The 144,179-nt window shown below is 45.8% G+C and overlaps 1 protein-coding gene, 1 long non-coding RNA gene, 1 other non-coding gene and 1 pseudogene across 4 annotated transcripts; 1 reads left to right on the top strand and 3 right to left on the bottom strand.

Moving 5' to 3' along the window:
• Window positions 1-65,923: 65,923 nt before the first annotated feature.
• LOC109941855 (uncharacterized) lies at window positions 65,924-94,651 on the bottom strand (annotated as a pseudogene).
• TRNAE-CUC (transfer RNA glutamic acid (anticodon CUC)) lies at window positions 93,039-93,111 on the bottom strand. Its single transcript has one exon. It is a non-coding gene; the product is annotated as a tRNA-Glu (tRNA).
• Window positions 94,652-98,227: 3,576 nt separating the features above from the next.
• LOC103635774 (uncharacterized) lies at window positions 98,228-99,958 on the top strand. Of its 2 annotated transcripts, none has more exons than XR_557615.2 (2): window positions 98,228-98,876; window positions 99,060-99,958. It is a non-coding gene; the product is annotated as an uncharacterized lncRNA (long non-coding RNA). The 2 variants fall into 2 exon arrangements; XR_557614.2 differs by having other exon boundaries at window positions 98,228-98,943.
• A 10,668-nt stretch (window positions 99,959-110,626) lies between these two features.
• On the bottom strand, window positions 110,627-113,833 carry LOC103635773 (protein NETWORKED 2A). Its single transcript, XM_008658153.4, has 2 exons — window positions 113,459-113,833; window positions 110,627-113,359 (listed from the first exon to the last, which is right to left on the bottom strand). Exons 1-2 carry the CDS (start codon window positions 113,550-113,552, stop codon window positions 110,799-110,801), a joined length of 2,655 nt encoding a protein of 884 aa, XP_008656375.1. The 5' UTR covers window positions 113,553-113,833; the 3' UTR covers window positions 110,627-110,798.
• Between the last annotated feature and the right edge of the window lie 30,346 nt (window positions 113,834-144,179).

Here is a 144,179-nt window from a genome sequence, read left to right as displayed (position 1 = left end):
GGCGTCCTTCATCCCAAACCGCTTTAGCAGATCTTGCGTGTACTTCGTTTGGGAGATGAAGGTGCCGTCCTTGAGTTGCTTCACTTGGAACCCAAGGAAGTAGTTCAACTCGCCCATCATCGACATCTCGAATTTCTGCGTCATTACCCTGCTAAACTCTTCACAAGACGTTTGGTTAGTAGAACCAAATATTATGTCATTGACATAAATTTGGCACACAAAAAGATCACCGTCACAAGTCTTAGTGAAAAGAGTTGGATCGGCTTTCCCAACCTTGAAAGCATTAGCAATTAAAAAGTCTCTAAGGCATTCATACCATGCTCTTGGGGCTTGCTTAAGTCCATAGAGCGCCTTAGAGAGCTTACACACGTGGTCGGGGTACCGTTCATCCTCGAAGCCAGGGGGTTGATCCACGTACACCTCCTCCTTGATTGGCCCGTTGAGGAAAGCGCTCTTCACATCCATTTGGAACAACCTGAAAGAATGGTGAGCGGCATATGCTAGCAAGATACGAATTGATTCTAGCCTAGCCACAGGAGCAAACGTCTCCTCAAAGTCCAAACCTGCGACTTGGGCATAACCTTTTGCCACAAGTCGAGCCTTGTTCCTCGTCACCACTCCGTGCTCGTCCTGTTTGTTGCGGAACACCCACTTGGTTCCCACAACATTTTGCTTGGGACGAGGCACCAGTGTCCAAACTTCATTGCGCTTGAAGTTGTTGAGTTCCTCCTGCATAGCCAATACCCAATCCGGATCTAGCAAGGCCTCCTCTACCCTGAAAGGCTCAATAGAAGAGACAAAGGAGTAATGCTCACAAAAATTAACTAATCGAGATCGAGTAGTTACTCCCTTGCTAATGTCACCCAAAATTTGGTCGACGGGATGATCCCTTTGAATCACCGCTCGAACTTGGGTTGGAGGTGTCGGTTGCGCTTCTTCCTCCATCACGTGATCATCTTGTGCTCCCCCTTGATCACACGCCTCCTTTTGATGAACCTGTTCATCATATTGAGGTGGGGGATGCACCGTTGTTGAGGAAGAAGGTTGATCTCGTTCATCTTGTTCCTGTGGCCGCACTTCTCCAATCGCCATGGTTCGTATAGCGGCCGTCGGAACATCTTCTTCATCTACATCATCACAATCAACAACTTGCTCTCTTGGAGAGCCATTAGTCTCATCAAATACAACGTCGCTAGAGACTTCAACCAAACCCGATGATTTGTTGAAGACTCTATACGCCTTTGTATTTGAGTCATAACCTAACAAAAACCCTTCTACAGCTTTGGGAGCAAATTTAGAATTTCTACCCTTCTTCACTAGAATGTAGCACCTGCTCCCAAATACACGAAAGTAAGATACATTGGGTTTGTTATCGGTTAGTAGCTCATACGAAGTCTTCTTGAGGAGGCGATGAAGGTAGACCCTGTTGATGGCGTGGCAAGCCGTGTTCACGGCTTCCGACCAAAAACGCTCGGGGGTCTTGAATTCTCCAAGCATCGTCCTCGCCATATCAATTAGCGTCCTGTTCTTCCTCTCTACCACACCATTTTGCTGTGGTGTGTAGGGAGCGGAGAACTCGTGCTTGATCCCTTCCTCCTCAAGGAACTCCTCCACTTGAAGGTTCTTGAACTCGGACCCGTTGTCGCTCCTTATCTTCTTTACCTTGAGCTCAAACTCATTTTGAGCTCTCCTTAGGAAGCGCTTGAGGGTCCCTTGGGTTTCAGACTTATCCTGCAAAAAGAACACCCAAGTGAAGCGGGAAAAGTCATCAACAATAACTAGACCATACTTACTTCCTCCTATGCTCAGATAGGCGACGGGTCCGAAGAGGTCCATATGTAGCAGCTCCAGGGGTCTTGATGTTGTCATCACATTTTTGCTGTGATGCGCTCCTCCCACCTGTTTACCTGCCTGACAAGCTGCACAAGGTCTATCTTTTTCGAATTGTACGTTAGTCAAACCTATCACGTGTTCTCCCTTTAGAAGCTTGTGAAGGTTCTTCATCCCCACATGTGCTAAGCGGCGATGCCACAACCAGCCCATGCTAGTCTTAGCAATTAAGCATGCATCTAGACCGGCCTCTTCTTTTGCAAAATCAACTAAGTAAAGCTTGCCGTCTAATACACCCTTAAAGGCTAGTGAACCATCACTTCTTCTAAAGACAGACACATCTACATTTGTAAAAAGACAATTATATCCCATATTGCATAGTTGACTAACAGATAGCAAATTATATCCAAGAGACTCTACTAAAAACACATTAGAGATAGAGTGCTCATTTGAGATTGCAATTTTACCTAACCCTTTTACCTTGCCTTGATTCCCATCACCGAATATTATTGAATCTTGGGAATCTTTGTTTTTGACGTAGGAGGTGAACATCTTCTTCTCCCCCGTCATATGGTTTGTGCATCCGCTGTCAATAATCCAGCTTGAACCCTCGGATGCATAAACCTGCAAGGCAAATTTAGGCTTGGGTCTTAGGTACCCAACTCATGTTGGGTCCTGCAAGGTTAGCACAAATATCCTTAGGGACCCAAATGCAAGTTTTGTCTCCCTTGCATCTTGCCCCTAATTTTCTAGCAACTATCTTCCTATCCTTTCTACAAATAGCAAAAGAAGCATTTAAAGCATGATATATTGTAGAGGGTTCATTTACTTTCCTAGGAACATTAACAACATTTCTCCTAGGAAAATTATGAACAACATTTCTCCTACCAACATTTCTATCATGCACATAAGAAGAACTAGAAGCAAACATGGCATGAGAATCAAAGGCATTATATGCATTACAACTTCTATAAGCATTTCTAGATTGTCTCCTATCATGGTACATAAAAGCATGGTTCTTTTGCACACTACTAGCCATAGGGGCCTTTCCTTTCTCCTTGGCGGAGATGGGGGCCTTATGGCTTGTCAAGTTCTTGGCTTCCCTCTTGTAGCCAAGTCCATCCTTAATTGAGGGGTGTCTACCGATCGTGTAGGCATCCTTTGCAAATTTTAGCTTGTCAAATTCATTCTTGCTAGTCTTAAGTTGGGCATTAAGACTAGCTAATTCCTCATTTAATTTAGAAATTGAAACTAAATGATCACTACAAGCATCAATGTCAAAATCTTTACATCTATTACAAGTTTCAATAATTTCTACACAAGAATTAGATTTACTCGCTACTTCTAGTTTAGCATTTAAATCATCATTAAAACTTTTTAACTTAGCAATAGTTTCATGACAAGAAGATAATTCACTAGAGAGCATTTCATTCCTCTTAATTTCTAGAGCAAGAGATTTCTGAGCTTCTACAAATTTATCATGTTCTTCATACAACAAATCCTCTTGCTTTTCTAACAGTATATTCCTATCATTCAAGGCATCAATTAATTCATTAATTTTGTCTACCTTAGTTCTATCTAATCCCTTGAATAAGCATGAGTAATCTATCTCATCATCATCACTAGACTCATCCTCACTTGAAGAAGCATAAGTACTAGTATTAGGAGTGCTTACTTTCTTCTCCCTTGCCATGAGGCAAGTGTGACGCTCGTTGGGGAAGAGGGATGACTTGTTGAAGGCAGTGGCGGCGAGTCCCTCATTGTCGGAGTCGGACGAGGAGCAGTCCGAATCCCACTCCTTGCCAAGATGAGCCTCGCCCTTTGCCTTCTTATAGTTCTTCCTTTTCTTCCTCTTGTTCCCTTGATCCTGATCACTATCATTGTCGGGACAGTTAGCAATAAAATGACCAAGCTTACCGCATTTGAAGCATGAGCGCTTCCCCTTGGCTTTGGTCTTGCTTGGCTGTCCCTTGCGACCTTTAAGCACCGTCTTGAATCTTTTGATGATGAGAGCCATCTCTTCATCATTAAGTCCGGCCGCCTCAAACTGTGCCACCTTGCTAGGTAGCGCCTCCTTGCTTCGTGTTGCTTTGAGAGCAAGGGGTTGCGACTCGTTGATCGGACCATTCAAGGCGTCGTCCACGTACCTCGCCTCCTTGATCATCATTCGCCCGCTAACAAATTTCCCAAGAACTTCTTCGGGCGACATCTTGGTGTACCTGGGATTTTCACGAATATTGTTCACCAAATGAGGATCAAGAACGGTAAATGACCTTAGCATTAGGCGGACGACGTCGTGGTCCATCCATCGCGTGCTCCCGTAGCTCCTTATTTTGTTGATAAGGGTCTTGAGCCGGTTGTATGTTTGAGTTGGCTCCTCGCCCCTTATCATTGCGAACCGTCCAAGCTCGCCCTCCACTAACTCCATCTTGGTGAGCAAGGTGACATCATTCCCCTCATGAGAGATCTTGAGGGTGTCCCAGATCTGCTTGGCATTGTTCAAGCCGCTCACCTTATGGTACTCGTCCCTGCACAAAGAGGCTAGCAACACAGTAGTAGCTTGTGCATTTTTATGAATCTGTTCATTAATAAACATGGGACTATCCGTACTATCAAAGTGCATTCCACTTTCTACAATCTCCCATATGCTAGGATGGAGAGAGAACAAGTGACTACGCATTTTGTGACTCCAAAATCCGTAGTCCTCTCCATCAAAATGAGGAGGTTTACCAAGTGGAATAGATAATAAATGAGCATTAGTACTTTGAGGAATACGAGAGTAATCAAAAGAAAAGTTCGAATTGACCGGTTTCTTTCTCTCGTATTCGTTGTGGTCGTCGTCCTTTTGGGAGGAAGTAGACTCATTGCTGTCGTAGTAGACGATCTCCTTGATACGTCTTGTCTTCTTCTTCTTCCCATCTTTGCGTCTGTGGCCCGAGCCCGAGTCGTTGGACTTGTCATCCCTTGGCTCGTTGACAAAGGACTCCTTCTCCTTGTCGTTGATCACGATTCCCTTCCCTTTAGGATCCATCTCTTCGGGCGGTTAGTCCCTTTGTGAAGAGAACGGCTCCGATACCAATTGAGAGCACCTAGAGGGGGGGTGAATAGGTGATCCTGTAGAACTTAAAAACTTAAGCCACAAAACTTTGATTAAGCGTTAGCTCAGTTAATGCCAAGTGGCTAGAGAGAAGATCTTGCACAATACGATAACCACAAGGAGTTCAACACAGATAAGACACAGTGGTTTATCCCGTGGTTCGACCAAGTACAAAACTTGCCTACTCCACGTTGTGGCGTCCCAACGGACGAGAGTTGCACTCAACTCCTCTCAAGTGATCCAATGATCAACGTTCGCGAGGAATCTCCACAACTTGGAGTCTCTCGCCCTTACACTTGAAGTTCACAAAGAAGCACAGAGTAAGGGAGAGAAGCAACACACACAAATCCACAGCAAAATGCGCACACACACAGCCAAGAATCGAGCTCAAAAGACTATCTCAAAGTTCTCACTAGAACAGAGCTCGAATCACTGAGAATGACAAACGAATGCGCAAAGACTGAGTGTGGATGATCAAGAATGCTCTAAGGTTGCTTGGTGTTCTCCTCCATGCGCCTAGGGGTCCCTTTTATAGCCCCAAGGCAGCTAGGAGCCGTTGAGAGCAAATCTGGAAAGCCATCCTTGCCTTCTGTCATCGGGGGCACCAGACAGTCCGGTGCACACCGGACACTGTCCGGTGCCCGATTTCCTTCCTTAAATAGCGAAGCCGACCGTTGGCAGACTTGGAGCCGTTGGCGCACCGGACATGTCCGGTGCACACCGGACAGTCCGGTGCCCCCACCCGACCGTTGGCCCGGCCACGTGTCGCGCGCAGATTCCGCGGCCGACTGTTGACCCGGCCGACCGTTGGCTCACCGGACAGTCCGGTGCACACCGGACAGTCCGGTGAATTTTAGCCGTACGCCGTCGGCGAATTCCCGAGAGCGGCCACTTCACGCCGAGTCAGCCTGGTGCACCGGACACTGTCCGGTGCACCACCGGACAGTCCGGTGTGCCAGACTGAGCTGAGTCTTGGCTGTACACAGCCAAGCCTTTTTCACCTCTTTTCTTTTCTTCTTCTTTCTGTTTCTAACACTTAGACAAGTATATTAGTACACAAAACCAATGTACTAAGGCTTAGAAACATACCTTTACCCTTGATTTGCACTTTGTTCATCCATGAGCATAAATTCACATTTAAGCACTTGTGTTGGCACTCAATCACCAAAATACTTAGAAATGGCCCAAGGGCACATTTCCCTTTAAGCTTCAAAAATCTCTTCTTCGGATAATTTCTTCCCCGAAGCGTGTCGCACAATATAATCGTATATTTTGGAAGGTGCTTCGGGGGCAGTAGTGTCAATTTCTTCAACCAAAATTGGCTCTGACATTTTTATTTTTTCGGCTGCCTTTGCAATTTTCGTCTCTTCGGTTTCCAAAGGTTTTACCTTGGTGGGCTCTGAAGGCCCAGCTTCAGTTTCAAATTGTTGCTTCGAAGCTTCAGCAACAAAGGCTTCAGTAGACACTTCAGAAGTTTCAACAGTTTTCTTTGGAGTTATGCTTGAAGATTTAATTGTCTCCAAAACATCTAACACATTAACCATCCTTTTTCTTTTCGGGGTCACTGTTGGAACCTTCTGGCTTTTTCCTGTCTCAATCTTTGCTGAAGGACTTAAAACTTCTAATGTTTTTGCTTCTTCAGTCCTTGGTTCTTCCATCTTTTCTGTTGCTGGCACTTCGGCCAACTCTTCGATTTCTGGCAGCAGAGTTGATTCTTTAGCTTTGGTGGCCGAAGAGGTCTCACCGGCGAACTCAAGCACTGTGGCTAGTTCAATATAACGTGGCCGGTGTGTGAGAACCTTTACCCTTTTCCTCTTCGGCGCCGGCTCACTAGGAGCAGCTGAAGTAGTTTCCTTCACAGAGGAAGTATTCTTTCTTTTTTGACCCCGCACTGGATAATGGTAGTCGGGGTAGACAAACCCAATTGCGTCAAATACTCGGTTCAGCCTCTTCTTCTTTCGGCCTCCGAAGGCTGCTGATAATGCAGTATCTTCGGCCTTTGAATATACCCCAAGCAGTTCATCACTTACAGTCTCAACGCTTTTTAGTCAGTCATCATCTGGCTCAACGAATTTATCTCCGTACTTGAATGTGTATTTTAGCCTGACTAGCCCACCTTCGTCAGGTTCTTTAACGGTTTCCTGTGGCATTTCCCAGTTGTCTGCAAGTGGCCATACTCTGAAGGCAATATGTTCTTGCATTAAATCCCTTGTCCCAATAAAAGAGCACACTGCGCCGAAGGCTCTTTGGCATTCTTCGGCTGTTTCATCCATCACAACCTTCGGCCTCCGAAGGCCGAAGCGTTGCCAAATAGGGCGCATAATGATACCTTTAATATCTTCTCGGATCTTTAAATCATTCTTCACATAAAACCATTATGTCATCCAGTTGACAGGCCATCTTTTCCAAAAGGTTGGCACGTGGCAACTTGACCCAGATCGGGCGCCAAAACTGTAGCAGCCAAAATTGTTGTGATACTACTCTTTGCCCCAAGGTTTTGTCTCGTACAACAACTCATGTATGTTGCAAAAACTTTTAGCATTTGGTTCCAAACCTTGGCTCCTCACGGCCCAGACAAAGATGCCCATCCTTATGATTGATTCAGGAGTGAGTTGGTGAAGATAGACTTCAAATACCTTCAGTACTTCCACAACAAAACTGCTTAAGGGAAATCGTAGTCCAACTTTCAAGAAGCTTCAGAATACCATGACTTCATTTTCTTCGGGAGTAGGCACAGTTTTCTCCCCAATATCCGCCCTCACAATAGACATGTCTCGAAAATACCTTCCTTTCATGGTATCAAGATGACTCTGCTTAATGCTCGATTTGCCGAAGACTGCGTGACTCGGTCGCCACGGTCAATCTTCGGAGTCTTCGCCCCCACTTTCTACATCATAACTGTCAATGTCACCAGTATCTTCGGACAAACCCTCCAAAATCTCTTTAGTAATCTTCTCTGTATTAGTCTTCGACATTGATTGAAGAAAGCCCAGATGCATCTCCTCAGAAAGACTTAGCTTCGAATCACTAACAGCTTTTTTATCCTCAGACATCCTTGAAAATGCTGAGAAAGTGATCTCGAAACCGAAGCTTAAAAATCCAAAAGGTCAAGCAAGTGTTGCTGCGCGTAGGCTAATAGCTGGGTGAGTAAAAGCAGTTGGCAAGAGAGCGTGCCAAATAAACTCGGGATGAGCTCTTATTTATACAACCAGAGCATTGAAAACTGGAGGGTCCCGCTTGTCAAAGACTGTTGCTATTCTAGCAAAGAGAAGGTGTTTTTCGGACCTTCGGCTTAAGGCCTTCGTTCATATCGCAATATGAATTTATCATTACAGCAAATTAATATTGCGAGGGGCTACTGTTGGGGGCCTTCGGCTTCCGAAGGTCCTCAAAAACATAATTTGACAATGTTTTCCAAGTATGCGAGCAGGTGTCTTCGGAATCAGGTTGCAGGTATACAAAAGCATGGTCAAGACGAAGCTTGACTGAAATGGAAGACGATCGTGACGAAGGATGAAGCGATCACGAAGCTACGTGCAAGGCTTCGGCATGACAGCAGAAAAGGGGAACCGACTTAAAGATGAAAAGCCAAGTTAGACCTCGAAGAATTACTATAGAGTTATTGATAAAAGCAAAGGGCATTAATGTAATTTTATATGGGCTGCGTCCCGTGCCTATAAATAAATGAACAATACTCCTGTACTGTTCACGCCGACTTGGCATTGGCATCACGCTTGTACCCTTACTTTCCTTCAAGCCGAAGGTACATTTGTAATTTGTCATCGTTTATATAAGTAAAATGAATAGAAATAAAATTAATAATAATGTTTAAAGTAATTATGTTATTTTCCGTATTTTATGCATAAATCTTTTTTTATCTTTTATTATTATGAAGGTATGACCTTCATAACCTTCATCCGAAATTCATTATATCCAAGGGGAAATAATGTTTCGAAGGACGAAGGGCTTTGATATTTAACATTGTGTGTTGCCTTGTTCTTAATTCATAGCATTTGAGAACAAGTCCTCAATAGAAGCACTCGATGGACGGACCATGACGTCGTCCGCCTAATGCTAAGGTCCTTTACCGTCCTTGATCCACATCTTGTGAACAATATTCATGAGAATCCTAGGTACACGAAGATGACGCCCGAGGAGATCCTTGGAAAGTTCGTAAGCGGGCGGATGATGATCAAGGAGGCGAGATACGTGGACGACGCGTTGAACGGTCCAATCCATGAGCCTCAACCCATTGCTCTCAAGGCAACGAGGAGCAAGGAGGCGCTACCTAGCAAGGTAGCACAAGTTGAGGCGGCCGGGCTCAATGATGAAGAGATGGCCCTCATCATCAAGCGCTTCAAGACGACACTTAAGGAACGCAAAGGATAGCCTTACAAGAACAAGACGAAGGGAAAGCGCTCATGCTTCAAATGTGGTAAGGTTGGTCACTTTATCGCTAACTGTCCCGATAATGATAGTGACCAGGAACAAGGGAACAAGAGGGAAAAGAAGAAAGCTTACAAGAAGGCTAAGGGCGAGGCACACCTTGGCAAGGAGTGGGACTCGGATTGTTCGTCGTCCGACTCCGACAACGAAGGACTCACCGCCACCGCCTTCAACAAATCAGCCCTCTTCCCCAACGAGCGTCATACATGCCTCATGGCGAGGGAGAAGAAGGTATGTACTCGAAATACTACTTATGCTTCTTCAAGTGAGGACGAGTCTAGTGATGATGATGAAATAGATTATACATGTTTATTCAAGGGCCTAGATAGAACCAAGGTTGATAAAATTAATGAATTAATTGATGCCTTGAATGATAAGAATAGGTTATTAGAAAAACAAGAGGATTTGTTGTATGAAGAACATGATAAATTTGTAGAGGCACAAAAATCTCATGCTTTAGAAATTAAAAGGAATGAAATGCTTTTTTGTGAACTATCTGCTTGCCATGAGACAATTTCTAGCTTAAGGAGCATAAATGATAATCTGAATGCTAAGTTAGAAATAGCTAGTAAATCAACATCTTGTGAAGAAAATGTTGTAACCTGCACTAGGTGTAAAGATTTTAATATTGATGCTTGTAGCAAACACCTAGCTTCAATTTCTAAATTAAATGATGAAGTTGCTAGTCTTAATGCCCAACTTAAGACTAGCAAAAGTGAATTCGATAAGCTAAAATTTGCAAGGGATGCCTACACAATTGGTAGACACCCCTCAATTAAGGATGGACTTGGCTTCAAAAGGGAAGCCAAGAACTTGACATGTCATAAGGCTCCCATCCCTATCAAGGAGAAAGGGAAGGCCCCTATGGCAAATAGTATTCAAAAGAACCATGCTTTCTTATACAATGATAGGAAATATTCTAGGAATGTTCATTGCAATAATGTTGTTTCATATGCTATGACTGCTTCTAGTTCCCATGTTGTGCATGGTAGAGATATGCCTAGGAAAAATATTCATCATGTGCCTAGAAAGAATATTGTTCATGTTCCTAGGAAAGTAATGAATGAACCTTCTACAATATAGCATGCTTTAAATGCTTCCTTTGCTATTTGTAGAAAGGATAGGAAGATAGTAGCTAGAAAATTAGGGGCAAAATGCAAGGGAGACAAAACTTGCATTTGGGTCCCTAAGGATATTTGTACTAACCTTGTAGGACCCAACATGAGTTGGGTACCTAAGACCCAAGCCTAAATTTGCCTTGCAGGTTTATGCATCCGGGGGCTCTAACTAGATTATCGACAGCGGATGCACAAACCACATGACGGGGGAAAAGAGGATGTTCTCTTCCTACGTCAAGAACAAGGATCCCCAAGATTCAATAATATTCGGTGATGGGAACCAAGGCAAGGTGAAAGGGTTAGGCAAAATTGCAATCTCAAATGAGCACTCTATTTCTAATGTATTCTTAGTAGAGTCGCTTGGGTATAATTTGTTATCTGTGAGTCAACTTTGCAATATGGGATATAATTGTCTATTCACTAATGTAGATGTGTCTGTCTTTAGAAGAAGTGATGGTTCATTAGCTTTTAAGGGTGTATTAGACGGCAAACTTTACTTAGTTGATTTTGCAAAAGAGGAGGCCGGTCTAGATGCATGCTTAATTGCTAAGACTGGCATGGGCTGGCTGTGGCATCGCCGCTTAGCACATGTGGGGATGAAGAACCTTCACAAGCTTCTAAAGGGAGAACACGTGATAGGTCTAACTAATGTCACTTTCGAAAAAGATAGACCTTGTGCAGCTTGTCAAGCAGGGAAACAGGTGGGAAGCTCGCATCATGCCAAGAATGTGATGACAACATCAAGACCCCTGGAGTTACTTCATATGGACCTCTTCGGACCCGTCGCCTATCTAAGTATAGGAGGAAGTAAGTATGGTCTTGTTATAGTTGATGATTTTTCCCGCTTCACTTGGGTATTCTTTTTGCAGGATAAATCTGAAACCCAAGGGACCCTCAAGCGCTTCCTAAAGAGAGCTCAAAACGAGTTTGAGCTCAATGTGAAGAAGATAAGAAGCGACAATGGGTCCGAGTTCAAGAACCTTCAAGTGGAGGAGTATCTTGAGGAGGAAGGAATCAAGCACGAGTTCTTCGCTCCCTACACACCACAACAAAATGGTGTGGTAGAGAGGAAGAACAGGACGCTTATAGACATGGCGAGGACGATGCTTGGAGAGTTCAAGACCCCCGAGCGCTTTTGGTCGGAAGCCGTGAACACGGCTTGCCACGCCATCAACTGGGTCTACCTTCATCGCCTCCTCAAGAAGACTTTGTATGAGCTACTAACCGGTAACAAACCCAATGTTTCGTATTTCCGAGTTTTTGGGAGTAAATGCTACATTCTAGTGAAGAAGGGTAGGAATTCCAAATTTGATCCCAAAGCCGTAGAAGGGTTTTTGTTAGGGTATGACTCAAATACAAAAGCGTATAGGGTCTTCAACAAATCATCGGGTTTGGTTGAAGTCTCTAGCGATGTTGTATTTGATGAGACTAATGGCTCTCCAAGAGAGCAAGTTGTTGATTTTGATGATGTAGATGAAGAAGACGTTCCAACAACCGCAATACGCACCATGGCGATTGGAGAGGTGAGGCCAATGGAACAAAAGGAGCAAGATCAACCTTCTTCCTCAACAATGGTGCATCCCCTAACTCAAGAAGATGAACAGGTTCATCAAGAGGAGGAGTGTGATCAAGGGGGAGCACAAGATGATCATTTAATGGAGGAAGAAGCGCAACCGGCACCTCCAACCCAAGTTCGAGCAATGATTCAAAGGGATCATCCCGTCGACCAGATTTTGGGTGATATTAGCAAGGGAGTAACTACTCGGTCTCGATTAGTTAATTTTTGTGAGCATTACTCCTTTGTCTCTTCTATTGAGCCTTTCAGGGTAGAGGAGGCCTTGCTAGATCCGGACTGGGTGTTGGCCATGCAAGAGGAGCTCAACAACTTCAAAAGAAATGAAGTTTGGACACTGGTGCCTCGTCCCAAGCAAAATGTTGTGGGAACCAAGTGGGTGTTCCGCAACAAACAAGACGAGCACGGGGTGGTGACAAGGAACAAGGCACGACTTGTGGCAAAAGGTTATGCCCAAGTCGCAGGTTTGGACTTTGAGGAGACTTTCGCTCCTGTGGCTAGGCTAGAGTCCATTCGTATTTTGCTAGCATATGCCGCTCACCATTCTTTCAGGTTGTTCCAAATGGATGTGAAGAGCGCTTTCCTCAACGGGCCAATCAAGGAGGAGGTGTACGTGGAGCAACCCCCTGGCTTCGAGGATGAACGGTACCCCGACCACGTGTGTAAGATCTCTAAGGCGCTCTATGGACTTAAGCAAGCCCCAAGAGCATGGTATGAATGCCTTAGAGACTTTTTAATTGCTAATGCTTTCAAGGTTGGGAAAGCCGATCCAACTCTTTTTACTAAGACATGTGATGGTGATCTTTTTGTGTGCCAAATTTATGTCGATGACATAATATTTGGTTCCACTAACCAAAAGTCTTGTGAAGAGTTTAGCAGGGTGATGACGCAGAAATTCGAGATGTCGATGATGGGCGAGTTGAACTACTTCCTTGGGTTCCAAGTGAAGCAACTCAAGGATGGGACCTTCATCTCTCAAACCATGTACACACAAGACTTGATGAAGCGGTTTGGGATGAAGGACGCCAAGCCCGCAAAGACTCCAATGGGAACCGACGGACACACCGACCTCAACAAAGGAGGTAAGTCCGTTGATCAAAAGGCATACCGGTCAATGATAGGGTCTTTACTTTATTTATGTGCTAGTAGACCTGATATTATGCTCAGCGTATGCATGTGTGCTAGATTTCAATCCGATCCTAAGGAGTGTCACTTAGTGGCGGTGAAGCGAATCTTTAGATATTTAGTCGCTACGCCTTGCTTCGGGATCTGGTATCCAAAGGGGTCTACCTTTGACTTGATTGGATATTCAGACTCCGACTATGCTGGATGTAAGGTCGATAGGAAGAGTACATCGGGGACGTGCCAATTCTTAGGAAGGTCCCTGGTGTCATGGAGTTCTAAGAAACAAACTTCCGTTGCCCTATCCACCGCTGAGGCCGAGTACGTTGCCGCAGGACAGTGTTGCGCACAACTACTTTGGATGAGGCAAACCCTCAGGGACTTTGGCTACAATCTGAGCAAAGTCCCACTCCTATGTGATAATGAGAGTGCTATCCGAATGGCGGATAATCCTATTGAACACAGCCGCACAAAGCACATTGACATCCGACATCACTTTTTGAGAGACCACCAGCAAAAGGGAAATATCGAAGTATTTCATGTTAGCTCCGAGAACCAGCTAGTCGATATCTTTACCAAGCCTTTAGATGAGCAGACCTTTTGCAAGCTGCATAGTGAGCTAAATGTCTTAGATTCGCGGAACCTGGATTGAATTATAGCATACTTGTGTTTATGCCTTTGATCATGTTCCTTCTGCATTTTGTTGTTTATTTATGGTGCTCAAGTTGTACAAGCACTCCCCGGACCTCACAAGTCCTTGTGCAAGTGATGCACACATTTAGGGGGAGATGTGTTACAACTTGACCTTTTGAGACTAACCATGTGCTTGAGTTTGCTTGATTTAGTCTCGAAGGAGGATTGAAAGGGAAAAGGTGGACTTGGACCATGCAAGACTTCCACTGCACTCCGATGAGAGGGTAACTTATTCCAAGTTCATCTCTTATACTCTTATTGCCTTCTTACTCTTAGTTGAAGATTTCGGTGAGGCAATGGGGTTAAAGGGCCAAGATTGATCCCGTTTTGGTGCTTGATGCCAAAGGGGGAGAAAATAAGGCCAAAGCAATAAATGGATCAGCTACCACTTGAGAAATTTTGAAAATAGTAGAATAGAGATTTTTGATTTGTCAAAACTCTCTTGTTGTCTCTTTTGTCAAAAGTTGGTCTCTTGTGGGGAGAAGACTTAATTGTGGGAAAAAGGGGGGAGTTTTTGAAATCTTTGATCAATTTCTCTTGGAACAACTCTTGTTATGTCTTAACAAGTGTTTTTGACTTAGAGATAGGAATTTGAGGTTGATTTGCAAAAACAAACCAAGTGGTGGCAAAAAATGATCCATATATGCCAAATTTGATTCAAAACAAATTTGAGTTCTTATTTGAATTGATTTTGTACTTGTTCTACTTGCTTTATGTTGTGTTGGCATAAATCACCAAAAAGGGGGAGATTGAAAGGGAAATGTGCCCTTGGGCCATTTCTAAGTGTTTTGGTGATTTAGTGTCCAACACAAGTGCCTAAGTGTCAAATGGTGGACAAAGTACAAATCAAGTATAAAGGTATGTTTCTCAGACTTAGTACATTGTTTTAGAGACTAATGTATTGTGTCTAAGTGCTGGAAACAGGAGAAATCAAATTGGAAGAGAGATGGCTTTGTTCAGCCAAAATCAGCTCTGTCTGGGTGCACCGGACTGTCCGGTGGTGCACCGGACAGTGTCCGGTGCGCCAGGCTGGCTCAGGCAAACTTGCTGCTCTTGGGAAATAATTAACGGCGTACGACTATAATTCACCGGACTGTCCGGTGTGCACCGGACAGTGTCCGGTGAGCCAACGGTCGCCGGGCCAACGGTCGGCCGCTTAATCCGGGCGCGACGCGTGGTCGAGCCAACGACTAGAAGGGGGCACCGGACTGTCCGGTGTGCACCGGACAATGTCCGGTGCGCCAACGGCTCCAAGGCGCCAACGGTCGGCTTCGCCAAATAAGGAAAGAGATCCGCACCGGACAGTGTCCGGTGGTGCACCGGACTGTCCGGTGCGCCAAGCGACAGAAGGCAAGAATTGCCTTCCTGGATTGCTCTCAACGGCTTCTAGCTGCCTTGGGGCTATAAAAGGGACCCCTAGGTGCATGGAGGAGAACACCAAGCATTCCTTGAGCATTGTTGATCACTCACACTTCATTCTTGCGCACTTGTTCGACATTCTTAGTGATTTGAGCTCTGTTCTAGTGTGAAACTCGTGATAGTCTCTTGAGCTCAAGTCTGGGTCTTGTGTATGCGTATTTGCTATGATCTTTGTGTCTTGTGCGAGTTGTTCATCCCTCCCTTACTCCGTGCTTCTTTGTGAACATCTTTGTAAGGGCGAGAGACTCCAAGTTGTGGAGATTCCTCGCAAGCGGGATAAAGTAAAGCAAAGCAAAAACACCGTGGTATTCAAGTAGGTCTTTGGACCACTTGAGAGGGGTTGATTGCAACCCTCGTCCGTTGGGACGCCACAATGTGGACTAGGCAAGTGTTGGACTTGGCCAAACCACGAGATAAACCACTGTGTCTATCTGTGTTGATCTTCTTGTGGTTATTGTGTTTTGCTAAGACTCCTCTCTAGCCACTTGGCATTATTTGTGCTAACTCCTAATCAAGTTTTGTGAGTTAAATATCAAGTTTTTACAGGATCACCTATTCACCCCCCTCTAGGTGCTCTCAGGCTTCGGAATGCCGAAGGTCCGAAAAACACCTTCCCTTAGCTCGTTGCCGAGAAACGATTTAAATATTCCGAGTGAAGGGTGGTCCCACCATTCAACGGGTACACGCGATTTGGTGATTCAGCTTCTTGGGCGCTATGGTCCACCGTTCAGCGATTGCGGGTGACTGTTCAGCGGGTGCGAGCGACTTGACGATTCACCTTCCCACCTGCAGCACTATATAAACAGACAGGTCGTTGTGAAGTTACCACAACATTTACTGCTATTGCACTGTTGTGCTGCCAAAAAATTTGACCACCGTCGAAGCTTGTTCATCGTATTCCCAACAAAAGGATCACTTTGCTCTAGTTTCATCCAGGGTGCGCTCAACAGCTAGGGTTACACACGACGGAGAGGAAACCAAAGCTACTGAAACTGCTCCGATTTCCGAAGTTATGAGGCGGTCGGGACTAGTTGTGACAGAGGGTGCTTCTGACGAAGGCGCCCCTGCTACTAAAACCGAGCAAGCTGATATTGAAGAGGGCGATATTGGTGAAGAAGAATTTGATTATAACACCGCTATGCCATCGAAGCCCAGCCATTTGGATTTTGGGAAGTCGACTGTGTCTGAAGCTGATATGGCTATGATGACGAAGCTAGGCTACTTCAGAGAAGTCGATAAGAGGTTAATTTGCTTTGGCGGGGAAGAGGCTATCCCGAAACCAAAAAATGATGAAGTGGTGGTTTTTAAGAGCTTCTTCAAAGCAGGGTTGATATTTCCTCTGCACGGGATGATTGCAGATGTCTTGGAAAATTTTGAGATTTACCTTCATCAGCTGACCCCTAACGCCATTGTTAGGCTCAACGTGTATATCTGGGCTCTCCGAAGTCAAGGGGTGGAGCCGCTCGCCGAAGCCTTCTGCCGAGTACATGAACTTCATTATTAGACGAAGGCTAGGGAAGACGGACTGCATGAGAACTTCGGCTGCTACAATTTTGCTTATCGCAAAGACATGAAGACACCAGTGGTCAGCTATCGCTCTAAATGGCCGACCGGCTGGAAATCTGAATGGTTTTATGTTAAGATTGATGAGAAAAAGGAGACGCTAGTACAGAGCCCGCTGGAGTTAACCTTCGGGCTGACTAGGCCTCAGTGCAACATGACGCCTGGGGCACCATGCCCAGATGCTGTGTATGAGTTTAGAGTTGTGTATGAACACATCAGAACTAGGGATTTAGTTCAAGAATACTTGGCCAATCGAGTATTCCCAACGCTAAGGGAATGGGGTATGCCGAAGCTTGAAGGAGAGAAGAAGAAGAATGAGCTCGTTCGGCTGCCCTATCATTTCAAGTTCAAAAAACACTTCAAAGAACCTTGCCAAGAATGGCTGGATACAATTGAAGTTATGTGCAATGAGATTTTGGGCAATTATACGAGAAAAGAAGATCAGTTGATGACTGCAGCCTTCGGCGCCCGACCGAAGCGAAGATTGAATCGGGTAATGGGTGCCCTGAATTTTGAATACCCTGACTATGAGCGATTGAACAAGGGCGCCGAAGGGCAAAAAAGAAAAAGAGTTGTCAGTGTTGTGGGCAGACATGCCGCTAGAATGGTAAAAGAAGATGAAGAAAACCTGAAGAAGAGAAAACTGAGCCCTGAGCCGAAGGCAGTTGCTCCGAAGAAAAGGAAAGCTGCGGCTCCGAAGCAGAAGGCGACTGATATAGAAGAAGAAACTCCTTCAACACCTTCTGTTGCCGACGTGGAAAAAATTCTAAAGGTAATGACTGAATCCTTGCCTATCAAGCTAAGTCCACTGGGGCCACATCTGACGAAGCTTTTACAGAAGAAGAAGGAGCCCTCGGCAACGAAGAAGTCTGCTGAACCGAAAAACGAAGAATTATTACTGTGACTGAAGCCATTGAAGAAACACCACCGCCAGCTTCGGCGTCAAAGACACCAGCTGTCGAGAGCGCTATAGCTGCTGAAGCTACGCCTACTGAAGCTGTATCTGCCGAAGGTGCAACGACCGAAGATGCAAATTTAGAAAGCACACTCTCTAATATTGATAAAATACTTCTGGACATGGCCGCAGAAGAAGCTGCTATAGCCGCCGAAGAGACCATGGCCACAGTGTCTGGGAAAGAGAAGGAGATAGCCGAAGATACCTCAGAAGAAGAGAACTTTAACTTTCAAAACTTAATTGGGCAAGAATTGTCAAAGGCTGAGAAAGAAGAGTTAAGAGACTATGCCATATCCTGCGGGTATCAGCCAGGGGCAATGCTCTTTGGCGGTATTGACGATGAAAGCTTAGGTTGTCTCCAAGACCGGACTGGAGCGAAGGTCGTCGGTACTCTGTCGAAGAGCATTGGTTTCCCGAAGCTTGAGACCGATATCAGCCGCTATCGACAACAGCATATCGTTGGTAGTTTATTCTATTCTAACTTCAAGGTAAAAACTTTTCTTCGACTTTTCATTGTTTTTAACAACGAAGGTGTTTGCTGACGAAGCTTGCTTCTACACAGAGTATGCTGTTAAGCAAAGCTTTGAGGATGCAACAGGACCTTGAAGACAAAAAACATGAGATCATAATTGAAGGTTTAGAAGGCAAAATAAAAGATCAAGCAGCTACTCTTGAAAAGAAAGATTTTGAACTTCAGACAATGAGAGGCTTACTGGCAGAAGCTGAAGCCAAAATTGCAAAGTTGGATAAGGAGCTTCTCTCAAAATCAGAAAGCTTCGAACAAGAAAAGTAGAAATTTGATACGAAGTTTGAGGCTGAGGTAAAAAAAGTTCAAATTTGCAAAAATCATTGAAAGAACTTCAAGATAAGTGTCTAGAGTTCAGCAACCGATGCGTGCAGCGGCTAAAGCAGATCTTCAACTCCGTTGGAGCCAGCTCTGAGAAATTCATTCCTTCGATTGAAGATCTGCCAGGGACCTTCGAACACATTGAAGGCGAAGTTGATGCTCTTGATGAAGTTATAGCCGGACACGGTGATTTCTGTGCCCTGCTAGCTTCTCGGGGCACAGCTGTTGCCTTCATGAAGTCTGGTTGCACGCATGGAAAGATTGTTAATAGACCAAACTTCATCTTATCACCGGCAGATCTGATTGATATCCCCAACCTAGCTCGAAGCATAGGAAACAGGTTTATAAAGCAAATATGGACGAAGGGTGGGCGAAGCCTAGCTGGTGACGAAGCTCAAAGTCACCTCAAGCCGGTAATAAAATCATACATTGTGCTTACCTTTTCCTTGAAACTTGAATTTTCCTTATAATACTTCGATATGTACAGGATGACGAAGCCGAAGAACACAGAGCCGAAGCTTAGCAGACAATCCGAAGCTCAATAGATGGTGATGAAGCTCGAATACCTAGCTGTGGAAAAATTCTAAGAAAACTCTTGTATTAACCTTTATAAAGAATATTGTAACTTAAGAATCGGATTCTACTCTGTAAATTTGTCCATACCTTGTAATATATTTTTACCTTTCTATCGATGTATGAAATGCTTTGATGTGGTCGAAACCTATATTTTTTGAGCCGAAGGCGAAAAACACCTTCCCTTCTTTTCGTACACAACGAAGCATGAATCTTCTTTAAAGCTATATGCTTAGAGCCGAAGTAACTGTTTGTATTTGTATGATATGACATTGATGATGATCCTATGTATGTCTAAATGAATGTTTATGAATGCAATGTATGATGTAATGTATCGTGCAAATGAATGCCCAAACACACACATTCGAAGCTTCATCCACAACCTTCATTCCCTTAGGAATAACTAAAATCTCTTTGCCGTTTATTTTTCGGCTGCACCGCTTATTTTTCGGTGTAAGTTCTGCATTCCCTTAGGAACGTCTTTTGAACTTCTTCGCCTTCTATTTCGGCGGTATTCGCGTTGACTTTTCGCGCTTCACCTTATATTTCAGCGGTATTTGAAAGGGAAATAGGCTTACACCTTTTCCTAATTGATTTTGGTGGTTGAATTGCTCAACACAAATAATTGGACTGACTAGATTGCTCTAGATTATAAGTTCTACAGGTGCCAAAGGTTCACAACAAACCAATAAAAAGACCAATATAGGATTCAAATAAAAGGAACAAAAGACAACCGAAGTGTGCCCTGGTCTGGCGCACCGGACTGTCCGGTGTGCCACCGGACAGTGTCCGGTGCACCAGGGGATTCCAGTCTGAACTTGCCACCTTCGGGTATTCTGGGAGCCGCTCCGCTATAATTCACCGGACTGTCCGATGTGCCAGCGGAGTAACGGCTACTACAGCGCCAATGGTCGTCTGCAACGGCAGTTAATGCGCTACAGTGCGCGCAGAAGTTAGAGCAGAGCCAAAAGGCACACCGGACACTCTACAGGACCTATCCGGTGCACCACTGGACTGTCCGGTGGCCTAGATGTCAGAAGCTCCAACGGTCAGAATCCAACGACCGGGTAACGTGGCTGACGGTGCGCCATGCGACAGAAGCCCTCACCAACGGTTCTTTTGGTGGTTGGGGCTATAAATACCCTCCAACCACCACACTTCAATGCATCCAAGTTTTCAGCCTTCAAACACCTTACAAGAGCTATAGCATTCAATACAAGACACAATCAAAGAGATCAAATCCTCTCCCAAGCCCAAAGATCTTTCCAATCAAATAGTGGCTAGTGAGAGAGAGACTTGTGTTCATTTGAGCTCTTGCGCTTGGATTGCTTTTCTTCTTCATTCTTTCTTGATTCCAACTCAATTGTAACCAAGGCAAGAGACACCAATTGTGTGGTGGTCCTTGTGGGGACTTAGTGTCCCGTTTGATTGAGAAGAGAAGCTCACTCGATCTAAGTGACCGTTTGAGAGAGGGAAAGGGTTGAAAGAGACCCGGTCTTTGTGACCACCTCAACGGGGAGTAGGTTTGCAAGAACCGAACCTCGGTAAAACAAATCACCGTGTCATCCGCCTTATTTGCTTGTGATTTATTTTCGCCCTCTCTTTCGGACTCGAATTTAATTCTAACTCTAACCCCGACTTGTAGTTGTGTTTAAAGTTTGTAAATTTCAGATTTGCCTATTCACCCCCCTCTAGGCGACTTTCAATTGGTATCAGAGCCCGGTACTTCATTAGAGCCTAACCGCTCGAAGTGATGTCGGGAGCATCCGCCAAGAGGGAGATCGGGACCGGCGACAAGTCCGCAAGCTCGGGGAGAACGCACTCAAGGGAGTCCGCCCACAAGCACACGAAGGAATCCTCTTCCTCCATCAAGTCCCAACGGAAGGGTGACAAGAAGAAGAAGATGAAGAAGGTGGTCTACTACGAGACCGACTCTTCGTCACCCTCCACCTCCAGCTCGAAATCGGCATCCGCAACTTCTAAACGCCATGAGCGCAAGAAGTATAGTAAGATGCCCCTTCGCTATCCTCGTATTTCAAAACACACTCCATTACTTTCCGTTCCATTAGGCAAACCACCTATGCTTGAAGGTGAAGATTATTCTATGTGGAGTGATAAAATGAGGCATCACCTAACCTCACTCCACAAAGGCATATAGGATATTGTTGAGTATGGAGCGCAGGTACCAAAGAAGGGAGACGAGGATTACGACTTGGAGGAGGTCGAACAAATTCAACACTTCAACTCCCAAGCCACTACTATACTCCTCGCCTCTCTATGTCGAGAGGAGTATAATAAGGTGCAAGGGTTGAAGAGCGCAAAGGAAATTTGGGACGTGCTCAAGACCGCGCACGAAGGAGTCGAGGTGACCAAGATCACCAAGCGGGAGACGATCGAGGGGGAGCTCGGTCGCTTCATGCTTCACCAAGGGGAGGAGCCACAAGCAATGTACAACCGACTCAAGACCTTGGTGAACCAAGTGCGCAACCTTAGGAGCACCAAATGGGATGACCATGAAATGGTCAAAGTTATTCTTAGATCACTCGTTTTCCTTAACCCTACGCAAGTTCAATTAATTCGTGGTGATCCTAGATACACACTAATGTCTCCCGAGGAAGTGATAGGAAAATTTGTGAGCTTTGAATTGATGATCAAAGGCTCCAAGAAAATCATCGAGCAAGGCGCCACCTCAACACCCGAGGTGCAACCCGTCGCATTCAAGGCGACGGAAGAAGAAAAGAAGGATTCTACACCAAGTAGGATCCCCATCGACGCCTCCAAGCTCGACAATGAGGAGATGACGCTCATCATCAAGAGCTTCCGCCAAATCCTCAAGCAAAGGAGGGGGAAGGACTACAAGCCCCGCTCTAAGAAAGTTTGCTACAAGTGTGGTAAGCCCGGTCATTTTATTGCAAAATGTCCATTATCAAGTGATAGTGACAGGGGCGACGACAAGAAGGGAAAGAGAAGAGAAAGGAAGAGGTACTACAAGAAGAAGGGCGGCGATGCCCATGTATGCCGCGAGTGGGACTCCGATGAGAGCTCCACCGACTCCTCCTCCGACGAGGACGCCACAAACATCGCCGTCACCAAGGGCCTTCTCTTCCCCAACATCGGCCACAAATGCCTCATGGCAAAGGACGACAAGAAGAAGAAGGTAAAATCAAGATCCTCCACTAAGTATGCAACCTCTAGTGATGAGGATAATTCTAGTGATGATGAGGATAACTTGCTCACCCTTTTTGCCAACTTAAACATGTAACAAAAGGAAAAATTAAATGAATTGATTAGTGCTATTCATGAGAAGGATGAACTCTTGGATAGTCAAGAGGACTTCCTAATTAAAGAAAATAAGAAGCATGTTAAAACTAAAAATGCTTATGCTCTAGAGGTAGAAAAATATGAGAAATTAACTAGTGAGCTAAGCACTTGCCATGACACTATTTCCAACCTTAGAATTGAGAATGCTAATTTAATTGCTAAGGTTGAGAAGTCAAATATTTGTGATGATTCAATTATCAATCTTAGAAATGATAATGCTAGTTTAATTGCTAAGATTGAAAATTTGAATGCCTCTCTTGCTAGCCTTAGAAATGAGAATGAAAAATTGATTGCTAAGGCTAAAGATTTAAATGTTTCCAATGCTTCTATTTCTAGTCTTAGAGATGAAAATGGTATTTTACATGCTAAGATTGTTGAATTAAATTCTTGCAAACCCTCTACATCTACCGTTGAGCATGTTACTATTTGCACTAGATGTAGAGACATGAATGTTGATGCTATTCATGATCACCTAGCTTTAATTAAGAAACAAAATGATCACATAGCTCAACTTAGTGCTAAGATTGATGAGCATGACTTAGAAAATGAAAAATTTAAATTTGCTAGAAGCATGCTCTATAGTGGGAGACGCCTTGGCATTAAGGATGGCATTGGCTTCCAACAGGGAGACAATGCCTAGCTTAATGCCCCTCCTAAAAGATTATCTAATTTTGTTAAGGGCAAGGCTCCCATGCCTCAGGATAACGAGGGTTACATTTTATACCCTGCCGGTTATCCCGAGCACAAAACTAGGAGAATTCACTCTAGGAAGTCTCACTCTGGCTCTAATCATGCTTTTATGTATAAAAGTGAGGCATCTAGTTCGAGGCAATCCACCCGTGCTAAATTGCCTAAGAAGAAAACTCCAATTGCATCAAATGAACCTAATATTTCATTTAAGACTTTTGATGCATCATATGTTTTAACTAACAAATCAGGCAAAGTAGTTGCCAAATATGTTGGGGGCAAACACAAGGGCTCCAAGACTTGTGTTTGGGTACCCAAGGTGCTTGTTTCTAATGTAAAAGGACCCAAGACCGTTTGGGTACCTAAGAACAAGGCCTAAACTTGTTTTGTAGGTTTATGCATCCGGGGGCTCAAGTTGGATCATCGATAGCGGATGCATAAACCACATGACAGGGGAGAAGAAGATGTTCTCCTCCTATGAGAAAAACCAAGATCCCCAGCGAGCTATCACATTCGGGGATGGAAATCAAGGTTTGGTCAAAGGTTTGGGTAAAATTGCTATATCTCCTGACCATTCTATCTCCAATGTTTTTCTTGTAGATTCTTTAGATTACAATTTGCTTTCTGTTTCTCAATTATGTAAAATGGGCTACAACTGTCTTTTTACGGATATAGGTGATACTATCTTTAGAAGAAGTGATGATTCAGTAGCATTTAAGGGAGTGTTAGAGGGTCAGCTATACTTAGTAGATTTTGATAGAGCTGAACTCGACACTTGCTTAATTGCTAAGACTAACATGGGTTGGCTCTAGCACCGTCGACTAGCCCATGTTGGGATGAAGAATTTTCATAAGCTTCTAAAGGGAGAGCACATTTTGGGACTAACCAATGTTCATTTTGAGAAAGACATGGTTTGTAGTGCATGTCAAGCAGGGAAGTAAGTTGGTGTTCATCATCCACACAAGAACATCATGACGACCGACAGGCCGCTTGAGCTACTCCATATGGACCTATTTGGCCCGATAGCTTACATAAGCATCGGCGGGAGTAAGTATTGTCTTGTAATTATGGATGATTATTCTCGCTTCACTTGGGTGTTCTTTTTACAAGATAAATCTCAAACCCAAGAGACCTTAAAGGGATTCTTGAGACGGGCTCAAAATGAGTTCGGCTTGAGGATCAAGAAAATAAGAAGCGACAACGGGACGGAGTTCAAGAACTCTCAAATTGAAGGATTCCTTGAGGAGGAAGGCATCAAGCATGAGTTCTCTTCTCCCTATACACCACAACAAAATGGTGTAGTGGAGAGGAAGAATAGAACTCTATTGGACATGGCGAGGACCATGCTTGATGAGTACAAGACTTCGGATCGGTTTTGGGCCGAAGCGGTCAACACCGCTTGCTACGCCATCAACCGATTATATCTTCACCGAATCCTCAAGAAGACATCATATGAACTCCTAACCAGTAAAAAGCCCAATGTTTCATATTTTAGAGTCTTTGGTAGCAAATGCTTTATTCTTGTTAAAAGAGGTAGAAAATCTAAATTTGCTCCTAAGGCTGTAGAAGGTTTTTTACTTGGTTATGATTCAAACACAAGGGCATATAGAGTCTTTAACAAGTCCACTGGACTAGTTGAAGTTTCTTGTGACATTGTGTTTGATGAGACTAACGGCTCTCAAGTAGAGCAAGTTGATCTTGATGAGCTAGATGATGAAGAGGCTCCATGCGTCGCACTAAGGAACATGTCCATTGGGGATGTGTGTCCTAAGGAATCCGAAGAGCCTCCACAAGCACAAGATCAACCATCTTCCTCCATGCAAGCATCTCGACCAACCCAAGATGAGGATGAGGCTCAAGATGATGAAGGAGAAGATCAAGAAGATGAGCCACCTCAAGAGGAGGGAAATGATCAAGGGGGAGATGACCAAGACAAGGAAGATGAACAAGATCCAAGACCACCACACCCAAGAGTCCACCAAGCAATACAATGAGATCACCCCGTGAACACCATCCTCGGCGATATTCATAAGGGGGTAACCACTTGATCTCGTGTTGCTCATTTTTGTGAACATTACTCTTTTGTTTCCTCCATTGAGCCACACAGGGTAGAGGAAGCACTTCAAGATTCGGATTGGGTGCTGGCGATGCAAGAGGAGCTCAACAACTTCACAAGGAATGAGGTGAGGAGCTCAACAACTTCACAAGGAATGAGGTATGGCATTTAGTTTCATGTCCTAACCAAAATGTTGTAGGAACCAAGTGGGTCTTCTGCAACAAGCAAGATGAGAATGGTGTGGTTACAAGGAACAAAGCCCAACTTGTGGCCAAGGGATATTCACAAGTCGAAGGTTTGGATTTCGGTGAAACCTATGCACCCGTAGCTAGGCTTGAGTCAATTCACATTTTACTTGCCTATGCTACTTACCATGGCTTTAAGCTTTATCAAATGGACGTGAAAAGTGCCTTCCTCAATGGACCAATCAAAGAGGAGGTCTATGTTGAGCAACCTCCCGGCTTTGAAGATAGTGAGTACCCTAACCATGTCTATAAACTCTCTAAGGCCCTTTATGGGCTTAAGCAAGCCCCAAGAGCATGGTATGAATGCCTAAGAGATTTTCTTATCACTAATGGCTTCAAAGTCGGAAAAGCCGATCCTACTCTCTTTACTAAAACACTTGCAAATGATTTGTTTGTATGCCAAATTTATGTTGATGATATCATATTTGGGTCTACTGACGAATCTACATGTGAAGAGTTTAGTAGGATCATGACTCAAAAATTCGAGATGTCTATGATGGGGGAGTTGAAGTAGTTCTTAGGATTTCAAGTGAAGCAACTCCAAGAGGGCACCTTCATTAGCCAAACAAAGTACATTCAAGACATACTCACCAAGTTTGGGATGAAGGATGCCAAGCCCATCAAGACACCCATGGGAACTAATGGGCATCCTGACCTCGACACGGGAGGTAAATCCGTAGATCAAAAGGTATACCGGTCGATGATATGTTCTTTACTCTATTTATGTGCATCTCGACCGGACATTATGCTTTCCGTATGCATGTGTGCAAGATTCCAAGCCGATCCTAAGGAAGTTCACCTTAGGGCCGTAAAACGAATCTTGAGATATTTAGTTTATACTCCTAAGTTTGGCCTTTGGTACCCCAGGGGATCCACATTTGATTTAATTGGTTATTCCGATGCTGATTGGGTAGGGTGTAAAATTAATAGAAAGAGCACATCAGGGACTTGCCAGTTCTTGGGAAGATCTCTGGTGTCTTGGGCTTCAAAGAAGCAAAATTATGTAGCTCTTTCTACTACCGAAGCCGAGTATATTGCCGCAGGCCATTATTGCGCGCAATTGCTTTGGATGAGGCAAACCCTCAGGGACTATGGTTACAAATTAACCAAAGTTTCTCTTCTATGTGATAATGAGAGTGCAATCCGCATGGCGGATAATCTCGTTGAGCATAGCCGCACTAAACACATAGCCATTCGGTATCATTTTTTAAGGGATCACCAACAAAAGGGGGATATCGAGATTTCTTATGTTAACACCAAAGAATAATTAGCCGATATCTTTACCAAGCCATTAGATGAGCAAACATTTACCAAACTTAGGCATGAGCTAAATATTCTTGATTCTAGGAATTTTGATTGATATTTTGCACACAGAGCTCATTTATATACCTTTGATCATATCTCTTTCTTTGCTATGACTAATGTGGTTTTCAAGTGTATTTCAAGCTAAGTCATAGATTGAAAGGGAAATCGAGTCTTCGACGAAGACAATGCTTCCACTCCACTCCATCGATTATTCATTCTTCGTCGTCGCTCCACACCGCTTTCCAATTTTGTATAATCTTCACTCATATATTATTTACCATAAAGGGAAAAAGTAGTTAAAAGGGCTTATATTCCTCTCACAAGTATCCGTTTTGGCGATTCATGCCAAAGGGGGAGAAAGTATTATCCCAAAGCAAAAGGACCGCACCACCACCAATTTCAAAAATTTAGTCTTTCAACTTGTATTTAAAGAAGTGTTTTTCAAATTGGTATCTTATTTGTGATATAATTTCAAATTGGTATATCCTCTTCAAAATTAATATCTAAAACCCTCTTCAACACTAAGAGGAGGATTTCATTAAGGGGGAGTTTTGTTTAGTCAAGGGAAAAGCATTTGAAACAGGGGGAGAAAATTTCAAATCTTGAAAATGCTTCTCAAAATCTTATTCATATACCTTTGATTATTTGCAAAAGATTTTTGAAAAGAATTTCCAAAACATTTGCAAAACAAAACAAGTGGTGCAAGCGTGGTCCAAAATTTTAAATTAGAAGAAAGCCATCCATGCATATCTAGTAGAAATTTTAAATTAGAAGAAAGCCATCCAAAACATTTTCTTTGGTTTGTGTTGGCATCAATCACCAAAAAGGGGGAGATTGAAAGGGAAATAGGCTTACACCTTTTTCTAATTGATTTTGGTGGTTGAATTGCTCAACACAAATAATTGGACTAACTAGTTTGCTCTAGATTATAAGTTCTACAGGTGCCAAAGGTTCACAACAAACCAATAAAAAGACCAAGATAGGATTCAAATAAAAGGAGCAAAAGAAAACCGGAGTGTGCCCTGGTCTGGCGCACCGGACTGTCCGGTGTGCCACCGGACAGTGTTCGGTGCACCAGAAGATTCCAGTCTGAACTTGCCACCTTCGGGTATTCTGGGAGCCGCTCTGCTATAATTCACCGGACTGTCCGGTGTGCCAGCAGAGTAACGGCTACTACAGCGCCAACTGTCGTCTGCAACGACAGTTAATGCGCTACAGTGCCCGCAGAAGTCAGAGCAGAGCCAGAAGGCGCACCGGACACTCTACAGGACCTATCCGGTGCACCACCAGACTGTCCGGTGGCCCAGATGTCAGAAGCTCCAACGGTCAGAATCCAACGGCCGGGTGACGTGGCTGGCGCATCGGACAATGTTCGGTGGCGTACCGGACTGTCCGGTGCGCCATGCGACAGAAGCCCTCACCAACGGTTCTTTTGGTGGTTGGCGCTATAAATACCCCCAACCACTACACTTCAATGCATCCAAGTTTTCAGCCTTCAAACACCTTACAAGAGCTATAGCATTCAATACAAGACACAATCAAAGAGATCAAATCCTCTCCCAAGCCCAAAGATCTTTCCAATCAAATAGTGGCTAGTGAGAGAGAGAGACTTGTGTTCATTTGAGCTCTTGCGCTTGGATTGCTTTTCTTCTTCATTTTTTCTTGATTCTAACTCAATTGTAACCAAAGCAAGAGACACCAATTGTGTGGTGGTCCTTGTGGGGACTTAGTGCCCCGTTTGATTGAGAAGAGAAGCTCACTCGGTCTAAGTGACCGTTTGAGAGAGGGAAAGGGTTGAAAGAGACCCGGTCTTTGTGACCACCTCAACGGGGAGTAGGTTTGCAAGAACCAAACCTCGATAAAACAAATCACTGTGTCATCCACCTTATTTGCTTGTGATTTGTTTTCGCCCTCTCTTTCGGACTCGAATTTAATTCTAACGCTAACCCCGACTTGTACTTGTGTTTAAAGTTTGTAAATTTCAGATTTGCCTATTCACCCCCCCTCTAGGCGACTTTTAGTATTCGCATTGACTTTTCGCGCTTCGCCTTATATTTCAGCGGTATTTGGCTCTGCATTCCCTTAGGAACGACTTTTGAGCAGAAAACTTACGTTGCGCTCCATTAGGAACGGCTTTTTGTAGCTTCGTCATGCTCTGCATCCCCTTAGGGACGACTTTCGAGCTTCTCCCTGTTTGTTCTTTTTCTCTGCACTCGATGATGCATGCTCAGATTTTACATTTACATATTTTGGGGGATATTGCTCTCATGGAGCTGAATAAGAAAAGAAAAAATTACAAACTATGGCCCCATTAAAAACCTTTCTCCCCCTTTGAAAAAGAAAAGGGTGCCATAGAAAAATAAAAAAGATTACATCAATCTATACATAATACCGTCGAAGTTCATCCACGTTCCAAGATCTAGGAATGTCATTGCCATCCATATCCTTTAATCTGTAAGAAACAGGCCTTGACGAAGATACTACCAAAAAAGGTCCTTCCCACTTCAGCTGTAGTTTGCCTACTATGTCCGGATTAGCCACTCTCCGAAGCACCAAATGCCCTGGCTTGATATTTTTCAGTCGAACTTTTCTGTCGTGCCATTTTATTGTTTCGGCTTGATATTTATTTATATTCTCCACAGCCTGAAGTCTGACCCCTTCTATAGTGTCTTTTGCCACATGATAATCAGCTTTGTCCTCTGCCGAAGCTACTGTTCTAATTGACCCTGCCTTAGCTTCTTCTGGGGTTATAGCTTCGTTACCAAACAATAACTTGAATGGTGTAAAACCTGTAGACCTTGATATTGTTGTGTTGTGGCTCCACACCACTTTAATCAACTCATCTGGCCACTTTCCTCTAGGCTGATTGAAGATTAACTTCATTATTCCCGTCATTATAATGCCATTTGCTCTTTCGACAAGTCCATTTGACTCTGGATGTCTGAATGATGCAAAATGAATCTTTGTGCCAATCTGATCACAGAATTCCTTGAAAGCTTCAGCATCAAATTGTGTTCCATTGTCTACAGTGATAGCCTTCGGCACGCCGAAGCGACAAACAATGTTTTGCCAGAAGAATTTCTGGACTGTGACCGAAGTTATTGTGGCCAAAGGCTTCGCCTCAATCCACTTGGAAAAATATTCTACCGCCACCACAACATATTTTAAATTGCCTTGTGCTGGCGGAAGTGGACCTAGTAAATCGAGGCCCCATCTTTGCAACAACCAAGTGGGCTATATTAATTGAGTGAGAGATGAAGGTTGCTTCTGGTCTCTTGCACATTTTTGACAGCCTTCACATTTTTGGACTAGCTCTGCTGCATCCAAAGCTGCCTTCGGCCAGTAAAATTCTTGTCGAAAAACTTTTCCCAGCAAGGGCCTAGACCCAATGTGAGATCCACACAGACCTGCGTGTATCTCTTTCATTAATTCAATACCTTCGGTTCTGGATAGACACTTGAGAAGTGGAGAGCAGACTCCTTGTTTGTATAACTCCCCTTCTATTATTACATATGGTCTTGTTCTTGCCTCCATTCTCTTATTATAAGCTTCATCATCTGAAAGGCAGTTACCTTGGAGAAAAGACATAATCTCAGTCCTCCAATCTTCACTATGAACAGGAGATATATTGAGCACTGCTCTTTCAAGAAGTTCTACTGAAGGTGCTCTTATTGTCTCAAAGAATACTTCCGAAGGTAGAGGCAGCCCCTATGCTGCAGACTTGGCTAGCAGATCAGCGTGCTCATTTTCTTCTCGTGGAATATTCTTGACAGAAAACCCTTCGAAAGAAGCTTCAAGCCTTCGAACTGTGTCCAGGTATTTCTCAAGCTTCGGGTCTCTTGCCTGGCAACTCTTATCAACATGACCAGAAATAACTTGGGAATCGGTTTTAAGGACCGCCCTTCTTATCCCCATTGCCTTTAACTTCCGAAGCCCCAAAAGCAAAGCTTCGTATTCAGCAATATTATTTGTGCAGCTGAATCAAGCTTTATTGCATATCATGTTCTGACTTTGGAAGGTGCAACTAAGACAGCAGCCGCACCTGCCCCGAAGGTTCCTCAGGAACTGTCGCAGAACACTGTCCAAGCTTCGACATCTTTATTTGCTTCTTCTTCCTGAGCCCCTGGTGTCCAGTCAGCGATAAAGTCTGCTAATGCCTAGGACTGAATTGAGGATCTATGCACATAATCAATGCTGAATTCGTTGAGTTCCGCAGCCCACTTTCCAATCCTTCCAGTAGCTTCTCTGTTCCTCATGATATCCTTCAGAGGTTGTGATGAAGGAACAATTATATGGAATGCTTGAAAATAATGCCAAAGCTTCCTAGAGGCCATTAAGACAGCATACAACACCTTCTCCAATTTTGTATAATTTTTCTTTGATAAGCTTAGAACTTCGGAGACAAAGTATACTGGGGCTTGCTTTTTGATTTGTCCTTCCAATTTCTCCTGCACAAGCGCCGCACTCACTGTAGAGTGCGAAGCTGCCACATACAATAACAACGGAGCCCCTGGCGTGGGTGGAGTTAATGTTGTTATATCGATCAAGTATTGCTTCAGCTCTTCGAAGGCTTTCTGCTGAGCTGGGCCCCATTGAAAGACTTCGGCTAATTTTAGTATTTCAAAGAATGGCAAGTTTCTTTCTACTAATCTAGATAAAATCTATTCAATGAAGCCAGTCTTCCTGCCAACCGTTGGGCCCCCTTCTTTGTGCTCGGCGGTTCCATTTGATGGATGGCTTTGATCTTGCTTGGGTTGGCTTCAATCCCCTTCGTTGAAACCAGACAGCCAAGGAACTTACCCTTCTTCACTCCAAAGACACACTTGTCAGGATTTAATTTTAGGCCGGCTTGTCTGAAATTAGCAAATGTTTCTTGCAGATCAGTGATATGATTTTCTTGCTTCGTGCTTTTTACTATGATATCATCAACATATGTTAGCACATTCCTGCCTATCTGGGAATGAAGGACCTTGGTCATCATCCTGCTGAAACTGCCTCCATCATTTTTGAGCCCCTCAGGCATCTGAAGATAACAATAGGTTCCACTGGGAGTTATGAAGCTAGTCTTCGTCTCATCCTCCTTCTTCATCTATATTTGATGATATCCTGAGTAGCAATCCAGAAGACTCATAAGTTCTGAAGAAGCTGTTGCATCCACAAGAGAGTCTATCCTTGGTAATGGAAATTCGTCCTTCGGACATGCCTTGTTGAGATCCGTGAAATCAATACACATTCTCCATTTGCCATTGGCCTTCTTCACCATAACAGTATTGGCTAGCCACTCTGGATATTTTACTTCTCTGATGACACCAGCACTGAGAAGTCTTTTTACTTCATTCCGAGCACCTTCGGCTTTATCATCAGACATTTTCCGAAGCCTTTGTTTTCTGGGCCTGAAGGACGGATCGACATTAAGTGAATGTTCAATGACATCCCTGTTGACACCACAGAGATCATTGGCCGACCATGCAAAAACATCTTTGTTGTTGAATAAAAACCTTATCAAAGTTTTTTTTCCTGCTTTTCAGATAATTGAGACCCCAACAGTACCTTCTGCTCTGCTATGTCTTCACATAGAAGCATGGGCTTCGGTTGATCAGCCGAAGCAACCTTCTCTCTTCTGTACTTGTACTGCTCACAAGCTTCAACTCCATCTATATTGTGGATGGCTTTTGAGTCTGTCCAATTTCCCTCAGCCTTTCTGGCAGCTTCCTGACTTCCATGAATTACAATAGGCCCTTGTTCCGAAAGTATCTTCATGCATAGGTATGCTAGATGAAGAATTGCTTCAAAAGCATTAAGTGTCCCACGACCAATGATTGCATTGTAGGGGTATTCCATGTCAACAATATCAAACACAACCTGTTTAGTCCTTGTGTTGTGGACAAATCCGAAGGTCACTGGCATTGTGATCTTGCCAAGTGCTACGATCTGCCTTCCTCCGAAGCCACAAAGAGGGTGTGTAGCATCATGAATCTTGTCCTCTGGCTCTTGCATCTGTCTGAAGGCTTTAGCAAATATGATATCTGCTGCACTGCCTGTATCAACTAGAACATTGTGGACCAGAAATCCCTTGATGACACAAGATATAACAATAGCATCATTGTGAGGGTAATCCTTAAGCTGAAGGTCCTCCTGGGAGAAGGTGATTGGGATGTGGGACCATTTTGACTTGATAAAGGGTCCCTGCACCCCAACATGCTGCACCCTTCTCTGGGCCTCCTTCTTCTGTTTCTTGTTGGCTGGTTCTGAACATGACCCGCCTGTTATCGGGAGCACCAGCTTCGTAGCCGAAGCAGCTTTAGCTTGGGTTTTGGACAAAGCCATCAGCTCAAAAGTGGAAGTGAGTTCACCGGAGGTGGGCGCCAATGTTGGGGACTTGTTCTCAAATGCTATGAGTCAAGAACAAGGCAACATAAAGTATTAAATGTTAATGTCCTTCGTCCTTCGAAGCATTATTTCCCTTATGATATAACGATCTTCGGACGAAGGTCATGAAGGACGTACCTTCATCATCATGATATAAGAAAATGAAAAGTGAATCATATGAAACATGAAAGATAACATGAACAAACATATAATATCATTCACATGTCTTCATTATATAAACTTGGATATTTAAATACGATATTTAATTACATTTATACCTTCGGCTTGACAGAAGGCAAAAATCCGAGTGTTGTGCCCGAGCGAATACAAGATAGTGTGAACAGTACAGGGGTACTGTTCACTTATTTATAGGCACAGGACACAGCCTGTGAGAAATTACATTCATGTCCTTTACAAAGGTTTACAATCATAATACAAGTTATCACGGGCTGATTGGTCATTTCATCTTTAAGTCGGTGCATTTGGAAATGAATTCTGAAGCTCTTTGGTTGATAGCTTCGGCTTTGTGCCAGTCTTCCGAAGGTGTTTCTTCTTATGGGACCTTCGGCGACGAAGCAGACCCCCAACAGGGCGTGTCGTGCCGGCACGGCCTGAGCCCATTGTCTTTCGGACTAACTTTTTTCGGGCCAGCACGACACGAAATAATTTCGAGCTAGGCCGTGTCGTGCTCAAATACTAAAATCTAGGCCCGATCCGACCCAAAGCACGGCGAGATAATGATCGTGTCATGCCAGCCCAAACACGGCATGGACACAAAACTTGTGTATATATATATATATATATATATATATATATATATATATATATATATATAAAGTACATCCTCAAAATACTCATAACTTTGCTATAGACTAAAAAACATATGGGAAAGAGAAATTAATGTTTTTATAACTTTTGTGAAGAGATAAAAAATACTGGAGCATGAAATAATCATTTAAACGCTAGTTTTCTAATTCGTGCTTCACTTCGTGCCATACCGGTCCAAACACGGCCCATCTAGTCGTGTCATGTTGTGCCACCCATTTTTCTTTGTGCTGGACCGTGCTTTGAGGTCTTATTTTCGTGTCGTGCTGGTCCCAAATGGCCCGACCTAATTTTTCAGGTCTAGTTTGATTGCCAGCGCGAGCGTAACCAAGCTCTACACATGCAAATACCAAGCTTTGGACAGATGAGACTTACATGTATGGATGCAATTCAAGCCAAATTAAGTAGCTTTGCCTACATCCGTGGAGACATGACTCAAGCGCGTATCTCACGGACCAAGCTACAGAGAGCCAGGCGTTTGACGCATATCGCCTGATTCGATGCCTGTGTGCGGACGCCCAGGCTCCGGTGGTCTTGGCTGACTGGATACAACCGTTTCCTGCATACGAGTGGATGCACCTAAATGGCTATAAAATGGCTTGTTTTGTATTCACTCATGCAGTCTGCGTCTCCCGTGTGTAGGCAACCAAACAGGAGCTCAGACAGAGTCAACACATAGTGTGGTCCAAGACGAAATGGTGCAAGTAACCAAACATACGAATATTGAACCAATCACGTGGTATATGTCTCAGGCTACCAGATGTATCATGTGCCATTGTCCCCTGAACTAGTGCCGTTGTTTATGCTCAGCACCTTGAGTGTCGCATGATACCAGTGGCAAACGTAGGACAAAATTTCAGGTGAGGCGATATCGTAGGAGACAAATCAATATACTAGATCATTTGATAAAATAGTTTCATGATAATAACATGGAGATTAAGTGGTAATATGAGGAGTGATATAAAATGACATGAATACCGAAAATTCATTTTGACCACCCTAAAGGAGAGTTGGAGAGAAGAAAGGGGTGGACTAGCGGGGACTAGGCGTTAGGGCGAAGCGGGCGCATCGTAACGTCGATGTGGAGAGTCAGCGAGTCGACAACAAAATGATGATGGTGAGGCAACAACAGGCGTGGGATAGCGAGGCAGACGACGATGCGACGATGGATGGCGATGACGAGGCGAAAAGGTGGTGGAGTCAAGCAACAGCCACTGTCGAGTTGCAACGGCACGGTGGGACCCTTGTGAGATAGCGAGGGCAGGTGGCGCTCTAGTGCCAAGGCAAAATCCCACTAATAGGCTACCCATCCACCGTGCGGATTATGAGGCAAAGTAGTTGTGCTGCGTGCATGATCCCGACGTGGCGACGAGCACCACGACTCGGGTGGGGAGTAGGCTGAGTAGTGAAGCACTGAGAAAAAGTTAGATCAAAGTATATCTTTCATTAAATTTAGTCCAATCTACTATATAAAAGTTTATTTATTTTATTGTATATTTAAGTCCAATGGCGGACGCAGGACAAAATTTCAGGCGGGGCGATATCGTAGGAGACAAATCAATATACTAGACCATTTGATAAAAATACTTTCATGATATTAACATGGAGATTAAGTGATAATATGAGGGGTGTTCTAAAATAACATGAATACCGAAAAATCATTTTGGCCACCCTAAAGAAGAGTTGGAGCGAAGAAAGGGGTGGACTGGCGGGGGTTAGGCGTTAGAGCAAAGCAGGCGCATCGGCACGTCGGTGTGGAGAGTCAGCGAGTTGACAACAAAATGACGCCGGTTAGGCGACAATAGATGTGGGGTAGCGAGGTCAGGCGACGACGAGGCGAAAAGGCTGTGGCGACAAGCGGCAGACATTATCGCGTTGCGACGGTGCGGCAGGACCCTTGTGAGATAGCGAGGGCAGGTGGCGTTGTGGTGCTAAGGCAGAATCCCACTAATAGTCTACCCATTTGTTGGTGCAGATTAGGAGGCAAACTAGTTGTGTTGTGTGTAGGGTCCCGACGTGGCTACGTGCACCACGACTCGAGTGGGGAGTGGCCTGAGTAGTGAAGCACCGAGAAAAAGTTAGATCAAAGTCTAGTTTTCATTAAATTTATTCTAACATACTATATAAAAGTCTAGTTATTTTCTTGTATATCTAAGTCCAATGGTGAACGCAGGACAAAATTTCAGGTTGGGTGATATCGTAGGAGACAAATCAATATACTAGACCATTTGATAAAAATAGTTTCATGATAATAACATGGAAATTAAGTGATAATATAAGGTGTTGGGGACTTGTTCTCAAATGCTAAGAGTTAAGAACAAGGCAACATAAAAAGTGTTAAGTGTTAAAGTCCTTCGTCCTTCGAAGCATTATGTCCCTTCGGGAAATAATGAGTTTCGAACGAAGGTCATAAGAAACATACCTTCGTAAACATAACAAGTAATGACGAAGGACTCATATAAAGCATGAAATATAATATAAGCATCATCATAGAATCATTTCTATTTTATTAACATGGAAAAATAGAAATGATTTCAAATTACAAATGTACCTTCGGTCCTGAGAGAAGGTAAAAAGTACAAGCGTGACGCAAAAGCAAATGCCCAGTCAGCGTGAACAGTACGGGGGTACTGTTCATCTATTTATAGACACAGGACACAGCCTGTGACGAATTACAATTATGCCCTTTACAAAAGTTTACAACATTATCTTAGACCTCTATGGATAAAAAGGTCATTCTATCTTTATGTCGGTTTGCAACGCCGAAGCTCTATAAAAAGGAACCTTCGGCCATTTCCTGGGGACGATTTCAGCCGAAGCTGCTTCTTCACGCAAGGCCTTCGGCGCAACGAAGCATGGGCCCAACAGTAGCCCCTTTCGCGGCGCTAGATCGTTTTTCGTAACGAGCTTGAACCGTGAAAAAAATCCTCTCAAGCTTCGGGAAGCCGAAGGTCCAAAAAACACCTTCCCTGAGCTCGTTGCCGAGAAACGATTCATTTCCCGAGATCGTGTCGGTCCCACCTTGCAGAGTCACTGTTTGGTCTTTGCGGTCCACTGCACAGCGAGTACAAGTTACTGCCCGCCTGGTGTAAAAACCCTGCCGCTTCGCCTTCTTACCTGCAGCACTATATAAACAGACGAGTAGGTGTGAAGTTACCACAGCATTTACTGCTATTTGCACTGTTTTGCTGCCAAAATTTTTAACCATCACCGAAGCTTGTTTGTCAGATTTGAACGAAGCTCCATCTTGAAGCCTGCTTCGGAGAAAAAAGTATCAAAGTCTCACAAGTTCATAATTAAATGGCCAGAGTTCGCTCTACAGCTAGGGTTGAGCGTGAGGGGGACGAAACTGAAGCTTCGGAGACTGTGCCCATCTCCGAAGCGATGCAGCGCTCCGGACTGGTGACTGCGGAAGAAATGCCTGCTGCCGAAGCAAACCCGACAGCTGCCGAAGGAGAAGGGAACATTGAAGAAACCGACTCCGAAGATGACTACCGTATTGCCATGCCCAGCAAACCCAGTCACCTAGACTTCGGAAAGTCGACTATTTCAAAGGTTGATCTCGCCAAGATGGTGAAAGCAGGTTTTTTCAGTGAAGATCAGAAGAAGCTACTTCGCTTCGGGGGAGAAGAGACCACCCCGAAGCCAGAGAAGGACGAGGTTGTCATCTTCAAAAGCTTTTTAAAGGCTGGGCTAAGATTCCCTGTTCACGAGATTGTTGCGGAGATATTGAAGAGGTTTGGCATCTACCTTCACCAGTTAACTCCTAACGCTATCGTTAGGCTTAGCGTTTATATTTGGGCCCTCCGAAGCCAAGCAGTGGAGCCTTTTGCTGACAGTTTCTGTCGAGTTCATGAATTGCATTATCAAACAAAGGCTAGAAAAGATGGGCTTCATGAAAACTTCGGTTGTTACAATTTTGCCTACCGGAAAACCGCAAAGTTTCCTGTAATCAGCTACCGAAGCAAATGGCCGGCAGGCTGGAAATCAGAATGGTTCTTTGTCAAGGTTGATGAGGACAAGGAGAAGCTTGTGCAAAGTCCACTCGAGCTAACTTTCGGAGAAACCCGACCCCACTGCAACATGACACCAGAGGGTCAAACTCAACGGGCAATGGATGAATTCAGAATCATTGCAGAGCATATTGGTACCAGGGATCTGGTTCAAGAATTCTTAGCATTCAGAGTCTTCCCTACTCTGAAAAAATGGGAAATGCCAAAGTTAAAGGGGGAGAAGAAGGAAGGGGATCTTGTCCGGCTTCCTTACCACTTCAAATTCAAGAAATATTTTAAGAAGCCCTGCCAAGAGTGGCTGGATACAGTTGAGGTGATGTGTAATGAAATTCTTGGAAATTATTCGAAAAAAGAAGATCAACTGATGACAGCAGCCTTCGGCACCCGTCCGAAGCGAAGGCTGAACCGAGTGCTTGATGCACTGGGTTTCGAATATCCTGATTATGCGCAGCTGAACAAGGGTGCTGAGGGCCAGAGAAGAAAAAGAGCGGCCGAAGCTTTAAACAAGGATGAAGAACAACCACCAAAAAAGAAGAAAATTGTCAAGAGAAAAATATCAACTCCAAAGCGAAAACTATCCGAAGAAGAGGGGACCCCCACACCACCTTCTACTAGCGACGTGGAGGAAATTCTAAAGGTAATGACTGAACCCATGCCCACGAAGCTAAGTCCATTAGGGCCTCGACTGACGAAGCTTTTTCAAAAGGTGGCGGAGCCGGAAAAAACGAAGATAGCCAAAGCGAAAAGGCAAAGAATTATTGCCGTAACAGAAGTTATTGACAAGACGCCACCGAGGGCGTCAATTCAGAAAACACCAGCTGTTGAGGGCACAGAAAATGTCGAAGTCGCACCTTCGGAGGTCGCGGCTACCGAAGCCGCTACAGCCGAAGATGTAAACTTAGAATCTACTATTGAAGACATCAACAAAATTTTAACAGACATGGCTGCAGAAGAAGCTGCCACCACTGCTGAAGAAACCATGGCCACAGTGCCTGGGAAAGGGAAAGAAATAGCCGAAGACACTTCGGACGACGAAGCCTACTCATTTCAAAATTTAGTCGGGCAAAAACTGTCGAAGGCCGAAAAAGAAGAACTTAAGGAATACGCCAAATCTTGCGGATACAAGCCAGGAGCTCTTCTATTTGGAGGCATTGATGATGAAAAACTGGGCTGCATCCGGGACTCAGCTGGGGCTAAGGTCATCGGTACTCTATCAAAGAGTATCGGTTTTCCGAAACTAGAGACAGACATCAGCCGCTACCGACGACAACATATCGTCGGCAGCTTATTTTATTCAAATTTCAAGGTAAACATCCTTCTCTCTAACTTCTATTGTTTTTTAATAATGGCAATATTCTTTAACGAAGGTTGTTTATTTGCAGAGCATGCTTCTAAGCAAAGCTTTGAGGATGCAGCAAGATCTAGAAGATAAGAAGCACGAAGCTATAATTGAAAATTTAGAGAGCAAGATAAAAGAACAATCAGCTATTATTGAAAAGAAAGACTTCGAACTTCAATCAACCGAAGGCTTGCTGGCAGAGACTGAAGCCAAAGTAGCAGAATTGAATTCGAAGCTTCTCTGCCAATCAAAACAATTTGAACAAGAGAAGCTAGAACTTGATTCGAAACTTGAAGCCGAAGTCCAAGCCAACTCAAATTTGAAGAAATCATTAACAAGCCTTCAGGATAAATGTTTGAATTTTAGCAACAATTGTATCCAACAACTAAAGAAGATCTTTTACTCAGTTGGAGCCAGAAGCGGGAAATTTACCCCTTCGGATGAAGATTTACCAAAAACCTTCGATCATATCGAAGCTGAAATTGAAGAACTTGACGAAGTTATAGCTGGGCACGGTGACTTCTGTGCCTGGGTAGCTTCTCGGGGTACTGCTGCAGCATTCCTGAAGGCTGGCTGCGAGCATGGAAAGATTGTCAACAGGCCCAACTTCGCCCTGTCTCCATCAATTCTCGACGACATTCCTGACCTCGCCCGGAGCATCTCAAATAGATTCATAAAAATGATATGGACAAAAGGCGGGCGAGAGAAGGCTGGGGACGAAGCTCGAAGTCATCTTGAACCAGTAAGAAATCATACTTTGTACTTACCTTCTCCTTCACACTTGATTTTTACTCGGGATACCTTGATTCATGTAGGATGACGAAGCTGAAGGTGATACTTAAAGGATATGCCGCCGAAGCAGAAGCCTGACGAAGATTAATAGGAGTAGACTAGAAAAAACTCAGGAGAATTTGTAACAACTTTTTGTAAATACAATTAATCTATTCTCAAGGAACTTTGTTCATACCTTGTAATATATTCTTACCCTTTTATTGAGACGCTTTGATGTGGACGAAATCAGTATTTTGAGCCGAAGGCGAAAAAACACCTTCCCTTCTTTTCGTACACAACGAAGCATAAAAGACCATTTCTTCTTTTTGCCAAAGCTTTTCTTTTTTGTACATGACGAAACATAAAAGACCGCTTCTTCCTCTTGCCGAAGCTTTTTCTTTTTTGTACATAACGGAACATAAAAGACCACTTCTTCCTTTTGCCGAAGCAACCACTTAGGAACACAAATGCTATGAATGAATGCTTATGAATGCAAATGCTATGATGTAATGTGCGAATGAATGTCCAAAGCATATAACCGAAGCCACACTCAACCATTATTTCCTTGGAATCAACCACACATCAGCTCTGCATTCCCTTAGGAACGACTTTGGAGCTTCCTCGTCTTTTACTTAGACGGTATAAACTCTGCATTCCCTTAGGAACGTCTTTGGAGTTTCTTCGCCTTTTACTTAGGCGGTATAAGCTCTGCATTCCCTTAGGAACGTCTTTGGAGCTTCTTCGTCTTTTACTTAGACGGTATAAACTCTGCATTCCCTTAGGAACGTCTTTGGAGTTTCTTCGCCTTTTACTTAGGCGGTATAAGCTCTGCATCCCCTTAGGGACGTCTTTGGAGCTTCTTCTCCTTTTTTCTTTTTCAGTTTCTGCACTCGATGGTGCGTTCTCAGCTGTTACATTTACATTTTTTGGGGGATTTTGCTCTTATAAGACTAAAAAAGGAAATTACACATGATGGCCCCATTAAAAACCTTTCTCCCCCTTCGGAAAGGAAAAGGGTGCCATGAAAAAGAAAAGAAAAACATAAAAAATTACATCATGTTATACATAGTATCGCCGAAGCTCATCCGCATTCCAAGACCTTGGAATTTCGTTGCCATCCATGTCCTTCAATCTGTACGATCCAGGCCTTGACGAAGATACTACTAAGAATGGTCCTTCCCATTTCAACTGTAGCTTACCCACTGTATCTGGGTTAGCCACTCTCCGAAGCACCAAGTGTCCCGGCTCAATATTTTTTAGCCGGACTTTTCTATCTCGCCATTTAACTGTTTCAGCCTGATATTTATTGATATTCTCCACGGCCTGAAGCCTGATCCCTTCTAAAGCATCCTTTTCCACAAGGCAAGCATCTTCGGGACCTGATTCTGCCGAAGCTACTACTCTTATTGATCCAGCTTTTGCTTCCTCCGGAGTTATTGCTTCGTCACCGAATAATAATTTGAATGGGGTAAAGCCTGTAGACCTTGATGTTGTTGTATTGTGGCTCCACACCACTTTGATTAACTGATCTGGCCACTTTCCCCTGGGTTGATTGAAGATTAACTTCATTATTCCTGTCATTATAATGCCGTTGGCCCTTTCAACGAGCCCATTTGACTCCGGATGCCTGACTGATGCAAAATGGATCTTCGTTCCAATTTGATCACAGAAATTTCTGAAAGCTTCGGAGTCAAACTGCGTTCCATTATCTACAGTGATTGCCTTCGGTACCCCGAAGCGACAGACAATATTCTGCCAAAAAAACTTTTGGACATTGGCCGAAGTTATTGTGGCCAATGGCTTCGCCTCAATCCACTTGGAAAAATACTCCACAGCCACTATAACATATTTTAGATTCCCTTGAGCCGGTGGTAATGGACCCAACAAGTCAAGGCCCCACCTTTGCAATGGCCAGATGGGTTGTATCAGCTGTGTCAAAGACGAAGGTTGTTTTTGATCTCTTGCACATTTCTGACAACCTTCGCACTTTTGCACTAACTCCGCCGCATCCGAAGCTGCCTTCGGCCAATAAAACCCTTGGCGGAAGACTTTCCCAAGTAATGGCCTGGATCCGATGTGGGATCCACACAGGCCTGCATGTATCTCTTTCATCAACTCTATACCTTCGGCTCTAGATAAGCACTTGAGCAGCGGAGCGCAAACTCCATGTTTGTATAATTCCCCTTCTATCATGACATACGGACGAGCTCTTGCCTCTATTCTTTTATTGCAAGCTTCGTCATCTGAAAGGAACTTACCCTGAAGGTAAGAGATTATTTCAGTTCTCCAATCTTCGCTGTAAACAGGAGATATGTTGAGGACTGCTCTTTCAAGGAGCTCCACTGAAGGTGCCTTTATTGTTTCGAAGAACACATCCGAAGGTAACGGCAGCCCCTGTGCCGCAGACTTAGCTAGCAAATCAGCATGCTCATTTTGTCCTCGAGGAATATTCTTGACAGAGAATCCTTCGAAGGATGCTTCGATCCTTCGGACCGTATCTAGATATTTTTCAAGCTTCGGATCTTTAGCCTTGCAACTTTTGTCAACATGACCCGAAACCACCTGGGAATCAGTTTTAAGAATTGCCCTTCTGATTCCCATTGCCTTTAATTTCCGAAGGCCCAGAAGCAGGGCTTCGTACTCAGCAATATTGTTCGTGCAGCTGAAATCAAGTCTTGCTGCATAACAAGTTTTGACCTTGGATGGTGAAACCAACACAGCAGCTGCACCTGCTCCGAAGATTCCCCAAGAGCCATCACAAAACACTGTCCACACTTCGGCATCTTTATTTGCTTCTTCATCCTGAGCCCCTGGCGTCCAGTCGGCAATGAAATCTGCCAATGCTTGAGACTGGATCGAAGATCTATGCACATAATCAATGTAAAATTCGTTGAGCTCTGCAGCCCATTTCCCAATCCGTCCAGTAGCTTCTCTATTTCTCATTATATCCTTCAACGGCTGCGAAGAAGGAACAATGATATTGTATGCCTGAAAATAATGCCGAAGCTTCCTGGATGCCATTAAAACGGCATATAATACCTTCTCCAGCTCTGTATAATTTTTCTTTGAGACACTAAGGACCTCAGATACAAAATACACTGGAACTTGCTTCTTGAGCTGGCCATAAAGCTTCTCCTGGACAAGCGCCGCACTTACTGCTGAGTGCGAAGCTGCCACATATAACAACAGAGGAGCCCCTGGCGTTGGCGGAGTTAATGTTGTGAGATCTATCAAGTATTGCTTCAACTCTTCGAAGGCTTTTTGTTGACTTGGGCCCCATTGAAAGACTTCGGCTGACTTCAGCACCTCGAAAAATGGTAAGTTTCTTTCTGCTGATCTGGATATAAATCTGTTGAGAGATGCCAGCCTTCCTGTCAATCTTTGGGCCCCTTTTCTTGTAGTTGGTGGCTCCATTCGAAGTATAGCTTCGATTTTATTTGGATTAGCTTCGATTCCCTTTGTTGAAACCAAGCATCCAAGAAATTTACCCTTCTTTACTCCGAAGACACATTTCTCTGGATTCAGCTTCAAACCAGCTTGTCTGAAGCTGGCGAAGGTCTCCTGCAGATCAACAATATGATTTTCCTGCTTCGTGCTTTTGACGATAATGTCATCAACATAGGTCAACACATTTCTGCCTATTTGAGACTGAAGAACCTTCGCAGTCATTCTGCTGAAATTTCCTCCAGCGTTTTTGAGCCCCTCAGGCATCCGAAGATAGCAATACGTGCCACTTGGAGTTATGAAGCTAGTTTTCGGCTCATCTTCCTTTTTCATCCAGATTTGATGATATCCTGAGTAACAGTCCAAGAGACTCATGAGCTCTGAAGAAGCTGCTGCATCGACTAGAGAGTCTATCCTTGGCAACGGGAATTCGTCCTTCGGACAAGCCTTGTTGAGATCTGTGAAATCGATACACATTCTCCACTTGCCATTGGCCTTCTTCACCATAACAGTGTTAGCTAGCCACTCTGGATACTTCACTTCTCTGATAACTCCTGCACTGAGGAGTCTTTTTACTTCATTGCGAGCCCCTTCGGCCTTGTCATCAGACATTTTCCGAAGCCTCTGCTTTCGGGGTCTGAAGGATGGGTCAACATTGAGCGAATGTTCAATAACATCCCGATTTACTCCACAGAGATCATTAGCCGACCATGCAAAAACATCTTTGTTGTTGAATAAAAACCTTATCAAGGTTTTCTCCTGGTCTTCAGATAATTGCGAGCCCAACAGCACCTTCTGCTCTGCTATGTCCTCACACAATAGCATGGGCTTCGGCTGATCTGCTGAAGCTGCCTTCTCCCTTCTGAATTTGTACTGTTCACAAGCTTCAGTTCCATCTATATTATGGATTGCCTTGGAGTCGGTCCAGCTTCCTTCGGCCCTTCTAGCAGCTTCCTGGCTTCCATGGATAGCAATAGGCCCTTGGTCCGAAGGTATCTTCATGCAAAGATAGGCAGGATGAAGGATTGCTTCGAAGGCATTAAGAGTACCACGACCAATAATTGCATTGTAAGGATATTCCATGTCAACAATGTCAAACACAACTTGCTCAGTTCTAGTGTTGTTGATGAATCCGAAGGTTACTGACATGGTGATCTTGCCCAGTGCTACAATCTGTCTTCCTCCGAAGCCACAAAGAGGATGTGTAGCATCATGAATCTTATCTTCTGGCTCTTGCATCTGTCTGAAGGCTTTAGCAAATATGATGTCAGCTGCACTGCCTGTATCGACCAAGACATTGTGAACCAGAAATCCTTTGATAACACAAGAGATAACCATGGCATCATTGTGTGGGTAATCTTTGAGCTGAAGGTCCTCTTGAGAGAAGGTAATAGGAATGTGAGACCATCTTGATTTGATGAAGGGCCCTTGCACCCCAACATGCTGTACTCTTCTCTGCGCTTCCTTCTTCTGCTTCTTGTTAGCTGGCTCTGAGGACGAGCCACCTGTGATCGGGAGCACCAGCTTCGGGTCCGAAGCAACTCCAGCTTGATTGTTGAACGAAGCCATCAGCTCAGAAAAGTGGAAGTGAGTTCACCGGAGGTGGGCGCCAATGTTGGGGACTTGTTCTCAAATGCTAAGAGTTAAGAACAAGGCAACATAAAAAGTGTTAAGTGTTAAAGTCCTTCGTCCTTCGAAGCATTATGTCCCTTCGGGAAATAATGAGTTTCGAACGAAGGTCATAAGAAACATACCTTCGTAAACATAACAAGTAATGACGAAGGACTCATATAAAGCATGAAATATAATATAAGCATCATCATAGAATCATTTCTATTTTATTAACATGGAAAAATAGAAATGATTTCAAATTACAAATGTACCTTCGGTCCTGAGAGAAGGTAAAAAGTACAAGCGTGACGCAAAAGCAAATGCCCAGTCAGCGTGAACAGTACGGGGGTACTGTTCATCTATTTATAGACACAGGACACAGCCTGTGACGAATTACAATTATGCCCTTTACAAAAGTTTACAACATTATCTTAGACCTCTATGGATAAAAAGGTCATTCTATCTTTATGTCGGTTTGCAATGCCGAAGCTCTATAAAAAGGAACCTTCGGCCATTTCCTGGGGACGATTTCAGCCGAAGCTGCTTCTTCACGCAAGGCCTTCGGCGCAACGAAGCATGGGCCCAACATAAGGGGTGTTCTAAAATAACATGAATACCAAAAAATCTTTTTGGCCACCCTATAGGAGAGTTGGAGAGAAGAAAGGGATGGACTTGCGGGGACTGGGTGTTTGGGCGAAGCGGCCGCATCGGTACGTCGGTGTGGAGAGTCAGCGAGTCGACAGCAAAATGACGATGGTGAGGACAGGCGTGGGATAGTGAGGAAAGGTGAAGATGCGATATCGTAGGAGACAAATCAATATACTAGACCATTTGATAAAAATAGTTTTATGATAATAACATGGAGATTAAGTGATAATATGAGAGGTGTTCTAAAATAACATGAATACCGAAAATTCATTTTGGCCACCCTAAAGGAGAGTTGGAGAGAATAAAGGGGTGGACTGGCGGGGACTGGGCGTTAGGGTGAAGCGGCTGCATCGGCACGTCGGTGTGGAGAGTCAGCGAGTCGACAACAAAATGACGATGGTGAGGCGACAACATGGGTGGGATAGCGAGGGTAGGCGACGGTGCGGCGGTAGATGGCGACGATGAGGCGAAAAGGCGATGAAGGCAAACGATAGCCATTGTCGCGTTGTGATGGCTTGGTGGGACCCTTGTGAGATAGCGAGGGCAGGTGGCGCTGTGGTGCCAAGGCAGAATCCCACTAATAGCCTACCCATCCATCGATTCAGATTAGGAGGCAAAGTAGCTGTGCTGCGTGCAGGATCCCGACGTGGCGACAAGAACCACGACCCAGGTGGGGAGTGGGCTGAGTAGTGAAGCACCAAGAAAAAGTTATATCAAAGTCTAGTTTTCATTAAATTTAGTCCAATCTACTACATAAAAGTTTATTTATTTTATTGTATATCTAAGTCCATGTATAAGAGTTTATAAAAATTGAGGTGGGGTCGTGGCCCCATTGTCCACCCCTTGTGTCCGCCATTGTCTAAGTCTATGTATAAGACTTTATAAAAATCGAGGTGGGGACGTGGTCCCCATTGCCCACCCCTTGTGTCCGCCACTGCATGATACCGCTCAAGGAATTGAGTAAGACTATCTCCAGCGAATAGTGTAAAATAGGGGACGTGGAACTATAGATGACACTGTTTACAGAGTGAAGTTTAAAATAGAGATGTGATATGGTATTTGCTCGAGATAGCCCAAGAAAGGAGAAGGGAGAAAGGATGAGCTAATTGAGATTTTTATAGCATGTTGGTTGTTGATACTATATGTCACCTTAGATCTAAGGGCCAAATGAAAGTGTCTGGATTTGTGGTGAACCCCACTTAAGTTACAAATCTGCGGTGATTACTTAAAAAGTTTATGGATTAAAAAAACAAGCTATAGACTGATGGACGTAAAACAATGAACCTCCTTTCCACTAACTCTTTATTAGCATGACAACACACTGAAGAGAAATAGTCTAAATATAGAAATATTTTGTGTAATTTTTTCCCAATCAAAACACGTTTCTTATTCTGAAAACGGTAACAGAAAAAATAGATTGATTTTTTACATCTTAGGGATAGTTTGGGAACTCCATTTTCCAAGGGATTCCTATTTTCTCAAGGGAAAATAAACTGATTTCTCTTGGGAAAATGGAAATCCCTTAGGAAAATGGGTTTCCCAAACTAGCACTTATTATTATTGTTCTCAGTGATGGATAAAACGATTTTGATTTATTCCGAACTAGCATATGCTTGTGTTGGCGCCGATCTGGGCACCAAACACTGGAACGAACCACATGGTGGCGCTCCCTACGGAGGCACGGACGGTCCGCGACACAGAGCCAGACGGTCCGTGCCTGTGGCTCAAACGACCCGCAATGGCGCAGAGGGTCGTCTTATTCGCAGCAGACCTAGATCTCGCCTCTTAGGAGGGACCCCGTCAGGGAGGAGAGATCCTAGGGTGTGTCTTGGCGTCGGCAGGCCACCCAAGATGCTTCTAGTCAACATAGAGCTGAATATTCTAGGTAGAGGAAAACTAAACTAGGGCTAAAGTAGGGCTACTCCTAATGCATAAGGTAAAAATGAGAAGTAAAGTTGACTAGATCGATGTGGGGGTTCAATCGGTCGTAGCCCTTCATCTATATAAAGGGAGGTCTAGAGCCATTACAAGTCGGTTCTCGAGTTAGTACCGCAGGTTTAGCTAACAAATCCTGCAAGAAATCTAGAACCCTAACTGATTTTGTGCACGAGCGGACGATTCTCGCCACTACGGCGAACAGTCCAGACCGTCCACATGCCCATTTCGGGGCTCAACATATGCCCCTGCCTTTTGGTGGAGGTTGACGAACCAAAAGCATATGTACTGCCAACAATCTTCGGAAACAATAGATCTCATAAAGTCATCTTGTTCACTAAGTAAGAACTAAGGCTGATGCAAGTCACCGACTTTTTAGTCCGATAGGGTGATCGTTCGATAGAGTTATAATGCATAAAGGTCGTTTCGGATTGCATCTTTCTCGGCCATGACCATCAGATCAATAGGTCAAAAGGTATAGAATGGAGGTGTCCCCCAACCTGGATAAGCAAAGGGACTATGCATGTACCATGGTTTCATCGTCGTGTCGTTCCACATTTGAGCAGGATAATATATTGACCATGAGTAGGCGGATGGAATGTATCGTGGCATCACTAGATGAATAGGTGGTGCTTGTTGTGTTGCCTTTCGGACCGTTTTGTTTTAGCGGGTGCCCGATGTTTCTTTGTTGGCCCATCGCAGAATGACCTTCTTGCTAGCGTATTTGGATAGCAATTGATCAAAAGTAGGGTCGGCTTTGAAAAGCCGACCACATGCGTTACATGTGCTTTGTCCTTGCATCCCCTTCCTCGCTTTGTGTGGAGGCCGACACCTCTGGCCATGGGTGGACTGTACGGCTGAGTCAGCCTGACCGTCCGCATGAGCACTGGACCGTCCACGTGCAGGTGCCGGATAGTCCGCGATGATCGAGTCAGGGAGCTTTGCTCGGCTACTCGATTGAGCCTGCCCCGACGCCTCCGAACTTGTTAGTATTTATGTCCGAAGCTCTCCGAGCAATCTCTCCTTGTGATATATTCGACGTGCGAGGATCACCAATGATGATGTTTTTGCCTTTAACGGCCACTTCTGGCCGAACCAAGAACTTTTTGCTTGGTAGCTCTATTATATTGATAGGAAATGGTTGCGTGTGCACTTGCATTTTCTGAAAAATCAAATGGCCCTCGTTTATGGCCGATTGTATCTGTCGACAAAAAATGTTACAATCATTAGTGGCATGGGAAAAAGAATTGTACCACATGCAGTAAGCATGTCTCTTTAACTCATCTAGAGGAGGAAGAGCATGAGTTACTTTAATGTTGCCATTTTTTAATAGTTAGCCAAATATCTTATCACACTTGGCGACATTAAAAGTAAATTTAATTTCTTCTTGTCGATTCTTTTGAACCATCTGTAAAGAAGAACAAGGTGAAGGTTTGGCCTTTGTTGGCCAAACAAGTTCAGTGGTACATATATCTGCGGATTCGTCATCCGAATTATCGCGCTCCACTAGATGTATCGTGCAACGGACCGATTTTGATGTTTCTCTACATCATCTTTCACATGCCAAAGCTCGCCGATGTAGCCGAGCTACTGAAAAGAACTGGGTGCCATCCAATTTATCTTTTAAGTATGATAGCAACCCATTAAAAGTCTGCCCTGCTAGTTATTTGTCCGCGACATGTATTTGGAAGCATCGGTTTCTAGTGTCCTAGAACCTCCGAATATAGTCATTAACCGATTCCCCGGTCGAACTGAAGCCAGATTGGCTAGTTCTAACTCATGCTCTCCTGAGAAACTGTTCATGTAATCTCTGCTCTAATTCCTCCCAGGAGTTGATAGAGTTAGGGGATAGAGCTGTGTACCGTGCGAATGTAGTACCAGTAAGGGATAATGAGAATACACGAACACGATAGGCTTTCCTATTAGCCAATTCTCCTAGGTGTGCTAAGAACTGGCTTACGTGCTCGTGCGTGCTTTCCCCGCTTTCACCAGAAAATTTAGAGAAATCATGTATTCCTGTCCCTTGCAGATATGTCATGGTGTTGAATCGGTGACTATAAGGTTTCTGATACGACTGTCCCAATATGGCTACACTTACACCGAGCCTTTCTCGGAGTAGTTCAACCATTTCTTCCCTATTTTTCCATAGTGCATGGTGGCAAGCCACCGGTCCTTGGGAGGTAGGGCTCATTTGGCCTAGCATTGCTATGCTAACCTTCCTGCCATGGCTGATCGAGAACGACGCTCGACCTATGATCACATGGCGCACCATGGCTCTGATATGTAGGGTGAGGAACATATTGTTGTTGCGGTACATAATAATTTGGTGTGTTTTGTGCCGCAACATGTTCTGCATACGCGTATCTGGACGGTCCGATCAAGGTGACTGAAAGGTCCGGCGCACTGACGGACGGTCCGTGGATATATCTAGACTGTCCGGTCTTGTTTGCCCCCACCAGAGGACCACGTGGTGGCCCTGGCGTGGGTCTAGACTGTCCGATAGAGAGAGTCAAACTGTCGGCGGTTAGATGCGGACGGTCCAGTCATATGCAGATTCGTCGATCTGCCAAGCAAGGACGACAACGATGGAATTTGCCCTGGATATGAATTCATCGATATACCATACAATGGTTGGGGCTACGAATCTCCATTTGTTACCGACTTATTAGACATAGATATCTTTTGCTAGTTTTGTATGACGGAAAACTAGGATCAACAGATTTCTCAAATTCACGTGTTAATTTTCTAATTGTTTCTTCCAACCCTCCAATCTATTGTTTCATTTCATCTTGTTGTTGCTTAATAGATTGGATGTCATCACCTTTACTTACATTTGAGATCTGAAGCAAAGGTATGAGGGATGCAATCACGATCACTCCATGCTTGGTAATCTTCTGGTGGCGATCCGCCGTGAAGTATGATAAGAATTTCTTCGTCGCCTCCTCAGTCTTGGTGATTTGGCGACATACATCCTCCTTCATTTGACTCATCAAGTCTTCATATAGCTATTGCTCATCGACCGACAGGCTTTCGATAGTCGTCCTAAGGATATTGTCTGGGGAGATATCAGTGTGATCTTTAGAACCAGCTATTTGAGACCTGATTTTATTAGATCTAGACACTTGGTCCCCAACGGAGTCTCTAAGAAGTATGTTGGTGCCGATCTGGGTGCCAAACACTGGAACGAACCACTTGGAGGCGCTCCGGTGGGGGCGCAAACGGTCCGCGGCACAGGGCCGGACGATCCGCGACCTATGCACAGGAGTGGCTCCTCCTCTGCGTACGTCCGGATGATCCGCGCCTGGGGCTCGGACGGTCCGCGATGGCGCAGAGGGTCGTCTTGTTCGCAACAGACCTAGATCTCACTTCCCAGGAGGGACCCCGTCGGGGAGGAGAGATCCTAGGGTGTCTTGGCGTCAGCAGACCACCCAAGGCACATCTAGTCGACATAGAGCCGGAGGGAAGTGAAGATTCTAGGTAGAGGAAAACTAAACTAGGGCTACTCCTAATGCATAAGGTAAAAACACGAAGTAAAGTTGATTGGATCGATTGTGGGGGTTCAATCGGCCATAGCCCTTTATCTATTGAAGGAAATGTGTGACGCCTATGAGGGGGGAGGGAGTGAATTAGGATTCTAAAACTTTCTCTAAACTAGGCCACAATTAAATCCCTAGAGCAAAACCTATGTAGATAAACAATCTATAATGTGCAAACTAGGTTTTGTATAAGTTTTGCTATCTCTACCGCAATGACTAAGTTTCAATCCTAAACAATCTAATTATAAATACAAGATTGAAACTTAAATGCTTAATATAAATACGAAAGGTAAAGAGCAAGGTAGAGATGCAAACTCTCGTGGATGACGCTGGTATATTTACCGAGGTATCCGGAACCATGCAAGGTCCTGACTAATCTTCGTTGGTGCCCCTACGCAAAGGAAAGCCCACGCAAGGGCCAAGCGCCACGGTTGAGTAACTCCGTAGAGAGCCGCGGGCCTTCTCCATACACAAGTGGTGTTCCGCTTCCTGCTCTTCTCGGATGCTCCCCACCGTCTCCACTATCGAGCTTCCGGCCGAAACGTCATGGGCCTCGTTCTCTCCGGTACACGGTGGCGGCTGTGACACAAACGCGGTTGTCATGGTCTCGCAAGACTCTCGCCCAACTCGGTACAATTACAACGGCTCACGCAAGAGCCGAGGGGTTGTGTATTTTTCTAAACTCACTCAACTAACTAGGGTTCACCTAGAGCAAGCGCTAAAGCAGTCTAACTAACCTAAGCACTTCGCAAAGCACCTACACTAATCACCGAGTGATTCCATTAAGCACTTGGGTGTATGAGCACTTAGAAATGTCTATGATATGCCTTGGTATGTTGCTTGGGCTCCCACACCTTGAAATGGCCAGTTAGGGGATATTTATAGCCTCCTCCCCCAAATATAGCAGTTGGACACAAGCATCAACTTTCTGTCGACAGGCGCACCGGACAGTCCGGTGCACACTCGGACAAGCACTGTTCATTTTCCGGTGCCTGCCACGTCAGCCGACTGTTGAGGTCTGTAGCAGTCGACCGTTGGATCCGACCGTTACCCAGACATTCGGTTCACACCGGACAGTCTGGTGCTACAGCCCGAGAGCACCCATTGTGGGCCTCTCTGCAGACTGTCCGGGTGTCCCACCGGACACTCCGGTGCACACCGGATAGGGTACTGTTCACTGTCTGGTGCACCATCTGTGCGCTAGCTGACTGCCCTTCTTCATTGATTTCTTCGCTGATTCTTTGGGCTTCTTTTGTTCTTGAGTCTTGGACTTCTAAGCTCTTTTTATGTCTTCATTTGTGGTGTTGCATCCTCAGTGTCTTACTCCAATCCTCTTCGCATCCCGTGAACTATAAACATAAGCACTAGAAAACAGATTAGCCCACGTGTTATATTGATCATCAAACGCCAAAACCTTTTGAGCCAAATGGCCCGGGGTCCATTTTGCTTACAATCTCCCCCTTTTGTGATTGATGACAACACAACCAAAGCAAGCAAACGTAACAAACATTTGAATGAAAATATGCAATCTACTTGCTATGATGCTTGAATGTCCCCATAATGTGAGATTATGGACTTAAGCCTCCCCCTAACTCCATAATTCACTTACTTCCTAATTTAGACCAAAAGACCAAAACCACTTGCAAGATCAAAATTTTAATTTGGTGATGTTTGGTGTTTGATATCATTTTCATTGCTTTGGTCCCTAAAACTTCTCCCCATTGGCATCAACCACCGAAAAGGAAGACATTAAAAGCATGTAGGGAGCAAATAAGACTTGCCCTCTTAAAAGATTTAACAATTTAAGCATTAAAAGATTACTCCCCCTAAATGAGTGTTCTCCTTTTGAAAGAATTTTCTCCCCCTTTAGAGACGAAGAAATACTCCCCTGACAGAGATCTTCTAGTTAGGAAAAAGCATGTGAGAAATAGAGGTGCAAGACATGATTTGATTAGACTGACTTCCCTTATACATAGGTAACATATATGATTTGACAACATATGCGTATACAGTAACATGGGAAGTATAGGATGTGAAATATAGTCTAATCAAATATTGGAGAAGACATGTAAATGATACCTAATGTAGTCTCAAAGATAAAAATTGAAGGCCAAATGAAGGCCAATTGTGGACTTGTGAGACATAGGAATATTTGTAGATTTGCAGTGGAAGCTTACTGTCTTTCTCCGGGACTCCATTTTCCTTCAATGAGACTACTACATATAATAGACTTGAAAGTAGGTATTAGTCTCAAAGACTTAGATTATAAAGTAACCTCCCCCTGAAAGTTGAAAGGGAAATAGGGTTAACCATTTCCTATAAAGTAATTTTGGTGGTTGATGGTTAATGCAAACAAATGGACTAACTAGTTTGTCTAGATTTCATGTATAACAGGTGCATAAGGTTCAAACACAAACCAAGAAAGAAATCAAGTTAGGGATACAATTTTATTGGAGCAAAAGGAATTGAGTGTGCTGAAAAATGGCGCACCGAACAGTGTTCGATGCACCAGGCCGTATGACTTCAAATCAGCCACTCTCGGGAATTCCAGGGCGCACTCCGCTATAATTCACCGGACTGTCCAGGGCGCTCAGGGCACGCTCTGCTATAAAAAAGAAGAAGATGAATTAGGTGGTCTACTACGAGACCGACTCTTCGTCACCCTCCACATCAAGCTCCTAGTCGTCCACTACTTCTAAGCGCCATGAGCGAAAGAAGTATATGTCACACCCGGTTTTGAAGGTAAACCGAATGCGAACCATGTACGTGACAGGATCAGAAATTAACGTACACAGCGATTACATAAATGACTCATCATAGCACAATGCTTCGAATAACAATAGAAAAATAAGTAATAATATTAAAGACTAGAGTCATTTACATAATATAATCAAAGTACACAGAATCGAAACGTAGCCAACGTTAATAAACCCACCACAGGCAGCTGACTGGGGGAGGTCGCTAGCCTAATCCTCGAACTCGTCGAAGTCCTGGAACTCCTGGAGATCCGCCTCGACGCCTTCTTCTTTACTTGAGCATAGATTGCACCAAAGGCAACCTGGTGTTTTGTGAAAGGAAGGGTGAGTACACATCAACATACTCATCAAATGTCCCGTTTGGCTGAGGTGGACTAGCTTTATGTGGGGTTAAGCTCAAGCAGTTGCTTTTAGTTGGTCAGGCATTTATTTTTAGTGGAAGCCAAGTTTTAGCAATAACCAACCCGTGAATCATTTCCTCATCGAGGAACATCATTATCATCATCGAACCAAAACCATAAATAGAACCATTGGATCTCAGATCATCTGTATCTCTAATCAAAGAGGATCCCAAGGCTGCTCTTAAGCATGAGCACAGCTGATATATCAGTTTCATACACTCTGCAGAGGTTGCACACTTTACCCATGAGCCGTGATTCCCTTTCTGCCCGAGGATCGCGACTCCCCATTGATCACTTCCAAGGTGAATTGGCAGGGTCTCACTACGTGGCTTTTCCCTAGGGTCCTCACTATGAGAATGTTGGAAATGATCATTGCATAAAGTCCATCTGACGTCCCAAAACCTATACCTCTGCCCTCAGGAAAAAGCCGTGGGATGATGCCCGTACCCAGACCCCTGAGCGAGAATATAGGAGCCATAACAGATGCCTCTGTTTCCCAATGACCAAAAACCAACACCCAACATAAGACTTCCCTAATTACTTGGCCAAGGGCGTCCCATACCACCCTCATGGTTGCACTGTTTTCCCGGGGTGTCGCTCCCCGAACAGGTCCTTACAGAGAGGCACTCAGGAAACAGCCTGAGTCCACTAAAGTATCACAGGACCATCATCGGGATAACATCATCGTATCATAGGTAGTCACATCATGTTCATTGATTAAAGTAAAGCAATAGCATGAAGCTAACCATAATAACCCAAAAGGTAATCAAGGACAAGGTAAGTATAAAGCTAGTCAAGCCTTAGGTTTCAATTGAGTAATGCAGGATAGTGATTTATAAAGTAAATAGGAATAATGGGTCAGAGGACACTTGCCTTCACCAAACAGATGCTCAGGGTCTTCAATCTCGTAGAACTCGAAGAACCAGATCACTTGGTCGCCAACGCTTGACCGTCGATTCCTCGAAGCTCGGAAACAGATCACAATCTATTCGCGACATGCAGCAAACACAAACAGACACAAGCAACAAACATACACATGCATAAGAACATTACACCATAGAAAGGAAAACATTATAAAAACTTGTAATATAAAATAGAGATTGCTTCTACGATCACACGAGGAAAAGAAACGCGCTAGTCCTCCTACGGTTGACATGTTATCGCGTTTACACTAAAAAATATTAGTTAGAATATTTAGTTCGACATAGTTATATTAATTGACATTTATCAACTATAAATCAACACTAGCGCTTAGCTTTGACCAATTCACTATTTTAATAGTGGGCAACTAACAAATAGTTAATTAATCGTCATGAGTGATTATAAAAAATGATTTAATATCATGCGCGGATAACGCGCGATACGCGTGAACGACTGTAACACCCGGCTTTAAGGAACAAAGCCAGGTGCATCTCATACATGCGCCAAGAAGACAACATATATAATAACAGAGTGTATAGAGATAAATGTCATAAAACATCAGAGAATTTATTACATAGCGGAAGACTTATTACAAAATAACATAATAAAGATAAAACGAACTAAGGATCGTCGGCGCCAATGTCGACTGGGAAACGCCACCTAGATCAGATCGAACTCCTCAGTGTTAGGCGGCTCCTCCTGAACCACCTGATCATCTCCTGTGGGGGGGTGTGAGACAGCAAGGGTGAGCTCACACATGATCATCGCTCAACAAGTTGTGGGGAATAATGTGACACGAACTCACCAAAGGTGGGAGCTCATGTGAAGTGTAAGGCTGATCAATGATAGGGGTTAAAGCTGAGCATTGCTTTTAAGTAGTTGGTCAAAATTTTATTAGCAGTTACTAAGTGTAAGTAAATACCAAACCATAAGTAAAGTAATAGAACAAAATTAATAACAAACCCATGCAATGCAAATGACAAAATTGAATTTAAGTTCCATAATTTAAACATCAGAGAGTCCTGAGCTGCTCATGACCGTGAGCTCGGCTAGTATACCAGTTTTACACTCTGCAGAGGTTGTACCCTTTACCCACAAGTCATGTTACCCATCTACCAAGGGGTCATGAATCCCATACACCTCTACCTAGGAAGCGCGGCAGGGCAACACTACGAGGCCTTTACAAAGTTCCACTAGCTTCCGAAAACCCGCTACAGTTTATGGGAAGATCCAGTACAGGGTTCCTGGTTGACCGCCATCGCAGCAAAATCAACCAGGGACCCCCCCGCACTGACCTCTCCCCTACTGCCCTTGCCCCTTTCGGGTAAGGTAGTCTTCCACTAGATTTCCTAATTAGTCAGCCAAGGGCGTCCCATTAAACCCTTGTGGTGGCACGTGGTTCTCAAGTTAAGCTCTATGTTCCAATTAACATTAATGATCTCAACATGAACATAAATAGAATAACAAAAATAACTGGAACATAGAGGTAATAAATGATTATCCCAAAACCATGTAAAGCAATAGCAAACTACCCAAGTGATTCAGGGGTGAACAAGGTAATGAGATAAACAATCTAGGGTAACCTATTGGGTCCCATCAAAATTAACCTATGCATGGATAAGTGATATTAAAGAACATTATTGGGTAAAAAGTGGTCAAGGGCACAACTTGCCTTCAATGAGCTCCTGCTCAGCTAATTCTACTTGCTGAACCTCAGTTTCCACAATGGCTTGCTCGTCTACTCGCATCAACACAATACATACATAGTATAGCAAAAATTAACATTGCACCAAACATGTAAATAAAATATACAGTAAAAATCTATACATTAAAATGAGATCATAGGAACTGGAATCACTAAATTTGGAGTTATAGAATTTAAGTTATGAATTTCCTAAGATTTAAGGTGATTATAATAGGATTAGATGATAAATTAATTTTATAACAGAGTTCATGTCAAAACAGTGATTCTAAATGTTAGAGAATAATATTACAAAATTTTAGAAATTGGAATGGGTCAATTTGGAGCTAAAATGAATTTTCTATGGAGTTATCAAGTTCTAGTATTTATTTTCATTTTAAAAATCCATTTATAATTTATTTTCTCTGATTTTAATACAGTTATGGACTGGGCCTCATTTTCCAGAGAGATCAGGGGTTGCAGTGTAAAATTTCTAAGACCCAGAGCACAGTACGAGTGGATGGCGGGTTGATTACTACTTTCCTCGGGGTCTCTTTAGAAAAGTTGACCCGCGAAGGGGTACGGGCCAATCCCGGCCGTTGGTTTAAAGTTCTACGGCTACGATTAGACCGGCTTCGAAACGAATCGGTACCCAGTAGGCACCGCACGATTACAAATCTACGGTTTGGATTTAAAATCTCCTGCGAACGCCCCGACCCGTCCGATCGCGATCGGACGATCCACATTTACCCTGGCCTGATCCACCCTCCCGATCTAACCTGCACCCTTGATTGCTCAATCGACGGCTAGGCTCTCATCCCCAACCACACGCCACGGCAACGAGGTTGCCGCACGCGCTACGGCGGCGCTCCTCGCCGGAGTAACCCGATACGGCAATTCAGGGCCCCAGAGTCCGATTGTAGGTAAACTATACAAATGCAGAGCTACGGTGAGACATAGGGGAAGTTGTTACCGGCAATTGGAACCGTGTTGCGGCCAGTCGACGGTGCAAAGCGGATCCGAGGCGGAGCTGGGACACCGGTGAGCAATCGAGGTGGCCCGAGCCAACCACAAGTCCAAAATAGTCGGCGATGAGGTTGCGCACGAATCCGCGAGTTCCTCCGGGCACAAAACAGGGGGAGCGGCGATATGGTGCGAGGTTTTGGCGGCGGCGGCACCCTGCTCAACCGTGTGTCGGCGGCGGCGATGGGAAGCACAACGCACAGGGAAACTAGGTCGTGGGTAGCGATTTCTAACGGCTCGGATGGATAGAGCGCCTCGGTATATATGCACCGAGGGCCGTGTCGGTCAGAACGGCGCCGCCGATTCCTCCGGCGCCATCCGCGTAAGACCCGCGCCAGACCGTTAGGATGAAGGCGAAACTGACGCGAGGGTCCCACAAGTCGGCGAGACAAACATTCCCTGGCTCGCGCCAAGGAACTGACGAGCTGGACCCACCTGTCGGCGCCGTTGTGCAGGTTGGGCGCGCGGAAGGAAACAGGCATTGGGCCGAATTGAGGTTAGCCGGCCCAGGTAAGCTTTTATTCTTTTTTTCTTTTTATCTTTTCTTTCTATTTTCTTCTTTTCTAAGTTTAGTTTGAGTTTAAATTTAAATATGAATTTGTGCAATTTATTCTCAAATCACATTGCGAAATGAAAAGCGCCAATTTGAGGAATGTAATGATATATATTATTTATATCACCTTTCTCTCTTTCTTATTTTTAAAACCCTACTTTCATTTTAGGGTTTAGTCCATCTTTGAGAATTATTATTTTATTATCATTATCCTTATTATTTTATTAATGCACAAACATAAAAACTCCACATGATGCATTTTTTTTTCATCTGTTTGGATTAAACTCTAAATTTCAGGTATGCTCTTTTTATGATGCAAATGAGACACATCAAATGAGGAAAACACTATATATTCCTTGTACACAATTTTGAGTATTACAAATCCTACCCCCCTTAAAAATAATCTCGTCCTCGAGATTTAGGAAGATCTAGGGAAAAGGTGGGGAAAATCTATACGGAGCTCTTCTTCTCTTTCCCAAGTTGCTTCATCTTCACTGTGGTGACTCCATTGGACTTTGCACATCTTTATCACCTTATTTCTTGTAACTCGAGTCAATGTATCCAAAATCTTGATCGGGTACTCCGTGTAAGTCAAATCACCTTGAACACTGAGCTCTTCCAAGGGTAACTGTTCCTCGGGAACACGGAGACACTTCTTAAGTTGAGACACGTGGAACACATTATGCACATCCGATAGACTATCCGGTAACTCGAGTTGGTATGCCATCTCCCCAACTCTTCTAAAGATCAAGAATGGTCCAATATAGCGAGGGGACAATTTGCCCTTAACTTTAAATCTCCTCATTCCACGCAGTGGTGACACCTTGAGGTACACATAATCTCCCTCTTCAAATTCCAGTGGTCTCCTTCTATTATCAGCATAGCTCTTTTGCCTGGTTTGAGCCACTCTCAAATTCTCTCGAATTATACGGACTTGTTCTTCTGCTTCTTGAATCAATTCAGGCCCAAAGAACTGTCTTTCTCCAGTCTGATCCCAATACAAAGGAGTCCTGCACTTCCTCCCATATAAAGCTTCAAAAGGTGACATCTTCAGGCTGGCCTGATAGCTATTATTATATGAGAACTCCGCATACGGCAAACTCTTATCCCAACTTCCACCATGTTTAAGGGCACAAGCTCTTAACATATCTTCCAGTACTTGGTTGGTCCTCTCAGTCTGCCCATCAGTCTGGGGATGATAAGCCGAACTAAAATTTAATCTTGTATCCAATGACTCGTGCAACTTCTTCCAATATCGAGAGGTAAACTGTGATCCTCGATCTGACACAATCTTCTTTGGCACACCATGTAGGCAGACAATCCGTGCCATGTACAACTCTGCTAACTTGGCTCCAGAATATGTGGTCTTCACTGGAATAAAGTGGGTTACTTTAGTTAGCCTATCCATAATAACCCATATAGAATCATATCCTTTCGAGGTGCGAGGCAATCCAGTAATGAAGTCCATACCAATGTCTTCCCACATCCACTCGGGTATCTTTAGTGGGTGCAATAGTCCAGTTGGTCTCTCGTGTTTAGCCTTAACTCTTTGACACACATCGCACATAGCCACATGTGCAGCCACATCTCTCTTTAGTCCATACCACCAATACTTTTGCTTCAAATCTTGATACATCTTAGTACTTCCAGGATGGATAGAATAAATTGAGTCATGTGCTTCCTTCAATATGGTTTCCCGAAGACTATCAATATCGGGAACACAGATCCGATTCTTGAACCATATCGTGCCTTGTTCATCCTCCGTGAACTCCGGGCCTCTACCCTCTGTTATAAGATCCTTGATCTCCTGGATTTTAGCATCACCAATCTGACCTTTGCGGATTTCTTGCTCCAAAGTAGGTTCCACATCAATAGTAACTCCTTCAGTGTGAGCAACTATCCCCAGGTTAAGTCTCATGAAATCCTCAACAATCTCATCGGGTAGCTGGCAACAACAGCTGAATGAACATGCTCCTTTCGACTCAAGGCATCTGTAACCAAATTTGCCTTGCCCGGGTGATAGTGAATCTCCAAATCATAATCCTTAATAAGCTCCAACCAACGGCGTTGCCTAAGGTTGAGATCCTTCTGAGTGAATATGTACGTCAAACTCTTATGATCCGTGTATACTTGGCACTTAGTTCCCATAATGTAGTGTTTCCAAATCTTAAGTGCATGCACAACCGCTGCCAATTCCAAGTCATGAGTGGGGTAGTTCAATTCATGCTTCCGCAACTGACGAGATGCATAGGCAATCACATGACCTTCTTGCATGAGCACACATCCGAGTCCTTGGCCACATGCATCACAATAAATGTCAAATCCCTTCTCCAGATCTGGCATAATCAATACCGGCGGCGACATCAATCTTTTCTTCAATTGATCAAAACTGTCTTGGCACTTCTCATCCCACTTAAATTCTCTTCCTTTCTCCAAAAGCGAAGTCATAGGCTTAGCAATCTTAAAAAAAAATTCTTCAATAAATCTCCGATAATATCCTGTGAGTCCCAAGAAACTTCGAATCTCCGAAACTGTAGTGGGCACTCTCCACTCCATTATCTCCTTCACTTTAGCAGGATCCACTGCTATTCCTCCATTAGAAATAATATGACCAAGGAATGGCACCTTGTCAATCCAAAACTCGCACTCACTGAACTTAGCGTAGAGTTGATTATCTCGCAGCTTTTGTAGCACCAATCTCAGATGTTCCTCATGATCACTATCACTCTTGGAATAAATAAGAATATCATCGATGAATACTACGACGAATCTGTCCAGATCATGAACACCTTATTCTTCAGACCCATAAAATAGGCTGGTGCATTAGTTAGTCCAAATGACATAACAGTTAACTCATATAATCCATATCGGGTCAAGAAATCCGTCTTGGAAATATCCGATGGTCTAATCCTCATCTGATGGTAACCCGATCGGAGATCAATCTTCAAGAATACCCTAGCTCCTCTCATCTGATCAAATAAATCCTCAATACGGGGCAACGGGTACTTGTTCTTCACCGTAACATCATTAAGAGATCTATAATCCACACATATCCGCTGCGATCCATCCTTCTTCTGTACAAACAGAACCGGTGCTCCCCAAGGTGAGGAACTCGGACGAATGTACCCAACTTCTTGTAATTCAGTTAACTGCTTCTTCAGTTCCTTCAACTCCTCTACGGACATCCTATACGGCCGTTTAGAAATAGGGGCGGTTCCAGGTAAGAGATCAATAACAAACTCAACTTCCCTGTCAGGTGGCATCCCTAGCAACTCCTCTGGAAAGGCATCCGGAAAATCTCTAACCACCCGGATGTTGACACCAACAAACTTCTCATCTACTAAGAATGCCGCTAGTCTGGTGGCGGTAGTTACTGCAACTTCAACTTCAAAACTTTGTCCTTTGGAACTGGTGAGTTCTACGGTTCCTTAGCGCAATGTATAAACTGTCTTTGCCTTTCTTAACCATGACATACCAAGGATCACGTCTATAGTGCTCTCTTCTAACACTATAGGGGTAGTCCATCTGGGTTGGAAATATAGGGTAAGAAAGGAAGAATTGTAGACAAGGCGAGTAATTACGAGAAATGTTACTACGGAGGATTTATTAGCTAAGTAGGTTAGTGTGTTATCCACTAAAGCTAATACATTACCTTATGGTGGTACATGCTAAGATGCCCGACTATAATGTTTCAATCAATCAAAGAAGCAAATCAAGCATTAATCATCAGAACAATCAACCAACATTTTTAATAAAGAAAATAATTTTAATTTCGTCTTAGGTTTCCTATCTCAAAAAAATTCATAGTTGTAGGATTCCAAGGTGTGAAATCCATCTTGTCTTAGAGTAGAGAGGTAAGAATGATCAGAGTAGAATAGCAAAAGGTGAGACAAGACCAAGATGAGGTAAGTATAGAATGAATCAGAGTAAGGTAAGTAAGAGAGGGTTTGTCCATTTCTATCTAGGTCTCGTCCTACAGTCAACATTTCCTCCGATACCACTTCTGTAACACCCGGCTTTAAGGAACAAAGCCAGGTGCATCTCATACATGCGCCAAGAAGACAACATATATAATAACAGAGTGTATAGAGATAAATGTCATAAAACATCAGAGAATTTATTACATAGCGGAAGACTTATTACAAAATAACATAATAAAGATAAAACGAACTAAGGATCGTCGGCGCCAATGTCGACTGGGAAACGCCACCTAGATCAGATCGAACTCCTCAGTGTTAGGCGGCTCCTCCTGAACCACCTGATCATCTCCTGTGGGGGGGTGTGAGACAGCAAGGGTGAGCTCACACATGATCATCGCTCAACAAGTTGTGGGGAATAATGTGACACGAACTCACCAAAGGTGGGAGCTCATGTGAAGTGTAAGGCTGATCAATGATAGGGGTTAAAGCTGAGCATTGCTTTTAAGTAGTTGGTCAAAATTTTATTAGCAGTTACTAAGTGTAAGTAAATACCAAACCATAAGTAAAGTAATAGAACAAAATTAATAACAAACCCATGCAATGCAAATGACAAAATTGAATTTAAGTTCCATAATTTAAACATCAGAGAGTCCTGAGCTGCTCATGACCGTGAGCTCGGCTAGTATACCAGTTTTACACTCTGCAGAGGTTGTACCCTTTACCCACAAGTCATGTTACCCATCTGCCAAGGGGTCATGAATCCCATACACCTCTACCTAGGAAGCGCGACAGGGCAACACTACGAGGCCTTTACAAAGTTCCACTAGCTTCCGAAAACCCGCTACAGTTTATGGGAAGATCCAGTACAGGGTTCCTGGTTGACCGCCATCGCAGCAAAATCAACCAGGGACCCCCCCGCACTGACCTCTCCCCTACTGCCCTTGCCCCTTTCGGGTAAGGTAGTCTTCCACTAGATTTCCTAATTAGTCAGCCAAGGGCGTCCCATTAAACCCTTGTGGTGGCACGTGGTTCTCAAGTTAAGCTCTATGTTCCAATTAACATTAATGATCTCAACATGAACATAAATAGAATAACAAAAATAACTGGAACATAGAGGTAATAAATGATTATCCCAAAACCATGTAAAGCAATAGCAAACTACCCAAGTGATTCAGGGGTGAACAAGGTAATGAGATAAACAATCTAGGGTAACCTATTGGGTCCCATCAAAATTAACCTATGCATGGATAAGTGATATTAAAGAACATTATTGGGTAAAAAGTGGTCAAGGGCACAACTTGCCTTCAATGAGCTCCTGCTCAGCTAATTCTACTTGCTGAACCTCAGTTTCCACAGTGGCTTGCTCGTCTACTCGCATCAACACAATACATACATAGTATAGCAAAAATTAACATTGCACCAAACATGTAAATAAAATATACAGTAAAAATCTATACATTAAAATGAGATCATAGGAACTGGAATCACTAAATTTGGAGTTATAGAATTTAAGTTATGAATTTCCTAAGATTTAAGGTGATTATAATAGGATTAGATGATAAATTAATTTTATAACAGAGTTCATGTCAAAACAGTGATTCTAAATGTTAGAGAATAATATTACAAAATTTTAGAAATTGGAATGGGTCAATTTGGAGCTAAAATGAATTTTCTATGGAGTTATCAAGTTCTAGTATTTATTTTCATTTTAAAAATCCATTTATAATTTATTTTCTCTGATTTTAATACAGTTATGGACTGGGCCTCATTTTCCAGAGAGATCAGGGGTTGCAGTGTAAAATTTCTAAGACCCAGAGCACAGTACGAGTGGATGGCGGGTTGATTACTACTTTCCTCGGGGTCTCTTTAGAAAAGTTGACACGCGAAGGGGTACGGGCCAATCCCGGCCGTTGGTTTAAAGTTCTACGGCTACGATTAGACCGACTTCGAAACGAATCGGTACCCAGTAGGCACCGCACGATTACAAATCTACGGTTTGGATTTAAAATCTCCTGCGAACGCCCCGACCCGTCCGATCGCGATCGGACGATCCGCATTTACCCTGGCCTGATCCACCCTCCCGATCTAACCTGCACCCTTGATTGCTCAATCGACGGCTAGGCTCTCATCCCCAACCACACGCCACGACAACGAGGTTGCCGCACGCGCTACGGCGGCGCTCCTCGCCGGAGTAACCCGATACGGCAATTCAGGGCCCCAGAGTCCGATTGTAGGTAAACTATACAAATGCAGAGCTACGGTGAGACATAGGGGAAGTTGTTACCGGCAATTGGAACCGTGTTGCGGCCAGTCGACGGTGCAAAGCGGATCCGAGGCGGAGCTGGGACACCGGTGAGCAATCGAGGTGGCCCGAGCCAACCACAAGTCCAAAATAGTCGGCGATGAGGTTGCGCACGAATCCGCGAGTTCCTCCGGGCACAAAACAGGGGGAGCGGCGATATGGTGCGAGGTTTTGGCGGCGGCGGCACCCTGCTCAACCGTGTGTCGGCGGCGGCGATGGGAAGCACAACGCACAGGGAAACTAGGTCGTGGGTAGCGATTTCTAACGGCTCGGATGGATAGAGCGCCTCGGTATATATGCACCGAGGGCCGTGCCGGTCAGAACGGCGCCGCCGATTCCTCCGGCGCCATCCGCGTAAGACCCGCGCCAGACCGTTAGGATGAAGGCGAAACTGACGCGAGGGTCCCACAAGTCGGCGAGACAAACATTCCCTGGCTCGCGCCAAGGAACTGACGAGCTGGACCCACCTGTCGGCGCCGTTGTGCAGGTTGGGCGCGCGGAAGGAAACAGGCATTGGGCCGAATTGAGGTTAGCCGGCCCAGGTAAGCTTTTATTCTTTTTTTCTTTTTATCTTTTCTTTCTATTTTCTTCTTTTCTAAGTTTAGTTTGAGTTTAAATTTAAATATGAATTTGTGCAATTTATTCTCAAATCACATTGCGAAATGAAAAGCGCCAATTTGAGGAATGTAATGATATATATTATTTATATCACCTTTCTCTCTTTCTTATTTTTAAAACCCTACTTTCATTTTAGGGTTTAGTCCATCTTTGAGAATTATTATTTTATTATCATTATCCTTATTATTTTATTAATGCACAAACATAAAAACTCCACATGATGCATTTTTTTCATCTGTTTGGATTAAACTCTAAATTTCAGGTATGCTCTTTTTATGATGCAAATGAGACACATCAAATGAGGAAAACACTATATATTCCTTGTACACAATTTTGAGTATTACAACGACATACCCGAACTATGTGCGCGAAACAGTATGTGCGACAGCACACGAACGATGCGCGAATCAGCACGCGACCACGGGCACATCACGCATGAACAACGCGTAGACAGCACGCCACTGCGCGCGGAACAGCACCCGCGACAGACGAGAATAACTGAACATGTGACATGTTTATACTAAACGAATGTTAAATAAATATAAAGTAGTTAAATTTGAAAGGGAATTAGGCTTACACCTATTTCCTAATTGATTTTGGTGGTTGAATTGCCCAACACAAATAATTGGACTAACTAGTTTTGCTCTACTCTATAAGTTATACAGATGCCAAAGGTTCACACTAAGCCAATAAAAAGACCAAGAAAAGGGTTCAACAAAGAGAGCAAGGGATAACCGAAGGATGCCCTGGTCTGGCGCACCGGACTGTCCGGTGTGCCACCGGTGCACCACCGGACAATGTCCGGTGCACCAGGGGACTCCAAGCCAAACTCTTCGCCTTCGGGAATTCTCAGAGGCGCTTCGCTATAATTCACCGGACTGTCCGGTGCACCACCGGACAGTGTCTGGTGCCCCAGGGGAGAGCGACTCTGAACTCGCCAGCTTTGGGAATCCGCTCCGCTATAATTCACCGGACATGTCCGATGCACACCGGACTGTCCGGTGAGCCAGCGGAGCAACGACTACTTCGCGCGCAACGGTCGACTGCAATTAAATGCGCGCCTGCACGCGCAGAGGACAGAACACGCGCGGGTGGCACACCGGACAGTCTACAGGACTTGTCCGGTGCACCACCGGACAGCCAGGCGGGCCCACAAATCAGAGCTCCAACGGTCGGAACCCAACGACCTGGTGACGTGGCTGGCGCACCGAACTGTCCGGTGCGCCATGCGACAGCAGCCTCCACCAAACGGCTAGTTTGGTGGTTGGGGCTACAAATACCCCCAACCACCCCACATTCAAGTCATCCAAGTTTTCCACCTTCCAACTACTTACAAGAGCTCTAGCATTCAATTCTAGACACACCCAAGTGATCAAATCCTCTACCAATTCCACACAAAGCTTTAGTGATAAGTGAGAGAGATTTGTTGTGTTCTTTTGAGCTCTTGCGCTTGGATTGCTTCTTTCTCTCATTCTTTCTTGCGATCAACTCAATTGTAACCGAGGCAAGAGATACCAATTGTGTGGTGGTCCTTGCGGGAAAGTTTGATTCCCGTTTGATTGAGAAGAGAAGCTCACTCGGTCCGAGGGACCGTTTGAGAGAGGGAAAGGGTTGAAAGAGACCCGGTCTTTGTGACCACCTCAACGGAGAGTAGGTTTGCAAGAACCGAACCTCGGTAAAACAAATCCGCGTGTCACACTCTTTATTCGCTTGCGATTTGTTTTGCACCCTCTCTCTCGGACTCGATTATATTTCTAACGCTAACCCGGCTTGTAGTTGTGATTAAGTTTGTAAATTTCAGATTCGCCCTATTCACCCCCCCTCTAGGCGACTTTCAATAGGTATCAGAGCCCGGTGCTTCATTAGAGCCTAACCGCTCGAAATGATGTCGGGAGATCACGCCAAGAAGAAGATGGAGACCGGCGACAAGCCCACTACAAGCCACGGGAAAGCTTCATCAGAAGAGTCCCGCAACAAGGGGAAGGGGAAGGAGAAGAAATCCTCTTCCCACAAGTCGCATCGGAGTGGCGACAAGAAAAAAGAAGATGAGGAAGGTGGTCTACTACGAGACCGACACTTCATCACCTTCCACCTCCGGCTCCGACGCGCCGTCCATTACTTCTAAGCGCCATGAGCACAAGAAGTTTAGTAAGATCCCCTTACGATATCCTCACATTCCTAAACATACGCCTTTACTTTCCGTCCCATTAGGCAAACCACCAACTTTTGATGGTGAAGATTATGCAAGGTGGAGTGATTTAATGCGATTTCATCTAACCTCACTCCACAAAAGTATATGGGATGTCGTTAAGTTTGGTGTACAGGTACCATCCGTAGGGGATGAAGATTATGATGAGGACGAAGTGGCCCAAATCGAGCACTTCAACTCCCAAGCCACAACTATACTCCTCGCCTCTCTAAGTAGAGAGGAGTACAACAAGGTGCAAGGATTAAAGAGCACCAAGGAAGTTTGGGACGTGCTCAAGACCGCGCATGAGGGAGATGAGCTAACCAAGATCACCAAGCGGGAGACGATCGAGGGGGAGCTCGGTCGCTTCCGTCTTCGCCAAGGGGAGGAGCCACAAGACATGTACAACTGGCTCAAAACCTTGGTGAATCAAGTGCGCAACCTCGGGAGCAAAAATGGGATGACCACGAAATGGTTAAGGTTATTCTAAGATCACTTGTTTTCCTTAACCCTACTCAAGTCCAATTAATTCGTGGCAATCCTAGATATACACTAATGACTCCCGAGGAAGTAATCGGGAATTTTGTGAGCTTTGAGTTCATGATCAAAGGCTCAAATAAGATCAACGAGCTTGATGGCCCCTCCACGACCGAAGCACAATCGGTCGCATTTAAGGCGACGGAGGAGAAGAAGGAGGAATCTACATCGAGTAGAACACCGATCGACGCCTCCAAGCTCGACAACGAGGAAATGGCGCTCATCATCAAGAACTTTCGCCAAATCCTCAAGCAAAGGAGGGGAAGGATTACAAGCCCTGCTCCAAGAAAGTTTGCTACAAGTGTGGTAAGCACGGTCACTTTATAGCAAAATGTCCTATTTCTAGTGACAGGGGCGACGACAAGAAGGGGAGAAGAAAGGAGAAGAAGAAGTACTACAAGAAGAAGGGCGGCGATGCCCATGTTTGCCGGGAGTGGGACTCCGACGAGAGCTCCACCGACTCCTCCTCCGACGAGGACGCAGCAAACATCGCCGTCACCAAGGGTCTTCTCTTCCCCAACGTCGGCCACAAGTGCCTCATGGCAAAGGACGGCAAAAGGAAGAAGGTAAAATCAAGATCCTCCACTAAATATGAAACCTCTAGTGATGAGGATAATGCTAGCAATGAGGAGGATAACTTGCGTATTCTTTTTGCCAACCTAAACATGCAACAAAAAGAAAAATTAAATGAATTGATTAGTGCTATCCATGAGAAGGATGACCTCTTGGATACCCAAGAGGACTTCCTAATCAAGGAAAAAAAGCATGTTAAGGTTAAAAATGCTTATGCTCTAGAAGTTGAAAAATGTGAAAAATTATCTAGTGAGCTAAGCACTTGCCATGAGACTATTAACAACCTTAGAAATGAGAATGCTAATTTGTTAGCTAAGGTTGATTCAAATGTTTGTGATGTTCCAATTCCAAATCTTAGAGATGATAATGTTGATTTGCTTGCTAAGATTGAAGAATTGAACATTTCTCTTGCTAGCCTTAGGATTGAGAATGAAAAATTACTTGCTAAGGCTAAAGAACTAGATGTTTGCAATGTTACAATTTCCGATCTTAGAGATAAAAATGATATATTGCGTGCTAAGATTGTTGAACTTAATTCTTGCAAACCCTCTACATCTACCACTGAGCATGTCACCATTTGCACTAGATGTAGAGACATTAATGTTGATGCTATCCATGATCACCTAGCTTTAATTAAGAAACAAAATGATCACATAGCTCAACTTAATGCTAAAATTGCCGAGCATGAACTAGAAAATGAAAAATTTAAGTTTGCTCGTAGTATGCTTTATAATGGGAGACGCCCTGGCATTAAGGATGGCATTGGCTTCCAACAGGGAGGCAATGTCAAACTTAATGCCCCTCCTAAGAAATTGTCCAACTTTGTTAAGGGCAAGGCTCCCATGCCTCAGGATAACGAGGGTTACATTTTATACCCTGCCGATTATCCCGAGAGCAAAATTAGGAGAATTCATTCTAGGAAGTCTCACTCTGGCCCTAACCATGCTTTTATGTATAAGGGTGAGGCATCTAGTTCTAGGCAACCAACCCGTGCTAAGTTGCCTAAGAAGAAAACTCCTAGTGCATCAAATGAACATAGCATTTCATTTAAAACTTTTGATGCATCTTATGTGTTAACTAACAAATCCGGCAAGGTAGTTGCCAAATATGTTGGGGGCAAGCACAAAGGGTCAAAGACTTGTGTTTGGGTACCCAAAGTTCTTGTGTCTAATGCCAAAGGACTCAAAACCATTTGGGTACCTAAAGTCAAGAACTAAACTTGTTTTGTAGGTTTATGCATCCGGGGGATCAAGTTGGATCATCGACAGCGGGTGCACAAACCACATGACAGGGGAGAAGAAGATGTTCTCCTCCTATGAGAAAAACCAAGATCCCCAACGAGCTATCACATTCGGGGATGGAAACCAAGGTTTGGTCAAAGGATTGGGTAAAATTGCTATATCTCCTGACCATTCAATTTCCAATGTTTTTCTTGTAGATTCCTTAGATTACAATTTGCTTTCTGTTTCGCAATTATGTCAAATGGGCTACAACTGTCTTTTTACTGATGTAGGTGTCACTGTCTTTAGAAGAAGTGATGATTCAATAGCATTTAAGGGAGTGTTAGAGGGTCAACTATACTTGGTAGATTTTGATAGAGCTGAACTCGACACTTGCTTAATTGCTAAGACTAACATGGGCTGGCTCTGGCATCGCCGACTAGCACATGTTGGGATGAAGAATATTCATAAGCTTCTAAAAGGAGAGCACATTTTAGGATTAACAAATGTTCATTTTTGAGAAAGACAGGATTTGTAGCGCATGCCAAGCAGGGAAGCAAGTTGGTGCTCATCATCCGCACAAGAACATCATGACGACTAACAGCCCACTGGAGCTCCTACACATGGATCTATTCGGCCTGATAGCTTACATAAGCATCGGCGGGAGTAAGTACTGTCTAGTTATTGTGGATGATTATTCTCGCTTCACATGGGTATTCTTTTTGCAGGAAAAATCTCATACCCAGGAGACCTTAAAAGGATTCTTGAGACGGGCTCAAAATGAGTTCGGCTTAAGGATCAAGAAAATTAGAAGCGACAACGGGACGGAGTTCAAGAACTCTCAAATTGAAGGTTTCCTTGAGGAGGAGGGCATCAAGCATGAGTTCTCTTCTCCCTACACGCCACAACAAAATGGTGTAGTGGAGAGGAAGAATCAAACTCTATTGGACATGGCAAGAACCATGCTTGATGAGTACAAGACTTCGGATCGGTTTTGGGCCGAGGCGGTCAACACCGCTTGCTACGCCATCAACCGGTTATATCTACACCGAATCCTCAAGAAGACATCATATGAACTCCTAACCGGTAAAAAGCCCAACATTTTATATTTTAGAGTCTTTGGTAGCAAATGTTTTATTCTTGTTAAAAGAGGAAGAAAATCTAAATTTGCTCCTAAGACTGTAGAAGGCTTTTTACTAGGATATGATTCAAACACAAGGGCATAGTCCTCTGGACAAGTTGAAGTTTCTTGTGACGTTGTGTTTGATGAGACTAACGGCTCTCAAGTAGAGCAAGTTGATCTTGATGAGATAGGTGATGAAGAGGCTCCGTGCATCGCGCTAAGGAACATGTCCATTGGGGATGTGTGTCCTAAGGAATCCGAAGAGCCTCCAAATGCACAAGATCAACCATCCTCTTCCACGCAAGCATCTCCACCAACTCAAAATGAGGATGAGGCTCAAGTTGATGAAGGAGAAGATCAAGAAAATGAGCCACCTCAAGATGACAGCAATGATCAAGGGGAGATGTAAATAATCAAGACAAGGAGGATGAAGAACCAAGGCCGCCACACCCAAGAGTCCACCAAGCAATCCAACGAGATCACCCCGTCGACACCATCCTCGACGACATTCATAAGGGGGTAACCACTAGATCTCATGTTGCATATTTTTGTGAGCATTACTCTTTTGTTTCCTCTATTGAGCCACACAGGGTAGAGGAAGCACTACAAGATTCGAATTGGGTGGTGGCGATGCAAGAGGAGCTCAACAACTTCACTAGGAATGAGGTATGGCATTTGGTTCCACGTCCTAATCAAAATGTTGTAGGAACCAAGTGGGTTTTCCGCAACAAGCAAGACGAGCATGGTGTGGTGACAAGGAACAAAGCCCGACTTGTGGCCAAAGGATACTCCCAAGTCGAAGGTTTGGATTTTGGTGAAACCTATGCACCCGTAGCTAGGCTTGAGTCAATTCGTATATTATTCGCCTATGCTACTTACCATGGCTTCAAGCTTTACCAAATGGACGTGAAGAGTGCCTTCCTCAATGGACCAATCAAGGAAGAGGTCTATGTTGAGCAACCTCCCGGCTTTGAAGATAGTGAGTACCCTAACCATGTTTATAAACTCTCTAAGGCGCTTTATGGGCTCAAGCAAGCCCTAAGAGCATGGTATGAATGCCTTAGAGATTTCCTTATAAATAATGGCTTCAAAGTCAGAAAAGCCGATCCTACGCTCTTTACCAAAACACTTGAAAATGATTTGTTTGTATGCCAAATTTATGTTGATGATATTATATTTGGGTCTACTAACGAATCTACATGTGAAAAGTTTAGTAGGATCATGACACAGAAATTCGAGATGTCTATGATGGGGGAGTTGAAGTACTTCTTGGGATTTCAAGTAAAGCAACTCCAAGAGGGCACCTTCATTAGCCAAACAAAGTATACTCAAGATATTCTAAGCAAGTTTGGGATGAAGGATGCCAAGCCCATCAAGACACCCATGGAAACCAATGGGCATCTCGACCTCGACACGGAAGGTAAATCCGTAGATCAAAAGGTATACCGGTCGATGATAGGCTCTTTGCTTTACTTATGTGCATCTCGACCGGATATTATGCTTTCTGTATGCATGTGTGCAAGATTCCAAGCCGACCCTAAGGAAGCTCACCTTACGGCCGTAAAACAAATCTTGAGATATTTAGTTCATACTCCTAAGTTTGGGCTTTGGTATCCTAGGGGATCCACATTTGATTTGATTGGTTATTCGTATGCCGATTGGGCGGGGTGTAAAATTAATAGAAAGAGCACATCGGGGACTTGCCAGTTCTTGGGAAGATCCTTGGTGTCTTGGGCTTCAAAGAAGCAAAATTCCGTAGCTCTTTCTACCGCCGAAGCCGAGTACATTGCCGCAGGCCATTGTTGCGCGCAACTACTTTGGATGAGGCCAACCCTTAGGGACTACGGTTACAAATTAACCAAAGTCCCTCTTCTATGTGATAATGAGAGTGCAATCCGCATGACGGATAATCCCGTTGAGCATAGCCGCACTAAACACATAGCCATTCGGTATCATTTTCTAAGGGATCACCAACAAAAGGGAGATATCGAGATTGCATACATTAACACTAAAAATTAATTAGCCGATATCTTTACCAAGCCACTTGATGAACAAACTTTTAACAAACTTAGGCATGAGCTAAATATTCTTGATTCTAGGAATTTCTTTTGATGTCTTGCATACATAGCTCAGAAATATACCTTTGATCATATCTCTTTCATGTGATATGACTAATGTGTTTTCAAGTCTATTTCAAACCAAGTCACAGGTGTATTAAAAGGGAATTGGAGTCTTCGGCGAAGACAAAGGCTTCCACTCCGTAACTCATCCTTCGCCATAGCTCCGAGCAACTCTCCGTCTTTGGTATAATCTTCACTCATATTTTATTTACCAAAGGGGAGAAAGTAGTTACAAAGGGCTTATATCTCACTCAAAGTATCCGTTTTTGGCGATTCATGCCAAAGGGGGAGAAAGTATTAGCCCAAAGCAAAAGGACCGCACCACCACCTAGTTTTAAAAACTAATGATTTTCAAATTGATAAATTTCAAATGGTATCTTATTGTGTTCAAAAGGGGGAGAAAGTAGTATTTTCAAAATCGATATCTTAAAACCCTCTTGAACACTAAGAGGAGGATTTCATTAAGGGGGAGTTTTGTTTAGTCAAAGGAAAAGCATTTGAAACAGGGGGGAGAAAATTTCAAACCTTGAAAATGCTTCGCAAAATCTTATTCATTTACCTTTGACTATTTGCAAAAGGACTTTAAAAAGAATTTAAAAAAGAATTTGCAAAACAAAACATGTGGTGCAAGCGTGGTCCAAAATATCAAAAAATAAAAGAAACAATCCATGAATATCTTATGAGTAGTTATATTGGCTCAATTCCAAGCAACCGTTGCACTTACAATTATGCAAACTAGTTCAATTATGCACTTCTATACTTGCTTTGGTTTGTGTTGGCATCAATCACCAAAAAGGGGGAGATTGAAAGGGAATTAGGCTTACACCTATTTCCTAATTGATTTTGGTGGTTGAATTGCACAACCCAAATAATTGGACTAACTAGTTTTGCTCTAGTCTATAAGTTATACAGGTGCCAAAGGTTCACACTAAGCCAATAAAAAGACCAAGAAAAGGGTTCAACAAAGAGAGCAAGGAATAACCGAAGGATGCCCTGGTCTGGCGCACCGGACTGTCCGGTGCACCACCGGACAGTGTCCGGTGCACCAGGGGACTCCAAGCCAAACTCTTCGCCTTCGGGAATTCTCAGAGGCGCTTCGCTATAATTCACCGGACTATCCGGTGCACCACCGGACAGTGTCCAGTGCCCCAGGGGAGAGCGACTCTGAACTCGCCAGCTTCGGGAATCCGCTCCGCTATAATTCACCGGACATGTCCGGTGCACACCGGACTGTCCGGTGAGCCAGCGGAGCAACGGCTACTTCGCGCGCAACGGTCGACAGCAACGCATTAAATGCGCGCCTGCGCGTACAGAGGACAGAACACGCGCGGGTGGCACACCGGACAGTCTACAGGACTTGTCCGGTGCACCACCGGACAGCCAGGCGGGCCCACAAGTCAGAGCTCCAACGGTCGGAACCCAACGGCCTGGTGACGTAGCTGGCGCACCAGACACTGTCCGGTGGCGCACCGGACTGTCCGGTGCGCCATGCGACAGCAGCCTCCACCAAACGGCTAGTTTGGTGGTTGGGGCTATAAATACCCCAACCACCCCACATTCAAGTCATACAAGTTTTCCACTTTCCAACTACTTACAAGAGCTCTAGCATTCAATTCTAGACACACCCAAGTGATCAAATCCTCTCCCAATTCCACACAAAGCTTTAGTGATAAGTGAGAGAGATTTGTTGTGTTCTTTTGAGCTCTTGCGCTTGGATTGCTTCTTTCTCTCATTCTTTCTTGCGATCAACTCAATTGTAACCGAGGCAAGAGACACCAATTGTGTGGTGGTCCTTGCGGGGAAGTTTGATTCCCGTTTGATTGAGAAGAGAAGCTCACTCGGTCTGAGGGACCGTTTGAGAGAGGGAAAGGGTTGAAAGAGACCCGGTCTTTGTGACCACCTCAACGGGGAGTAGGTTTGCAAGAATCGAACCTCAGTAAAACAAATCCGTGTGTCACACTCTTTATTCGCTTGCGATTTGTTTTGCACCCTCTCTCTCGGACTCGATTATATTTATAACACTAACCCGGCTTGTAGTTGTGATTAAGTTTGTAAATTTCAGATTCGCCCTATTCACCCCCCTCTAGGCGACTTTCAAAATTAATATTATCCATGTTAATATTTATTATAAAAGCCCAAGTTGAACACTACACATTTAATCTAATTAGAATATTAATCCAATAAATATTAATCGAGCGAGCCTTAAGTTAAGTATCTAAAATATATGACCCGACAGATTAACATTATTAACGTGAGTTTTCGTAAGCGAAAATAATTTATTATCATGAGCAGACGTCGTGCAACCCGCGTCATTGACACGCGAGATACGTGCGAACGATGCGCGGCAAGGCGAGCGACATGAGTAAGTGGCACACGCGACGCATGCAAACGACGTGTGACAACGCGCGCGAACCGCACGCGTGACACGCGCGAACGACGCGCGACAACACGAGAATAACGCCTGGACTATGCGCACGAACAACACGGCGACGACGAGCGCCACACGTGCGAACAGCGCGTAGACAGCACACAACATGCGACTATCACCAGATTATAATTAGATGTTCAAAACTATATTTCTAAGTTGATTTTTAGTTAATATAATTTATTTACGTAGAACATTTTAGATAAATTGAATTAACAATCAGTCAACGATTAACAAGATCTCATTACTAATTATGAACGATTAAAGCGAAATGATTAACTAATGTGTGCGGATCGCGTGCGCGACGTAGCGCGAACGGACGGTGACGACGCGCACGCGAAAGGCAACAACGACACGTGCGAACGGCGCGAACGCGCGAACGCCCAGGGGGTAGACGGGGGTAGATGGGGATAGACGGGAGTCGTCTAGGGGGTAGACGGACGTCGTCGGGACCCTGACGACGCGCTGTGCGAATGCGGTTTTGGGACGGTCGTTTATCCGGGGTTTGACGAATCGTGGTTACGCTAAATGAATACCAACTATAGTGTTTTACCTCAACTTAGTCGAATTAACAATTATCTATCATATATCCCAATACCTTTACTACTTATCCTGGATTACTTGGTTATGCTAATATTTGTCGATTCAATGTGTAATGGATTAACCAACTCAATTAACTTTACGCGAGGAAAAACTATTAACGCGTGCAAAGCGCGCGACATGAAGCTGGTGCGCACGACGCGTGAACAGCGAGTTCCGACGCGCGATGGACGACAATGACATACATCGCGGACACACAACGACGATGGTGTTCGCAACTAGGGATTCACGTCGCAGTCATGCACGAGCTGAGACGGGGCACGCTGCGTAGTGGGTCACGCTAGCTGCGCACGGAGGCTGTGATGAACTCATCGGGCTGGCCATGCTAAGCGCACGTCGCGTTACGTGCCACACCGAGGGCGGGCTGGGGCGTCCTGTGCAGGGGCTGCACGAGCTGGCCGTCGCGGACCGCTCCAAAGGCTGCGCACCACGCTGGCCATGGGAAGCAAGAGAGAGCTTGCCAGGAAAGATGGGAGAAAGCGAGTGGATTCTCACCTGCGCTCGACGAAGACGGCCCAGGCGCGCAACGACGAGATGTAGGGGTGGATGCAGCGAGCTTCGACATGGATGGGCAGCGCGGCGCGACGGGGCTCGACCGTGGGTGTCTGTTCTCTCAGCTGCTGCGCGCGACGGGCAAGGTGGGGAAGGGGTGATTGGGAGTAGGAATCGGCGTCACGGGCATGCGAGGCAGTTTTCTAGGAAGAGGATCAGGAGCCGAGATGACTGAGCCACACGACGAGCATGCGCATGGGACGCCGTGCGGCCTGGCTCCTGGAACGTGCGATGTGGGGAGAAGCTAGTGGGACCCACGCGGCACTGGGCAGTTGCCCGCTCGCGCAAGCGCGCTGGGCGCGGCGGGGAGCACGCTGGCGCGGCTGCGACACAGGCAAGCACGTCGGCGGCTGGGAGCGCGGTCTAGGGTTTGGGCGCGGGGCCGTGGGAGCTGGGCCTGGCAGGCCGCGGGGAAGGAGCGCGGTGGGGGGCGCGTGGACGCGCTGGGCTGCGGGGTCGCATTGGGCTACGCGCGCCGAGTGGGCCAGGGGAAGGGGCGCCATATGGGCCAGTAGGAGGGGAAAGGGGCGCGGGCGGGCTGAAAGGGAGTGGGTGCTGATTTCCCTTTTATTTATTTATTTCTTTTCATTTTCTCTCTTTTTTATTTCTATTCTCTCCGATTTAATTTCAAGCTCGAGCACAAACTCATAAATGAGAAGAATTCACAACCATCAAACTCATCCATCAAAATAACTATGTACTCGAGCATAACGAAACAACTGAAAACTCCCCTAGTGTTTTTATTTACTAGGCTCACACCTATAAAATAACCCTCCTCTATTTAGAAAAACAGGTAAAAAGAAGGGAAGAAAGGGGGTAACACCTGAATTTGGTAAATATTAGAAAAGAAATTTTGTACCCCCAAAATCCGGGTGTTACAGTATAGTAATAAGATGCCCCTACGCTATCCCCGTATTTCAAAGCGCGCTCCATTACTTTCCATACCCCTAGGCAAACCACCATATTTTAATGGTGAAGATTATTGTATGTGGAGTGATAAAATGAGGCACCATCTAACCTCACTCCACGAAAGTATTTGAGATATTGTTGAGTATGGAGCGCAGGTACCTCAAGTAGGGGACAAAGACTACGACTCGGACGAGGCCGCCCAAATTAGGCACTTTAACTCCCAAGCTACGTCTATACTCCTCGCCTCCTTGTGTCAAGAGGAGTATAACAAGGTGCAAGGGTTAAAGAGCACCATAGAAATTTGGGACGTCTTCAAAACCGCGCATGAAGGGGACGAGGTGACCAAGGTCACCAAGCGTGAAATGATCGAGGGAGAACTCGGTCGATTCGTCCTCAACAAAGGGGAAGAGCTGCAAGCCATGTACAACCGACTCAAGACGATGGTCAACCAAGTGCGCAACCTCGGGAGCACCAAGTGGGATGACCATGAAATGGTCAAGGTTATTCTAAGATCCCTTGTTTTTGCAATCCCACTCAAGTGCAATTAATTCGTGGGGATCCTAGATATAAACTAATGTCTCCTGAGGAAGTGATTTGCAAGTTTGTGAGCTTTGAGCTAATGATCAAAGACTCCAAACACATTATCAACTTGGAGCAAGGCGCCACCTCAACACCCAAGGTGCAACCCGTTGCATTCAAAGCAACGGAAGAGAAGAAGATGGAGTCTACACCAAGTAGCCTTCCAATGACGCCTCCAAGCTCGACAACGAGGAAACGACACTCATCATCAAGAGCTTCCGCCAAATCCTTAAGCAAAGGAGGGGGAAGGACTATAAGTCCCGCTCCAAGAAGGTGTGCTACCGGTGTGGTAAGTCCGGTCACTTTATTGCAAAATGTCCAATTTCTAGTGAAAGTGACAGGGACGAAGACAAGAAGGGGAAGAAGAAGGAGAAGAAGAAATACTACAAGAAGAAGGGTGGCAATGCCCACGTATGCCGGGAATGGGACTCCGACGAGAGCTCCACTGACTCCTCCTCCGATGAGGACGTCGCCAACATCGCCGTCAACAAGGGACTTCTCTTCCCCAACATCGGCCACAAGTGTCTCATGGCTAAGGACAACAAGAAGAAGGTACACTCTAGAGCCACCCCAAATATACAACATCTAGTGATGAGGGTAGCTCTAGTGATGATGAAGATAATTTAATGTCTCTCTTTGCCAACCTTAGCATGGACCAAAAGAAAAAATTAAATGAATTAATAGAAGTCATTAATGAGAAGGATGAGCTCTTGGAAAGCCAAGATGACTTCCTCATTAAAGAAAACAAAAAAATTGTTAAACTAAAAAATGCTTATGCTCAGGAAGTAGAAAAATGTGAAAACTTAACTAAGGAGCTTAGCATTTGTCATGATTCAATTTCTAGTCTTAGAAATGAAAATGCTAGTTTAGTTTCTAAGGTTAAAGAATTGAATGTTTGCAATGATTCCATTTCCTGTCTTAAAAATGAGAATGCCATATTAAATGCTAAGATAGAAGAATTAAATATTTGCAAACCATCTACATCTACTGTCGAGCATGTTTCCATTTGCACTAGATGTAGAGATATAAATGTTGAAGCTATTAATGATCAACTTGCCATGATTAAAAATCGAAATGATCACATAGCTAAGTTAAATGCTAAAATTGCTGAGCATGAACTAAAAAATGAAAAGTTTAAATTTGCTCGTAGCATGCTTTATAATGGGAGATGCCCTGGCATTAAGGATGGCATTGGTTTCCAACAGGGAGGCAATGTCAAGCTTAATGCCCCTAAGAAATTGTCTAATTTTGTTAATAGTAAAGCTCCCATGGTTCAGGATAGTGAGGGTTACATTTTATATCCTGCAAACTATCCCGAACATAAGATTAGGAAGATTCATGCTAGGAAACCTCATAATGTTTCTCACCATGCATTTATGTACAAAAATGAGGCTTCTAGCTCTAGGTATACCACTCATGTTAAATTGCCTAGAAAGAAAATTTCTGCTGCATCAAATGAGCATAATGTTTCATTTAAGACTTTTGATGCATCATATGTTTTAACTAACAAATCAAGCAAAATAGTTGCCAAATATGTTGGGGGAAACACAAGAGTCCTAAGACTTGTGTTTGGGTACCCAAGGTGCTTGTTTCTAACGTCAAAGGACCCAAGACTGTTTGGGTACCTAAGAACAAGGCATAAAATTGTTTTGTAGGTTTATGCATCCGGTGGTTCAAGTTGGATGATCGATAGCAGGTGCACAAACCACATGATAGGGGAAAAGAGAATGTTCTCCTCCTATGAGAAAAATGATGATACCCAACGAGCTATCACATTCGGGGATAGAAATCAATGTTTGGTCAAAGGATTGGGTAAAATAGCTATATCTCCTGACCATTCTATTTCCAATGTTTTTCTTGTAGATTCTTTAGATTACAACTTGCTTTCTGTCTCTCAATTATGCAAAATGGGCTACAACGGTCTATTTACAGATATAGGTGTTACTGTCTTTAGAAGAAGTGATGATTCAATAGCATTTTAAAAAGTGTTATAGGGTCAGCTATATTCAGTTGATTTTAATGATAACCAAGCTGAAGTTGACACTTGCTTAATTGCTAAGACTAATATGGGTTGGCCCTGGCATCGCCGACTTGCTCATGTTGGGATGAAGAATCTTCATAAGCTTCTAAAGGGAGAGCACATTTTAGGACTAACCAATGTTCATTTTGAGAAAGACAGGATTTGTAGTGCATGCCAAGCAGGAAAGAAAGTTGGAGTCCATCATCCACACAAAAACATAATGACGACGGACAGGCAACTCGAGCTACTCCACATGGACCTATTCAGCCCGATCGCTTACATAAGCATCGGCGGGAGTAAGTACTGTCTAGTTATTGTGGATGATTATTCTCGCATCACTTGGGTGTTCTTTTTGCAGGAAAAATCACAAACCCAAGATACATTAAAGGGATTCTTGAGATGGGCTCAAAATGAGTTCGGATTAAGGATAAAAAAGATAAGAAGCGACAATGGGACGAATTTCAAGAATTCACAAATTGAAGGTTTTCTTGAGGAAGAGGGCATCAAGCATGAGTTCTCTTCTCCCTACACACCTCAACAAAATGGTGTAGTGGAGAGGAAGAATATAACTCTACTAGATATGGCAAGAACCATGCTTGATGAGTACAAGACTCCGGACCGGTTTTTGGGCCGAGGCGATTAACACCGTCTGCTACTCCGTCAACCGACTATATCTTCACCAAATCCTCAAGAAGACATCATATGAACTCCTCACTGGTAAAAAGCCAATGTTTCATATTTTAGAGTCTTTGGGAGTAAATGCTTTATTCTTATTAAAAGAGGTAGAAAATCTAAATTTGCTCCTAAGGCTGTAGAAGGTTTTTTACTTTGTTATGACTCAAACACAAGGGCATATAGAGTCTTCAACAAATCCACTGGATTGGTTGAAGTTACTTGTGACATTGTGTTTGATGAGACTAATGGCTCCGAAGTGGAGCAAGTTGATCTTGATGACTAGATGATGAATAGGCTCCATGCGTCGCGCTAAGGAACATGTCCATTGGGGATGTGTGTCCCAAGGAATCCGAAGAGCCTACTCAAGCACAAGATCAACCGTCATCTTCCATTCAAGCATCTTCACCAACTCAAGATGAGAATCAGACTCAAAATGATGAAAACGAAGATCAAGAGGATGAGCCATCTAAAGAGGAGGACAGTGATCAAGGGGGAGATGAAGATAATGAAAACAAGGAAGATGATCAAGAAATTCAGGGTCAAATAACGCCACACCCAAGAGTCCACCAAGCAATTCAAAGGGATCACCCCCGTCAACTCCATCCTTGGTGACATTCATAAGGGGGTAACCACTAAATCTCGAGTTGCACATTTTTGTGAGAATTACTCTTTTGTTTCCTCTATCGAGCTTTACAAGACAGAGGATGCATTAAGAGATCCGGATTGGGTGATGGCAATGCAAGAGGAGCTCAACAACTTCACGAGGAATGAGGTATGGCATTTAGTTCCACGTCCTAATCAAAATGTTGTAGGTACCAAATGGGTATTCCGCAACAATCAAGATGAGCATGGTGTGGTGACAAGGAACAAAGCCCGACTTGTGGCCAAAGGTTATTCACAAGTCGAAGGTTTGGACTTTGATGAAACTTATGCACCCATAGCTAGGCTTGAGTCAATTCGCATATTACTTGTCTATGCTACTTACCATGGCTTTAAGCTCTATCAAATGGACGTGAAAAGTGCCTTCCTCAATGGACCTATCAAGGAAGAGGTCTATGTTGAGCAACCTCCTGGCTTTGAAGATAGTGAGTATCCTAACCATGTGTATAAACTCTCAAAGGCGCTTTATGGGCTCAAGCAAGCCCCAAGAGCATGGTATGAATGCCTACGAGATTTTCTTATCACTAATGGCTTCAAAGTCGGAAAAGCTGATCCTACTCTCTTTACTAAAACTGTTGCAAAAGACTTGTTGGTATGACAAATTTATGTTGATGATATTATATTTGGGTCTACTAACAAGTCAACATGTGAAGAATTTAGTAGGATCATGATACCGAAATTCGAGATGTCAATGATGGGGGGAGTTGAAGTATTTCCTTGGATTTCAAATCAAGCAACTCCAAGATGGCACCTTCATCAGCCAAACAAAGTATATTCAAGACATACTTAAGAAGTTTGGAATGAAGGATGGCAAACCCATCAAGACACCCATGGGAACCAATGGACGTCTCGACCTCGACACGGGAGGTAAATCCATAGATCAAAAGGTATATCGGTCGATGATAGGATCCTTACTCTACATATGTGCATCTCGATCGTATATTATGCTTTCCGTATGCATGTGTGCAAGGTTCCAGGCAAATCCTAAGGAAGTTCACCTTAGGGCCGTGAAAAAAAATCATGAGATATTTAGTTTACACTCCTAAGTTTGGGCTTTGGTACCCCAAGGGATCCACTTTTGATCTAATAGGTTATTTCGATGCCGATTGGGTAGGGTGTAAAATTGATAGAAAGAGCACATCAGGGACTTGTCAGTTTCTGGGGAGATCCCTAGTGTCATGGGCTTCAAAGAAACAAAACTCAGTAGCCCTGTCCACCGCCGAAGCCGAGTACATTGCCGCAGGTCATTGTTGTGCTCAATTACTTTGGATGAGGCAAACCCTTAGGGACTATGGCTACAAATTGAGCAAAGTCCCTCTCCTATGTGACAATGAGAGTGCAATCCGCATGACGGATAATCCTGTTGAACACAGCCGCACTAAGCACATAGACATCCGATATCACTTTCTGAGGGATCACCAACAAAAGGGAGATATCAAAATTGCTTATGTTAACACTCAAAACCAATTAGCCGATATCTTTACCAAGCCACTAGATGAGAAAACCTTTAGCAAACTTAGGAATGAGCTAAATATACTTGATTCTCGGAACTTTGATTGAAACATTGCACACATAGCTCAATTATATACATTTGATCATGTCTCTTTCATTTGGTACAAATGCATATTTCTTATCTTCTTGTGCTAAAGGCTAAGACTAATGTGTTTTCAAGTGTATTTCTATACTTAGCCTTAGATTGAAAGGGAAATGGAGTATTCGGCAAAGACAAGGCTTCCACTCCAACTCTGACGGTATCATTTACCCTTTGCCGTTACTCCCACAAACTCTCAATGGTATAACCCTTCACTCATATTTATATTACCATTCGGGATAAAGTATTAGGCCCCAAAGGGGGAGAAAGATGCAAGAGGGCTCTCAAGTTCTCCATTTTTGGCGCTTAATGCCAAAGGGGGAGAAAATATTTAGCCCAAAGCAAAAGGACCGCACCACCATTTCAAAAAATTTCGAAATGAAGTTTTAATTGGTATTTCTCAATTGGTATTTATTTCAATTGATGTATTCTCAAATTAGTATCTGATATCAATTGGTATTTATGTTTCACTTGACTTATGAAAGTAAAATTTCATATTGATATCTATCTCAAAACCCTCTTGAAAGCTAAGAGCAGAATTTCATTCAGGGGAGTTTATATTTAGTCAAAGGAAAAGCATTTGAAACAGGGGGAGAAATTTCAAATCTTGAAAATGTTACTTGAAATCTTGTTCATATACCTTTGACTACTTTCAAAAAGAATTTGAAAAGATTTTCCAAAAAGAATTTGCAAAAAAAACATGTGGTTCAAATGTGGTCCAAAATGTTAAATAAAAGAAAAAACAATCCATTCATATCTAGTGAGATTTTAAATTGGTTTAATTCCAAATAACCTTTGCACGATCATATAAATTGCAAACTAGTTACATTCCTACACTTATTATTTGCTTTGGTTTGTGTTGGCATCAATCACCAAAAAGGGGGAGATTGAAAGGGAAATAGGGTTAACCATTTCCTATAAAGTAATTTTGGTGGTCGATGGTCAACGCAAACAAATGGACTAACTAGTTTGTCTAGATTTCATGTATTACAGGTGCATAAGGTTCAAACACAAACCAAGAAAGAAATCAAGTTAGGGATACAATTTTATTGGAGCAAAAGGAATTGAGTGTGCTGAAAAATGGCGAACCGGACTGTCCGGTGTGCCACCGGACAGTGTCCGGTGCACCAGGCCATACGACTTCAAATCAGCCACTCTCGGGAATTCCAGGGCGCACTCTGCTATAATTCACCGGACTGTCGGGTGTGCCACCGGACTGTCCGGTGAGCCTGCGGAGCAACGACTATCTGCGCCAACGGTCGACTCTGCAAAGTAAATAGTGTCACGACAGAAGTGAGAACAGGAAGTCAGAGGGGCACCGGACTGTCCGGTGCCGCAAGAAGACAAAGCCTTCAACGGTCGACCATCTCCGAACCCTAACGATTGGGTGACGTGACAGAGCACCCGACAAGGAACAGTGTCTGTCCAGTGGCGCACCGGACTGTCCGGTGCGCCCATCGCCAGCAGCCTTCCCAACGGCTATGGAAGTGGTTAGGGGCTATAAATACCGCCCAACCACCTCATTCATATCCATCCAAGCATTCCAAACATCTCATTCAATACAAGAGCAAAAGACTCCACACCAAGACACATCAAATAGATTGAATCCTCTCTTAGCCTCCAAATCAACTCAATTCCATTAGGGACTTGAGAGAGGGTGTTTTTGTGTTCATTGTTGCTCTTGTTGCTTGGCTTGGTATTTTTCTTTTCCCATTCTTATTATCAAGTGCTTTGTAAGCGAAGCAAGAGACACCAAGTGTGTGGTGGTCCTTGCGGGGTCTTAGTGACCCGTGAGATTAAGGAAGAAGGCTCACTCGGTCTAAGTGACCGTTTGAGAGAGGGAAAGGGTTGAAATAGACCCAGTCTTTGTGAACTCCTCAACGGGGACTAGGTTCTTTGGAACCGAACCTCGGTAAAACAAATCACCGTGTTCACTCGCCTTGATTCTTGTTTGATTTGTTTTCCCTTCTCTTTTGGACTTGAATTTAGTTCTAACGCTAACCCCCGGCTTGTAGTGTGTGTTTAAAGTTAAAAATTTCAGGTTTCGCCTATTCACCCCCCTCTAAGCGACTTTCAAAAGTGTGCATACAAGTTTTGAATACTTGTAGGAGACTTGCACTTTGATTTGATATCAAGAGGGGAAAATTATCTATAATCCGAGCTTTGGCACATATACGTTAAATGATACCAATTGAAACACAATTGAAGTATTATACCACTTGTAGTATATGTCATATAAAAATATCAATTGCTATATCATTTTCATAGGAATGTTAAATAAGCTATGTGCTGTGCTTAATTAGACATTTTAAACCATGTAGGTTTGCTCAATAATACGAATTGAAAGTGATCAATCCTACCATATGATTTACCTAGTATGCATGCATTTTTAATCAAAAGTAAATACCAATTGTAGCACTAGGTATGAAAGGTAAAAAAACTAGATATTGAAAAATAGATACGCATATCTAAAAAGGAAATGCAATAGATCTAGTTACCTTAGTCATGGGTGGGGAATTTGGGTCCAAAGTATTCACTAGCCCTACTTGGCAATGGACTTGATCCAATATGATGCATCTCATGATATACATCCCAGTCTTGACAAGTCTCCAAATTCCCCGAAGTCCTTCGTACTTCTCACTCCCTCTTGGAATCCAAATTTTCTTGGTGCTTTTCATGGTTGAAATATTTTCTTTTGGCACCCAAATGTGTTTGGTCCCTTTCCCTTTGTTGGCTTGCTTGTTGGCCTTGATAGCTATCACCTTTCCATTCTTATTCTTTTTTATCAAGTATGGTGTAGCAGCATTTTTATCCACCTTGTTGATGTAGGTGTTGAAGATTTTGCTTGTTGGCTTTTGCTTAAGCTTTTGCTTGAGCTTTTGCTTTTGTTTATCCTCGACCTTTTCGCCTTGTATTGGTAAGACTTGTGGCCTTCCTTGTGGCATAGCCTACAAATCATAGTTTCTTCCTCCACAGGCTTGTTCACTCCCGCGGTGGTGTTATCCTGATAAGGTTGGATTTGTTTGGCTTTGCCTTCCTTGTCATACAAAGCCTTGCCAAGGCGAGCCACCTCTTGCTTTAATTGCTCATTCTCCACTGCAATCTCATCTGGACATGTTTCTATAACAACGTTTTTAATAAGAACTTGATTGCAGGGGTTAGAATCATCAATCAAATTAAAGCAAGAAGTAGAAGCATCTTTCTTAATAATTTTAGATATTTCAACCAAAGATACTTCTGAGTTGCTACCAATGTTTTCTAGCTTAGTAGTTAGCTCATCATTATGTATGCTAAGAATTTCCATTTTACCTAGCAAATTTTCAATGGCTTCTTGAAACCTAGCTAACTTAGCCTTAAGTTTTTCATTCTTTTTAATAAGGCCATCATTGATAGCTGAGGATGGAGCACTAGACTCTAATTGCTCAATTTTAGATGATAGCTCATAGTTCAAATTTGCAAATTTTTCAAAATTTTCTAGTAAACCTTTATAGTCATTTGAGAGCTAATCAACTTAGTTTTTAAAGTTTTAAGTTGAGCCTTTTGCTTAGTGCATACATCCTAAAAATTTTTAACGGCTTCCATAAGCTCATCTATGGAGGGCTTTCCCTCACCTTCATCATCACTACTGCTATCATCACTAGAGGATGAGATACTCATTTTACCACTTGCCATAAGGCACTTGTGTGATGACCGTGATGAGTGTGATGAGAATCGATGACTGCGCGTTCTTGGAGGTTCATCTTCGCTTGAAGAATCACCTAAGTTTTGACACTTGTAAGCGCCTTGCCTTTGCTCCTCCCTTTGGTGGGTTCAGTCATATTTGGACAGCTGTCCCTGAAGTGTTCCTTCTCCCCGCATGCGAAGCATCCTCTCTTTCTTTGCTTTTCCTGTCAATGTTAAAGAGAAGATCCTTGATCTGTAGGGGCACACCCATTAGATTAATTTTGTGGATCATCCCCATCACCTTTTCGATGCGTCAGATTGTTTCTTCATCCTCGGAGGATGATGTGGATGGTTGATTATCTTCATCATCATCACTTTTTTCTTCTTCCTCTTAATCACTTGAGGAACTTGGAGTGGGAGTCTTCTTTTTGCCTTTTCTTTCATCACATGCAAAAGCATATGGCCTTGAAGAAGTTGGCTCCTCTTGTCGACCTATTTTTTGCAACATCTCAAATGCCGCAATTTCCCAATCACAATGGTCGGGGTCATTGTACTCAAGTCCTCCATGTTGTGAAGAATAGTGATGATGCTCCCGTATCTTTGTTGTGGTAGTAGGTAGACAATCTTCCTCACAATGTCTGCATCACCTAGCTTATTAATGTCAATAGAATTGAGATCATTGATGATTAGATTCAAACGAGAATACATATCTCTAACAAGCTCATTATCCTTCATATCAAAAGAATTATACTCATTTAAGACTAGACAATGTTTTTGCTCACGGACATTAAATGTGCCGTCATGGAGAAATTTTTTAATGTAAAAAGTTCATTAAAAATATCCATGCTAAGAGCTTCATAGAAGCAATTTTTGGCTCTAGTATTTAAATGAATTTCTTTTTCTCACTCGTGGTGGGTTTCTAGGGATTTTTGGGTGGTTTCATCCCGTCACGAGTGACTCTACAAACACCTAGATCAACGACCTCTAGGTAACAAGCCATTCTAGCACTATAATATGAGAAGTTAGTGCCGTCGAAGTGTGGTGGCCTATGGCTATGGGTATCCATCCCCTTTCTCTAAAAAGCGTCGGCTCTTTTAGCGGTGAAGCTAAAGCTTTTCAAATGAGCCAAACCAGGCTTTGATACCAATTGAAGGAAACGAGTGACGCCTAAGAGGAGGGTGAATTAAGACTTCTAAAACTTTCTCTAAATTAGGCCACAATTAAATCTCTAGAGCAAAACCTATGCAGATAAACAATCTACAATGTGCAACTAGGTTTTGTCTAAGTGTTGCTATCTCTACCGCAATAACTAAGTTTCAATCCTAAACAATCTAATTATAAAGACAAGCTTGAAACTTAAATGCTTAATATAAATGCGGAAGGTAAAGAGCAAGGTAGAGATGCAAAACTCTCGTGGATGACGCCAGTATTTTTAACGAGGTATCCGGAACCACGCAAGGTCCTGACTAATCCTCGTTGGTGCCCCTACGCAAAGGGAAGCCCACGCGAGGGCCAAGCACCACGGTCGAGTAACTTCGTAGAGAGTCGCGAGCCATTTCCACGTGCAAGTGGTGCTCTGCTTCTGGCTCCTCTCGGATGCTCCCCGCCGTCTCCACTATCAAGCTTCCGGCCTAAACGCCGCGGGCCTCGTTCCCTCCAGTACATGGTGGCGGCCGTGACACAAACGCGATTGTCACGGTCTCGCAAGACTCTCGCCCCCACTCGGTACAATTACAATGGCTCACGCAAGAGCCGAGGGGTTGTGTGGTTTTTCTAAACTTAATCAACTAACTAGGGTTCACCTAGAGCAAGCGCTAAAGCAGTCTAACTAACCTAAGCACTTCGCTGATTCTTTGGGCTTCTTTTGTTCTTGAGTCTTGGACTTTTAAGCTATTTTTATGTCTTCATTTGAGATGTTGTATCCTCAGTGTCTTAGTCCAATCCTCTTCGCATCCTGTGAACTATAAACATAAACACTAGCAAACACATTAGATCACGTGTTATGTTGATAATCAAACACCAAAACCTTTTGAGCCAAATAGCCAGGGGTCCATTTTCCTTACATATATATAAAGGGAAGATGTCTGGACCCGTTATAAGTCAGTTCTCGAGTTAATTCCGTAGTTTTAGCTAACAAATACCGCAAAAAATCCAGAACCCTAACTAATTCTGCGCACGCACGGACGATCTGCGCCGCCTACCCATTTCGGGGCTCAATAGCTTGCTTAGATAATAACTGACACCATAGGGCTGATTCGGTGGACAGAGATAATGAGGGGATCTATGGGGGAGGAATCCCCTTGCTATCAAAATAGCAATGGGATTTCTCCCCTGTCCACCAAATCAACATCGACGCACCGAATTAAATATTGGGAAGGGCTGGGTAAAAAACCCGTAACTCGAACCCAGAATACCCGAATCTAAACCCGAAATACCTGAAACCCGAATTTTGTTCGGGAATTTCAGGTAGCAACTTGCAAAACCCGAATTTATTTCGGATAATTCGGGTATCATAATCGGGTACCCGAAATACCCGAACTTTCATGTGTCATGTACTCATTTCATTCTTAATTATTAATTTGTATATCTATAATTATGTGTAAGTGTGCATGACTTGTGATTGTAGATTGCTTGTGTTTTTTATGTCCATGTATATTATTATTCAAACCGTATTTTCATACTAATTTAATAGGGTGCATGCGTTTTTATAAAGCTGACACAACAGTTCGGGTAGTTTGGGAATACCCGAACCCGAAATTCCGGATACCCAAATTTTCGGATATTGTAAAACTCAAAATTTTAAATACCCGAATTACCCGACCCGAAACTTTCGGGTAACACGAATAGGGGTGGATAACAGAGCCAGCTCGACTCGGCTCGTTAAGGTAACGAGCCACAGAGTCAGCTCGGCTCGGCTCGTTTACGAGCTCGAGCTGGCTCGTTTAGCTCGCGAGCCAGAGCGGAAAAAAATAATATGTACATAATAATTATTTTTAGTTAATTTCAAACTAATTTAATAATAGAAAATAGTAATTATACTCATAGTTTCACAAACCACGTCAATTTAACACCAAATTAGCACAATTCATCACTCATTAATTCACAATTCACATACATGTTCATCAGTTTAACCCATAATTATATTTGCATGGACCAAATTAACACATGACATAGTTTATTAATCATTAGTTTAATTCATAGGCCATAGACACGTCACATATATATATATATAACATGTTCATCAATTATTCTGTAAATGATATGCATATAGTTTCGTTTTGCTGGAATATGGTAGCTCATTTAGCTCGCGAGCTGGCTCGTTAACGAACCGAGCTAGGATGTCAGCTCAACTCATGAAAAAATTCAAACGAGCCGATCCGAGCCGAACAGAGCTGACCATGAATTGAGCGAGCCAGCAAGCCACGAGTATTTCGTCCAGCCCTAAACACGAATGCCCACCCCCTTGAGATGATGATACAACGGCCGCCAACGCTTACACGGCCGCAAAGATCGCGCCACACAGGATCAAGGCCTCCGTTGGTGAGGCAAATGAATGAACCGTGCTTCCAGGAACGGTGCAGTGCAGCGGGATCGGTGGGACAGCGGGAGCGCCGAGACACCTGTGACCGCCTGACCGTTGATCCTTCCTCGCCGCACCGCATGACGATGCGTAACATGCGCCGCTGCTTTTAGAGCTGTCGGGAAATACCAAAGATAGTCTACAATCTACATGGTCCATTGAAACCTATTTTTTTCTAGGTTTCCATCGCATGTAAACCGGTTGAATGAGAAATATCTTCTAATTTACTGTTTTCTTTTCTCATTTCTTGTTTTCTTGTATATGTAGTGTTTGGTTTTAGAGTTTAGTAGGATAGAACTACTCCGTTCCCGGACGCGTGATTCCAATCTCGAATCCAAGGTGATGGATTTGTCATGCTCGAACAGTCGAGCTCTTGCTTCTTGTTGGCTATGGCCGTTGGCCAGCGTCCGGCAAAGGTAGAGTCGGTGGCAGTAGCTCTGTTGGACACTTGGACTTGGACATCGACTACAACTAACGTTGGCATGAGGTGGACAGGTGGTGTTTCTGAGAATCTCAGTTTGCAAATTTAGAAAAATTGTGAATGGCAGAGGGGAGGAGGTTGAGCCTAACTAATTTCAGTTATCTAATATGCATGCGTAAATTCGATGGATGATCTACAACCATGCCTGTTTTTATTTAGGGATAAGACGTTTTTGTCATCTATTTGGTATGGATTAAAATCAAACGACCATACTTATTTGTTTGGTTTTAATCCGTATCGACTTCTACTGCTTCTACAGTGTTTTTGTTTTTATAGATTGCAGCTGCAGCAATCTAAACATTCGACTTTAATCTGAAATGAATAGAAGAAGGACCATTCCTGATGCTAGTGGATGTAATGGAGTTTAAAGACATCGAAACATGAAGAATCTGGTTCCGGAAGATATGAAACTTCATGTTTCGATGTCTTTAAGCTCCATTACTTCCGCCGGCATCAGAAACGGTCAATTTCACCGGCCAATTTGGATCAAATCCAAATGAAATCGTATGCATGGGATCGAGTTCTTAGAAAAAAGAGCCTGAAATTCAAGTACCAAGTTTGGAGGTCACACGTATTAAAAGCTCATCACAACCAATTAATTTGATTTTTTTCCTCGCAAGAAATATAGGCAAATCATATTCAAAGGCCTTTTGGTATAAGAAATGTAATTGGTTAGAATTTAGTGAGTCCAGTTTAAGTGTGCGTTGGAACTGAAAAACATTTGTTTTTTTCATTGGTCTACAAGCTCATTGAATATGCATTCTTGGTGTAAGTGTCAAGAGCAACCGTGGGTAGTACGGATGGCAACGAGGAATCTATGTCGCCGAATAACTCCTCCGTCTATGCGATTAAAAAATTTCTCATGAGGATCCTACGAACGCTTGCAAAGAACAATTTTTTCCTATCCTTGTTTTCCGCAGGATAAATTCTCAATGGAGAATCCTATATCCTTTTAAATTATAACTAGGTCATATGTTATTTGTTATTAATGTAAAACATTATTATTTATACACATTGTCAGATATAAAAAATCATTATTCATACATCAAAATGAACACATTTACACAATTAGTGATCTCTTGACAATATAATTATTTATTTTTATCGTTAACTAGTAAACAAAAATATCGTCACATGCAAGTTTAACGGGTCTCCATGAGGAACGAGGATGGGGAAGGCTTTCCCGTCCCCATCCCTCTTTACCCATTGGGGGATGAAATTTCCCCATTTATATCACTGCAGGGGAAGTTTTTTTCCTCATCCTCTAAGGGCTAGTTTGGGAGTCCAAAAATCGGAGGGGATTGGAGGGGCTACGAAGGGGATTTTAGCCCCTCCAATCCTCTCTGTTTTTATGGCTTCCAAACTAGCTCTAATGGAGAAATTCTCCCTAGTCAGTAGGGCTTTTCTCACTTAGGTAGTGTGTTTAGTTTCGGAGCTAGTTGAGATGTAACGACTTCATGCCGAGGAGCGGCTCCGTCTAAGAGATTTTAAAGTGCCGGATAGTTTTTGTATTTGAGCATAATTTATTTAGAGCTACTATATCATATATAAAATCAATCCAAACAACACTAAATTAGGAATAGAGCGGCATTATCTTAATATACTCCGAAACAAATACTACCTTGATGAAGCTACTAGTATACCGGTCTTCGACAGTCAGACCTTGAAGAGTTGTCTTGTAACCATGCATACTCGTGTGCATCCGCAGTTACCATTTAGTAGCACTTAGGTTATCTTCTGCGTTTCATTACCTAAGTTGTAAACTTGTGTACTAAAAGAATATTTCTATCATTTTAATTTGAATCTATCATGGCTTTCTACTTTTATATGTATGTTATATAGTATACTCATGTGCATTGCGTGTCACTGTTCGCATGGCATATTGTGTCGCCCAGGCTCTCTGAAATTACTGGCTCAGGCACTAGTTAGGGTTTCAGATCAATATAGCAAGTACGTAGTTATGGAGCACGAAAAAAAAAACAAAGAAGCACGCAGAGAGAACGTTGCAAAAAAGATAAAAAAACAATTCCGTTGCCGGGACTCGAACCCGGGTCTCTCGGGTGAGAGCCGAGTATCCTGACCAGCTAGACTACAACGGATCTTGACCAGTAGCATCTCCAGGATTTAATTGACGAGAAAATGTATTGAACAGCTCGGGTCATTTTGCGATACGGCGCGGCACGTCTGGACCGCCGCGTGTTTCCAGGTCCACCAGCCCGACCCCCACGAGGCCACGACCACAAGCACGAGCGAGCCCGCTCGGCTGCTGGGCTGGTGTCTCCCCAGCCGTTTTGCTCCCGATTCTCTGGTGGCGGCGGCCCAACCAGCAACAAAAGCTTAAGCGCCCGGCCGGCACAAGTGGCAACCGCCGTCGCCATGCGACGGCCTCGGCGTGCACCGTGATCTGTGGCACTGGCACCCGGTCCGCGTCCGTCCATCGTTGGGCAGCGCGAAGTATGCCGCTCCGCAGCTGGAGCGGCCACCGGCGTTTCCCACCACCACTTGCCGTCGTCAAATGTTGCTGTGGTTTTGATGCCACTTCCCCTGCATTGGGCGTTGCAGCAGCAGCAGCAGGAGGTGGTGGTGGTGGTGATGAGGTCGCCGCAGTGGCAGTGGCAGTGCTCGTAGCTGCTGCACTCGGCCTCCCTCTCGTGGCCTGCAAAAAGCCAGCTCGGCCTCCGTCTCGCCATTCCTCGCGAAGCGGCCCTGCACCCTGGGCCTGCTGTCCGCCAGCGTCTTCCTGCACTCATACTGAAGAGGTCCGTCCGGATCGGAGCAACAGACGCATCAGAGAAACACGTACGTACTGGGACTGCATTTGCAGATCGATCGTGCGGCGCGGGAAAGAGATCGTTACCGTGATCGATCTTCTTGACTTCTTGTCGAAGTTCCGCTTCGTCCGGTAGCGCTCGATCTTCTCCCTGCGTTCTTCGGCGCTGTAACGGCCGATCTTGTGAGCGAAAGGCCCCCTGCTGCGCCTTGGTCGTGTGGGTCGGCGGGGTCGCCTGAAAACTGTGGCGGTGACGGTGGCGGAGACGCCGCGACATTCGTCACCTGCTTTGTGTCGCATCGACATGGGTGAGGACTGAGGAGTGATTACAGTTACAACCTGTTTATGATCAGATGTAAGCCGACCAGCTTGTGAGGTCGATTGGGATTGGGTTACCCCCGGAGGTCGCCGGTACTGAAGACGCGCCGCATGGCTCCAGCGCTGCTGAACTCCAAGAGGTCACCGGAAGGTGAGGAAGGGGGAGAAGGAACACGGGGAAGATCAGGCAGCTGGCATGCCGCCGAAGCTGAAGGAGGCAAGCAAGACAATGTGGCATTGCCGTTGAGCTGCTCAGCAGACAACTGGTTCAGGTGAAGAGGGAGGGAGGAAATGCGAGTTTATGTTACTGTGTGTGTAGTAGGAAGGCAAGGAAGAAGAGGGGTAGGGAGGCGGCGCTAGCTGATGCGGCAACATTACATCGGGGAGTGCTACCAAGCCACCGTCGCCGTGGAAGAAACCCGCGCGAGGAGAGGTCACTGTAGTTCACCACGCGAGGGAGTGCTACCAAGCCACAGCAGAGGAGAAGTTCACCACTGCATGGTGCATGGAGAGGTCACTGTAGTTGACAACGAGGATGAAGGATGGAACATGGCTTTTGGGTGTGATTCCCTCTCATGTGTTTGGGGGAGTGAAGGAGGGTTACGTTGGTATTATTAAGGCAGTAAGGGGTAGTCTGTCATTCCGTGTTCTGTCATTCCAATTCCCTGTTCTGTCTTTCCGATTCCCCTCCCCGCACAGTCTATTCTCACCATTCTCTGTTCTGCCTTTCCAATTCCCCCCTCCCCATATAGTCCATTCTCATGTTCGGTCACCATTTCTTGTTTTCTTTCTCATTCCCCCTCCCCATAAATCTCATTCTCATTCCCACGTACATCCCACGCGTAGCTAAAATTAAATTAAAAAAACACAAATGACCCCAAGCAAGGGGATTCAAACCCATGACCCCTCAAGCAAATATGCTCGTAGCTACCACTACACCACACATGTGTTTATGTCTACATATATTATAGTAAAAACATATACTACATCTCTCCCAAAGCCCACCTGCTACCCTTGCACAATGTGTAGTAGTAGATAAGTATCACCGAGATTATTAAATTATATTTTTGGATTGAGAGAGTAGTATTTAAAGAAGAGACTTGCACGCAATTTTTTTTGTTTGAATAATGTTTTCAACTTAAATACCTTTTTTTGCATGTGTGACATTTATTCTCCGTAATATTTTTCTATGGATCTGACTTATGAGTCATTTTCATAAACCAATGTCAAAGATGAATCCATGTTTCTTACATGGAAAACTCGAACAAACACCACTAACACGAGGCGCTCGCGTTGCTCATCGACGATGAGAAGAAGCTTGGCGACTGCCAGTTCGACCTCTGGAAGCAGTCCTACGTAGCCGCATGCGCCGCTATGTACGGCAAGCTCTGGCGCAGCCACCGCTTGGACACGGTCCAGAGCGGCTGCACCGCGCTGTCCATCGTCAAACAGGGGGACCTCATGGTCGTTGCCAATGCCGACGACTCTCGGGTTGTTCTGGGCACCACAACCGACGACGACGCCATCACGCCGTCCAACTCATCATCCACCTGAAGCCCAACCTGCCACGTAAGTCGCTACTGACCGGCCATGAATTCTTGTGCGTTGGGATGACGACCATTGCTGCTGTTGTGTGAGTGTCCTCGAACAAGATGTATGTAGAGGAGTAGCACATCCGGTGGTGCAACGACCAGGTGTACTACTTTGCTGATGAGCCCGGGGTACACTTCATTTGGCATCCCAACCAAGAGTCATCGATACTCACCATGTCGCGCACGTTCGACGACTACTATATCAAGGATTATGACGTCATCTCGGTGCCGGAGGTGACGCAGATGAGGACCGACAACAATGACCACTCGTCAACGTCGGGGTAGCTTTTGTGCCGGCCTGCCTTTAATTCTCTTCGTAAACACACACTTGCCTTTTTATTTAAGTAAGCGTGTATGGTGGTGCGTGCCTGATGACTAACGAGTAACGATGTATGACGAAACTTCTACCGGCAGGTGTGGCACGTGCTCTCCAATGATGAGACTATGTAAATCGTGACATATATCGAAGTCTGCATGACACTGATGGTTGCAATGTAGTAGTGAAACAGCTAAATTAAAATAACAAAATTTATGTATGACTAGGATCACAAATGGATTATGAAACATTTTTCTTATAACAATATAAGACACATTTTGTATATAAGTTATCATAGTATTATATTTTCCCGTTGCAACGCACGGGTACTCAACTAGTAAAAATAGAAGGTTTGTAGGGCCACTCCATTAATTAACGAGGCAGAAAAATATTAATATACCAGCTCAATATGCTAACTACACCTACACTAGTAGGTTACTAAGGGCCTGTTTGTTTCAGCTTATAGATTATATAATCTGGATTATAATCTAAATTATATAATCCAGATTATAATCTAGATATATTATAATATATATGTAGTTATTTGGTAGTGTAGATTATACAAATGTAGATTATTCACAAAGACAACAATACCCTTATTGTTTAGATGAGGTGAGAAAAGAAGGATGACATATATTGTAATTTCTATTTACATTACCATGGATAGTGGGTCTTTTGCCAAAATAATCTCAAATAAGCTAGTCTTGAGGGGATTATGAGATTATCATAATCTGGAATTTAGATTATATAATCTGAACCTATAATCTATGTGTTTGTTTAACTATTGGATTATTTGCGCTGGATTATATAATCTGGAGATATTATAATCTGAAACAAACAGGACCTAAGCTGAGCATGCCAAAGATGTCATCCGATTCATATGAATACTTTACTGTCTAGTCTGAGAGCTACAAAACTGTAGGGCATTAAAAGGGATAAAATTCTCTCCTTATTCAATTTAAAATAAGAAAAAGATTTTAACTCCTCCAATCTATTCTTATTTTATGGCTCCTAAATGTACTAGCTCTACATATCTCGTTTACCATATGTAAACTCTATCCGTCTATTTGACAGTCAGATTATCTTGTAGAAATCTTCATATGTAGAGTTTTCATCTAGCGAAACCATAAATAAGTTGTCCCTCTTTTCATCTAGCGAAGCCATAGAAAAAAAGGCAAAAGAAGTTCACATATATCGCCTTTGATGAAAGATTAAAGTCTATGCTGAATCTAAAACATTTCAAGAATGAACATGCATCCTTTCACACACACGAAAAAGGAACAAATGAACAGGTGTCAGACTTGTAGACATGAATATGCTCCAACCAAAATATGCATTAGTATAAACACAAAGAAGTCGATTCCATACTTCCAGTGACATTTCCGCATAAGAGATGAAGGTATAAAAGTACATCTTACTGAACATGTTTATACATGTATGGACCTTTTGCAAGTGCGGATACATATAAGATTTTTTTTTAATCTAACACGAGTAAGGCCCTGTTCTATCTTGTTCTATCTCCAGTTTCTAGAAACTGGTTTATAAAAAAGCGACTAATGATATTTGAAAACACCTCAATTTTCATAAACTAGTTTAAGCTAAGGGAGACTAGCTTCTTGGTTTTTAAGAATCTGTAAATCCAGTTTATATAAACTAAACTGGAGCATAAACTGGTATGTTTGGAACCATCTCAGTTTTTATAAATTGGTTTCTTAAAATTGAGGGCTTCCAAACAGGCCCTAAGGCTGATTCCAATAATGTCCCTCTCATCTCCCCCTATCTGTACATTCTATTCATTTTTAAATACCTCTCCCTCTTCCATTTCTTTCACCCCCTCCAACCATTACCCCTATTCAGCTCCCCTTTACACTTCAATTGGGCTATTTAACCTTTATATGTTATTTTTTGGAGTTCAAAAAAATTATACACTATTTGTACTAGCAATACATATTATTATATATTAATTAAACCTAAAAGATTAATTACACCGTTGATAGCTTTGATTAGTGAATGGGGGGAGATTATTGCTCCCTCCCTTCAGAGGGGGAAATCCCGTGACAACCGAGGAGAGGAGCGAGAGGGTGAACCGTTGGACATATTCAGTGACCAACAATACACTCATTGGGGTGAGCAACAGAGGGCACCTTTGGATACGACCTAAGAATGAATTCTCTGCAAGAGAAATGTTAGCTTTTCTGTTCCGAAACCCACTAAGGCCATGTTCGGTTAGCCCATTCCCGGCCGGAAATAGTGACTAAACCCTGTGGATCCCTCCCATCTGGAAACAAGTCCTGTCTACAGGAAAAGGAGCCTTCGATTAAACCCGACGTGGGTTGTATCCCGCTCGTTCCTCGTCGTTCCAGGCCGGTAACCACGCCCTGTCCTTCCGGGGTGGAAAATATCCCAGCCTGAAAACCACACCGGAAGGGCACGCGACGGCGGTGGCACGGATACGAAATTCTTCAATCCGGCGTCGATCTGCTCCGGCGACCGCCTTCTCACTGGTATGCTTCTTCCTCCCTGCTTCTGGTGCCCGGCGGAGACATTCCGTCCGCGCGTCGAGTTGTGGAGTCTAATTTCAGGCTCAGCCACATGACCACATGTGTTTTTCCCCGGCGACAAGGACGTCGCAGAAGTCAACGCGGTCTTCTTGATGTCCCGTGCCTCCGCCTCTCGTCCCTGCTTCTGGTGCCGAAGCACTCTCCGCTACGTGGCCGACTGGCTGATCTGCTCCCGGTTCAGTTTCGTGTGGATGTCTGGTTTTGCTTGCTTGCTTGCGCTCTCCTCCTTTGTAACCAGGTGTGATACAGATACAACCATGTGGTGCAAGGTCGTGGCGGCTGGGTGACGCCGCCATGCTGCAACCAGGTGTTCCCCCTAGCTCCCTCGTCGTCACTGCCACAACGAGGCTACGTGAAGCTAGTCTCATTTTTTTGTCAGTCTTAAGATCTTTTGTGTGTTCATTTTGGTTAAGCTGCTTGCTGAGCATAAATCAGCAAACAGAACTATGGTTAGTTGCTTACTTCTTTTTACATGTTTCTTGTTTTACAGACGACAGAGAAAGGGCAGTAGTACCAACGCCTGGATTGTTATTAAGCTGCTTGCTGATCATGTATATGTGTCCACTCAATTCAACCAGGGCTGGCGGCAAGGAAATCTTTGTCCACTCTGTCAAGTGTGGTACGCTTTGCTTAAGCCAATTTGATTATTTTTTTGAGTTGGGTGGTCATTCAATGTTGCCCAATATGCAACGCAGCAGTGGTCATTTCGAATTGAATGTTCTTACATTCTACTCTCTGAGTGGAAAGAATGCAACTCCAAGTTCAGTCACCTTTTTTGTCTCTAATGAAATTCTTTCAGGGACCTTTACAACTAATTTTAACAACTAATTTATCAAAATAAATGAGTAATACATTTAGCTTCTGTTCTTGATGTGTGAGTCTAGTTTGAGAGTTTAAACTGAATCTTAGAATGCTATAGAGATTCAAAAAAAATTATTATTTCTTTATTTCAAATATGTCTGAAACATACAATACTGTTGTTTTTCGAAACCAGTTGGAGGATCAGTAGTGCAGTCCAGTCCTTCCCAGGCAAAAGCTTATGCGTTCAGCATGCTTTCAGTTTTCTAGCAGTAGTTTTCTTTCAGTCTTTCAGTTTTTATATTTGTATTTTTTCCCTGTCAAATCATTTCTTCGCTATAATTGCAACTGTACAATATATTGTGATACCTTGTATTTTACTTGATCAATTGACAAATATGCTTCACTATGTATACAGATGAAATTTTAGATTTTACGTGATATATCAATATGAAATTGATGGGCCTAAGAAATTCAGAGAATTCAGAGAAGTATTGAATTGTTGCCGGACTTGCTTCTTTTGTTTTCTTGTTGAATTCTGTTGTATATGGCAGGGATCAACCGAATGAATATTTTGAGGCAGGGATTAAACCATAGAGAGATTAAACCCCCAAGAGAATTAAGTGAAAGGGAGGGATTCACTTAATCCCTCCCTGGATTAGATCCACTGGGGGAAATAATCCCCTGCAAACAAACATGCCCTAAAAGAATGATGCATCACTTCTTCAAAAACTTGAGAACACACTTCTTTATTTTTTAAGGAAAGAACATAATAAACATAAGTGACTAGATTTTGGGACTTATGCTGCACGTGCAACCTATCTTTTCTACTGCAGTTCTGAATTTGCTTTCAGGCTATCCGCACTTATACTACTCTAAATTTCTACCACAAAAAGAAAATATTTTATCCCTACCAGTAAAATTCTTTACTCTATACCACAATCATCTGCAGTCTTATTTACTCTATATCTCAACTCTACACAAACAACCATATATTTTATTATTTCTTTTCCTACCCAATGACTTTCTCTCCTCTAATCTGGGCGGGCCGGGGCCACGGGCGACAGTGTGTATGCACTTTGGAAATGACGTTCCCAGCTCTCTCCCTACGTTTAGAGTAGGCAAAACAGTTCACCGTTGAGGTCGTTGAGGTAGTTTTTTACTCGATGTTGAACTCTATCTTCATAAAGTACCTGTTAGGGTTATTCACTGCGCCTCAGGTTTGTCAATGAAGCCACTCACAAAGGACAAGAGCAAAACTAGACCAGGGTCCACTTGCAACATTTGGCTAGCAAGAAATCAGGAAAAAATGACAGAATAACTGTGTTGAATTCATAAGAAAAATCTGCAAAACAAATGGTGTTTCTATGGAAACACAACTAAGGCTGGTGGCAGTGCGGGCGGCAGCGCGGGCGAGAAGAGGCCGCTGCCGTCCGCGCGCGGGCGAGAGGCGGGCGAGAGGCCGGCGCCGGGCGATGGCGCTCGCGCCCGGCGAGAGCGGGCGGTATCGCCTCGCTCTCGCCCGCGCTGGAGCGCCCGCCCGGGCGAGAGGCGGGCGAGAGGGAGGCGAGGCACTGGCGGGGCGAGAGCGACGTGGCGCGATCTGATTGGTCCACGTGTGCTAGCCGTTGCAACTAGCCGTTTTTGACCGTTTGGAGTCCAAAAAATTCGAAAAAATTGCAAAAAATGGATGCAGCAATGGCGAGGTTCGAGGGTAAAATGGGGCATCCATTTAAGCGCCATCATTAGTGGCAAGTTGTTCGCCACGAGCCCAAGTGGTCAGCAAAGCATGGTCTTGGTAGTGGATCTGATTCGACTGCGAATAAGAGAACCCGACTCGGAGTCTCTGGTGAATATAGTTCTGGAGGCATTGAAGACACCGAGGAGGAAGTGCCCCGACCAGTGGGGCGTGATAGGGCAAAGGCGGCTGCGCGAAAGACAAAGACGAAGGGGAAAGGGAAGGAAGCCACGAGCAGCAAATCAACAAGTGAAGCATTCAAAATGAAGAACTTGTGGGGTGGATTAGTGAAGGCCAAGCTTTTGAAGCAATGGAACATCCTAAAGGGCCGATCAACCAGAGATATGGACCCGGCTGAAAGACGTACCCATGGCAGGGCCGTAAAGATGGTCGAAAAAGAACTTGGTCTGCTAGATGACGAAGAAGAGGAACCGGAAGCGGAACGTGAAGAGGAGGAAGATAAGGATGAGATCGAGGAGTCCGATTAGAGTTATGTAATTTTATTTTAATTATCATGTCATTTTATTTTAATTATTATGTACTTTGTAATTTTTAATTCAATAAAAAAATATTATGTTATGTGTTTTCTGAGCGTTGAAATAAATCCGCGTGAATTACTTAATTCTGAAATAGAAAAGCTGACGTGGCTATAGCCTGAGGCTGTAGCCTGCTGCAGCCTGTGCACTGGAGCAGCAGGGGCGAGAGTGGAGGCGAGAGCTGACGTGGCAGGGGCAAGAGGGAGGCTGTGCACTGGACTCAGCCTAAGAAAGAAACAAGAACTTTTTTTGGTAAAGAGATGGACACAGAAATGGACGGGACAGGCTGCAGGAGCTATTACGCATGATCCTATCATACGTTGCCAAATATGTATGCTCTAAGATAAACTAAATTGTTTGCTCATCTCACAAGTCATATATCCTACATAAATCGTTTAAGGGCTCAATGTAATATATACATCTAATTACATCAATTCTATTCTCCTTCAGAAATTACTAGAATCTTCAGAAATTAAAAAAACAACAAAGGTACTCCCTACGTTCTTTCTTATTTGTCGTGTTTTTAGTTTAAAAATGAACTAGTGGGCACGATTCGTTCCCTCCCACCGCGCCAAACTGCGACGACGGCGGTCGCAGAGTCACCTTCCCTCCATCTGTACCGCCGCCGCCGCTGACAAGCATATTGGGCCGAGCGCCTCCCCGGTCAGCAGCGGCACCGTCGCCGGTTCCAAGTCCGGGGTCGACGCGCTGTGGGGCTTGCTGAAACTGTTTAGGTTTAGGGGCGGCGATGTGTGTGCTTCCTAACCTGGAAGCAGATTCATGATTAAAATTGGGGGGTGGAAGGATGGCCCTCCCTGCGCGCACTCTCGCTGCCCTCCCTGTGTGCGCCCTCGCTGCCGCTGCCAGCGATGAAGTCGCCGCCACCGTGGTCTGATACCTCGCTGTTGTCTCCCTGCTCATGCGCTCTGCCTCTTCGTGTGTTTTGGAGCAATGGGGAGTCTTCCGACTGCCATTTCTCTGGATTTCTCTGTCGGCCTTCATTTTCAGGATTGGATTCAAGTTTAATCGTCCGGTTAACCCTCTTCCGGGCAAATTTGACCGCCATGAGTTCTTCCTTGTCGTTTCTTTCGGCAGATGTTCCTCGCGTTTGAGTGAAGAGTCGGTGGGTCTTCTGCTTCAATCTTTCATTGGCGGTTCTGCGATGCTTTTCAGGCCCCTTCAGCTGTCAGACCGGGTTTTTTGATTTTTGCTTTCCTGCAAGGAAGTGGGCTTCGCAGTGTATAGGCGCCATTCTTTTAGTTGTTCATCCTTCAAAGCTTATCTCCATCTTTGGAATTCTGGCGGCCCTAATTGGATCAAAGAATGGCAACTCTTTTCGGATGAAGAATCAAGCTCTTGGACTCTGGTTTCCCGTGGTCGCTTTCTGAAGACTTCCTATGCTGATATTGCTCGTTCACCAGTTCTGTCTGGTGCGAATTTGGTTCCCCTGGGTGGACAGGTCAGGGCAGGGCGTTTGAAACCCCGTTCATCAGTGTTCAATCGGATCTCATTCCCGGTTCGTCGTCATGTTGATCAGCCGGTCTCTCGCCCATACTCTCATGAACAGATTGATAGACGTGCGTATTTTCAAAGTCATTCAAATCCTAGTTCTGGTAATCTGGCGAAGCCTTTCTCCTGGTTTTCTCTGAGGAGCCCTCGAGCGCGTCCTTGGGCCACGCACAAATCTATTTGGCGGCCCAAGAGGATATTGAATCGTCACCAGGAGATCTCTAAGAATAAATCTGCCCTCAACCTTAATGAGGCCTTTGCTACTATGTCGGATGATTCTCGTTCCCATAGGAACAACTCTTTTTCAGGCAATAACTGTCAAATATTCGGATTTCCTAGGCAGATTTATAAAAGAGATTTTCTTACCTTCCCCAGTAAGTTTGCAGGCGTCGTTTGGGAATTCCCCCCACAGCTGTGGTTCAAGACCGCTTGCCCCTTGCCTACTGGTGGGCCTTCTCACCCGCCTTTTTTAATAACTTTGGTGAGTTTGCTCAGGCGGTTCTTCCGAGAAGTGGCTCTTTGCCTTCCACCGAACTTGCACTGTGCGCAAAACCCTCCTCCGCCCCTCTGCCGTGGTCAATCCCACCATTGCTTTGCCCTCTTCTGCGGGGTGTGTGTGCGTCGTTCCAGAAGGTCCCGCCCACTGAAATCTCGGAAGGAATGGCTTTCCATCGAGTTGATCCCGTCCCTTTTCTCCGTCATGGCTTCACGGCGCAACCTATTGATCATCGGGAGATCATGGTACATACCGTCACTCGCCCGCAACCGTCTGCTCATGATGATTGGGGTATCGTCCTGGTTCAACCGCTCCCTGAACATGAGGTCAATTTCCACTTTTTCGATGACATTGTCCGGGAGTATCTATTGGAGGTTAGACATGTCCGGATTAGGAGTGTTCAGCGCTCCCACTTGGGTCAGGCTTTGGTGAGGTTCCAGTTTATTTTTGATAGGGACAACCTCGTGGCTATGGGTCCGCAGCAAGCTTTGGGCTTTACTTTCACTGTGATTAGACACAATGCGGCTTGGAACCAACAAGCGTTATATTTTAATCATGAATGTTGGCTGATGCTCCTTGGGTTTCCCCTAGATTTCTGGACAAACGAGCACATTCAGAATGCTATTGGGTCATTTGGTCGGGTGCTCATGTGGGATCCTGATATTTCTAATGCTACTAGATTGCTGGTTAGAGCAAGGGTGACATCTCTACAGGAAGTCCCCTAGTTTATTGTTTTTTCAGTGGCTGAAGGTTTTCATGGGGTTTCCTGGACTATTCAGTGCGACATAGTTCAACAGTTCATGCTTGGTGCCTTGCCTCAGGACGAAGAGCCTGTGCCTCCATATCCTCATAATGGTCATCAACTTCCGGTGGAATTTTTTGGTTTGGGGCAGCCTGTGCCCAACTTCCAATTTGAACTCAACATCCCTCCCATTGGTGAAATTGAAGAAGATGCTGTAAATGACAACATTGCTGATGATGGTTGGGACCCATGGCCGGTTGAACAGGTCCAGCAAGAGCAACCACCTGCACCAGTACCAATTGCCAACAATGAGGAGGAACAATTTAGCTATCAGCTTTTCGGTCTTGAGGACTTGCCTTCAGATGAATCTGTGGGGCTTTTCAACGATATCGTTATCCCGCAAGCAGTCCACTTCCCTCAGGAAGAAGTCCAAGATCAAGAAGTTGTTGTGCTTGCTCTACCAGCCCTCCCACCAGCGGATCCGTTTTTGGAGGGAAATAACGATCAGGGTGAGGAAAATTTGAATCTGAATGCTGATGAAAACATCATTGTGGGCTGCATGACTCATCTGGATCAGCCCTCTCAGGACCCTGCCTACGAAGATTTCATGGCCAGAAAACGTTTCTCCTCCTGGGCTGAGCTCTGCCCCCCCAATGTAGACCTCATCCCCGTTCCAAAACTTTGGGCAGCTTTCTTTATGGGCCTGCTTATGAGGCCGGACTCTTTTGAGTGGGCCAAAAAAATTCTGTTGTCGGGGGCTCTTTTTGCTTTCATGGAACCCAACATGGAAATTGTGCCTATTAAGATCCCCCGCTTGCTTCCCCCTAACCAGGATCTGCTTATGGATACACAGTCCCCTGTGACTTCTGAAGCAGTTAACAGAAAGAAACGTGCAACCTTGGTCGACACTGAAGTGAGAAGGAGTGCAAGGCTTAGAGAAAAGGCCAAAGGCTTTAAGCCTTGTTTTGGAATTAAAAATAACTGCTCGTGCTGTGCTGGGGCATCACCGCCATCTCTCTCCCACAGGACTATCAATAAGTTGGGCACTAACTTCTGCAATGTTGACCCCCCACAAGTTGAGCCTTGATGCTTTAAATAACTCCAGGTCCTCCAGTGCTGCCATCCAGAGGCCTCGTTCCTCGTCTTGCTCCAGGAATGAGTTGGGTTCTCCATCTGATGACTAGAGGGAGGCTTCTGCTATGGATGATGATGCGGAGTCTCATCCCTTGGCGGGGCTGTAATGCGTTGCCGTCTCTTCTGTTTCAGCTTGGGGCTGCTGCGCAGTGGTTCTTGACATCTTTTGGTTTAATTATGTATCGCAACAAATCTACTCCTTATGTTATTGGGCCTGTAGTGCCCGCTATGGGGACCACATCTATCTTTTCACCAATTTATGTCTTATGGGTGAATGGCCCGAATTTTCTGGGTTCAAAGGTCATATGGGGTTTTTTTAAGCCTTTTCGGCTTTTCTTATGTCTGGATTTCGGGGGTAGTATTGGCACGCGCTGCCCCACTTTTTTGGGAATCTCTGAATTGGCTTACCTCCTTCATATTGTATGCTTGGGCCCCTGTCGATGTATGCTTGGCGTACTCGAGCTCTTCAGTGAAATATTTTTGGTTTTCAATGGATAGTCATTTTCAGAGTTCTCACCGGTCACTGAAAATTTTGTCTCACAACATCAGAGGCATTAACTCTGACATCAAGTGGAACTCTTTGCGGAATAATATTTGGAATCCAACTGTGACATTGTTTGTATTCAGGAAACAAAAAAGGAATCCTTCGATGACTCTTATATTCGTCTCTTCTGCAACCGCTATTTAAATAAATTTGCTCTCGGCCCTTCTATTGGAGCTTCTGGAGGATTCATCACTATTTGGAAAGGCTCCCTCTTTGAGGCTGAGGTAGTTGAGCAGAATTTGTTTGGGCACACTATTCGTTTTCAATCTAATCTAAATGGGCAAGTCTGGTGGCTTTCCAACATCTATGCACCTTGTACTCCTCATGGTAGAGAAGCTTTTCTTGCCTGGTTCTCTAACCTTGAAATTGATGAAGACAAGCTTTGGATTTTCCTTGGTGATTTCAACATGATTAGGTACCCTGAAAATTGTAACAAGCAGGGTGGTGACCCTATCAGAATGCTCAACTTCAATGCGGTAATTAGTCAGCTAGGTTTACAAGAGATTCCTCTCAGAGGACAAGCGTTCACTTGGTCTAATATGCAACATCTTCCTTTGCTTGAAAAGCTTGACTGGTGCTTTGTCTCGCCTGCCTGGTCTTCCAATTTCCCAGCCACGTCTGCCTTTTCCCTGGCCAAGAGCACCTCGGATCATGTTCCCTGGGTGTCAACATTCAATCTAACGTTCCTAAACCGCCCATTTTTAGATTTGAAAACTATTGGCTTCAGCTTGAAGACTTCCATTCCAGATTCCAAACCTCTTGGGAGCACGATTTATTCCAGCCTGACCCTGCAAAATGGCTTATGGCCAAATTTAAAAGAGCAAGAAAGGTGATCCATGGGTGGCAGAAATCTTTACCCAATCTAGCTAAGTTGATTATTAAGGTGGAATTGATCATTCAATTGATGGATTTTATTGAGGAAAGCAGAGATCTAACAATTCAAGAATGGAACTTTAAGAATGCTCTAGTCCATCACCTGCAGGGTCTTCTTTCCAATCAGCGTTCCTACTGGAAGCAAAGAGGTCAAATCAAATGGGCCACGTTGGGGGATGCTGGCACAAAATTCTTTCATGCTAATGCCACATCCAAGCATCGTCACAACAGTATCTTGTCTCTGTCTAGTGATAATGGCATGGTGGATTTCTCTCATAAGGACAAAGAAGAGGTTCTGTTCCAAGCCTTCAAAGATCGATTAGGGACCTCCCAGCCAACATCTATGGTTTTCAACCTATCTGAATTGCTTCAACCTGCTAATAACCTGTCAACACTGGAATTGCCATTCTCGTGCGGTGAGATAGACCAGATCATCAGAAATCTTCCTACTAATAAGTCCCCAGACCCTGATGGTTTTAACACGGATTTTGTGAGGAAATGCTGGCCGGTGCTTGCTTTAGACTTCTATGAGCTCTGTGATAAATTTTATGAGAGATCAATCTGCTTAGAAAGCATCAATGGTTCTTATGTGACTCTCATCCCTAAGCTTAGTTCGCCTATTTCAGTGGGGGACTATAGGCCGATATCTCTCCTCAATACAAGCATGAAAATCCTGACTAAACTTCTTGCCAATAGACTGCAGCTAGTTATTACTAATTTAGTCCACCAGAATCAATATGGCTTCCTCAAGGCAAGGACAATTCAGGATTGTCTAGCATGGGCCTTTGAATACATCTCTATTTGTCACAAATCAGGTAAAGAAATGGTTATCCTAAAAGTGGACTTTGAAAAGGCTTTTGACAAACTAGAGCATGCTGCTATCATTGACATTTTGAGGCATAAGGGCTTTGGAGATAGATGGCTTCACTGGATCTCTTTGATTCCTGGCTCCGACACGTCACAAGTTCTTTTAAATGGGGTCCCGGGCAGACGTTTTCATTGCAGGCGTGGGGTTCGGCAGGGGGATCCCCTATTCCCCTTTCTCTTTGTCTTAGCTGCTAATCTGCTTCAGTCAATTATTAACAAGGCCAAGGATTGTGGCATCATCAAGCTCCCGATCCCGCTCTCCTGTGGATCTGACTTCCCGATTATCCAATACGCAGATGATACAATTCTGATTCTGGAAGCGTGCCCTAGACAACTCTTCTTTCTTAAAGCGATGCTTAATTTACTTCAAAAAAAGCGATGCTCAATTCATTTGCTGACTCTACAGGGCTTCATGTGAATTATAACAAATCTAATATTTATCCCATCAATGTTTCAGAGCAGAAAATGGCAATGCTAGCAAATACATTTCACTGCAAGGTTGGGGCTTTGCCCTTCACGTATCTTGGGCTTCCTTTGGGGCTCAAAAAACCCAATTTGGAAGCTTTCATTCCTCTCATTCAGAAGATTGAAAGAAGACTTGCTTCAACTTCTATTTTCCTATCTCAGGCTGGCAGATTACAAATGGTTAACGCGGTATTTTCTTCCCTTCCAACCTATTACATATGCACCCTGAAGCTCCCAAAAACTGTGATCAAACAGATTGACAAACTTCGACGGCATTGTCTCTGGAGAGGGGCAGACATAAATGCTAAAAAACCTCCTCAAGTTGCTTGGAAATCTGTCTGCAGGCCAAAAACTCAGGGGGACTTGGAGTCATCAACCTTGAGTGGCAGAATAAAGCGCTCCTTATGAAATGTTTCTATAAATTCTTTAATAGAGTCAACATCCCATGGGTTAACATTATCTGGGACAATCACTACAACAACTCTCTGCCCCCAGCTAAACCAGTTGGCTCATTTTGGTGGAAAGATATTCTCAAAATCCAAGATTCTTTTAAGGAAATTGCCCAAGTGGAGATTGGAAATGGTAAATCTACTCTCCTTTGGCATGATCGATGGAATGGGCAGCGAATATCTGAAAAATTCCCGGAGCTTTCGTCTTTTGCCTCTGTCAAGGAGATCAACATTAGTCAAGCGCGGCTGGCTTCCCCGAATGAACTGTTCCACATTCCCCTTTCTGCTGAAGCGTTCGAGCAACTTCTCTCACTTCAGGACACCCTTGGTAATCTACAGTTGCTTGATCACAATGATATTTGGCGATGCAGTGCCTCTTCCAATCGGTTTTCTTCTCAGAAGGTCTATGCCCACTTGATTGGCACCCATCAGTCGCTCTCTCTCTTCTCTTGGTTTTGGAAATCTAAATGTCAACCTAAACACAAAGTATTCTTCTGGTTATTGCTCAAAAATAGATTGAATACCCGCTCCCTTCTCAGACGACGTTCAATGCCTTTAGACTCCTTCACCTGCGACAACTGTATACTCCAGATTGAAGAAACGCATATTCATCTCTTCTTCAGATGCAACTTTGCTAGGAGATGTTGGCTACTTTTGGGCTTCCTGCCGCCGTGTTCTACGGATCTTCTACATACCTTAATGAGAATTAGAAGACGCTTGCAAGTTCCTTGGAGGTTGGAAATTATTACCATCATGACGTGGTGCATCTGGAGGTGCAGAAACAATTGGATCTTCAGCGAAATCCCCCCTTTGGTTTCTGAGTGCAAGGCTATGTTTAGGAGTGAAATTGACTTATTATGCCATCGAGTCAAGCCTAATCTTAAGGAAGATATTACAGCTTGGTTACTCAATTTAGGGCTGTAACTCTTCCCCCTCTGCTCCCCCTACTTCCATTTCTTTGTATTTTTCCTCTCTCCCCAAACTCAGTTCTTTGATTTAATAATATTACTGTAGGAGCTTCCTACAGTACCTTTACTTAAAAAAAATGAACTAGCGGGCAACAAATATTCAAGAACCGAAGTAATACTTGTTTTTTATTTCTTTCTAAAGCGTTAATATAAAACATGCCTGATCAAGTGTGTCTAATGTAAGATATTGGTAACCTCCTTCCACGAAAGCCCTGACGGCAGCAGTCCTATCTTTCCAATCTCAAAAATAGTGTTTCCAGTGTTGAAAGCTCAAGGCTATAAGTGGAGAAACTTTACCTTATTACAATAACCAAGTGTAAAATTAAATCAAATCTGTTAGTAGACATAGATAAAATCATAAAAACTCAAAAGAAATTGGAACCAACACCACTTGCATCTTGCCATTCTATCGACGCCATGCACAGAAATGCAATGCAATCTGAAAGTAAGATTGCTGTTGGGACCATTATGCTTCTACAAGATTGTATTACCTGAAAAGACTTTTCTATGGTTATTGAAAAGAATCTCACCAACTGAAAAACATATTATGCATACCAGCACTTCTTATTTTAGAAAGATTTAGGTTTTGCACCAGAACAAACAACATGAGGTTTCATTTTATCCATAACATTGTTAGTTATGTTCTCTCCCACCATATCATTAAAGATCCCAAAAGGTTCAAACGACAAGATGCGACTTTGTCTTAGTAGATCAACTACAAAACAGTTGCAGCACCATGTCTATAAATGAGTACTCATCATCAATGCAATACCAGTTCAGTAGTTTTGTCAACTGAAGATATTGAGAAACATGGGCACAAACAGAGTTTCTTCCCATACCTTCAACAATGTAAACAATTTCATATTAATACATTATAATATTTCCATCAAATTTAGTTCCGAAATGAATATCATATAGACAATGTACCAAAGCAAGAATAAGTGGACAATCACAAATCAAATAAGATTTAGGAGATGAGGATCTTTTACATTTAAGGCCTAAAGGCAATTATCACATATGAATTGTCATGTACACTGAGATCTCTTTATGATTAAATGTCAAAAAACAATTTGTCAGTAATCATCTACGCCCAACCTTTGAACCACTGTGTTACTTATGCACCCCAGGACTCATGCACGAAAAGAATGATGATTTCCTTGTCTTTGAGCCAAACAGAAAAGTTCTAAGGGGAATTCCAGCTTTTGTTGACAGGTTCCGGAAGTTTTGTTGGGCTCGATGGCTTCTTTCTAGAGATACCTCGAGATTCTCTCTGAGCTTCAAGAGCACCCTTCCAACCTCCACTTGGAGACCTCTTACATGATCCAGCCCAGCTTCTAGCTCCTTAGCAACTTTGTTGTTCTCTTGTTTCATATTAAGCACCTCTCCTTGGAATTTTGCAGCTTGAAAAGGGTTGAAGTGAATTTCATCACATTTATCCAGAGTTGTGATCTTTGATATATCTTCTTGTATGCAGCATAGTGACGAAAATCTGTTTTCTACCTCTCCTTTCAATAGCACGTTCTTTTCAATCCAAACTTGAAGATCTGTATTTAGATCCCTGAATTTCTTTTCTAGTACTGCTGATTCCAGCTTTGCTACCTGATAACTACCAGCAAAGCCGTAATTTCCCCCGTCTTCCTGTTCATCAGTCAATCTGTACATCTCAGTTTTCAACATGTCAAAGCATATTTGGAAATTCCGTATTTGATGATATGATGTGCTAAATCTCAACCAGAAGTCCAAGTTCTCCCCTAATACCCTATCAATTTCTGCTCTAAATTTCTCCTCTGCAACCGAAGAAGCCAGTGAGTCATTAATTTGCCATTGCTTAATGTATTCCTCTATCTCAGCAATCTCTTTGTCTTCTGTACTTGGAGTGGCGCTTATCTTGGATGTTTCTTCTGACTTGGCAATCTCTATGTCTTCTGTAGTAGGACTGCTGCTTATCTTGGATGTTTCTTCTGCCTTCTCTATACTCTCAATAATAGAAGCACTCATCTTTTTCCGCAAAGAACGTAGCATGCGCCTAAGCGAGTGGATCTCCTCATCTTTTGTTGCATTGGCACTCTTAAGTTCCTTCAGTTCTGACATTGCCTCAAGATGGTAATCTTTATTTATCTTCTCAATTTCTGAAAGCTTCTGCTCTGTATCTTTGTAGCTCTGAAGTACAGATGCATAGTCTTCTAATAGAATCTTACCCTCAACTTCAGATTCTTTTGGAACTAGCTCTTTTTGGGCTTGATCTTCTAAGGTTTCTTCATGTTTATCAGTTTCATTTGTAGTGTCATGTAAAGATTTGGATGGCTCGTTTTGCACAGACAGACTTGTTAGTCCCGAGTAATCTTCCAGAGAAGTATCGTGTTTGGAGTCTCGCGATGAATCCACGAAGTCACTGCTTTCTTGCTCAGGAGCATGTAATGTTTCGACGAATTCAGTTAGTTCATGGGCGGCTTCAGTCATTTGTTTACAAATGTTCTCGAAACCATTTTGTACGGACTTCCAAATTTGTTGTACTTCTTGCAGCATTTCTTCAACTTTCCTCAACCCGTCAGCCAAGTTACTAGAATCAACAACCAAAGCCACCTTGTCTTGCTCCAAAGCATGCAGGCGCTCGTGAAGGCCATCTATCTCAGTCTTCATTCTATCGATCTGAGCATTCTGTGAAGTAGTGGCAAGTTCAAGGCTGATCACCTTTTCCACAAGTCGGTCAACTTTATCTGCTAATTCCGCAACTGATAGCTCAGGGTAAGATTCAATTATTTCTTTGACTCTTTGACATATTTCCTGGAGGTCAAGCCTGCTTCCATTCAGCGCAGAATCATCAGAATCCTCGAAGGGCAGTGCATGGACCAGTTCTATTTCATGGTGATCATGCCCATCCATTTGCACATGAGGCAGTCCACATTCGTTCTTGAAGGTTTTCAGCTTTTCAATTGCCTCATTGGCTCGTCGGAGCTCCACCTCCGCCTCTTCAGTCAATTTGTTTTTCTGGTCCTGTAAATTCACCAACGTATCCTCACATGACATAATGGCTTGTGCAGCCATCAATGCCCGAGCTTCATTGTCTTCAATGGCTACACCGGTGCTGAAAGCATCCTGCAAATTGCAGACCTCATCCTGCAATTGGGCCACCTGTTTCTCAATGTCTAGATACTTTCCTAGTGCGCTGTCGTAAGAGGTCTTCAAGAACTCTTTCTCAGTCTGTAATGCCAGGATCTGTTTCTGCAGCTTGTCTATCTCCTCCTGTGCCTTCTCCTTGGTCATGTTGGGGGTGACCTTCCGGTGTGCCTGGGCCCCCCTCTTGGGGACCGGACTGGTGCCCCTGTTTGCGCTCTGTGAGCCTGAGCCCACGGACAAGCCTTCCAGTGCAGGGAACTTGAAGTTGCTGAGATCAATCCCACCTATTGCCTTAGAAAACCCCTCACTATCCCCCTCTTCCATTGAGAACTGCACCTGATCCGGAAACACGGTGGCAATGGTGTGGTTGGCCTTGTGCAGCTCACTGGATATCCGGTCATATCTGTCGGCAAGGGCCTGATAGGATCTGAACATCTCCTCCACGTGATTGATGAGCTCTGGCCGGCTTTTGAAATAGAGCTCTGCCTTCTTGCTGAACGAATCGCCATCGGCCCCAATGAGGTTGAGCATGGCCTTTACTCTGTCCTCCATCTCTGCACAACAAAAGAAAGGAAAAAAAAAATCAACCAATCATTGGGCAATGTGCAATACGAACTCGTCATACGACAGGGGTGAATAAATGGGATGCTTACCAACGACAGTTATTTCAAGCCACTTGGACTGGGTGGTGCGGATGTGTGATGCCCACCACCAGGAGTAGGCGTTGCTAGCCGCACGCTGCAGCATAGCCAGCCGGCGTCACGGCCTCCCTTTCTCCCTCCTCTTCCTACTCCGCGTCGTAGGCCGCACCCTTGCCGCAACGTGGTGGGTGGAGCGGAGACGCGGCGAGGGTGCGCCGTGCGGAGAAAATCGTGGTGGCGTCAGGCCGAGCCGTGGGGGGCCCGGGGAAGAGAAGAGGGCCGGGGGAGGTAGGGTCGGTGGCGGGGAGTGGCATGGCAAAATAGGGAGGGGATGGGTGTGGTTCCTTTCATGCGGTGCGGTTGCCATGGCCAGGCTATGCTGGTGGTGGTTCACGGGCGGGTGGCTGGGCGCGACGCCCGCGGCTGGCGTTGCAGATGGCCGGGCGCGAGAAGCGGGGGACGCGGCTTCTCTCCTCCTATGCATACTCCAACCTTGTGGCTGCTTTCTATTGGTCCTTTTTTATCTCTCTCCGACTCAGCCGAAGAAATATAATAGTCGTGTCACATATTTTTCAACATTAAAACAATTAGGCACCTCCAACATCCAGATCACTCATTACAAAAAATATAATTAGCGGAAGCGGTACGTACAACCTTTCTCCTCGGCTCCCAGCTGCTCCAAGAGGAGAGAAGCTACGTCGGCTCCCTGTTCCCCTATCCACACAGGCTCGCAGCTCGCTCATAGTATCAGAGTTGTTGCTCCATCAGATGCTGCCCCACGGCCAGCAACAATCGAAGGCAGGTCCGCCATGGCCTTCGTCAAAGAAACCGAAGTGGGTGCCCGCGCCGCTGCTCGCTGTCAAACACATGCTCGCAATGCCCATCTCTGACCTCCATTGCTTGCGCCTCCAGCTTCGTCAAGTCGCGCATGGTCGAAGTGCTCCACGGGCCCAGTAACAAGGCGTAATGTCTGGAGGTCGCCGCAAGCCTGCTGTTTTTTCATGGTGGGATCTAGATTTTGGAGGTAGTTGTTGACTGATTTGCTCAATCCTTAGCTAAAATTATGATTTTTTTATGATGAGTGATCTCGAAGTTAGAGGCCTCGATTGTTTTAATACTACAAATATGTGCCACAGCTTCCGCTAATTATATTTCTTCGCCTAAGTCAGAGAGATAAAGAAGGACCAATAGAAAGCAGCCACGTGGTGGGAGTATGCATGGGAGGATGTAAATGGGAGGAGAGAAGCCGCGTCCGGTTTATGGGGTTTCCCGGGCGTGGCCCGGGTGCGGTCGGTTGTGTTGCTGCACGGCGCATGTGGCTGGACGCTGGCACACGAGGCGGGCGCCACGGTGGTGGTGTTTTCTCGCATGTGCCTGTGGACTACGATGTGTTTGGATGTAGGCCAAGGGTGTCATGCCAAGGCATTGCCAAGCTATTTTGGTTGGTATTTGGTTGTAGGTCAAATTTTAGCTATGCCTACAAATTTTTGGAAAACCTTGCCAATTTTTGGCCAAAACTAAGGCCTACAAATTGGCTGCCAAAATTTAGCTTAGTCCTAATGCATTTTGGCCACAAACCGAACACCAAAACTTAGGCAAATTTTGGCTTAGCCCAGTTTTGGTAAACTGCCAAATTATAACCGGGCTTCTTTGCCCAGCTAGGTGCAGAGGGTCGGGGACGTGATGCGGTTTACAAAACTGCTAAAAAAACTAGCGAACCTATAACGTTTTTCCAGTGTTTTTTAAATTCGTTCATGGTTTAAAAATAGAAAAAATTATCAAAAACTGAAACCGGTAAAAGGCAACAATTTGTTGTCGAGAAATCCGATAAACTGTTTTATTTAAATCTGAAATGTAAATCAGTCGAAAAATTGGAAAACCGATTTCTTGGTAAGAATGACCGGTTTCTTGATATGCTTTTAGTAAAAACCGGTCGGAAGCAACGGGTTTTGGTGAGAAAACGCATAATTGGATTTCAAATTTGAAAAATTCAAACTGCTCCGATTAGCGGTTTTTGGACGGTTTTTATCGAAATTGAGAGCACATAAGGGGGTGAATAGGTGATCCTGCGAAAATTAACTCTAAACAAGACAAACTTGGTTTATAATGAATGTTAGTAGGATTAAAACCAAGTTGATATGAATACAGGTAGAGAGAAGAGAACTCTTCACTTGATTGTTTCTTTAAGATATATATTAAACATAGGAACAATAACACAAGTGAATATCTGAGAACTCTATGGAAGAAAACAATCACACTAAAGAAATGCACAAGTGACATGGTGATTTTATCCCGAGGTTCGGCAATGCCTACTCCACGTTGTGGTGACCTCCTTCGGTCAAGGATTGCACTCAATCCCTCTCAAGCGATCCAAAGATCAAACTTGAGTACCACAACTTTCTTCCTTTGTGAGGAATCTCCACAATTTAGAGTCTCTCACCCTTACAAAATTGATCTGGAAGTTAGAGGCCCCGATTGTTTTAATACCAAAAATATGTGCCACAGCTTCCGCTAATTATATTTCTTCGGCTAAGTCAAAGAGATAAAGAAGGACCAATAGAAAGCAGCCACGTGGTGGGAGTATGCATGGGAGGACGTAAATGGGAGGAGAGAAGCCGTGTCTGGTTTATGGGTTTCTTATTGTCGGGTACCGTAATTAGGGGTACCCCCAACACTCCTAAACACGGCTGGTAACCACCATCAGCACAAGCTACAGAAACTGATGGGCACGATTCAGGTCAAGGCTTCGTCTACCCAAGGGACGCGATCTCGCCTCGCCCGAGCCCAGCCTCGGGCGGGAACTGTAGTCCCGGACGAAGTTACGTCTCGCCCGAGGGACTCCTCAGGCAGTGGGCGCACCCTCGGCGCGCCCGAGGCCCAACTCGGGCAGGCTTCGTCGAGAAGCAACCTTGGCCAAATCGCCTCTCCAACCGACCGTATCGCAGGCGCATTCAATGCGAGGATCGTCTGACACCTTATCCTGACACACGCGCCTCAGTCGGCAAGGTCGAAGTGACCGCAGTCACTTCACCCTTTCGCTGACCGACCTAACAGGAAAACAGCGCCGCTCGCCCCGCTCTGACTGTTGTGCCGCCCACCAGGGTGAGGCTGACAACAGCAAGTTCAGCCTCAGGCGCAACAGGAAGCTCCGCCTCGCCCGACCTTAGGCCTCAGCCTCGGAAGGAGGTCTCCGCCTCGCCCTACCCCAGGGCTCGACCTCAACCTCGACCTCGCAAGGTGGTCTCTGCCTCGCCCGACCCCAGGGCTCGGCCTCAACCTCGGCCTCGGGAGGAATCACGTCCTCACCCGACCCCGGCCTCGGCCTCAGGAGAAGTCTCTGCCTCGCCCGACCTTGGGCTCGGACCGACCGCGCCACGGGGGATACATCATTACCCTACCCCTAGCTAGCTCAGGCTACGGGGGAACAAGACCGGCATCCCATCTGGCTCGCCCCGGTAACAAGTAATGATGGCTCCACGCGTGCGTCCATGACGACGGTGGTTCTCAGCCCCCTATGGAAGCAAGGAGACGTCAGCAAGATCCCAGCAGCACCGACAGCTATGTTTCTACAGGGCTCACGCACTTTTTCGACGGCCACGTTATCGCCTACGCAGGGCTCAAGCACTTCTCCGACAGCCACGTTGGCATGTACACAGGGCTCAGGCACTTCCCTGCTAGACACGTTAGCGCCTAGCTACACCCCCACTGTACATCTGGACCCTCTCCTTGCATCTATAAAAGGGAGGTCCAGGGCCTTCATGCAAAGAGGTCGCGCGGGAGAACGAGCTAACGAACAGGCTCACTCTCTCTCTCTCGCGAACGCTTGTAACCCCTACTACGAGCACACCCCCTGGCGCGGGATAACACGAGCCGCGTTTTCCCCCTTGTGTTCCATCTTGCGCCAACCCATCTGGGCTGGGACACGCAGCGACAAATTTACTCGTCGGTCCAGGGACCCCCCGGGGTCAAAACGCCGACAGTTGGCGCGCCAGGTAGGGGCCTGCTGCATGTTAACGAACAACTTCTCGTTGAGTTCCAGATGGGTAGTCTTCAGCAACCTCTTCAGCCCGGGGCGGTGCTCCGCTTCGGGAGTCTCGAGTTCATGTCCCTAGACGGCAGCTACGACATGGTACTCCTCCCCCCGCAGCGCGACAGCAACCATGACGGTCGTCAGCTCGCCCGGCGGCGGCGAACTCGACGACGTCTTCCCCCCGTGGCGGAAGAGCAGCATCCGGGTTTGTCCCGCCACCCTCCTTGCCGCAGGAGGAGGAGACGGGCAACCGTGGCCAGGCAGGAGGTGGCACCTCGTCGGCTGTCGAATGAGTCGACGACGCCGGCACCCCAGCGAGGGACATGTCGGGCGTTGTCCTCGCACCTGAGACAACGACGGATGTCGTTTCCCCGCAACATGCCAACCCCAAGCGGACAGATGACGCCAGCACACTCGCGAAGGGCTTGCTGGGCGTTAGCCTCGTACCTGAGATAACGGTGCAGTCCGTCCCCGACGCGACTTCGCCATCGTCCATCGATCAAGAGGTACCATCCGTTTTCCACCCTATGCCTTTTAGATTCAGCTTCGATCCGCCAAGCGACCCCGCTTCGGTGAGCGCTTTCGTAAAGGCATACCCTAACCTTCTAGGGTACCATATGTGGTCAACCTGGGACCGACTGACGCCGCCTCAACCTATGGGCCCCCGGGTTCTGAGGAAGAGGACAGTCCCGACTCCGGTTGGGATTTCTCCGGGCTCAGTAATCCCAGTGCCATGCGAGACTTCATGACCGCATGTGACTACTGCCTCTCCGATTGCTCCGATGATGGCCACTGCCTTGACGACAAGGGTTGTGGCCCAAGTCGCGAATGTTTCCACGTCGATCTAGGGGGTCACGACGACGGAAACCACCTCGATATGTCGGAGGATGACGATCCCCCTGGGCCAGCGCCTCGCGTTGACATCCTGCGGGAGCTAGCTGTGGTCCCAGTCCCTGCGGGGGGTCAGGACACACAGCTCGAGCAAATCCGCGAGATGCAAGCCAAGCTCGACGAGGAAGCAGGGCAACTTGTGCAGCTCCGGCAAAACATCGAGCAGGAGTGGGCAGGTCGAGCACTCATCGGAGAAGCACGTCATCAGGCCCAGGACGTCCAGCACCGTATCGTTGACGATGCCAGGGCAAGGCTGCCCCCGGCCTCCAGCGGGGTCGGCCAGAATCTGGCTGCAGCGGCAATACTACTCCGAGCAATGTCGGAGCCATCCACCACCGAGGGGTGGCGTATCCAGGGAGAACTCAAGAATCTCCTGAAGGATGCCGCGGTCCGATGGGCCGAAAGCTCTGCCTCCCGAAGGCAAGGGTGCCCCCCGGAGCATCGCGCAACGACTTCCCGACTCTTGCGGGAGGCCTCGGTCCACACCGGGCGCACGCGGGACGCAACGCCTGCAGCCCCGGGTCGCCTCGGCAACGAGCACCGCCGCCGCGACAACGAGAAGGTGCGCCGAGGCTACCACCCCAGGCGTGGGGGACGCTACGACAGCGAGGAGGATCGGAGCCCATCGCCTGAACCACCAGGTCCGCAAGCCTTCAGCGGGGCCATACGACGGGCGCCGTTCCCAGCTCAGTTCCGGGCCCCGACTACCATCACCAAGTACTCGGGGGAAACAAGGCCAGAGTTGTGGCTTGCGGACTACCGGCTGGCCTGCTAGCTGGGAGGGACGGACGACGACAACCTCATCATCCGCAACCTCCCCCTGTTCCTCTCCGACGCCGCCCGGGCCTGGCTGGAGCATCTGCCTCCTGCGCAGATCTCCAACTAGGACAACCTGGTCAAGGCTTTCGCTGGAAACGTCCAAGGCACGTACGTGCGCCCTGGGAACTCATGGGACCTCCGAAGCTGCCGCTAGCAGCCAGGGGAATCCCTGCGAGAGTACATCCGGCGGTTTTCAAAGCAACGCACCGAGCTGCCCAACATCACCGACTCAGATGTCATCGGGGCGTTCCTCGCCGGCACCACTTGCCACGACCTGGTGAGCAAACTGGGCCGCAAGACTCCCACCAAGGCGAGCAAGTTGATGGACATCGCCACCAAGTTTGCCTCTGGTCAGGAGGCGATCGAAGCCATCTTCCGGAAGGACAAGCAGCCTCAGGGACGACAGCAGGAAGACGTCCCCGAGGCGTCCGCCCAGCGGGGCACGAATAAGAAGGCCAAGAAGAAGTCGCAAGCGAAGCGCGCCGCCGTCGACACAGATCTTGTCGCTGCTGTCGAGCACAGGAACCCACGGAAGCCTCCCGGAGGGGCCAACCTGTTTGACAAAATGCTCAAGGAGTCGTGCCCCTACCACCAGGGTCCCATCAAGCACACCCTTGAGGAGTGCGTCATGCTCCGGCGCTACTTCCATAAGGCCGGGCCCCCGGCGGAAGACAGCAAAGGCCAAGACAACAACAAGGAGGGGGACAAGGAAGAGGAGTTCCCCGAGGTCCACGGCTGCTTCATGATCTACGGTGGGTAAGTGGCGAACGCCTCGGCTCGGCACCGTAAGCAGGAGCGCCGGGAGGTCTGCTCGGTGAAGGTGGCGGCGCCAGTCTACCTAGACTGGTCCGACAAGCCCATCACCTTCGACTAAGGCGACCACCCCGACTGCTTGTCGAGCCCAGGAAAGTACCCGCTCGTTGTCGACCCCATCATCGGCAACGCCAGGCTCACCAAGGTCCTCATGGACGGGGGCAGCAGCCTCAACATCATCTACGTCGAGACCCTCGGGCTCTTGGGGATCGATCTGTCCACGATCCGGGGTGGTGTGGCGCCCTTTCACGAGATCGTCCTCGGAAAGCGCATCCTCCCCCTTGGGCAACTCGATTTGCCCGGCTGCTTTGGAACTCCCTCCAACTTCCGCAGGGAAATCGTCACGTTCGAGGTGGTCGGGTTCCGAGGGACCTACCACGCGGTGCTGGGGAGATCGTGCTACACAAAGTTCATGGCCGTCCCCAACTACACGTACCTCAAGCTTAAGATGCTAGGCCCCAACGGGGTCATCACCGTCGGATCCACGTACCGACACACATACGAATGCGACGTGGAGTGCGTGGAGTACGCTGAGGCCCTCACCAAGTCCGAGGCCCTCATCGCCGACCTGGAGTGCCTCTCCAAGGAGGTGCCTGATGCAAAGCGCCACGTCGGCAACTTCGAACCGGCTGAGGCGGTTAAGTCCGTCCCTCTCGACCCCAGCAACGACGCCTGCAAGCAAGTCCGGATCGGCTCTGAGCTCGACCCCAAATAGGAAGCAGTGCTCGTCGACTTTCTCCGCGCAAACGCTGAAGTTTTTGCGTGGAGTCCCTCGGACATGCCCGACATACTGAGGGATGTCACCGAGCACTCACTGGATATCCGAGCCGGTGCCCGACCCGTGAAGCAGCCTCTGCGCCGTTTCGACGAAGAAAAGTGCAGAGCCATAGGCGAGGAGATCCACAAGCTGATGGCTGCAGGGTTCATCAAAGAGGTATTCCATCCCGAATGGTTAGCTAACCCTGTGCTTGTAAAAAAGAAAGGTGGGAAATGGAGGATGGGCGTAGACTACACTGGTCTAAACAAAGCATGTCCGAAGGTTCCCTACCCTCTGCCTCGCATTGATTAAATTGTGGACTCCACTGCTGGGTGCGAAACCCTATCATTCCTCGACGCCTATTCAGGTTATCACCAAATCAAGATGAAAGAGTCCGACCAGCTCACGACTTCTTTCATCACACCTTTTGGCATGTACTGCTATACTACTAAGCCATTTGGCTTGAGGAATGCAGGTGCAACATACCAAAGGTGCATGAACCACGTGTTCGGAGAGCACATCGGCCGAACGGTCGAGGCTTACGTCGATGACATCGTTGTCAAGACGAGGAAAGCCTCCGACCTCCTCTCCGACCTTGAAACGACATTCAAGTGTCTGAGGGCGAAGGGCGCGAAGCTCAATCCCGAGAAGTGTGTCTTCAGAGTCCCCCGAGGCATGCTCCTGGGGTTCATCGTCTCCGAGCGGGGCATCGAGGCCAACCCGGAGAAAATCACGGCCATCACCAACATGGGGCCTATCAAAGATTTGAAAGGAGTACAAAGGGTCATGGGATGCCTTGCGGCTCTGAGCTGCTTCATCTCGCGCCTCGGTGAAAAAGGCCTACCCTTGTACCACCTCTTAAGGAAGGCCGAGCGCTTCACTTGGACCCCCGAGGCCGAGGAAGCCCTCAGAAACTTAAAGGCGCTCCTTACAAACGCGCCCATCTTGGTGCCCCCCGCTGCGGGAGAAGCCCTCTTGATCTACGTAGCCGCAACCACTCAGGTGGTTAGCGCCGCGATCGTAGTCGAGAGACGAGAAGAAGGGCATGCACTGCTCTTCCAGAGGCCGGTTTACTTCATCAGTGAAGTGCTATCCGAGACCAAGATCCGCTACCCGCAAATTCAGAAGCTACTGTACGTAGTAATTCTGACGCGGCGAAAGTTGCGACACTACTTCGAGTCTCATCTGGTGACTGTGGTGTCATCCTTCCCCCTAGGGGAGATCATCCAGTACCGAGAGGCCTCGGGTAGGATAGCAAAGTGGGCAGTGGAGCTCATGGGCGAGACAATCTTGTTCGCTCCTCGGAAGGCCATAAAGTCCCAAGTCTTGGCGGACTTCATGGCTGAATGGGTCGACACCCAATTGCCAACAGCTCCGATCCAACCGGAACTTTGGACCATGTACTTCGATGGGTCGCTGATGAAAACGGGAGCAGGTGCTGGCCTGCTCTTCATCTCACCCCTCGGGAAACATCTCCGCTATGTGTTGCGCCTCCATTTCCCGTCGTCAAACAATGTGGCCGAGTACGAGGCTCTGGTTAATGGGTTGCGCATCGCCGTCGAGCTAGGGGTTCGGTGCCTCGATGCTCGCGGCGACTCGCAGCTTGTCATTGACCAAGTCATGAAGAACTCCCACTGCCGCGACCGGAAGATGGAGGCCTACTGTGACGAAGTTCGACGCCTGGAAGACAAGTTCTACGGGCTGGAGCTCAACCACATCGCTCGACGGTACAACAAGACTGCGGATGAGCTGGCGAAAATAGCCTCGGGGTGGACAACGGTTCCCCCTGACGTCTTCTCCAGAGACATACATCAACCCTCCGTCAAGATCGACGACACGCCTGAGCCCGAGGAGGCCTCGGCCCAGCCCAAGGTATCCTCGGCCACCGAGGGTGAGGCCTTGCGCATCAAGGGAGAGCGGAATGGGGTTGCGCCAAACCAAAACTGGCAGACCCCGTACCTGGAATATCTCCTCCGAGGAGAGCTACCCCTCGACAAGGCCGAAGCTCGGCGACTGGCGCGGCGCGCCAAGTCGTTCGTCTTACTGGGGGATGAAAAGGAGCTCTACCACCGCAGCCCCTCGGGTATTCTCCAACGATGCATATCCGTCGCCGAAGGATAGGAGCTATTGCAAGAAATACACTCGGGGGCTTGCGGTCACCACACATCACCTTGAGCCCTCGTGGGAAACGCCTTCCAACAAGGTTTCTACTGGCCGACCGCGGTGGCCGACGCCACTAGGATTGTACGCTCCTGCCAAGGATGTCAATTCTACGCAAGACAGACGCACCTGCCCGCTCAGGCCCTACAGACAATACCCATCACTTGGTCGTTTGCTGTGTGGGGTCTGGACCTTGTCGGTCCCTTGCAGAAGGCACCCGGGGGCTTCTCGCACCTACTGGTCGCCATCGACAAATTCTCCAAGTGGATCGAGGTCCGACCCCTAACCAGCATCAGGTCCGAGCAGGCGGTGGCGTTCTTCACAAACATCATCCATCGCTTTGGGGTCCCGAACTCCATCATCACCGACAACGGCACACAGTTCACTGGGAAGAAGTTCTTGGACTTCTGCGAGGACCACCACATCCGTGTGGACTGGGCCGCCGTAGCTCACCCCATGACGAATGGGCAGGTGGAGCGTGCCAACGGTATGATTCTGCAGGGACTTAAACCGAGGATCTACAATGACCTCAACAAGTTTGGCAAGCGGTGGATGAAAGAGCTACCCTCGGTGGTCTGGAGTCTGAGGACGACGCTGAGTCGAGCCACGGGTTTCTCGCCGTTCTTTCTAGTCTATGGGGCCGAGGCTATCTTACCCATAGACTTAGAATACGGTTCCCCGAGGTCAAAGGCGTACGACGACCGAGGCAACTAGGCCAGCCGAGAAGACTCGCTGGACCAGCTCGAAGAGGCTCGGGACGTGGCCTTACTACACTCGGTGCGGTATCAGCAGTCTCTGCGACGCTACCACGCCCGAGGGGTTCGGCCCCGAGGCTTCCAGGTGGGAGACTTGGTACTTCGGCTGCGGCAAGACGCCCGAGGGCGCCACAAGCTTACTCCTCCCTGGGAAGGGCCGTTCATCATCGCCAAGATTTTGAAGCCCGGAACATACAAGCTGGCCAACGATCAAGGTGAGGTCTACAACAACGCTTGGAACATCCAACAGCTACGTTGCTTCTACCCTTAAGATGTTTCAAGTCGTTCATATTCCTCGTTCTCTTTACATACACAAATAAAGTCTAACCATCAAGGAAGGGTCAGCCTTGCCTCGGCAAAGCTCGACCCTCCCTCGGGGGCTAGAAGGGGGGAACCCCCTCTGCGTCAAATTCTTCCTCGGAAAATTTTTCTACCAATAAAGATTTTCTACCAAAACGACTTTCATGCCTTCTCGACTATATCGATAATAGAATCCTGCAAACGGGTAAGAGTGCGCGTAAGCGGCAAGGTCGACCGAGCCGAGGGACTCATACGCCTCCAGGATACGGATACCTCACTCATCACCTTCTGCGAAAAGTAACTCTCGCTCGGGTAAGCGATTCTGCTACCGACGAACAAGTCCTGATACTCGAAACGAGAGGAAAGGAAACACAACTTTATAACACAATGATAAAAGTGTTTAGGCCTCAGCGGTCGCGAGAAACACACACACGCTGCAGACAAACTGTTCCGGCAGGATCAGACATTGGCAGGGCCACCCTTGGCGTCGTCTCCACCCTCGGCAAGATCTAGCCCGGCCCCAGACGGCGACGCAAGCAGAAGGATCTCCACCTCAAAGGAGGACGCCACCACCGCGCTTGGGCCCGCCGCGGCCGTGTCAAGCCTCTGGACCTCGGCTAACGTCGCCTCATCTTCGTCGGGTAGGCAGTACCCCTCAATGACCCGCTCCAGATCCACATCGTAGTGGGAAGCAAGCACGACGAAGGCCCGCCTAACGCCGTCGTGCAGTGCCCCATGGAGTCTGCTGCGCACATGGCCGCCCAAGGCCCACAGGTGACTCTGGGGGGAGCTACCCGAGGGCACGTCGTCAAGGTCAAAGGCCCGACAAAAGTCCGAGATGGCCTCGGACATAGCCACGCGGTCGACCTCCTTTTGCTTGACCGCCTGGGCGAGCGCCTTGACGGACTCTGCAGGGAGCCAAACAAAATTCTTCAGACACGGGTTGAAGAATGAGGCTGAATCGAGGTGACAAAGCGGTCGAAACATACCTTCGGCCCAGGCGCGCTCCTGCGAGGCCACGGCTTGGGCGGACTGGGCAGACCCGATGGCTACGGCCAGGTCCTCAGCAAGGGTCCCGGCTCGAGCGGACGCCTCGGCAAGCTGCTCCGTAGCCTCAGCCAACTGACCCCTAAGGGCCTCAGCCTGGCCCACGGCCTCGGCAGCTTGGCTCCGAGATTGGTCCCGCTCGCCGATGACCTGGCCAAGCTCCAGCTGCCGCTGCTGCATCTCCGTCCGTGCCAACGCCGCCTCTACCAGCGCCACCGCTACCTCCGACTTCAACTCATCACGGAGCAGCCGAAGGTCCGCCACCTCGGTGCTCCATTGGGCGAGGCGTTCATTAGCCTCGGCAAGCGCGGCCCTCTGGGACCGCAGCAAACCCCAGACGCCGCTCTCGCGGCGGATGAACAGCGACTTGGCGGTGCTCACATCTGCCAGTTCCTGAGGAAGGAAAGCAGGGTATTACAAAGAATGACCTGGTCACGTAAGGGGTATGCCTGAAATCCTTACCTGGAGGACCCTGGGAACTTCCCTGGAAAGGATCTCCATGGTCTACCGAAGCGACCCCATCGCTGCCTCGGCATACTCACGGAGCTCATCCCGAGACTGCTCCTCCCGCTCATCGTTGAGGAGGAAGAGGGGTTCTGAGGCACCGAAGCTCCAGAACCGGAGCGCCTGCCCACACCACTCATTGGGGTTGCGCCACGCGGGGATAAGGTCGCTGCCCCCCAAGACGGGCCGCGGTTCTACGCGCCCCTCCTCCAAGGCATCGGAACCCCCTGCAGTTGACGCATCGGGTACCCTCGCTGTCGACGTACTGGGCCACCCCTCGGCTAAGGAGGCGGGCCCCCGATCACCGACCTCGGCAACGGCGTTCCCTCTCCTTATGGCCGAGACTGGGGAGGTCGGGGACGACCACGAGCGGTGGCTCCTCAACCATCCCGACGTCAGGAGCGACGGGCGGCTCCACGGGCGAATCAGCGACGGCCCCGGCGGGAGTCGACGCCGGCGCCAGCAATAGGTCAGACGGGCTTGGGGCCATGGCCGCATCAGCAGTCTCCTCCGGCACGATGGCCGCCTCGACAGAGGGGTTGGCCCGGGCGACTTGCCCCATGGCAACTCGTGCTGCCTGGGCCCCCCGCTCGAGGGCGCTTTGCGCGGAGGCCAGCCAACCGACCTGGTGCGCCGCAGCACCGACTGCAGAGGCCAGCCCCGTCTTAAGGGCCTTCCTGGGGCCAGACCAGTCGAGCTCTGCCTCCACTTGCTGAAAGAAGGAGAGAAGACAAGATCAAGACACACAGAGGAAAAAACCAAAGCAGAGGTATCCTCGGATACTTACCCACTCCAGACCAGGGCCAATCGTGCCTGCGGGGAGGCCCCTCTGGCCTTGGCCCTTGCAGGCGCTGCCGAGGGTAGCCCCGCTGTCGACTCCGGCGCCGCCTCCACCTCGGGCGCCCGAGGCGCCAAAGGGGCGGCCCGCCCAGGCGTCGTCACAATGGCCGAAGGACCAACTTCCTGTGCAGCCGGCATGGGCGACTGCTCTTGGGGGACAGGCGGATCGGCCTGACTCCCCGGAGTCACCTCAACTACCTCAGCCAAGGGGTCAAGTACCCCCTCGGCCTGCCCCCGCTCCTCGGACTGGGACCTTGATGTCCCGGCCCCAGATTCTGATGGCGCCAACCCACTTGGAGGCTGGCTCGGTGACCCCTGGCCTAGCCTCAGATCCGGGCTGAGGCCAAGACGGGCCGCCATGTCGTCACCCTCGTCATCATCATCGTCGTCAGGCGTCTCCGGCGACGGCTCCCTCGGGAGCCCGTCCCTCTCCTGCCTCCGACGGCGCCTCTCCAAGGCTTCCCGAGCCCGCATCCGCTCGCGGGCCTGGGCCTTTTCCGCGTCCTTCTTCTCCTTTTTCTTCTCTGCGGCGACCCTCCGCGTGGCTCGGTCCACCGCGTCCTCTAGGACCGGTGGCAGGGAGGGCTTGTAAAACTGCAACCCCTAGAGACGAACGGAAATCCCGATGGTAAGAATCAAAGGCAACTCGGCGCAAAACAAAAGAAGGAGCGAACACTCACCAGAGACACGTACCCACGCTCGGGACGCATCACGGGCTACCCGCCTGCGGAGGTCGTCGGTGGAGAGGGAAGCCGAGGACATCTGTGAGCCCTCCAAATCAACCCACGGCTTCATCTCCGAAAGCGGCAACCGCCGCTCCGCCAAAGGAAGCACCCTCCGGCGATGGGTAGCGGCGACGACACCCGCGGTGGTAAGACCCCCATATCGTAACCTCTGCAAGGCCTCCAGAAGAGGCTGGAGCTTCTCCTGTTTCTCGCGCGTGGTCCCCCAGCGCCAGTTGCTGCCGGCGGCGGTCACCACTCGTTGAGAAAACGACGGGAGCCTTCCGTCGTCGTTCCGGAGGTAAAACCACCGGCGCTGCCACCCCATGTTCGAAGACACAAGGATGGCGGGGATGTACTGCTGCGCACGCCCCTGCCTCAACTGGAGGGTGCAGCCACCGGCCCGCACCGCCATGCAGACCTTCTTTTCCCCCGTCGTCAAGGCGAAGAGCTCCACGGAGAAGAGATGGGTCCATAGATCCTAGTGGAGGTCAATCCCCAAAAAACCCTCGCAAACCGCCGCGAAGATGGCCGCTTGCGCAATGGAGTTGGGGTTGAAGTTGTGCAGCTCCACCCTGTAGTAGTGCAGGAGCGCCTGCATGAAACGGCTCGCTAGCACTCCGAACCCTCGCTCGTGGAAGGAGACGAAACTAACCACATACCCCGGCGGCGGAGTCGGGTCGGCCTCGCTCACAGGGGCCATCCACTCCGGCTGCGGGTCACCGGAGAGGGGACGGAGCAAACCATCGGCGACGAGGGCCTCTAGATCGTCCACTGTGATGGTGGAGAATGGCCACGGATCGCGCGGCGGAACGACGATCACCTTGTCAGCCATCACTGAACGAAGGGGGTGGAGGCGGAGGGGACAAGGTGCGCGGTTGAGAGCACCTAGAGGGGGGGGGGGGTGAATAGGTGATCCTGTAAAACTTGATATTTAACTCACAAAACTTGATTAGGAGTTAGTACAAATAATGCCAAGTGGCTAGAGAGGAGTCTCAACAAAACACAATAACCACAAGAGATCAATCACAGAGATGGCACAGTGGTTTATCCCGTGGTTCGGCCAAGACCAACGCTTGCCTACTCCATGTTGTGGCGTCCCAACGGACGAGGGTTGCAATCAACCCCTCTCAAGCGGTCCAAAGACCCACTTGAATACCACGGTGTTTTGCTTGCTTTACTATATCCCGTTTGCGAGGAATCTCCACACTTTGGAGCCTCTCGCCCTTACACTTAGATGATCACAAAGAAGCACGGAGTAAGGGAGGGATGAGCAACACACTCAAGACAAGAAATCACAGCAACACCACGCACACAAGTCGCAACAAGAGCTCACAACACAACTCAATGAGTTCACAACTCAACTAGAGCTCTAATTGCTATCGCAAGGAATCAAAAGCGTGGAATCGATGGCTTAGTGCTTAGGAATGCTTAGAGGATGCTTGGTATTCTCCTCCATGCGCCTAGGGGTCCCTTTTATAGCCCCAAGGCAGCTAGGAGCCGTTGAGAGCATTCCAGGAAGGTAATTCTTGCCTTCTGTCGCCTGGCGCACCGGACACTGTCCGGTGCAGATTTCTTTCCTTCTGTGGCGGAGCCGACCATTGGCACCTGGGAGCCGTTGGCGCACCGGACACTGTCCGGTGCACACTGGACAGTCCGGTGCCCCCTCCCGACCGTTGGCTCGGCCACGTGTCTCGCGCAGCTGACCGTTGGCCCGGCCGACCGTTGGCTCACCGGACAGTCCGGTGCACACCGGACAGTCCGGTGAATTATAGCCGTACGCCGTTAATTTATTCCCGAGAGCGGCAAGTTCGCCTGAGCCAGCCTGGCACACCGGACACTGTCCGGTGCACCACCGGACAGTCCGGTGCACCCAGACCGAGCTGACTTTGGCAGAACAGAGCCATCTCATTTCCAATTCAATCTTTCCTGTTTCCAGCACTTAGACACAATACATTAGTCCATAAAACAAAGTACTAAGTCTAGAAACATACCTTTTGACATGATTTGCACTTTGTCCACCACATTGCATAGATCAACACAAAAGCACTTGCGTTGGCACTCAATCACCAAAATACTTAGAAATGGCCCAAGGGCACATTTCCCTTTCAATCTCCCCCTTTTTGGTGATTTATGCCAACACAACATAAAGCAACTAGAACAAGTGCAGTATCAATGCAAATGAAAACTCAAATTTGTTTTGAATCAAATTTGGCATATATGGATCATTCTTTGCCACCACTTGGTTTGTTTTTGCAAATCGACCTCAATTTCCTAACTCTAAGTCAAACACACTTGTAGAGACATAAAGAGAGTTGTTCCAATAGAAATTGATCACAGTATCAAAAACTCCCCCTATTTCCCATAATCAACCATTCTCCCCACAAGAGACTAACTTTTGATAATAAGAAGCAAACAAGAGTATTTTGAGAAACAAAAACTCTAACTCTACTTTTTCAAAATTCTCAAGTGGTAGCTGATCCATTTATTGCTTTAGCCTTATTTTCTCCCCCTTTGGCATCAAGCACCAAAACGGGATCAATTTTGGCCCTTTAACCCCATTGCCTCACCAAAATCTTCAACTAAGAGTAAAAGGCAATAAGATCATAAAGATGAACTTGGAATAAGTTACCCTCTCATTGGAGTGCAGTGGAAGTCTTGCATGATCCAAGTCCACCTTTTCCCTTTCAATCCTCCTTCGAGACTAAATCAAGCAAACTCAAGCACATGGTTAGTCTCAAAGGGTCAAGTTGTAACACATCTCCCCCTAAATATGTGCATCACTTTGAAACGGACTTGTGAGGTCCGGGGAGTGCTTGTACAACTTGAGCACCATAACTAAGCAACAAACTGCATAAGGAATATGATCAAAGGCATAAACATATGTATGCTATAAATAAATCCAAGTTCCGCGAATCTAAGACATTTAGCTCACTACGCAACTTTCAAAAGGTCTGCTCATCTAAAGGCTTGGTAAAGATATCAGCTAGCTGGTTCTCGGAGCTAACATGAAACACTTCGATATCTCCCTTTTGCTAGTGGTCTCTCAAAAAGTGATGCCGGATGTCTATGTGCTTTGTGCGGCTGTGTTCAACAGGATTATCCGCCATGCGGATAGCACTCTCATTATCACATAGGAGTGGGACTTTGCTCAGATTGTAGCCAAAGTCCCTGAGGGTTTGCCTCATCCAAAGTAGTTGCGCGCAACACTGTCCTGCGGCAACGTACTCGGCCTCAGCGGTGGATAGGGCAACAGAAGTTTGTTTCTTAGAACTCCATGACACCAGGGACCTTCCTAAGAATTGGCACGTCCCCGATGTACTTTTCCTATCGACCTTACATCTAGCATAGTCGGAGCCTGAATATCCAATCAAGTCAAAGGTAGACCCCTTTGGATACCAGATCCCGAAACAAGGCGTAGCGACTAAATATCTAAGAATTCGCTTCACGGCCACTAAGTGACACTCCCTTGGATCAGATTGAAATCTAGCACACATGCATACGCTAAGCATGATATCCGGTCTACTAGCACATAAAAAAAGCAAAGACCCTATCATAGACCGGTATGCTTTTTGATCAACAGACTTACCTCCTTTGTTGAGGTCGGTGTGTCCGTCGGTTCCCATTGGAGTCTTTGCGGGCTTGGCGTCCTTCGTCCCAAACCTCTTGATCAAATCTTGTGTGTACTTCGTTTGGGAGATGAAGGTTCCATCCTTGAGTTGCCTCACTTGGAACCCAAGGAAGTAGCTTAACTCGCCCATCATCGACATCTCGAATTTCTGAGTCATCACCCTGCTAAACTCTTCACAAGACTTTTGGTTAGTAGAACCAAATATTATGTCATCGACATAAATTTGGCACACAAAAAGATCACCATCACAAGTCTTAGTAAAAAGAGTTGGATCGGCTTTCCCAACCTTGAAAGCATTAGCAATTAAAAAGTCTCTAAGGCATTCATACCATGCTCTTGGGGCTTGCTTAAGTCCATAGAGCGCCTTAGAGAGCTTACACACATGGTCGGGGTACCGTTCATCCTCGAAGCCAGGGGGTTGCTCCATGTACACCTCTTCCTTGATTGGCCCGTTGAGGAAAGCGCTCTTCACATCCATTTGGAACAACCTGAAGGAATGGTGAGCGGCATATGCTAGCAAAATACGAATGGACTCTAGCCTAGCCACAGGAGCAAAAGTCTCCTCAAAGTCCAAACCTGTGACTTGGGCATAACCTTTTGCCACAAGTCGTGCCTTGTTCCTTGTCACCACCCCGTGCTCGTCTTGTTTGTTGCGGAACACCCACTTGGTTCCCACAACATTTTGCTTGGGACGAGGCACCAGTGTCCAAACTTCATTTCTTTTGAAGTTGTTGAGCTCCTCCTGCATGGCCAACACCCAATCCGGATCTAGCAAGGCCTCTTCTACCCTGAAAGGCTCAATAGAAGAGACAAAGGAGTAATGCTCACAAAAATTAACTAATCGAGATCGAGTAGTTACTCCCTTGCTAATATCACCCAATATTTGGTCGACGGGATGATCCCTTTGAATCATTGCTCGAACTTGGGTTGGAGGTGCCGGTTGTGCTTCTTCCTCCATCACATGATCATCTTGTGCTCCCCCTTGATCACACGCCTCCTCTTGATGAACCTGTTCATCGTCTTGAGTTGGGGGATGCACCATTGTTGAGGAAGAGGGTTGATCTCGCACATCTTGTTCCTGTGGCCGCACATCTCCAATCGCCATGGTGCGTATTGCGGCTGTTGGAACTTCTTCTTCATCTACATCATCACAATCAACAACTTGCTCTCTTGGAGAGCCATTAGTCTCATCAAATACAACGTCACTAGAGACTTCAACCAAACCCGACGATTTGTTGAAGACTATATACGCCTTTGTATTTGAGTCATAACCTAACAAAAACCCTTCTACGGCTTTGGGAGCAAATTTGGAATTCCTACCCTTCTTCATTAGAATATAGCATTTACTCCCAAAAACTCGAAAATACAAAACATTGGGTTTGTTACCGGTTAATAGCTCATACGACGTCTTCTTGAGGAGGCGATGAAGGTAGACCCTGTTGATGGCGTGGCAAGCCGTGTTCACGGCTTCCGACCAAAAGCGCTCGGGGGTCTTGAACTCTCCAAGCATCGTCCTCACCATGTCTATAAGCGTCCTGTTCTTCCTCTCTACCACACCATTTTGCTGTGGTGTGTAGGGAGCGGAGAACTCGTGCTTGATCCCTTCCTCCTCAAGGTACTCCTCCACTTGAAGGTTCTTGAACTCGGACCCATTGTCGCTCCTTATCTTTTTCACCTTGAGCTCAAACTCGTTTTGAGCTCTCCTTAGGAAGCGCTTGAGGGTCCCTTGGGTTTCAGTTTTATCCTGCAAAAAGAATACCCAAGTGAAGCGGGAAAAGTCATCAACTATAACAAGACCATACTTACTTCCTCCTATACTTAGATAGGCGACGGGTCCGAAGAGGTCCATGTGAAGCATCTCCAAAGGTCTTGATGTGGTCATCACGTTTTTGGTGTGATGAGAGCTTCCCACTTGTTTGCCTGCTTGACAAGCTGCACAAGGTCTATCTTTTTTGAAGGTAACATTAGTTAAACCTATCACGTGTTCTCCCTTTAGAAGCTTGTAAAGGTTCTTCATCCCCACATGTGCTAAGCGACGATGCCACAGCCAGCCCATGCTAGTCTTAGCAATTAAGCATGCATCTAGACCGGCCTCCTCTTTTGCAAAATCAACTAAGTAAAGTTTGCCGTCTAATAAACCCTTAAATGCTAGTGAACCATCACTTCTTCTAAAGACAGACACATCTACATTTGTGAATAGACAATTATATCCCATATTGCATAATTGACTAACAGATAACAAATTATATCCAAGAGACTCAACTAAAAACATATTAGATATAGAGTGCTCGGATGAAATAGCAATTTTACCTAACCCTTTTACCTTGCCTTGATTCCCATCACCGAATATTATTGAATCTTGGGAATCCTTGTTTTTGACGTAGGAGGTGAACATCTTCTTCTCCCCCGTCATATGGTTTGTGCATCCGCTGTCGATAATCCAGCTTGAACCCCCGGATGCATAAACCTGCAAGGAAAATTTAGGCTTGGGTCTTAGGTACCCAACTCATGTTGGGTCCTACAAGGTTAGCACAGATATCCTTAGGGACCCAAATGCAAGTTTTGTCTCCCTTGCATTTTGCCCCTAATTTTCTAGCAACTATCTTCCTATCCTTTCTACAAATAGCAAAGGAAGCATTTAAAGCATGATATATTGTAGAGGGTTCATTAACTTTCCTAGGAACATTAACAACATTTCTCCTAGGCATATGAACAAAATATCTCCTAGACATATCTCTACCATGCATATAGGAAGAACTAGAAGCAAACATGGCATGAGGGTCAAAAGCATTACAACTCCTATAAGACTGTCTTCTATCATGGTACATAAAAGCATGGTTTTTTTTAGCACTATTTTCCATAGGGGCCTTCCCTTTCTCCTTGATGGAGATGGGTGCCTTATGGCTCGTTAAGTCCTTGGCTTCCCTCTTGAAGCCAAGTCCATCCTTAATTGAGGGGTGTCTACCAATCGTGTAGGCATCCCTTGCAAATTTTAGTTTATCAAAATCACTCTTGCTAGTCTTAAGTTGGGCATTAAGACTGGCCACTTCATCATTCAGTTTGGAAATTGAAACTAGGTGTTCACTACAAGCATCAATGTCAAAATCTTTACACCTATTGCAAATCATAACATGTTCTACACAAGAGTTAGATTTACTAGCTATTTCTAACTTAGCATTCAAACCATCATTTATGCTCCTTAAGCTAGAAATTGTCTCGTGGCAAGAAGATAGTTCACAAGAAAGCATTTCATTTCTTTTAACTTCTAAAGCATGAGATTTTTGTGCCTCTACAAATTTGTCATGCTCTTCATATAAAAGGTCCTCTTGTTTCTCTAAAAGTCTATCCTTTTCATTCAAGGCATCAATCAATTCATTAATCTTATCTATTTTAGTTCTATACAATCCCTTGAACAAACTAGAGTAATCTATTTCTTCATCACTAGACTCATCATCACTAGAAGAATCATAAGTGGCATTGTTTTGATTACATACCTTCTTCTCCTTTGCCATGAGGCATGTATGACGCTCGTTGGGGAAGAGTGATGACTTGTTGAAGGCGGTGGCGGCGAGTCCTTCATTGTCGGAGTCGGATGACGAACAATCCGAGTCCCACTCCTTGCCTAGGTGTGCCTCGCCCTTAGCCTTTTTATATGCCTTCTTCTTCTCCCTCTTGTTCCCTTGTTCCTGGTCACTATCATTATCGGGGCAGTTAGCGATGAAATGACCAATCTTACCACATTTGAAGCATGAGCGCTTCCCCCTTGTCTTGGTCTTGCTTGGCTGCCCCTTGTGACCCTTTAGCGCCATCTTGAAGCGCTTGATGATGAGAGCCATCTCTTCATCATTTAGCCATGCCGCCTCAACTTGTGCCACCTTGCTAGGTAGCGCCTCCTTGCTTCTTGTTGCCTTGAGAGCAAAGGGTTGAGGCTCATTAATTGGACCATTCAATGCGTCGTCCACGTATCTCGCCTCCTTGATCATCATTCGCCCGCTCACGAACTTCCCAAGAACTTCCTCGGGCGACATCTTGGTGTACCTAGGATTTTCACGAATATTGTTCACCAGATGTGGATCAAGTACAGTAAAGGTCCTTAGCATTAGGCGAACGACGTCGTGGTCCGTCCATCGCGTGCTTCCGTAGCTCCTTATTTTGTTGATGAGGGTCTTGAGCCGGTTGTATGTTTGGGTTGGCTCCTTGCCCCTTATCATTGCAAATCTCCCGAGCTCGCTCTCTACCAACTCCATCTTGGTGAGCAAGGTTACGTCATTCCCCTCATGAGAGATCTTGAGGGTGTCCCAGATCTGCTTGGCATTGTCCAAGCCGCTCACCTTATGGTACTCGTCCCTGCACAAAGAGGCTAACAACACAGTAGTAGCTTGTGCATTCTTATGAATCTATTCATTAATGAATATAGGACTATCCGAGCTATCAAATTTCATTCCATTCTCAACAATCTCCCATATACTTGGATGGAGAGAGAACAGGTGACTACGCATTTTGTGACTCCAAAATCCATAGTCCTCCCCATCAAAGTGTGGAGGTTTGCCAAGAGGGATGGAAAGCAAATGTGCATTTGAGCTATGCGGAATACGAGAGTAATCGAAAGAAAAGTTCGAATTAACCGTCTTTCTTTTGTCGTAGTCGTTGTCGTCGTTATCCTTTTGGGAAGAAGTGGACTCATCGCTGTCGTCGTAGTAGACAATCTCCTTGATGCGTCTTGTCTTCTTCTTCTTCCCATCTTTGCGTTTGTGGCCCGAGCCCGAGTCGGTAGGCTTGTCATCCTTGGGCTCGTTGACGAAGGACTCCTTCTCCTTATCATTGATCACAATCCCCTTGCCCTTAGGATCCATCTCTTCGGGCGGTTAGTCCCTTTCTTGAAGAGAACAGCTCTGATACCAATTGAGAGCACCTAGAGGGGGGGGTGAATAGGTGATCCTGTAAAACTTGATATTTAACTCACAAAACTTGATTAGGAGTTAGTACAAATAATGCCAAGTGGCTAGAGAGGAGTCTCAACAAAACACAATAACCACAAGAGATCAATCACAGAGATGGCACAGTGGTTTATCCCGTGGTTCGGCCAAGACCAACGCTTGCCTACTCCACGTTGTGGCGTCCCAACGGACAAGGGTTGCAATCAACCCCTCTCAAGCGGTCCAAAGACCCACTTGAATACCACGGTGTTTTGCTTGCTTTACTATATCCCGTTTGCAAGGAATCTCCACACTTTGGAGCCTCTCGCCTTTACACTTAGATGATCACAAAGAAACACAGAGTAAGGGAGGGATGAGCAACACACTCAAGACAAGAAATCACAGCAACACCACGCACACAAGTCGCAACAAGAGCTCACAACACAACTCAATGAGTTCACAACTCAACTAGAGCTCTAATTGCTATCGCAAGGAATCAAAAGCGTCGAATCGATGGCTTAGTGCTTAGGAATGCTTAGAGGATGCTTGGTATTCTCCTCCATGCGCCTAGGGGTCCCTTTTATAGCCCCAAGGCAGCTAGGAGCCGTTGAGAGCATTCCAGGAAGGCAATTCTTGCCTTCTGTCGTCTGGCGCACCGGACAGTCCGGTGCACCACCGGACACTGTCCGGTGCGGATTTCTTTCCTTCTGTGGCGGAGCCGACCGTTGGCGCCTGGGAGCCGTTGGCGCACCGGACAGTCCGGTGCCCCCTCCCGACCGTTGGCTCGGCCACGTGTCTCGCGCAGATCGCGTAGCCGACCGTTGGCCCGGCCGACCGTTGGCTCACCGGACAGTCCGGTGCACACCGGACAGGCCGGTGAATTATAGTCGTACGCCGTTAATTTATTCCCGAGAGCGGCAAGTTCGCCTGAGCCAGCCTGGCACACCGGACACTGTCCGGTGCACCACCGGACAGTCTGGTGCACCCAGACCGAGCTGACTTTGGCAGAACAGAGCCATCTCATTTCCAATTCAATCTTTCCTGTTTCTAGCACTTAGACACAATACATTAGTCCATAAACAAAGTACTAAGTCTAGAAACATACCTTTTGACATGATTTGCACTTTGTCCACCACATTGCATAGATCAACACAAAAGCACTTGCGTTGGCACTCAATCACCAAAATACTTAGAAATGGCCCAAGGGCACATTTCCCTTTCAGTGGTTTTCTTTTCTCTGGCTATTCTCTTAGGTTGCCGAAACCAAAGCAGAAGGCAAGCGCAAATTGTAGAGTAAGGAACCATCGCCGGCCCCTCTTCCGGGTATATAAAGGCCCGGGCGAGATCCATTCAAAACTTCGCCCAAACCCGCCGCGAAATTCAAACTCGAAGGCGAAACGACCGTTCCTCGAACGACTCGCGCACACGCAACGGCCGCCCCGTGAATCGCCCGTCCCGTCGCATTAACTCCTCGGCGGGGCAAGCAACACCTTTGGCAGGCGAAGCAGGCGTCGTTTCACCTCCGCCATGATGACCACGTCAAAAAAGGTGTGCCACACCGTTTAAATTCATATCCTTTTCCTCTTCCCCTTTCTCTCTCTTGCTACAGGGACCGGGAAAGGGGATATTTCGAAAGGGATCGTTCTCCACGAAGGAAGCGGGCCCCGAGCCCTCCTACTGATCAGGGGTTCGAAGGCTGGCCCCTCGGAAGGGTTCGACAGCCGCCCCAGAGCACTCGGGCTCCAAGCCCTCTTACTGATCAGGGGTTCGAAGGCTGGCCCCTCGGAAGGGTTCGACAGTCGCCCTAGAGCACTCGGTCTCCGCGCCCACTACTGATCAGGGGTTCGAAGGCTGGCCCCTCGGAAGGGTTCGATAGCCGCCCCAGAGCACGCAGAGTGAGGGATGACTCTGGGTACGTCCGTTACATGGCCGAGGCTCGGGCTACGCTCTCGAGGTACCCTAGGACATTTCCGAGACCAGCAGGAGCGATTTTGTAACGGAATCCCACCAAAGGGAGGCATCGAGCCCTCGGACCCTATCGAACGGGTCCGGGTCCGGCAAATCACCTGCAGGTACTTTTGGAGCGCGCCTCTGGGCCACTAGCCGACCCTTATCGAACGGGGCACGTGCGTCCACTCGGATCACCCGTTAGCAACTCACTGGAGACACCATGTTCGGCGCCCTCCGAGGGCAACATGGCGCTTCCCCCCCTTCCTCCTTGAGGAAAGGCGACGAAGGGGCGTATAATAAAAGTCGAGACAGTCCTTGATCGTCATCTCGCTCCGTGCAAAGGCTCGGGGGCTGCTCTCGCAACCCGGCTACGGCCAAACCGTTAACGTCAACAAACCAGCCTAAAAACTCGGAACCTGACCATGCACCCGGGCTACAATCAGGTCGCATGAGGGAACAACCAGACCGACCAGGGCATCGCGAAAGGCATTAAGACCTCAGAGGAGTCAAACCACTCCTCCGAGGCCTCGGGGGCTACACCCGGCGGGTGCACTCGCGCGCACCCACCGGAACAAAGTATAACCGAGAAAGGCCAGTCCCCTCGCAAAAAAGTGCGGCAAAACCTCCAAGCGAGTACCAACACTCCCTTTGAGGCTCGGGGGCTACTGTCAGGTACCGTAATTAGGGGTACCCCCAACACTCCTAAACACGGCTGGTAACCACCATCAGCACAAGCTGCAGAAACTGATGGGCACGATTCAGGTCAAGGCTTCGTCTACCCAAGGGACGCGATCTCGCCTCGCCCGAGCCCAGCCTCGGGCGGGAACTGTAGTCCCGGATGAAGTTATGTCTCGCCCGAGGGCCTCCTCAGGCAGTGGGCGCACCCTCGGCACACCCGAGGCCCAACTCGGGCAGGCTTCGTCGAGAAGCAACCTTGGCCAAATCGCCTCTCCAACGGCTGTATTGCAGGCGCATTCAATGCGAGGATCGCCTGACACCTTATCCTGACACACGTGCCTCAGTCAGCAAGGTCGAAGTAACCGCAGTCACTTCACCCTTTCGCTGACCGACCTGACAGGAAAACAGCGCCGCTCGCCCCGCTCCGACTGCTGTGCCGCCCACCAGGGTGAGGATGACAACAACAAGTTTAGCCTCAGGCGCAACAGGAAGCTCCGCCTCGCTCGACCTTAGGCCTCGGCCTCGGAAGGAGGTCTCCGCCTCGCCCGACCCCAGGGCTCAGCCTCAACCTCGGCCTCGGAAGGTGGTCTCCGCCTCGCCCGACCCTAGGGCTCGGCCTCAACCTCGGCCTCGGTAGGAATCACATCCTCACCTGACCCCGGCCTCGGCCTCAGGAGAAGACTTCGCCTCACCCGACCTTGGGCTCGGACCGACCGCGCCACGGGGGATACATCATTAACCTACCCCTAGCTAGCTCAGGCTACGGGAGAACAAGACCGGCGTCCCATCTGGCTCGCCCTGGTAACAAGTAATGATGGCTCCCCGCGTGCGTCCATGACGACGGTGGTTCTCAGCCCCCTACGGAAGCAAGGAGACGTCAGCAAGATCCCAGCAGCACCGACAACTGTGTTTCTACAGGGCTCAAGCACTTCTTCGACGACCACGTTATCGCCTACGCAGGGCTCAAGCACTTCTCCGATAGCCACGTTGGCATGTACACAGGGCTCAGGCACTTCCCTGCCAGACACGTTAGCGCCTAGCTACACCCCCCACTGTACATCTGGACCCTCTCCTTGCATCTATAAAAGGGAGGTCCAGGGCCTTCATGCAAAGAGGTCGCGCAGGAGAACGAGCTAACGAACAGGCTCACTCTCTCTCTCTCGCGAACGCTTGTAACCCCTACTACGAGCACAACCCCTGGCGCGGGATAACACGAGCCGCGTTTTCCCCCCTTGTGTTCCATCTCGCGCCAACCCATCTGGGCTGGGACACGCAACGACAAATTTACTCGTCGGTCCAAGGACCCCCCGGGGTCGAAACGCCGACACTTATAGATGGCCATTTGGCACTAACACGATGGGCCAGCCAGACACGACACGAAAAAGCACGGTCTAGGCACGATCTGGCCCGGCTAGTATAGTGTCAGTGCCTGGCACGACACGACTATAGTGCCGTGTCTGGGCCACCATCTCGACCCGTAGTGCTGGCACGGGCACGACATGATTACATTTTTATTTTAAAACTAATAGTTTACATATATTAAGTATAAGAATTCAACATATAACATAATAAAATTACAACTGCACTGGCTAGATGGATGCAATTAAGTCACTTATACACTAGGTTGTGAGTTTGAGTCCCCACAACTACACATTTTTTTGCTAAATTATATACTTAGATGGACCATAGTGCCACCGGGCCGACCGACACGACTAGCAGGCTGACGGGGCCATGCCTGGGCCGCGGTAGCAGCACGTCGGTCCATCTGGCACGTCACGTTTCATTAGCTGGGCTTGACGGGCCGTGCTGGCCCGGTTGGCCATCTATAGGTTTCCCCGACGTGGCCCGGGTGCGGTCGGTTGTGTTGCTGCAGGGCGCATGTGGCTGGACGCCGGCACACGAGGCGGGCGCCACGGTGGTGGTGTTTTCTCGCATGTGCCTGTGGACTACGATGTGTTTGGATGTAGGCCAAGGGTGCCATGCCAAGGCATTGCCAGGTTATTTTGGTTGGTATTTGGTTGTAGGCCAAATTTTGGCTATGCCTACAAAATTTTGGAAAACCATGCCAATTTTAGGCCAAAACTAAGGCCTACAAATTGGCTGCCAAAATTTAGCTTAGTCCTAATGCATTTTGGCCACAAACCGAACACCAAAACTTAGGCGAATTTTGGCTTAGCCCAGCTTTGGTAAACTGCCAAATTATAGCCGGGCTTCTTTGCCCAGCTAGGTGCAGAGGGTCGGGGCCGTGATGCGGTTTACAAAACTGCTCAAAAAAACTAGCGAACCGGTAACACTTTTCCAGTGTTTTTTAAATTCGTTCATGGTTTAAAAATAAAAAAATTATCAAAAACTGAAACCGGTAAAAAGGAAACAATTTGTTGTCGAGAAATCCGAAAAACTGTTTTATTTAAATCTGAAATGTAAATCAGTCGAAAAATGGAAAATCGATTTCTTGGTAAGAATGACCGGTTTCTTGATATGCTTTTAGCAAAAACCGGTCGGAAGCGACGGTTTTTGGTGAGAAAAACGCATAATTGGATTTCAAATTTGAAAAATCAAACTGCTCGGATTAGCGGTTTTTGGACGGTTTTCGTCAAAATTGAGAGCACATAGAAGGGGGTGAATAGGTGATCCTACGAAAATTAACTCTAAACAAGACAAATTTGGTTTATAATGAATGTTAGTAGGATTAAAACCAAGTTGATATGAATACAGGTAGAGAGAAGAGAACTCATCACTTGATTGTTCCTTTAAGATATGTATTAAACTTAGGAACAATAACACAAGTGAATATGTGAGAACTCTATGGAAGAAAACAATAACACTAAAGAAATGCACAAGTGACATGTTGATTTTATCCTGAGGTTCGACCAATGACTACTCCACGTTGTGGTGACCTCCTTCGGTCAAGGATTGCACTCAATCCCTCTCAAGCGATCCAGATCAAACTTGAGTACCACAACTTTCTTCCTCTGTGAGGAATCTCCACAATTTGGAGTCTCTCACCCTTACAAAATTGATCACAAGTAAACCACAAGAGTAAGGGAGGGAATAGAAACACACACAAGAACCAGAGTCGAAACAACAACACGCACACAAGTAATGAAATGAGCAGACGAAACAACGCAGCAGAGTTACAACTCAATGAATTGATCAAATATCTATAACAATGAAACGAATGCGTGCTTGCGAAGTCTAGGCGATGTAGGATGTTTAGTGGATGCTTGGTGTACTGCTCCATGCGGCTAGGGGTCCCTTTTATAGCCCCAAGGGACCTAGAAGTCGTTAGAGCTCTATTTGGAAGACTCTGGTTGCCTTCTGTCCGCGGGTGCACCGGACTGTCCGGTGCACACCAGATAGTGAATAGTGCGCGCGATGGGCGCGACACAGAATCCTCTGATTTGCTGATTTCCTGTTCTGGGGGGGGCACCGGACCGTCCGGTGCGCCACTCGACTATTGGCCCAAGGCCGATGTGGCAGCTTGTCGTTGCACGATTGGCACACCGGACTGTCCGGCGCCTCACACGGACAGTCCAGTGAATTATAGTCGACGCATGCTAGAATTCCCGAGAGCAAGCAGTTGGCCGTACCGTGTATCGGACAATCCGGTGGGTGGCACCAGACCGTCCGGTGCTCTGTAGTCCAGCACCTTTTCTCTTTTCCTTCCTTGTTCTCTTTTGCTCCTTTTTGACTTGACTTTACTAAGTCTCTGTCACTTAGATAAATATGATTACCACACAAATTAATTGACTAAGTTTCCAGAGCATACCTTTTTGCTTAGTCCATCTAAATTTTCATTATGTCCTCTTTGGAGCTCAATTTGCTTTATACACCTTTTCATACATCATGTTAGTTAAACATAATGTGTTGTGCATCTAATCACCAAAACAATATTGAAATGGCCCAAGGGCACATTTCCCTTTCAATCTCCCCCTTTTTGGTGATCTATGCCAACACATCAAAAAGCAACTCAAATTGAACTAACATATCCAAAAGAGCAAAGAAGAGAAAATCATGTCAAATTGAAGACAAAATAAGATCATTATAGGATTTGGCACATTTGGATCATTTTTTTCCACCACTTGGTTTGTTTTCGCAAAACAATTTCATTTTCCTTTCTCTAACACATGTTTGGCAAATCAAAAAATCTTTCAAGACTAGTTTTGATCAAATATAAAAAACTCCCCCTTTTCCCATAATCAAATTTCTCCCCCATAAGAGAGCAGTTTTTGCAATAAAGTATTCTTTCATTAAATTTTTTTGAAAAATTCACAAGTGGTAGCTGATCCAGTTGCTTTGGCCTTAATTTCTCCCCCTTTGGCATTAAGCACCAAAACAGAAGAACTATTTGGCCTTTTAACCCCATTGCCTCACAAAAAAATGCAAGTAAAACCAAAGGCAATGAGAAAAATAGTGACTTGGAACAAGATACGTTGATACCGGGATACAATGGAAGCCTTTTATTTGTCCAAGTCCATCTTTTCCCTTTCAATCCATATATAAGCCTATATCAAAAATCACTCAAGCAAACACATTAGTCTCAAAGGGTCAAGTTGTAGTACATCCTCCCATAAACATGTGCATCATTTGCAGAGGGACTTGTGAGGTCCGGGGGTGACTTGTACAACTTGAGCACCAAAAATAAGCAAGTGAAGATAGTAATGCTTAAGGTTACATGATCAAAGGCATAAAACACATGTATGCTATAGATCAATCCAAGTTCCACAAATCTAAGACATTTAGCTCACTACGCAACCTGCAAAACCTTTTCTCATCTAAAGGCTTGGTGAAGATATCAGCTAGCTGATTTTCGATACTAATGTGGCAAACATCGATATCTCCCCTTTGCTGGTGGTCTCTCAGAAAGTGATGCCGGATGTCTATGTGCTTAGTGCAGCTGTGTTCAACAGGATTATCCGCTAAGCGGATTGCACTCTCATTATCACATATGAGTGGGAGTTAGCTGAGATTGTAGCCAAAGTCCCGGAGGGTTTGCCTCATCCAAAGTAGTTGCGCACAATACTGGCCTGCGGCAACATACTCGGCCTCAGCAGTGTATAGGGCAACATATGTTTGTTTCTTAGAGCTCCAAGACACCAAAGACCTTCCCAGAAACTAACAAGTCCCTGATGTGCTCTTCCTATCAACCTTGCACCCGGCATAGTCGGAATATGAATATCCGATTAAGTCAAAGGTAGACCCCTTTGGATACCAGATCTCGAAGCAAGGCGTATGAACTAAATATCTAAGAATTCGCTTCACGGTCACAAGATGACATTCCTTGGGATTGGATTGAAATCTAGCACACATGCGTACGCTAAGCATTATATCTAGTCTACTAGCATAAAGATAAAGTAATGAACCTATCATAGACCAGTATGCCTTTTGATCAATAGACTTACCTCCTTTGTTGAGGTCTAGATGTCCGCCGGTTCCCATGGGCGTCATGGCAGGCTTAGCATCCTTCATCCCAAACCATTTGAGCAGGACTTGAGTGTACTTCGTTTGGGAGATGAAGGTTCCATCCTTGAGTTGCTTCACATGGAATCCAAGGAAGTAGTTTAGCTCGCCCAACATTGACATTTCAAATTTTTGCATCATTACCCTGCTAAACTCTTCACAAGACTTTTGATTAGTAGAACCAAATATTATGTCATCGACATATATTTGCCATACAAACAAATCACCATTACAATTCTTAGTAAAAAGAGTAGGATCCGCTTTCCCGACCTTGAAAGCATTAGAAATGAGAAAGTCTCTAAGGCATTCATACCGTGCTCTTGGAGCTTGCTTAAGTCCATAGACCGCCTTAGAGAGCTTATACACATGGTCTGGATACCTGTAATCCTCGAAGCCAGGGGGTTGTTCCACATAAACCTCCTCCTTGATTGGTCTATTGAGGAAGGCGCTCTTCACGTCC

This window comes from Zea mays, chromosome 8 (genome assembly GCF_902167145.1).
Source record: "Zea mays cultivar B73 chromosome 8, Zm-B73-REFERENCE-NAM-5.0, whole genome shotgun sequence".
NCBI classification, from domain to species: Eukaryota; Viridiplantae; Streptophyta; class Magnoliopsida; order Poales; family Poaceae; genus Zea; species Zea mays.
The sequence above is the reverse complement of the archived record's forward strand: the minus strand, read 5'-3'. Positions and strand labels throughout refer to the sequence as shown.

Coding starts and splice junctions, on each gene's coding strand:
- LOC103635773 (XM_008658153.4), bottom strand. CDS start 113,552: ATGCTGCAGCGTGCGGCTAGCAACGCCTACTCCTGGTGGTGGGCATCA. Junction 113,360..113,458: donor GCTTGAAATAACTGTCGTTG/GTAAGCATCCCA, acceptor TTTGTTGTGCAG/AGATGGAGGACAGAGTAAAG.